We start from the raw sequence: 134,754 nt of genomic DNA, 5'->3' as shown, positions 1-134,754 counted from the left end.
CATCGCATCAAAATCTTTGACTTTGCCGAGAAGGGATCTGAAGTCCTAAGAGGTCCAATGACTCTCCAAGGTCAGAAGAGGAGCCTGCTGCCTGTGACCAGAAGGGGACCCCAGCCTTCTTACCTCTTGTCCTTTGCTTTTTCCACTAGGTAGCCTGACATTAGCATTGCTGCCTCCAAGCGTGCTGTGACTTCAGCTTGCCCGGAATGCCCATAGCTTGGCACATTTTGGAAGGAGTGATCGAGCACTTTTACACTGTACACTGCAACTGGCTTGCGGCAGAGAGAAAAGCAACAGATCCTATAGCACAGTCCCATTGAAAACTCACATTCAGTCACCCTCCAAAATCTCCAGTTCTGCCTCTGAGAAAGAAGTCTGTCAATGCTGCCTTGGAAACATCCGATGTTGCACTGAGTAGTAACCAGCTTTAAATCATCCCTGATGTGGCCTTGTCCTTGGACTTCATATGTAATAGTGGTGGCTTAGCAAGTTACAGGCCTGTAACCCCTTTACCAAGAAGATGACTCCTTCCCAGCTTAGATGGACTCCTCTGTTTCTCAGCAATCTCCAGGAGATTCTCCAGCCTTTCTCCTTTGAGATCTCTCTTCTGGGCCTATTTCTCCAAAGCTAAACCTCCATTGAGTGAATGTCTATTTGACCTTCTGAGTCCATTTGAGGTTCATTTTTCAAACATTTGTTTTCTCTTTTAAAAGTCCCGCCCCTCCTCGTTGCCGCTTTCCCGGGAAAGTGCCTGTGATGCCTTGAGCCAGCAGCAGAGGTCGCCCAGGGCTAAACAATCTTGGCACCAGCGTCCAACTGGGGCTGAGCTAGTTGAAAGCGTTCAGAGCAGCTCTGACCGCGAAGATCCTCCCCTGGGGGCCTGGACCTGGGCCAGCTAAGTGTGGTCGGAGGTGGCCTGTGCACTCCAAAACTGTCACTGGAGAGATTTTCATGGAGTTTTCCATGGAGAGGGGTGAAATCTTCTCTTCCCTGGCTGGGAATGAGCTCGACCTCTTTGCAAGTTCGCACAGGGTCCTTTTCCAGATTCGGCTTTCCTGTCTGCTTTGGGGATAGGGGGAGGGAAGTGCTTTCTATTCTGCTCGCTACGCAGTCCCTCCTAGGAACGCCCTAAACTAATGCCAAATCTGGGGACCCAATCTCTATACTGGAGGAAGGCATTTATAGGTTTATTGTCTGAAGCCCTGAGATCGTTTAGGGGACGGATAATCCAAGGTCTGAATCCCAGTCTTTTGAATTACATCAGTGGTGGCAAATTAACATTCACAGAGGGTTTACTTAATTTTTTTTTTTTTTTGAAGCAGCCAAAAGACATTCAGAGGTCATTCAGACCCAAATCTATTAAATAAGGGATGAAATAAACCTGGAGGTATGAAAGTACAGAGCCTGGTGTATGAGGAGCTCTGGGTAGATGAGGGTGGCCTGTGACTCTGGATTCACTGGTAGTTATTGTAGTTGTTGTCATTTAGTGAGTTTTTAAAAGTAAGTTTTATTTGAGTATAGTTGCTTTACCCTATTGTGCCAATTTCTGCTGTAGACCAAAGTACGAATACATTTCAGTTCAGTTTAGTTCAGTCGCTCAGTCATGTCCACCTCTTTGCGACCCCATGAATCGCAGCACGCCAGGCCTCCCTGTCCATCACCAACTCCTGGAGTTCACTCAGACTCATGTCCATCGAGCTGGTGATGCCATCCAGCCACCCCATCCTCTGTCGTCCCCTTCTTCTCCTGCCCCCAATCCCTCCCAGCATCAGAGTCTTTTCCAATGACTCAACTCTTTGCATGAGGTGGCCAAAGTACTGGAGTTTCAGCTTTAGCATCAGTCTTTCCAAAGAAATCCCAGGGCTGATATCCTTTAGAATGGATTGGTTAGATCTCCTTGCAGTCCAAGGGAATCTCAAGAGTCTTCTCCAACACCACAGTTCAAAAGCATCAATTCTTCGGCGCTCAGCTTTCTCTGCAGTCCAACTCTCACATCCATACATGACCACTGGAAAAACCATAGCTTTGACTAGACGGACCTTTGTTGGCAAAATAATATCTCTGCTTTTTTCTTCCAGGGAGTAAGTGTCTTTTAATTTCATGGCTGCAGTCACCATCTGCAGTGATTTTGGAGCCTCCAAAAATAAAGTCTGACACTATTTCCACTGTTTCCCCATCTATTTGCCATGAAGTGATGGGACCAGATGCCATGATCTTCGTTTTCTGAATGTTGAGCTTTAGGCCAACTTTTTCACTCTCCTCTTTCATTTTCATCAAGAGGCTTTTTAGCTCCTCTTCACTTGCTGCCATAAGGGTGGTGTCATCTGCATATCTGAGGTTATTGATATTTCTCCCAGCAATCTTGATTCCAGCATGTGTTTCTTCCAGCCCAGCGTTTCTCATGATGTACTCTGCATAGAAGTTAAATAAGCATGGTGACAATATACAGCCTTGATGTACTCCTTTTCCTATTTGGAACCAGTCTGTTGTTCCATGTCCAGTTCTAACTGTTGCTTCCTGACCTGCATACAGGTTTCTCAAGAGGCAGGTCAGGTGGTCTGGTATTCCCATCTCTTTCAGAATTTTCCACAGTTTCTTGTGATCCACACAGTCAAAGGCTTTGGCATTTATCCCCTATCTTTTGACTTTCTGTTGATCTAAAAAAATAGTCACAGCCTAAAAGGTTGAGAGTTATGTTTTATTCTGTGGGAATGTTTAGGAGTTCAAGCCAGGGCGATGGTATCTCAAGTAACTCTGAGAAAACTGCTCTGAGGGGATGAGAGGGTTGGGGGGAGCCAGGATATATAGAAGTTCAACAAAAGGCAGGTAGTGGGAACATCAAAAAGTTATTATTAATTAAAGGAAACCAGATATCTCAAGGTAAGGAATTTAGCACTTTTCTGTGTATAGGAAGATGCAGTGTCTGGGCTCACTGAAATCATTCCTTTCATGAGCATCTCAGCTATCTGGGGCTAGTATCCCGTGTTTTTTGCATCTTGAGCTTTGTTGGGGCTCACGGTATGGAGTGGCTGCAGCCTGATGGCTGTTAAATCACAGCCGTGCATGATTTCTTCGTCCTGAGTGCCCTTAGGGCTCATAGTGGAGGGCTGCAATCGCTAATGACTGTCACATCCTTGTTTACTGATATGGCAGGAAACACTCCATTTCTTACTTCCCACTTAGGTCACCGCAGAGCACTAAGCAGAGTTCCCTGTGCTCTCCAGTAGGTTTTATCCATACACACACTGCCACGTATGAAACAGATAACTGATGAGTTCCCCTGGGGCTCAGATGGTAAAGAATCTATTTGCAGTGCGGGAAAACCGGGTTCAGTCCCTGGATCAGGAAGATCCACTGGAGAAGGGCATGGCAGCTTGCTCCAGTACTCTTGCCTGGAGAATTCTATGGACAGAGGAGCCTGGCGGGCTGCAGTCCATGGGGTCACAAAGAGTTGGACATGACTGAGCGACAATCCCAATCTCCCAATTCATCCCTTCTCTTCCCCTCTTGGAAACCAGTTTGTTTTCTACCTCTGTAACTCTATTTCTGCTTTGCAAATAAGTTTATGTGCACCATTTCCCTAGATTCTACATATAAGCAATATTATGGCACCCCACTCCTGTACTCTTGCCTGGCAAATCCCATGGGTGGAGGCGCCTAGTAGGCTGCAGTCCATGGGGTCGCTAAGAGTCAGGCACAACTGAGCAACTTCACTTTTACTTTTCGCTTTCATGCATTGGAAAAGGAAATGGCAACCCACTCCAGTACTCTTGCCTGGAGAATCCCAGGGATGGAGGAGCCTGGTGGGCTGCCGTCTATGGGGTTGCACAGAGTTGGCCATGACTGAAGTGACTTAGCAGCAGCAGCAACAGCATGCAATATTTGTCTTTCTCTTTCTGACTTACTTCACTCAGTATGATAATCTCCAGGTCCATCCGTGTCAATACCAATGGCGTTATTTCATTCCTTTTGATGGCTGAGTAATATTCCATTGTGTGTACATACCACATCTTCTTTACCCATTCCTCTGTCAGTGGACATTTGGGTTGCTTCTGTGTCCTGGCTGTTTTAAGCAGAGCTGCAATGAACATCGAGCTGCATGCATGAGTTTTTGATGTTGCACCATGAGACCATTTTTTTTTTAGTGGCCTCGAAACCAGCACTGAAGACAAATGTAAAAGATAACGATCCAAACAAAATATCATTTCAGCAAAAATTTTGACAATTTCAATGTAATTTGTTTGCCCAAGTTCCACATTGATTAAAAACACCCTTCCTTATTATTTTCTTTGCTTATTGTATTTATTAGGGCACAGCTGGTAAAGAATCCACCTGCCAGTGCAGGAGATGCGAGAGATGTGGGTTCAATCTCTGGGTCAAGAAGATCCTCTGGAGAAGGAAATTGTAAACCATTCCAGTATTCTTGCCTGGAAAATTCCATGGACAGAGGAGCTTGGCAGGCTACAGTCCATGGGGTCATAAAGAGTCAGACACGACTGAGCCACTGGGCATGCACATTGTATTAATCAATCTCTTAATCTACGGAGACTTCTTGGCTATCGCATATAAAGGTAGTGCTGAAGATAAAGGACCAGAGGTCTTGGAGTTCAGTGGCACTTGCTTTGCATCATCCTTGAGGGTGGCTGAGGCCCTCATTCTGCCCGCCTGTGGATCTTGGGGCAAGGCATGGGTCTACAGTCTGTTTCTTCATCTTTAAAAGGGAGCTAGCAAGCACCCCTCTGCCTGTTACTCTGAGCCCAGATTACCATCACAGATTTTTATGTGTTTTGTGAACTCCAGAGTGCTATAGGCATTTCATTTCTTAGTATCCTGTGGTCCTTGCACTATTTTCTCAATTACACATTCCTTGAAGGCAAAAAACATGCCTCCACTTCTTTGGTCCTATGCCATGAAGAGAGTAACTCAGAAGACAGGGGGGACATTATACCCTCTGTTAACAGCCTACCCAAGGCTGGTTTTCTGGCTTGTGGCTACAGTGATGGGGCTCCTGGGCTTGCTGCAGGACTTCTGCTTGCAATGGGCTGCCATCTACCGGGAATGAAGTCAAAGGTACCAATTCCACTAAACATGTATTGAATAGCACCCTGCACTCTGCTTAGATCCGGTATGGATACACAGTTGAATAAGACATGATCTCCACTCTCAGGGAGTTTACAAGTAAAGTTGATAGCACAAACAAATGGCCAAGTACCATGTCAGATGTACTCAGAAGGAGGTACAAAATAATGAAAAGTTGTAAATATGGAGTGACCAGGACAAGCCTCCTAGAGATGTGGCATTTGAGCTGGCCTTACAGGATGAATAGACTTGGATGAGTGAGTCTGATACAGTGGTCATGCCAGGCAGAGAAGACCATCTGAGCAAGGACATCACCAGCAGACTGTTAGAGAAAGGTTACGCTGGCTGGAGGTGAGTGCTGGGGGACACGTAAGAAAGAGAAAGCTAGCAAGTTTTGCTTTAGGGCCTAGCCTTGGGGCACATTTGTTGTCCTGCTAAAAAGCATGGGCTCATCTCAAATCTGAAATGAAATCATTACAGCTAATGTGCTTGGTCAAAAGGCTCAAGATGGGCCATCTGGGTTGATTCTAACGAGATTCCAAGGGGAATGTGGCATGGTGTTGCCAAGGCAATCAAGAAAAGCAGACTCAAGGTGGTGCATGTCTGGGTCCTGGTTTTGATCAGTGCTGTGGTGTTACAAGGGCTTCCCAGGTGACGCTAGTGCAGAAAAACCTGGCTGCCAACCCAAGAGATGTAGGCTACACGGGTTTGATTCCTGGGTTGGGAAGATCTCCTGGAGGAGGGCACAGCAACTCACTCCAGTATTCTTGCCTGAAGAATCTCATGGACAGAGGAGCCGGGCGGGCTACAGTCCTAGGCTCACAAAAGGGTAGGACACGACTGAAGTGACTTAGCACACACACACACTGTATTGCAAAACCTCTAAAGATAGACAGGGATAGGTTTTCTTTCCTTCCAGACAGCCCACAAACTGCCCTGTGGCATCTTCATTCTTTCCCCATTGATGGTGCCCCAGGCAATGCTCAAAATACCTCATTTCAGTCGTTGAAACATCCGGTGGAATCTGAACTTGTTTCACATTGAACTCAAGCCTCTTCCTGTAGCCTGACATGAATACAGGGACACGAGTTGGGAGAAAGATGGAGGAAGGCAGGAGGGTGGACTCCTGTCTTCAGAGTGCTCTGGCCAACAGGAGGGTATCAGTCTGTATGTTTGCAGGTATTCCTCAGGACTTCCAGGCACTCTCTCACTCGCATCAGGCTGGCTCTGTGTTTCTGCAACTTAGCCAGCATCCAGCTGGGAGCAAGGGGCCAGGCTCCCCCTCTTGTATGTACCTGTGTCCAGCCTCACTGAGGGCATTTTTTTCTGTCTGTTTCATTAGGTTTGAATGTGCAGGTCGTTCCCCCTTCTGGGCCCCCTGAAGTGGTGGGGTAAAGCCGCAGGACCACCCCCGAGGATCCTTTATTCTCAAGAAATCTCCTCTTAAATTTAAATCTATGCATTTAGGCTCAAGAAGTATAAAGTCAAAGTCACAGAATCAGCTCATCTTTTTTTCTTTTATTACAGTACAGTTGCTGTATATATGTGTAAAATACAGTGATTCCCAATTTTTAAAGGTTTTACTCCGTTGATTGTTATTATAAAACACTGGCTATTTTCCCTGTGCTGTACAATAAATACTTGTAGCTTATTTCATACCCAATAGTTTGTACCTCTTAATCCCCTACCCCTATATTGCCCCTCTGCCCAACTAGTTTGTCCTCTGTATCCGTGTCTGCTTCTTTTTTGTGTTATATTCGCTAGTTTATTTTACATTCCACATGTAAGTGATATCATACAGTACTTTCCTTTCTCTGTCTGACTTAGCATACTTCACTTAGCATTATGCCCTCCAATCCATTCATGTTGCTGAAAATGGCAAAATTTTGTTCTTTTTATGGCTGGGGAGTATTCCCTTGTACAGATATACCGTTTCTTCTTTACCCGTTCATCTGTTACGGACACTTAGGTTGCTTCCAGTCAGTCTGTTCAGTGGCTCAGTCGTGTCTGACTCTTTGTGACCCCATGGACTGCAACACACCAGGCTTCCCTGTCCATCACCAACTCTCAGAGCTTGCTCAAGCTCATGTCCATTGAATCGGTGATCCCATCCAACCATCTCATCCTCTGTCATCTCCTCCTCCTGCCCTCAATTTTCCCAGCATCAGGGTCTTTTCGTGTGAGTCAGTTTTCCCATCAGATGGCCAAAGTATTGGTGTTTCAGCTTCAACATCAGTCCTTCCAATGAATATTCAGGACTGATCTCCTTTAGGATGCACTGGTTGGATCTCTTTGCAGTCCAAGGGACTCTCAAGAGTCTTCTGCAACACCACAGGTCAAAAGCATCAATTCTTTGGTGCTCAGCTTTCTTTATAGTCCAACTCTCACATCCATACATGACTACTAGGAAAACCATTGCTTTGACTAGACGGACCTTTGTTTGCAAAGTAATGTCTCTGCTTTTTAATATTCTGCCTAGGTTGGTCATAACTCTTCTTCCAAGGAGCAAGCGTCTTTTAATTTCATGGCTGCAGTCACCATCTACAGTGATTCTGGAGCCCCCAAAAATAAAGTCTCTCACTGTTTTGTTTCTCTATCTATTTGCCGTGATGGGACCATATGAGTTTTAAGCCAAATTTTTCACTCTCCTCTTTCAATTTATCAACAGGCTCTTCAGTTCCTCTTCACTTTCTGCCATAAGGGTGGTGTCATCTGCATATCTGAGGTTATTGATATTTCTCCCAGAAATCTTGATTCCAGATTGTGCTTCATCCAACCCAGCATCTCACATAATGCATTCTGCATATAAGCTAAATAAGCAGGGTGACAATATATGGCCTTGACCTACTCCTTTCCCGATTTGGAACCAGTCTGTTGTTTCATGTCCAGTTCTAACTGTTGCTTCTTGACCTGCATGCAGATTTCTTAGGTGGCAGGTCAGATGGTCTGGTATTCCATTCTCTTGAAGAATTTTCCACAGTTTGTTGTGATCCTTGCAGGCAGTCTTTGGCATAGTCAATAAAGCAAAGTAGATGTTTTTTTGGAACTCTCTTACTTTTTCGCTGATCCAATGGATGCTGGCAATTTTGCTGGTTCCTCTGTCTTTTCTAAATCCAGCTTGAACATCTGGAAGTTCATAGTTCACATACTGTTGAAGCCTGGTTTGGAGAATTTTGAGCATTACTTCGCTAGCATGTGAGATGAGTGCAATTGTGTGGCAGTTTGAACATTCTTTGGCATTGCCTTTCTTTGGGATTGGAATGAAAACTGACCTTTTTAGTCCTGTGGCCACTGCTGTGTTTTCCAAATTTGCTGACATATTCAGGGCAGCACTTTCACAGCATCATCTTCTAGGAACTGAAATAGCTCAACAGGAATTCCATCACCTCCACTAGTCCTGCTCGTAGTGATGCTTCCTAAGGCCCCCTTGACTTCACGTTCCAGGATGTCTGGCTCTAGGTGAGTGATCACACCATTGTGATTATCTGGGTCATGAAGATCTTTTTTGTATAGTTCTGTGTATTCTTGCCACCTCTTCTTAATATCTTCTGCTTCTGTTAGGTCCCTACCATTTCTGTCCTTTATTGAGCCCATCTTTGTGTAAGATGTTCCCTTGGTATCTCTGATTTTCTTGAAGAGATCTGGTTGCTTCCATATCTCCCTAACTGTAAATAGTGCTGGTATAACATTGAGGTACATGCATCTTGAATTTGCGGGTTTTGGGGGAGGAGTATATACCCAGGAGTGGAATTGCTGGATCATTTAGTAGCTCTATTTTTAGTTTTCTTAGGAACGTCCATACTGTTTTCCACAGTGGCTGTTCACATTCCCACCAACAGTGTACACCAGCTCATCTATCTTAAGTCCTGTGTGAAAGCATTTGTAGTTGTTCTTTAGACTATGAGGGAACTTCCTCACCACACACTGGGACTTTAGCCAAATGTTTAACAGTAGGAAAGTTCCATTCAATTTTTCATTCCATTAGCGATGCCTGAGGGCAGGGTCTCCATATCAGTGCTATTGACATTTTGGCCCTGACAGCTGTTTGTCGCAGGGGCAGTCCTATGCATCAGAGACGTTTAGCAGCATCCCAGGCATCTGCCCAACACATCTCTTCCAGTTGTGACAATCTCTTCAGACATTTAAACCTCCCATCCTCTGGGGGTGGGGGTGGGTGAGAAGTGGCAAAATTGCCCCCTGGTGAGAACTACTGCCTCACAGACAAAAGGAAATCATCGAAAGTTTTTGAGCAAGGAAGTAAGGTAAGGTTATCATCAACAATCACTTTGTGGGTGATTTATCATCAAAAATCACTTGATTGGTGATAAGAACAGGAGTGGTCAAGGCCAAGATATGCTTGCTGTGCAAATGATATCTTTTTAATAATCCTTAACACTGGATCATGGAAAAAGCAAGAGAGTTCCAGAAAAACATCTACTTCTGCTTTATTGACTATGCCAAAGTCTTTGACTGTGTGGATCACAATAAACTGGAAAATTCTGAAAGAGATGGGAATACCAGACTGTCACCTGACCTGCGTCTTGAGAAATCTGTATGCAGGTCAGGAAGCAACAGTTAGAACTGGACAAGGAACAACAGACTGGTTCCAAATAGGAAAAAGAGTATGTCAAGGCTGTATATTGTCACCCTGCTTATTTAACTTCTATGCAGAGTACATCATGGGAAACGCTGGGCTGGAAGAACCACAAGCTGGAATCAAGATTGCTGGGAAAAGTATCAATAACCTCAGATATGCAGATGACACCACCCTTATGGCAGAAAGTGAAGAGGAACTAAAAAGCCATTTGATGAAAGTGAAAGAGGAGGGTGAAAAAGTTGGCTTAAAGCTCAACATTCAGAAAACGAAGATCGTGGCATCTGGTCCCATCACTTCATGGGAAATAGATGGGGAAACAGTGAAAGCAGTGTCAGACTTTATTTTTGGGGGCTCCAAAATCACTGCAGATGGTGACTGCAGCCATGAAATTAAAAGACGCTTACTCCTTGGAAGGAAAATTATGACCAACCTAGATAGCATATTGAAAAGCAGAGACATTATTTTGCCAACAAAGGTCCATCTAGTCAAGGCTATGGTTTTTCCAGTGGTCATGTGTGGATGTGAGAGTTGGACTGTGAAGAAGGCTGAGCGCCGAAGATCAGAGATGGGATTTTAACCAAGGCTGCTGGGCTGACTCCAGAGCTCTTGTTTATAACCATGCACTTGGGTATTAAGTTGCTTCGGTCGTGTCTGACTCTTTGTGACCCCATGGTCTATAGCCAAAATCCTCTGTCCATGGGATTCTCCAGGCAAGAATACTGGCGTGGGCTGCCATGCTCTCCTCCAGGGGATCTTCCCAATCCATGGATCAAACCTGTGTCTCTTCTGCCTCCTGCATTGGCAGGTGGGTTCTTTACCACCAGTGCCACCCAGGAAGCACGTTTATAACCACAGCAACATCCGGAACTAGTTTACAGCATGTGAGAGACCAGAGGCACTACAGTTTCCAAACCTCTTCCACTTCATTGTCAGCACTGATAGGTAAGTGAGGCCTTAGCTCCACTTTACTGATGAAGATACAAACTAGAACCCAAGTGTTAAACCAAAACTAGAAATCAGAATGGTTTGATTCTTTATACAGTACGTTGGGTGATCCTGACCAGGATATGGAATAGAATATTATGGTAAATCTCAAAACCACAGATAAGGTTTTAGCCACTACAATCTCAAGCTTTGGAAGAAAATTAGTGTTTTTGCCCATCTTCTATGTTGGGTGCTGTGATAAAAGCTTTGCACACATTATCTGTATAATCTTGACAAGAATCCCAGGGCAAAGAGCATAATTATCCCAATTTACAGATCAGGTCATTGAGGTTTGTTGAGATTGATATCCATCACGAATGGCAAAGTCAGGACTCAAACTCAGATATGTCTTGCACCAAGGCACACGCTCCTACATTGGACTTTTGGTGTCATTTAATCTTTTACCTTACAAGGTAGGTATTATTATCTGATGTTTGCAAATTAGGGAAAGAAAGAAAAGCCAGAGAGGTGAGGTGACTCCCCCCAAACACAAGATCACCAGCTGGGGGTCTAAGAGCCAGGCTCTGGTTGACTGTGTGCAGAGCCCACACTCCTCACCCTGGAGACTTGGGTCCCATTCTATGGGAACTCTTGGGAACACAAAACTGACTCCTCCAATATTGCTGTCTGTGTGAGTCACACTAGGGACTATGGGGGTGTAACTCTCAGGGAAAGTTACTCAACGTTGTTGGGATGATCTGTTCTCCCCAAAGCTGACTTCTCTTAACCGCAACATGAACTGAATGAGTGAAATCTCTCTCTTCAGGGGTGTGGACTCTAGAAGCTTCCCAGGCTGCTGTGGATCAGAACCTTAAGGAAGTTTGAATATCTACTCAGCTGCTCATCCTGGGTGTGAGGGGAACCAGGTTAGGAGGGAGGTGGGCTTAGGGACCCCAAATGTCACGGGACCAGCCTGAGAAGAGATGCCTGCCCAGCTTCAGCCAAGTTCAGTGGGTTCTGTGACAACAATTCCAGGAGACACTGTATAATGGGCATTTAGACGCCCTGCTGGGCCTTCATCAGCCTGGATTGTGCTCCAAGCAACAGACAGGGTTCAATGAGGAAGGGATCAAAGATTGGAATAGAACTTGAGTTACCACACCTGGGGCCTGGTAGGTTTCCATGAAAGCTCCATGTTACCTGTTAAGCAGCTGAAAGTGTCCAGTGAGTTATTCTGGTGGAGGAAAGAGGTCAGGGAGCCCACCATTAAACTCTAGTCTCTTCCCACCCCAATCGTTTTCATCATGGTTTACAAATAAATATAGATTAAAAACAGCATAATTAAGATTTCAATTCCATTGTTTAATGGAATTAAAGGCAACTAAGCACACACAAGGGATCCCTAAATTTTCTTTCCCGGGAATAAAGCAATTTTTGTTTCTTCAAAATTGCATGACCACTGATGGGACATATCTGGACTGGAGAGTTAGCCCTGGCTGTTCTTTTTCTTTTTTTTTTTTTTTCTGAGAGGATGAGTTGCTGATGGGGACTGAGGTATCTGCCGTCCACACAGCCCTTTAGGGAATTCTTTCCAGTTGTGTGGAACTCAGTTCAAAACACACTTTTACTATGTGCCTGCATGCGTGTGTGCTAAGTCGCTTCAGTCGACTCTTTGTGACCGTAGGGACTGTGACCAGGCTCCTTTGTCCATGGGATTCTCCAGGCAAGAATGCTGGGGTGGGTTGCCATGCCCTCCTCCAGGGGAGTTTCCTGACCCAGGGATCGAAGCTGTGCCCCCTGTGGCTCCTGCATTGCAGGCAGATTCTTTGCCACTGGGCTTCTAGGGAAGCCCCTATACATGCATACTGCATGTCAGATCCTGAGTCAGGTTCTGGTGGTATGAAGAAGGCAAGGAGGGCAGCTGTTCAGGTTGTACATTCTATAACCCTAAGGGGCACAGAATCATGTATCTATTAAGTTCTGTTCCTGCAGATGCTGGAAGGTGACTTGAAGAAGATGGGGTGGCTGTGATGTCAGTTAGACACGGTTTCTGCCCTCAGTGAACTCACCATCCAGCAGACAGTAGGGCTGTAAGACACTGGAAGATCACAGGCTAGAAGCTGAAAGAGCCTCTCGCTCTTTTAAGAACAGGCTACATATATAGTGTAAGATAGTGCACTTTGGTGCACTCTGGTCTCCTTACGATTATTGCCATGTGTGTGCGCTTAGGGGGTGTGCGCTCAGTCATTCAGTCGTGTCTGACTCTACGACCCCGTGGACTGCAGCTCGTCAGGCTCCTCTGTCCATGGGATTTTCTAGGCAAGAATACTGGAGCGGGGCGCCACGACCAGGGATTGAACCCGGCTCTCCTGTGTTGCAGGTGGGTTCTTTACCGTCTGAGCCGCCAGGGAAGCCTGCTATTATTGCTAGTTAAGCACAAAATCACTGCAGATGGTGACTGCAGCCATGATATTAAAAGACGCTTACTCCTTGGAAGAAAAGTTATGACCAACCTAGATAGCATATTCAAAAGCAGGGACATTACTTTGCCGACTAAGGTCCGTCTAGTCAAAGCTATGGTTTTTCCTGTGGTCATGTATGGATGTGAGAGTTGGGCTGTGAAGAAGCTGAGTGCCGAAGAATTGATGCTTTTGAACTGTGGTGTTGGAGAAGACTCTTGAGGGTCCCTTGGGCTGCAAGGAGATCCAACCAGTCCATTCTGAAGGAGATCAGCCCTGGGATTTCTTTGGAAGGAATGCTGCTAAAGCTGAAACTCCAGTACTTTGGCCACCTCATGCAAAGAGTTGAGTCATTGGAAAAGACTCTGATGCTGGGAGGGATTGGGGGCAGGAGGAGAAGGGGACGACAGAGGATAAGATCGCTGGATGGCATCACTGACTCAATGGACATGAGTCTGAGTGAACTCTGGGAGTTGTGATGGACAGGGAGGCCTAGCGTGCTGCAATTCATGGGGTCACAAAGAGTCGGACACGACTGAGCAACTGAACTGAACTGAACTGAAGCACAAAAATTCCATTCTTTTACCATTACCAGAATCCATTACCACCTCCCACGGACTCCCACGACCCAAGTATCTTCCCCCATCAAAAGAACGCCTTCTCTAACCTAAATAGGAAAAGAATCTGAAGGATATATGTATGTATAACTGAGTCACTTTGCTGTATAACTAAAACTAACACAACATTGTTAAAACAACTATGCTCCAATACAAAATATAAGTTGGAAATAAAAAAAGAACATCTTCTCTTGTCCTTATATTCCATTGCCCCCAATCAGGACAAGGCTATTAGTGTTCATTATTCTTAGGAGTGAAAAAGTGAAAAAACAAAAAATCCAAGTGGACTCTGACAGACGATGTTTCTTCCCAGTCTCTCCAGAGGCTACCCTGGGGCAAAGCTGGCTGTGCCCAGCTTAGACTTGGGGCATCTAACTGTGAAATTTATGGCTTCAGGACCCCTGCCTCAACCCCTATTCATAGCCTCCAATACCTTTCCTCCTGCATCTGAGATAACTTCCCTGCATGATAATAATTCACCCTATGCTCCAAGCAGTGCCAATATCACATACATTACTTTATTATTCATTCATTGGTTTTCCAAGGCAAGTGAAAAAATAATTTAAACCAATTATATGTACAGAGGCTTGGTTAGTTTTCCCAATAACTTCCAGAAAGATCCCCATCCCCTTAGATGGCAAAGAAGGGTTACGTTTAACATCTATACAAAACTCCACCTATAAAAGTCGCATGTGTAGAAAGGTTTCTTTATTATAAGCATCACGTCTGGGGAATGGGCAGGGGTCAGGGCGGGAGGCAGAGGAGTATGTGCAGGGTGGGGTCCGCACACACCTGCCCGGGCTAGTCCTGTGCAGGGGGGGCTGGGGGCTGGTGGGGCTCAGGTGGTCTGCAGTGGGGTCTCCAACATCTCCATGAGGAAAGTGTCAATGGGCGTGTCCCCGATGAGCTTGAAGAAGAAGAGGTGCTCCAGGCACTTCAAGCCGATAGAACGCAGGGCTGGGAGGCGCAGCAGCAGCTTGGCAAACCTGCAGGGAAGCGAGGAGACCTTAGGAACTGGGGGCCAGCATGCACGGGGCAGCTGCTGGCGTGAGGCCACTTGTTTGGTCTTCTTGACCAATCTGTGGTCAGAAGAAAGAGCCTGAGGAAGGAATCTAACATGGCCGGAGAATCTCTAATCTGGGGGAGCCTCAGAAATAGGCTTGAAGTCTCATTTAGCTTCTTTAGATGGAAGCAGGATCCTGTGCCCTCTTGAGCAACGCTCGACTTCTGTGGTCAGAGCCCAGGATTGCCCTCAGCACCCCCATTCATGGCAGGTGAGAGCTAGTCTGCTTTCGATGACTCACAGCGCCAGTCCTAACCACAGGATGTTCCTTACATCTGTGTGCCCAGGGATCCCTGGGATGATCTGCCCAAACACTTGGAACACAGCTCACAGATGTGCTGAACCCACAAGGGTTGTCACCATCAGGGAAGGTGCTCCAGGCATTCAGGCCACTGGAGCGCGGGGCTAGGAGGTGAAGCCACAGCTTGGTAAGCCACGCATCTGGCACTGCAATAGGCCCTGGGAACCAGGGGGAGCCCCTGCTCTCAGGACCAACAGTTCTGATCACCTCATCAGACTATGCATTTCCTCACGACACCCTTACCTTAAGCAATGTGACCTCAGTGTGCCTCAGTTACAATTTTGCTACCACTTTATAACCACTTTGTACATCAGCTTCTTAGTCTATTGCTTACCTTTGTTTTATTTTTTGCCTAAGAAATGAGGCTTTCTTTTTAAAAATTTTTTTAAAATTTATTAAAATATAGTTGTTTTATAAAGTTGTGTTAGTTTCAGGTGTGTGCAGCAAAATTACTCAGTTATGCATATGTATACATACATTATATTCTTTAGCTTATTTTCTGTTATAGATTATTACAAGGTATTTAATATAGTCTCCTGTCCTATACAGTGGGTCCTTGTTGGTTATCTATTTTATATGTAGTAGTGCATATCTGTTAATCCCAGACTCCTAACTTACCCCTCCTCCCCTTCCCCCTTTGGCACCCATAAGTTTGTTTTCTACATCTGTCAGTCTATTCTGTTCTGTAAGTTCATTGGTATCCCTTTTTTAGATTCTACATGTAAGCAGTATCATATGCTATTTGCCATTCTCTGTTTGACTTACGTCACTTAGCACGATAATCTCTAGCCACCATGGAGAACACTACAGAGGTTCCTTAAAACACTAAGAATAGAGTTACCGTATGATCCAGCAATCCCACTCATGGGCACATATCCAGAGAAAACCATAATTCAAAGAGATACATGCACCCCAGTGTTCACAGCAGAACTGTATACAATAGCCAAGACGACATAAATGCCCATCAGCGGAGGAATGGATAAAGAAGACGTGGTACACATATACAACGGGATATTATTCAGCCAGAAAAAGAATGAAATAATGCCATGTGCATCAACATGGATGCACTTACTAGTTAGGAAGAGAGGCAGATAGGTGATAGTAGTCTCTGACCCTTGTGGGCCCACGGTCTGTTCGGGGAGATAATACACACGTGCACGCACACACACTTACTCACACATGCCTCCCTCACATGTGCACACACACGCCCTCATCACTCTCACACACAGATGTGTACACACACACTCACTCACACTCTAACCCACCCTCGCACACAGAAGCTTGCACACACACATATTCTCCTCCATTCTCATCTTCCTTCACACACTGGTACAAACATTCAGGCACACAGGCATGTGTAGACACACTCACACTTTTCTATAATTAAAGACCTTTAGTTGCAGGGCTCAACAAAGGGAGAGAGACTAGTGTGTGAAGAATTAGCCTCATTCCTACATGTCCCTCAGTCAAGCCACATTTCCAACCTGCTTCTGTGGCCGTTCTTCATCTCTCAAAGTCCTTTTTGCCAATGAGGCTTATTTGTAATGTTATTTATGATAATGACCAGAAATTAAATAACTCTACTCACAACTTTCAATAAAAAGTACAGGAACCAAAATCATGTTAACCACTACAGCCTTAAATCAGCAACTTCTGGTTGGGCTGGATCTTCCCTGGCAGTCACAACATTATTTCACGAGAAATTTTCAAACTGGAATTTTGATACTCCTTGAAAATGCATATAGGTCTATATTTGTGTGAAAAGAAGTTTTAAAGAAATGCGGCAATATAAGAAAAATAAAGTAGCACCATCTTAAGGGGTCAGAATTACCCTCCTATATGGAAAAATTAAAGTTCTATATCAAGGCCAGCACACACCTTCAAAATGTTTGATTAGGAAGCTTCTGAGAGCATCTGAATGGTGTCACCATGCTGTGAAGAGGCCATCAGATAAAGAACAAACGGGCTGAGCTCCTGGTTGTGGCTCCAAATGGAAGTTTTATGGAATTAAGCAAAGGAAAAGGCTTTACACTTCTTTATAAAGTGTAAAATTAGACTGAGATTATCTCTGAAAATGTATTTCTTTTTACTCTAAAAAGGCCAAAGTTTTACAGTATGTAAAATACTAAGCATTTTAGATGCAAACTATTATACACAGAATGGATAAGCAACCTACTGATTAACACAGGTAACTATATTCAATATCTTCTGATAAACCATAATGAAAAAGAATGTGTGTGTGTGTATACACACACACACACACACACACACACATGTATAACTAAAATCACTGTGCTGTACAGCAGAAATTAACACAGCGTTATCAATAAAATGCATTAAAAAAAAAATGCTAACCATGCTGTAACATGGCTGTCTGCTGTCTGCCCCAGGTTTAGAAGCGGAGATCAAGCCTGTAGAAATGAGCACACTCACTAATAGAGCCACCGGGCGGCAGTCACATTTCTCGCTGACAAGTCTGGCAGCAAGGCCTCTGAGGGTCCCTGCTGTGTGAGAGAGAGAATGTTCCTGCAAGCTCTGCCCTCTCCTGCGTTTTGATCTCTGCTTTCTGGCTAGAGGAAGCAGAACTTGGCCCTGCAAGTGTACTTCTGAAAAGTCTCCACGGAGGGGCAGCCCTCCACCACCAAGAAAATGGCCGTGACAGGCCCTGCGTGCCAGGAACACCGTCTGCCATTTCACAAACCAGAGGTAAGCAGCCTTTGACACACTTCCTACCTGGTTGAGCCAAGTAACATCCTGATGGACTTGCTTGGTCTCAGGGCGATCACTGTCTGTCCAGGCTGTACTGGACATACCAGACGTACCCTCTGCACCCATTTCCCAAGCGCCCAGGCCCTGCTTTGGGCCAGGCAACAAGTGTTGGCACTTCTCACTCGTGCCTGGAGGCAACTCAAGCCCCTGGCAGTCCCTTTCCTGGGAAAACAGGCAAGTTCCAAAGTTTTCAAAGTGACATTCATCAGAAACAACCGAATGTCAAACACAGGGCAATGACTAGACACATTAGGGTCCATCTATCCTCTGAAATATTACAAAATCACTGAAAGCAAGAATTTTGTGCTAAGGGAGGAAAGCAGTACACTGAACCAAATGATTTCAGACCTGTAACTATACATTTCTAAGTATACATATATGCATAAATGAAGCTACTAGAACTATATCTCTCAAATTTACAGTCAATATTATCTGCTTAATTTTTTAATACATTCATTTTTAATACAGTTAATGAATTTTTTAGATACATTCATTTTTAATAATAAAAATAAATACATTTTAAAATACATTTTAGATACATTCCTTATTCAAAAAATCATGCTTGGCTTTTATTTAAAAAAAAAAAAGTTTTCTTTTTTAAAGAGGAAAAGGATGAGTATGAGCTTTCCTAGTTCTAATGCCTGGGACACAACATGTGCACACACACACAAAACCATGTGTGACGGTGCCTCACAGCTGGGAGATCCAGTGAGTGTCACCAGCATTCTGGTGAGTTTTCAGTCAGCTCCTAAGGGCCAGAGGCTGAGCTGATGTTGGCAGCCAGGCCCTGCTTGCTGGGTAGAGTTTTTTCAATCTTACCCACTGCAGGTATAGGAGAGACTGCCAGGCACCCACCAAAATCCACTCTCCCCTTCCTCCTTGGCATCTAGCTGCGTACATTCTCCAGATGAGCCATGTGACCGAGTTTTAGCCAATGGAAGTGAGGGAAGGGAGACGGGCCCTTTCCGGGTCAAGGTGTTGCTTGTAGAGTCTCACCTCTGGGCCCCTCCTCTTCTGCCCCTTCAACCATCAGCGTACAAACACAACGTGACTAGGGGACCACGGAGCCCCGAGAAGGAGGAAACCTGGGTTCCGGAGGGATGGCGTGGAAAACAGTCAGTGCTCTAGACTGATTATCCACCCAGGATTGACTGGTGAGGAGGAAGTACCTTTGTGTTCAACTACTGACATCAGGAAACCTGTTGTCACAACTTACACTCCCTAACACACAAGGCCTGCACATTTATTGTACCAACAGGCTAGATCCCACTCACTCAGACTCATTCATTTCCTGTGATAAAAAAAAGCAGAGCTCAGCCTCTTCTAGACAACTGATAGTGGCTTATGATCCAGGAAAAATGGGCTAATAAAAATCATAGGGGAATAAAAGTCATCAGTGAGAACTGGGAACACATATAATTAATTCTAAAAACAAACTAATGCCTTTAATGGAGTTGATTTAGGTTTCATTTTCAGTTTTCCGTGAGATTGGTGATCTTTTTCTCTCTTTTTAACTAGAGTTAGCAGAGTAAGGAAACTTTTATTCAGTTGTACTTGGGGGAAACATTTGGGAAAAGTATTCAACGACTCAGGAATACTGGCAGATGGCCTCAGAGACCTTCTGACCCGTGTCCTCCTTTTCAGACAAGAGGTTCAGACGCAGGACCTTGCCAGAGCCTACAGATGGTGCCCTCAGGGCCAGCGGTCACCCCTCTTGGCTGCCAAAGCCTGTACCTTCTACTGCAGTAGGGCTCTCATTGGGGCGAAGCGGAAAGCAGTGCAGTCACATTGGAGAACACAGGCTCTTTGAAATCAAACACACTTGTGTTCACAGCTCACTACACCATGCACCAGCTCTGTGACCCTGGGCGAGTTCCTTACCCTTTCGGAGGCTTGAGACCTCTTTAGAAATTAGAGATAAGGACTTCTCCAATTATTCACTCATTTGCATGTTCACTCAACATTTAAAGATGAGTATTATTTGCCAAGAATGGTGAGAGGCTCTAGAGTGCTCAAGTGATGCCACAGTGGTGAGTGGTGGATATACAAGAGAGACAAGACCTCCAGTTTCATGAAGCTAATGTTTGAGTAACTGTGAGCTGGTTGTGAAAAAATCTAGGCAGAGCCTGCTGACCATCAGCCATTCATCAATGGCTACGTTGTTCACATTCTTTCAGGACCCCCTCACCTGCCTGGTTGTTCTGGATACTTTTGCTTGGTGTAGGCCTCGAGGGTGGCATAGACCTTCTCTCGCAGAGTCTCTACCTCAGACGGGTTGGAGAGACCCTTGGCATCTGAAAAAGACAGCTGATTAAACCTCTGGTTACGCACCTCTGTGGAACACCCTGTTACAGAGGCTGTCCCCGTGCATATAGGCCACCTCCTGTAGAGTTACTAGAGACACACTGGATGAGGGGCACTGTGAAATACACAGAGCTGGTGCTTTGTGCCTGCCAGTCTACCCAATAAACTCTTGAAGCAAAGGTACCCAGCGCGGACTCCAAGGAGGCGAGTTTCCTTTTATTTGGGCCATTGTACATATACGACCTTTACACATTTGAGTGTTTGCTCTGTGCTAAGCATGGGCTGAATGAAAAGACAGGGAACGAAAACCAGACATACCCATGTCCGGCTTCCACTAACTGATCACCTAACTCAAGAGATGGAGTGCGTGCATCAGTTACCATGTAATTCTGAATACTCATCTTTCCTGACCCATGGCAGCCTCTGGTGAAAGCTGCGCTCTCGCTCCTCCTCGCAATGCTTTTCCTCCTTGAGACCCCAGGACGTCATTCTCTGGTTCTTCCCTGTCTCATCCATTGCTCTCTCGCAGGCACCTTGGCTGTTTCTTCCTTTTCTCCACAACTTCTAAATGTGGCCATGCCCCCGGACCCAGGCCCTCTGCTCTGCTTTTGCTTACTCCCTGGATGAGTTTGCACCAGCCTCACTGTACTTGCCACGCTAGGTATAGGCTGACAGCTCTCAAATGTACATCTCTGGTCCTGCCTCTCCTCTGAACTCCAGAGTCACATGAATAATTGCTTCCTGGACAGCCACTCTTGGACATCTACATCCATCTCAGAGTTTCATGTCCAAAGACCTGCTTCCTAGCCACCCACCCTTAGAACCTCCGCTTCAGTCAATGAAAACTGTTTTCCAATTGTTCAGGAAAACAAAAATATTTAATGCCTCTCTTTCATATCCGAGGTACAATCTATCAGCAAAATCCCATAAGTTCCGCCAAAAAATATATGCAGAACCTGACTACTATTTTTTTTGTCTTGCATGGAAGTAGTTTACTTGAGGCAGTGACCAAGGGAAGAGGAGGGAGGGACCGGAAAAGAAAAACCAGGGAAGGAAGAAACGGCAACACAAGAGCACTTGACTGGACTGATCATGGCCATGGGCAACCGGGACTCAGTCTCACAGGGACCCTAAGGAGGCATGTGGAATGTGCCGCAGAATTGTCCACCAGGGAAGGAAGATGGAAGCACTTATTTACTCACTAGTTTCTGTCAGCCCCTGGAGAACCTGACCATTTTTTACCACCTCCTTTACTATCCTAGGCCTCTATCATCTCCCACCTTCCCCAATGACCCCCAATGTGCACACTCCACGCCCGTTTGAGACACTTTTCAAGATGCCTCAAGGAGCAGAGGCCATGCAGAGGCGACTGTCCTCCCCACGGACAGGTCTCCTGGCCCTGCCTTCTCCCCTCTCTGTCTCAGCCGAGCTAGAGGGCCAAATAACATCAGAGCGCTGGGGGCTGACCAGGGAGGAAGGCAAACAAGACGCTGTCACCTGGGTTAAACAGCACGATGGCTCGCAGGCACCCCAGCTCTGACTTATCCATCTGCATGTCCTTCATTTTGGAGACCAGCTCAGTCAGAACTCTGTTCACAGGAAACAATGACAGGTAATGAGAAAATCACAAGCACCAGACCAAAGGCTGATAAAATGAATGCAATCAGTATTTATTATGTACCCACCCCGCCCACGTTTTCCAGTCAATGGGCCAGGTACCAGGGGCACAGAGATGAATCAGGCGCAGTCCCTGATCCCAAGGAGCTCGCAGTTTAATCAAAGCAACAGACACAGAAACAGCACATAGCAACAACGCTGAGGCAGTGACCGACATAATCAGAGTCCCAGGAGGAGGCGGGGAACACAGACAGGGGGCTGGAAAAGCAGCCGAGAGGTTTTGGAAATTGGTAGAAATGCAACAGGCAAAGCAGGGCGAGGGCACTGCTTTTCTGGAAGAGCACAGCAGAGGATGGTGTTCACTGACACAGTAGAAATCTCCAGGCACCATCAAGAGGACTAAGAACACTGAAGACCACGTGCGGAACATGTTGTGGGAAAAGGCAGGGAAGGAGTAGAGACATCTTAGGTCGACATGCATATGGCTCTGGAAGATTGTTTATGTTGGGGTTGGAAAGGGGCCACAGGTCCCCAGCACTGGGTAGAGCCCATCTGCAAGCTCACCCTTCCTTTTCGTAGTGCGTCTCCATCCTGTCACCCCAAGTCATTCATCTCTACTCATTTCTCATCTCCTTAAATCACCTGGCTTAATTTCCCTGAGGGCACAGAATCCCAGACTGAGGCCATTGCTCCCTCAGCAGGCTTGCCCCAGAGAGATGGAGGGTCCAGCAAAAAGCCCAGCTCATCTTTCCTGGACTTCTAAAGTCAGATTCTAAGCCTTCATTCCTGTTCCAGTCCTCTCGGATAAGCAGTTCAAATTCCCCACCCCTACTCATTCAGTCACGTCCAACTCCAGAGACTGTAGCCCGCCAGGCTCCTGTGTCCATGGGATTCTCCAGGCAAGACTACTGGAGTGGGTTGCCATTTCCTTCTCCAAGGGATGTTCCTGACCCAGGAATTGTACCCAGGTCTCCTGCATTGCAGGCAGATTCTTTACCGACGGAGCAACAGAGGAAGCCAGTCTTACTAGGTGATGTTAGTAACACCGTCTCTTCCTTGGAAACCCATAGATTTTCATCTGCCAGTAACTCTGTTGGCCTCTGACTGGCTCTGTCTCCTTGAATCAACTTTTCTTTTAATCACATTCTCATTTCCCAGGTTTATGCTTTCATGTGCTTAATGGTCTCTGCTTCTAGCCATATATGTACAGCTGCTTGAGCTATCCATTCTAAACACACGCATGCACACACGAGTACACACACACACACATGCTGGAAGCAGAAGAGAGCCACCTGTCAAAGATGGAGCCAACCCCAGCGCTGTGGGCACTACTTCGGTGGACGTGTAATCCCGTGGCCAGAAGGATGCCATCCTGCACAGAGACCGAGCGGTGGGAAAAGGAGGCGATCAGCAGCTCATTCCACCCTGCAAGGATAAGGAGGTGGCCTTGAGGGAAACTTGACTGCACTCTCGCTTCATGGATAGTCACCCAAGGCATGTATTATTATGCTTTGGAATAAAAATAGAATCAGAAATCCAGTTCCAGACAATACTGCTAATTAGTGAAGAAACAAATGATAAGACTGGGGTCTCCTGACTTGGGGCTATGCCCATCCCTCAGTCTCCCCCTTTGCTGCCTAGAATGGCAGCTTGGGAACAAGGACTCTTTATTCCCCAGTCCATCAACAGACATGGATCGAACACATAACAGGTAATAGTCATGATGTTAGCTGCCATGGTGGATAAAGCAAGCATACCTTGCAGTCTCTGCCCCCAGGACCTGACAACCTAGTTTTATTTCTTTGGCATTGTCTAGTATCACCCAGCATGGCGTGAAGCTTTCCATCGACACTCAGGGATCACTCATTATTTGATAGGAATGAAATGAGTGCACTGGCTTCCAAGGCTCAGCCAATCTTCATGAAATTTCTCTGCTGGCTCCGTGACACAGAGGAGCTTTGACGTATGTCAACTGCAGTGTCCCAGAAATGGGAGGCGAGAGAGATTACAACACGTAGAATATTAAAATAGGAACGGACCCTGGAATCCATCTAGTACCAGTCTGAGCAAAATCTTTGGCTTCCCTTAGTTCATCTGTGAAATGGAATATCTCTATTTTCCAATTTCATAATAATAATGAGGCAGAGCTTCAGATTGTCTTCAGTAAAAACTATTTAACTCTCTTAAAAAATTAAATGCAAATTATAAAGGCTATGTAAAATTTGCATGGAAAAATAGTTCTTTCCTGGTCACTCTAAGGATTCTAGGAAGCAGTTTAAGAAGCCCAACGGACAAAAAAGTCTCTGCTTCTTACTGACTTCCCTCTTTTTGAATTTTTATGTGTGTGTTTAAAAGTTATTTTTCTCTGATAATAAAATGCATGTAGAAACTAATACAAATTTCATTGTGTAAAAAAAATTTAAATATCAAAAAAGAAAAAGTCTTAGTCATCCATTAACAAATTGTTTTGTTTGGGAACGAAAAGTTTGGGAGAGGGCCATCTAAATTTAAGAGATTGTAAGTAATATAAAAAAGAACAATCTCACATAGGGTAATCCTGTCTCAACAAGAGGCACCAGCTTGGATGGGTTCAACTCCATCAGGTCCCTTGTTTTAGAATCCCAAGGGCAAAATGGCAACCCACGTGCTTGTCCCAAGAAAAAAGGATCTTTAGTATCACTTACCTGCCCGGAGCAGAATGACCTGGTCCTCCAAGGTGAGGTCAGAGAAATGGGGAATACGCTTGGCCCATTCAACGAGAGTAAAAAGCTGCTTATCAGCAGCGTGACATATATTGGTGACAGGGTCATTAGTCTAAAAAAAGAACAAAGTAATCTGAAGGGACAGATTCTAAGACTCACACACGTCCCTTGCCCATGTCTAGCCCCATCTAATAAGATATGGCAGCTGGATGGAGATCTAAGGCCACCTACCGAATTCTCCGTGTTCATGTCACCATAGGATTCTGTCTTTGGTTCAACAGCAAGTTCAGCTTCCAGAATCCTCTCCACGGGCATATCTTCATGGCCGCTGTTGGCACACTCTGCCTCACTCTCAGCCCGCTCCCGGCTTCTCTGCCTTTCTTCCTGCACAGCTGGCAGCGACAAGGATGTGCAGGTGTTACCATGTGCCCAGGATAACAGTGGGAAATTTAGTTACCTCCCTAAGCCTCCATTTCCTCATCTGTAAAATGGGCAGCATCATGGTAGTGAATCAGGACATTGTCCCTTTAACAAGAAAGCAGAGTCTTTGCTTATGCCTGTGCAGAACTGTGGGTTTTTTAATCCATATTCTTTCCAGTTCATAATGATGACCTCTCTAAGAAGTATTCATTTTAAGCTTTAATTACCTCCAACTTTGCCCTTTCTTTAAATGAACCACTATCTCCTCGCATGCAGTGTGCCATGTCCTTTCCCCACCTGCTACCTCTAATACACTATGAGCACGCAATAGTTAAGTAACAAGCACATCACTCTAAAAACTCCCTCTGTCAGATCCTGTGTGTCATCCTTGGCATTCACGTCCCATTAGGTCTGCCCCTAGTGCACCAGCCTGAACACAGCATCACCTGATCTGACTTGTCAGGGAAGATCTTCAGGGAGCCACGCGGGCATTTAGTAAGCAGAAGGGTGGAGGAATGTCACCTAGATGACATTTCAGACTCAGTAGATGATTTAGAGGGTGAGGAAGGGTACACAGGCAGAGGGGGAGGCTGGAATTTTCTCAGATTCCCAAAACTTAGGGTTTTCATCTAGAACCTTCTGGGTCTATGCATGAGAATATCAGCCAGTATTCCCCAATTCTGTCCTCTTCACTGGGAGGACAGTCTCTATGAGGTTAGTTTCAATTCTCTCGAAAGCTTTAGTTTTCATCTTATTCCCAGTAGCAATAAACAGAATTCAATATTAGCACACATCTTTTTAAATCCCAAGAATCAAGAAAAGTATACTCCAAACAGTGGCTAAGCAGGACCTCAGGGATAACTCCTCCATCAGCGACTTCTACGTCTCATCCCCTCTCCTTCCCTCCCCGTCATCCACTTTCCCAGGCACCTCCTACTCTCTGAGGGCAGAAGGAGCTGCGGAGGCTGCAGAATGAACGGGGACTGGCTGCTGGACATTTAGTTTGTCACGCAAGGGATATTATCGATCGGTCAAAGTAGGTCAGAAAAGAGTCTGCCTCACAGACACAGCTGATACATCACAGTCTCAAATAGAGACGCACCAGGAAGCCTCAAGATGACAATACTACTCAGGGGTTGAGAGGGAAGGAGGGTAGGAAGGAAGGAGAAAAGGAAGGAAAGGAAGAGAGTCTAAAGCAAGGGATTAAGAAAAAGAAACAGGAGAGAAAGAGAACAAAGACGAGAAAATAGCAGAAGGGCAAAAATCATGTACTTGGAGTCAAATCTTTCTCAAAATGGGCCTGACCATTTCCTAGCTAGTAGCATCAGACATGTTACTCAGCCTACAAAGCCTCAGCCTCCCTATATGTAAGGTGGGGCTTGTAGCACTTAACCTAGATTGCTTTCTGAAGATTAAATGAAGTAATAATTTAAAAGTTAGAAAAGTAGCATTTTTCCTCCCCTTGGACTCTCTTTACACTCTTGGACTCTGCTCTGGTCCTCTCTCTATCCCCTCTTTGGACCTCGTCCTCTCTCTCCTTGTTTCTCTTTTCCCCTCACCCTTTCTTTCTGTCCATCCTGTTAGCCCTCATTCACTGACAACATACAGAAACTCTCATATGTGTTTTTATATTCAGTTGGATTTGCTGGTTAAAGTTGAATGCTTCTTGTATTAATTTTTTAAGATAGGTTAATGGGCTTCTATTTGTCTTAATTTGAAAAGATGGGGAGATGTTATGGGGAGGGAGGTGGGAGGGGAGTTCATGTTTGGGAACGCATGTAAGAATTAAAGATTTTAAAATTAAAAAAATGAATAAATAAATAAATAAATAAAAATAAATAAATAAAAAAAATAATAAAAATAAAATAAAATTAAATTAAATTAAAAAAAATAAAGAAAGAAAGAAATAAAGAAAAAAAAAAGATGGGGAAAGCAATATAAGTTCCTTTTGCGGTCCTCAATTGATTTCTTCTATAGATTTGTAACACTCAAGGAAAATAACTTTCAAGCTTCAAAGAAAATAACCTTGGCTTCAGGGAATTAGATCCTAGTTCCAATTCTGTCATTAAATGAGTGATCTTTTTCTATTCATTTCTCTTTTTTTGTGCCATGAATCTTACTGTCGTCAATAGGAGTCCAGTATCTCTGGTTGGAGGACATTCTGTACGGACAGACATTCTGAGCTACTGCTACTCCATACATCAGGCTACATTTAGGGGACAGAGGCATCTAAAACAGGATTATTCTTGAGTCCAACATATATCTATTGAGATGTACTAAAATAGCCAAAATTTATCAAGCTTTTTCTCTGTGTCAGAATTGCGCTCAACATTTTTCATAGATTATATGTCATTTAACCCTCTGCAGAGCTATCAACCACAGAGAAGTTAGGTGACCTGCCTAAGATCACAGGGCTAGAAAATGATGAAGTCAGCATTGTAGATAGACCTAGGCTGGCGGTCTGAGCCTACCTCTACCCCCTCTTTCCTACCTCCAAAGCTGTAGGCTGGTTGGCTTAATAAACCCACAGGGATATCAAATGCTGCCTAAATTGCCTCAAAATAATCCATTCTCTTCCTACCCAAACCACATCATATGACCCCAAATTGTGGAAACAGACTACCCCAGAACCCTGGTTGTTCGGTGGCCTGGTCCTACAGCAGCTCTGCCATTAGCTTGCTATGTAAGCTTAGGCAAGACTCTAGCCTCTCAGAACTCCCGCTTCTTCTTTCAGAAAATAAATGTGTTACATCAGACAACAGCAAATGTCCATTTCAGCTTCACCCCAGTATGTACCCTGATCCCAGACAGCTGAATTCTGAGCCCACCTCAGTTTTATCTCTTTCTATCTGTCCAACTCTCTAGTAACATAAATTCCATAGTATCACTCAGTTATCTCTTCCAGAATTTTATTATTATTGTCCACAAGAAGGTGTATGAACTGAGCCGTAAATTTTGCAAACAAAAGCCAGAAATGATAGTGGCAAAGGGAAGGCTGTCCAGTCACTTTTAAAAAGTGACTTTTCATATAGTGGGATGAGGAACTGATTCATTTCTTTGCTTTCTCTTTGTCAGGGTAAATAGTATGAATTCCTTTAGTAACTTCCCAAACAGCCGTTTTCCACTCCTAATTTTTAATGATTCAGCTTTTCATCACTCTTGTTTCACCACATTATTTTTTTTTAATTCAGGAACCAAAACTGGACCCAATTTTCTAATAATGAATCAGAATACTAGGTTTAAAAGAATCTAGAGCCTATTATACAGAGTAAGTCAGAAAGAAAAGGACAAATACCATATTTTAACGCACATATATGAGATCTAGAAAGATGGTACCAACGATCTTACATGCAGGCAGCAAAGGAGACACAGACAAAGAACAGACTTTGAGACTCAGTGGGGGAAGAGCGTGGAATGCTTTGCGAGAACAGCATTGAAACATATACATCACCATGTGAAAACAGATGGTCAGTGCAAGTTTGATGCATGAAACAGGGCATCCAAAGTCAGTGCTCTGGGATAACGCAGAGGAACAGGGTGGGGAGGGAGGTGGGAAGAGGGTTCAGGATGGGGGGACACATGTATACCTATGGCCAATTCATGCTGATGTATGGCAAAAACCATCACAATATTGGAAAGTAATTATCCTCCAATTAAAAGAAATAATTTTTTAGAAAAAGGACAGCCCAGGCTGTTATAATCCACATGTCCCTGTTTGACTTACTTTTTAAAAATAAACAATCACATTTCCCATAGTTTTCTCCGTGAACCACTCTGACCCTAATTGAGCTGGAAATATTTAGGTTGAGTTTTGAGAGACAGAATTAGACTGTGAAGCAACAGAATCAAATACAGGTGACTCTCAGTCATTAGTAATCACACTCTATGCTTATGGGAAACACACTTTGGGGTCATTAATTTAATTTTTTGACTATCACAGTGGTGGACGCTACAAAGAGTGAGTTACCAATTCTATCCTGGTGAAGAGAAGACAGTCTCTACCATCTGATTTTTCACATCACATGTTCCAATCCAGAAAATCGTTGACCCCTCTACAGCAAGTATGACACAAACATAAAGAAGACCACCCAGTTAATACATGATGAATGAACGACTGAGCAAATGGATCATTTGGAAGCACCTGAATTACTAAAACATCTGACTCCAATACTTAGTTCAAACCACTCATTCATTCTCTCAACAGATATTCCCTAAATATCTCCTATGTGCTAGTCCCTGGTGATACAGCAGAGGGGGGTAGGGAGGCAGGAAAAATACCCCTGCCTTTTTGGAGACAGGCAGTAGACAAAATTTAAATATGTGTCAGATAGTAATAAATGCTGTAGGAAATAAACTGGCAAGTATTAGGGGTGGTAGATGTGATTTGAGTCAGTGTAGTCAGGCAAAACTTCAAGAAGTTGACAAGCAAAGATAGGAAGGAGAAGTGAGCCACACAGACACCCGGGGAGGGCAGTCTGAGCAGACAGAACAGTAAGTGTAAAGCCCTGAGGCTGGAGCAGAAAGACAGGGGGTAGCCAGACCAGGTACAGACTTGAAGTCATAACCAGGATTCTGCCTTTTTTCTAAGTAAGAAGTGAAGGCACTGGAGCGTTTTGGTGAAAGAAAGGCTTCGCCTGACCCACTTGTTCAAAGACTCACTCTGGCTGCTTTGATAAAGAGACACTGAAGGAAGATAAAGATGGAAGCAGGCAAACTTCTTAGGAGGCTATTTGTATTACTACCAAAAAAAAAAAAAAAAACAGTGGCTTGGCAATAACAGTAAAAATGGTGAGACACAGAAAGATTCTTAACACATTTTGAGAAAGAGACAAGATTTCCTCACCCATTGAATGAGGTGCATGAAAAAAAGAGGTGTTAAATGGCTTTTGATCTGAGTAGCTGAAAAATGGCTATTTCCTGAAATGGGGAGAACCATATGATGAACAGGCTGAGAGGGCAGGTTTGGGTCTGTTAATTTGAGATTCTTGATAGATATCAGAGTGAGAGTCCATCCTTAGTTCCATAGTTCCTTCTTGCCCTGGTAGGAGAACAGATGTGAGATGAGCTCTGAGCCGGAAGTAAGAAGTTCCAGTCTGTTTATCACCTATCCTTGGGACCTTGGGAAACTCTCTCCACCAATCTGAGTCTATTTCCTCAGCTATAGAATGGCTAGGGAAAGAAGCTGCCTCCAATGCAGGAGACCCAGGTCCAATCCCTGTGTTGGGAAGATCCCTTGGAGAAGGGAATGGCTACCCACACCAGTATTCTTGCCTGGAGAATTTCATGGACAGAAGAGCCAGGTGGGCTACAGTCCGTAGGGTCTCAAAGAGTTGTATACAAGTCAGTGACTAACACTTTCGCTTTCAGAATGGTTAGGGTTACTAAGTTATTCTTAAGGGCCAGCTCCATCCCAAACATTCTAAGAGTGCCATTTTTTCCTTGCTGGTAGGATTCTTTCCTATAAGGGATCCAAACCCTTTTTTCACCGGTCCTTTTAGCCAGCCACCCCTCTCCTCATAGAAGAGAAGTTCTTTAAGAATAAAGAGTCACCTGGGAGAGACAAAAAAAAAAACACTTTGGTCCCATTTCTGAGAGGCTCTTGACTCTTGAATCTATTAAGATTTACCATTTACACCCTGTACCTCTTGAGTTCACTAGCTAATTAACTTCTTGATTTGATTTATTTGTGTTACTTAATGGAAAGAATTTTTGATCTTGTAAATAAACAGAAAGCATGTTCAGACTTTTTTTCCCTACGACAACCCAGCTAACCTACCCTGTAAATTTGAAAGATGTAACATTTTAAAAGTACACAATGATGATCCCTCTGAATGAGAAGGCTATCTGATTATTGGTAATGCCAATAATCCCCAAAGACTTTGGAATACACCAATCTCAGAGGATTTATAGCAGACCAAGGTTATAAAAGCCCAGAGAGATTAATCAAACCAGCAGGCTTCCCCAGGGTGAGGATTAGAGGGGAGAGTCAGCTCTGCCCAGAAGGTCAGTCTGATGCTCCATGGGGGGCAGCACCCTGAGACCTCAGCTCTAACACTGCCTGGATATTGGAAGAGGAAGAGAGTGGGTCCTGTGTGGACCATCATCTGAGGTCCAGGACAGGTGAGAATGGTGAAGGAAGATGCTCCTGCTCACTTTGTTTAGGGATACACACCAGGGCAGGAGGCCTCCAGTTGCAGCACTTGAGAAATCATGGTTCCCGAAGTCATTCCCTCCTCTGACTCAAAGTTGTTCACACAGTCCAGCCTAGCAGGACTCTTTCCTATGTCCTGCACTTGCTTCTATATGCAAACAGAGCGGAGAGCAGGGAAGCGGGAAGCCTTACCTTCCCTCTTCATGCCCATGACCAGGCACTTCTGATAGCGGCAGTACTGACAGCGGTTGCGCTGACGCTTGTCAATGAGGCAGTCTTTGTTATCCCGACACGTGTAGATGAGGTCCTTCCTTATGGTTCTCTTGAAGAAGCCTTTGCAGCCTTCACAACTGTACACACCGTAGTGCTTTCCTGGCCACAAGAGAAGGACATTCCATAAGTTGTCCCTGTGTTTATCTGGGTCTTTCATTCAAAAGAATCTCTTGGCTCTTCCTGGAAAAACTAGCACATCACCTCGGCAATGGGAACAAAGGCAAAGAGTAACTAGCGGAGAATGCAAGCTTGATGACAGGAACCACACCAAGGCAGAGTAAATACGCCCTTTCTTGTGTCTACCCTCTAGAAGTAATTCTCTGGAATCACTAATTCCAGGGAATGTTATTAAAACAGTCCTGACCTAAGACTTCGCTTCCATTTATTTAACAGGTCATTTCTTATGTTTAGTTAAGCAAAATGTTCTGCCTTCATTCAAGACATTAGTGTTCATAAAAAATTAAAATATCTATGACTGTTGTGTATTATCTAGCAGGGAAATAACCTCAGTTTCACTCATATTTCTCCATAACTGAAGTCCAAGGACTTAAGAATCTCTCTTCAAACTATTATCCTTTATTATAAACTACGTACAAGAAACTAACATAAATTTTTCAAATATTATTGCCTATCAGAGGAATAAACTGTTACGTGATCTTTACGGCATAACATGACATGTAATCTTGAAATGTGACATAGAGATCTGATGGAAGCTGCTTTTACTTGATCCAGGATAATCTGTTACCTGTTTCATTGCCCTTGTTACCTGTTCCACACATCCAGTTTTCCGTGACCCCAGCCAAGGATTGCTAATTTGTGTCAGGAAAGCCACCTCACACAGGACCACACAGGCATCAAGAATCGGTCACCATGGACTTCCTGGGTGGTCTGGTGGCTTACCACTCTACTCGGAAAGCAAGGGGCCCGGGTTCAATACTTGGTCAGGGAGCTAGATCCCATATGCTGCAACTGAAAAAGATCCTGCATACCGCAACTAAAAGGATCCCACATGCCCAATTAAGACCCCACACAACCAAAGAAATAAAGATTTTTACAAAGGAGTCTTTCTAGGTGGATGTCTCCCCAATACTACACACCAGGCAGCTGTGCTCAGTTGGTTGAGCAATATCATGAGACAAATATCACACAATCACAAATATCACAATATCATGAGACAAATTATGCAAAACAAATTTCTGTCTGATTCTTGAGTGTGACATGTGATGCAGTTTAGCTATAGACCTTATATGACTTTCTAATCTGGTGAATCTGAAGTCCCTGAGAACTAACCAATGTTAATATCGGGATCCCAGGAGCTTATATTTCAGAGGAAGCCACTTTAAGGTGCAATGGTGGCTAGAGATAGCCTGCTTGATGAAGTTAGTCTGTGTCTAATCAGCTGACTGCACCGATTTACTGAACTCATAGAATAACAAATAATGCTCTCAGCTCTGAAGTATTTGTCATTAAGAAACATGGGACCAACTTATCAGTTCCATGATTCTCCCACACATGAATGAACCACCCAACTTCAATTAAACCATAGCAGAAAAAAACTCTCTATCAGGGTGTGGCTGGAATTCTGTTGCTATGGCAATGGCCAAATCTGCCCAATTTGGGAACAGCTTTTTGAGAACAAGCAGACACTATGTAGCTAAGCTCCGGGCACTGGGAACTTTCAATGGAGTGACATTTTGCAGTGTCTTTAGCGGCAATAAAAAGCAGAGAAAACATTGTCAGCCATCATAGACAGACATAGAAATCTTCCTCATCTTCTCTTTCATCAAGTCAGAGATTCAGTCATCATCAAAATTGTTGAGATGGGGAGTAGAGGGGCAGGAATTTTGGAGAGGTAGGGAAAGAAGTCACGAAAGAAATAATTTGGGCAAAAGTGGAAGAAGATAAAGAGAATAAAATCAGGGAAAACAATAATTTCCACCCAGGGAAACATGTTAAAAGCCTAGAAGGCGGTAGAGGGGAATTTGCTAAGATATCAAAGGATTTCTCTTTGTTGGAAACAGTATAGATAAGTTTTTTAGTTTTCACTGATAACTTTCTAGTTCTCCCATATTTCATACATTAAGATATTATTTTTAGAATTATAAAAATAATTTTTTTAATTAAAGAGACTCTAGATTGAAATACTTGGTCATCACAACATTAAGATATTATTTTTAGAATTATAAAAATAATTTTTTTAATTAAAGAGACTCTAGATTGAAATACTTGGTCATCACAACCATTTCTGTATCCCAGATACACACGCAACACAGTAATTCCAGGGAAGCTTCCTGAAATGTTTCCTATAAATCTATCCGCCTAAAGTGAAATCACGCTTTAAATTCATCAAGACTGTGGTGACAGAAATTTACAGCCCGGGCCCCAGCTTGGATCACCGTAAAGGACTCTTTTTTTTCTTATTGGGTACAAAGGAGCCAAGTAGGAGGTAGAACAGGTGTCTTCTCTGGGACCTGCGTTGCATGGGGCTCTTGGGAGGGGTGTCCGCCTCTGTACATACCCGAGGATCTGTCCCCACAGATGGCACAGATGTGCTTAACCAGAGACCCCGGGCTGGTGGATGGGCAGTTCATGTGTCCAATGCCAGGAAGCCCTGGTAAGGGCTTGATGTCCTCTGAAATGCTGACACTGTTGACCACGTTTAGCTTCAAAAAAAAAAAAGATACAGTAAAACACAGAGCCAGAGTAAACCCAAACCCCAAGGCAGAAACTAACAAGGCCTTCCTTGGGGGAAAAAAGCAGGTTCTATTTCAAGAACTAGTTTCCAAGTACAGAGTGTCTAAAATTGCCTACGAAGAATGTGAATTTAAGGGAGAAAAAGAGTAACACAGAGGAACTAAGTCATTTCTAAATGCCAAAACCTAAACTGAAAATCACAACACATCTACATCAGAGCTCTCAACTTTAACTCATTTTACTCATGTATTATTTGAGCTAGAAATCCACACTGAACAGCACACTTAGGACAAGTCTGTGTATTTCTAAATTTTTTATTAACTACCTCTTGCCTATTCAGCAGCGCTCCAAGAGGAGATATGGCCCTCAGGCAAAAGACTGAGACTCTCAGAGAACCAAGCAAAATATGCAAATCCATGTGTTTAGAGAATCAACAGACATTCACAAGCACTCATTATGTCAGGCTCCACGCCAGGCTCTGTAGTACAAAGGTAAGTAAAATGCACACTTAAGATGTTTGCAGTAAAATGGATGGGGAGACATGTGTGGTGGTCATCTCAGTGAGCCTACTTAAGACACTAAGCCAAATGCCCCAATCACTGCAGTAGCACTAAAAATTAGCTTAAAAGCCCCTGATCATACTTTAGAACTTGTCTATAAGGAAAAAATAACCTCCAAGGAAATATAAAATTTTTAGCACCAAAGAGCAGCACTTCCCAGCACCTGACATCAACCCAGCACGTGGTAGTACATTAGGAGGAAGACGGGCCTCTAGGCTGGACAGCTGGTGTTTGTCAAGCGGGGTAGAAATCAAGCATTGTTCTCACCCAGGCTCCAAGGACAAAGCTATGGCAACAGCTGAACTCTGCTAAAGTAGAGAGGTAAGGTGCTCACTCTTGAGATCAAGGAAGACTTCCCTGTCTGCACATGTGTGGGAAGGCTCCTTGGGGTCAAAAGGGAGGGGGCTCCATGGGCCGCACGCCATGAAAAGCGTGAAGTGCGCCCAACAGCCCTCTGCAGTGGGATCCATCTTAGCACAAAGTTGCGAACACATCTTGGGGAATGTCCTAGAGCACTCAGATATGAAGAAAGTAAGATAATTGGCCAGTGTAAACAAAGACACACGTTCCAGGTGGCGCTAGTGGTAAAGAATCATTCTGCCAATGCAGGAGACAGGAGAGACATCCCGGGGTCAGGAAGATCCCCTGAGGAGGAAATGGCACCTCACTCCAGTATTCTTGCTAGAAGAATCCCTTGAACAGAGGAGCCTAGCTGGCTACAGTCCATGGGGTCGCAAAGAGTCAGACATGACCAAGCATCTGAGCGCACGCACAAAGACCCAGAAGGACAGTCCTGCATAAGTCATTTCAATCACCTCTTTACTGCTCTGCTCCTCATTCAGGATGCCCACACTCGTCCCTAGGTGTGTATTTCTGCCTAGCTTCAGACTTACTGTGCTCCTGCTCACTAGAAAGGGTGCTCATACTCTTTCTTTCTGGGTGTGTATTTCTTCCTTACTTTTGTCTTAAATAAACTGTTTTTCTGTGTGCTCTCCCATACATGTTACGCTGTGTCTCTAATAAACTTTGTAACTACTTTTAAGTTTTGCCTCCATGAAACATTCTTGCTTTCCAACAGGGGAAAGAGCCAGGACCACTTTGCTTCTAGCCTCTAATCCCTGGTTGGCTAGGATTTCTGGTTTTCATCCAGGTTACCCGGGTTCAATTCCTAGAGCTAAGATCTCTTTGCAAGATCGTTCATCGTTATCTCTCTGGGATCAGTAGGGAATTGGTAGAACTGAATGGCTCAGAAAAGGAACATTGTGTGATGCCTTTCCTTACCCCTTAGCACAAGTTAGCATTAGCTCCTCACCACCACCAACTCCATGCCTCTTGGTGCTCTAATGGAGATGACCGAGGAGCCACTGCTACCTGTTTTCCATTCATCAAAGAAAAGTTAAATAAACATACGTCGGTCATCAATCAGCAGCATTTCTGTACCATGGGTGCGGGTCAACATTTCAGACACTGTGAAGGGAAATATAAAATCTAGATCTGTCTCTCACTCCTCTAAAATGGTCACAATCTCAGTGAGGAGTCAGAACACACACAAACACTAAGAACACTTCCAAGTAAATGCAAACAAAGGTGATGCTGAGTGCGCATGCGCTCAGGTGCCTGGTGGCAGCAGCTGGTGAATGCCTGGGGGTTTTAGGGAGGGCCCACTGACTTCTGCATGGTCTATATGAATTCTGAGTCACACTGCCCAACCGAAGTGACTGCAACTCCAAACTGAACCAAAGGTAGGGTTGTCTTCTCTATTCAAGGCCTTTGAAACACAAGAAATGATCAATAAAACATAAAATATAACAGAGCCTGAGTTAGGTTCCTTCAAAATTTACTGTCTTTTTAATTCACTAAACAAATATTTATTGAGCAGGAGGTGGGCAGAGGTTCTGGATTAAATGCTGTAAGGGATGCAAAAAAGAAAAGATAGCGTTCAGGGCCTTGCTTTGAAATCAAAGTCACCAGGAATTTTTAAAAATTAATTTGTGTGAGAAATGAAAACACATATGTGATGAGAGAATTCTCCCTCCTCTTCCTCCTCCGCCCTCCTTTTTGTACAAAGCTAAGACAAGATATCTAGAATTTATGTTCAGTAATTTTTTTTCTTTTGGTGTAATACAGTGGTTCTCATTGCCAAATGTACTCCTGGGAGCTTTGGGAAAAATTTAATTCCAAAGTCCCACACCAAGAAATGATCTGAGGGTCATTGGCGCTGGCATTTCTTTAAGTTGATCAGATAATGCTAATGGCAATCCAGGGTTCCAAAACACTGATGTAGAGGAGAAAACTTGCTTTGAAATCACACAGCCCTGGGATTGACTCCCCGTCTACCCTTATTAGCTGCATGACTTCAAAGAAGTCTTGGATCCCAGGTCAACATCCCTCCTTATTTATCTTCCTTGACCTTCTGTCTCCTTGTCTGTAAAATGAACATAGTAATACCTAACTTACAGAGTCACTGGGAGGATTAGATGAGATGATAATGTAAAATGCCTGTCACAATGCCTGGTACACAGTAGATGTTCCATAAATTAGAGCTCTTATCATCCCAATAAAATCTGGTTAATTCAGATTTTGAATGCTTATTATGAATCAACATTCTGCTATGTGCTAGGAATTCTGAGCATCTCGAGGAAAGTTAGATCCATCCCACGAAAAGGAAATATTTCAGAGAGCTCTCTAACTGACCTTTGTCTGCATATCCTGAAATGGATAAGAAAGACCAAGGGAATAAGGAGGAAGACAGTATCACCTGGGGCTCAGGAGACCCTCACCCACCTTCCCTTCCCACTCCCATCTCCAGTAGGACCAGCTCCACCTTCTCCAGCCTGCAGAGATCACAGAACAGTAATTATTGTTCTTGCTACTCAGTGCTACCAGCCAAGGAAAGTTTGCTCAGAGCCAGTTAACTATTTTAATCCTCACAACAACTCATGAGGTTTTCCTATTTTTCAGCTGAGGAAACTGAGCCATAACGTGGTTCATTTATTCATTCATTCACCGGTCCTACTGGGATACAAAAGAGAAGTTGCAAGCACTGCCTCAGGAAACTGGCCATCAATGAGATAAAAAGCTGGTTGGGATAATTTAGGAAAGAAAGATCACAGGCAAGATTAGGGAAGATGTCTCCACGGAAGGAGCATTTGATCTGGGACTTGACAACTTTAAAAAAAGAATGGTATTTGACTGAGCCAGTGGGTGAAAGGTTTTGACAACAAAGACCCGGAGAGAAACCCAACTATTTGTGTGTAAGGATGGGAGATAAGATTGAGAGGTGAGCTGCAACCAAGCCCGAGGCTTGATTGCCCAGGGAAAGCAAGTGGACTTAATCTGAGAGGCCATGAGGAGCCATGAGGTTTCCAGCAAAGGAAAAAAGCCCTTAAAGTATGAGCCAGCAGAACAAGGAAGAGAAGAGAGACACCCAAGGCTATGGCAGCTGCCCGTGTAGCAGGTTAGGCACCTTCCCAGATCTAACATGTTGGGGCTGGAACCTTGGGCTTCTGGATCCCAGCTTGTCATTCTTCCTTCCCCACCTTGTCTCTTATGCAGGAGCCCCCGACCGCCCCTGCCCTGGCTGCTTCCAGCGCCCACCTCACAGACAATGAGCCGCCAGAGGAGGAGACTTGGATCTGGTCACTGTCTCCTGGCAGCCCCTCTCCAAAACCCTTCCTTTTCCTGGGCTGGATGGTGGTGGGAGGCGGTGGTGGGGACACATGGGTTGATGCCCTCTCCTCTGTCCGTCTCTTTGCTGGCTTGGGGTTTGTGGGGGCTAAGAGCAATGGTAGATGAGATTGAAGGCAGCCACCAGAGCTCAAACCCATTAGCTGCCTGGTCCCGGTCCCACAGCTCCAGCTGTCTTGTTCCATTAGAAGCAGCTCTGCTGAAGTGAGTACTTCCGAGCTGGGATTTACCAGGCAGCTGGCCGCTCCTGAGAAAAAGGAGAAAAACACACTTGGCTGACCTGTCTTCCACTTGCAGACTCTCAGCCAAGGACTGAATGCATCCTAGATGCCCTCGAGCCATCACCAAACATCAGGTCCCACATTTCTGAGCTGCTTTCAGCCCAAATTATTCCATTCAAGGCAGACACGTAGCCAGCCAGGCAGAATTCAGGCAGGCACTCCTCTTCCAGTGGGTGAAGTCCTTAGAGTGGCTTATCTTCAGTCAAGTGAGGGTCTTCACCATGAAAAGTGCAGAGCCTGGACTTGCCACTTCCTTGCTGTGTGATCTTGACAGGATGACTTCACTCAGAGACTCCACTAACTTATGCAGAGACTACAGCAGTGGTTTTCAAGCTGAGAATATGTGTGGCAGGGGGTGGGGAGGTTGAATAAGAAGTTTTCACATCTCCTACCTCGAGTTCACCAGACCTGTTTTTACTTAATGTGCAATGACTTCCAAACATGCTTTCACTTGAAGACTTTATGGCTTTTTAAAGATCATTAAACAAGATGGTTTTCAAGATCCGTTCTAGCTGTAACATTTTTTAATTTTTACTATATTTTTATTATTTTTTAACTTTTGGTCACGCCGCACAGCTGGGAGATCTTATTTCCCCAATCAGGGATCAAACGTGTGTTCCCTGCCGTGGGAGTGCAGAGTCTTAACCACTAGACCACTGGGGAAGTCTCACATTTGTAACTTTTATTATCAAAGTAATCTCTGTAAAAATGCAAGCATCTGAAAGGGCAACAATTCAGTTATCAATCACTACCTGGGCAGAAATTGTCAGTGACAGAACACAGATCAGGCAGCAGGGTTGGGACAGGCAAATGAGGTGGGGGCCTTCCAAAGACTTGCAGGTCCTGCTTCAGAGTCCAGCCGACAGACAAACTTACGAAAATACAGCATTACACACACACACACACACACACACACACACACACACACACAGAGGAAAATGTAATCTAAATCATCTGTCAGAAAGCTGCATAAATATCTCCTCAATTACATCCATGTTGTTTTGGGAAACAGCTCACTCCACTTAGATCCTCCCCAGGCCAGGGACTGAGTCCCGTACATTTAAAAAATCTCCAGTTCTTAGTGTAATAAATGCTTGTTGAAATGAACTTCTCTGGAACCTTTCAACAACAAAGAACACACACTTGGACTAATGATCACGTAGGTATATAACATTCATCACCTTGGTGCCTGATATGCCACCTGGGTGTAATAATAATAATAGTAAAAATAATACCACATTATGGCCATAGAGCATCATAAATACTTAAGAAGGGACTTCTTAAGTCCACATCTTGTCTGATATATACAAAACACCTCTGTCGGGTGATCAGGGCAAAGTGTGTTATCCCACAATAGAGAAAAAGGAACTGAGATAAATATAAGTTCAAAGTGATGGTTTGCAAAAGGTTACGTGGTCCTTGCTTCTGGAGTAATCAGTTCAGTTCTCTTTACTTTTCAAGACTGAAAATCCAACAAGAGCAAAAAGAGAAGCTCAAACACCAGAAAGGCAGAGCACAGAACAGGACACCCCACCTGCTCTCACCCCAAGCACCTCCCTGCTCCCCTTACCCCTAAATCACACTCACCCGAGATTCAGGTCACAGAAGACACATGTTCCCACACGAACTCCACTCAGCCTCAGTCCTGGGCAAGAAAGGCAGGCTGCATAGGAGCCGTCTGTCTGGGGCAAATGCCCGGCCCACAGTGGCTAACTCTGAAGGCACTGGGTGCCCCGTGTCACCCAGTTAATTGGGCAAAGTGTCACTGCCCCGTGGCTCCAGAAACCAAGCCCCAAACGCGGCTCTGTGTCTGGGGCTGCTGAGCTCCACCAGTGTTTGGCAAGCTTAATACAGCTCTCATAGCCAAACTTGGCTTCAGCCTCTGCACACAACCCAGTTGGCCAGGACCGGAGCTTCCAGCTGACCTTTCAACCCCAATCCCTCTGTACAGACATATGGTCCAGGAATAGCAGCCCTGCCACTCACATGGCTGTGGAGCTGAATTTATTGGCCAGATTTGGTTCAATGAGACTGGAGTGCGTCTAAAAGCAGGCTTGGAGGGCGGGTGGCTTGCCCTCTCCCCACCCCCAAGCCCTGTCACTGGTCATCGCCTCACCCTGTTTTATACCGTCACGGATATAGTCATGGTCGTTTTGAAACTGTCTGGTTTCTTCATTTGGTTTTTGTCTGTCTTGCCTGCTGCAGTATAATTGCCATGAACGTAAAGACTTTTTCAGTGCTTATCCCTAGAACCTAGAACAATGTCAAATAGTGACACAAATTGCTGCTGCTGCTACTAAGTCGCCTCAGTCATGTCCAACTCTGTGCGACCCCGTAGACGGCAGCCCACCAGGCTCCCCCATCCCTGGGATTCTCCAGGCAAGAACACTGGAGTGGGGTGCCATTGCCTTCTCCGACTGACACAGATTCAGTTCAGTTCAGTCGCTCAGTCGTGTCCAAATCTTTGCGACCCCATGAATCGCAGCACACCAGGGCTCCCTGTCCATCACCAGCTCCTGGAGTTCACCCAGACTCACGTCCATCGAGTCAGTGATGCCATCCAGCCATCTCATCCTCGGTGGTCCCCTTCTCCTCCTGCCCCCAATCCCTCCCAGCATCAGAGTCTTCTCCAATGAGTCAACACTTCACATGAGGTGGCCAAAGTACTGGAGTTTCAGCTTTAGCATCATTTCTTCCAAAGAAATCCCAGGGCTGATCTCCTTCAGAATGGACTGGTTGGATCTCCTTGCAGTCCAAGGGACTCTCAAGAGTCTTCTCCAACACCACAGTTCAAAAGCATCAATTCTTCAGCGTTCAGCTTTCTTCACAGTCCAACTCTCACATCCATACATGACTACAGGAAAAACCATAGCCTTGACTAGACGGACCTTAGTCAGCAAAGTAATGTCTCTGCTTTTGAATATACTATCTAGGTTGGTCATAACTTTTCTTCCAAGGAGCAAGTGTCTTTTAATTTCATGGCTGCAGTCACCATCTGCAGTGATTTTGGAGCCCCCCAAAATAAAGTCTGATACTGTTTCCACTGTTTCCCCATCTATTTGCCATGAAGTGATGGGACCAGATGCCATGATCTTCGTTTTCTGAATGTTGAGCTTTAAGCCAACTTTTTCACTCTCCTCTTTCACTTTCATCAAGAGGCTTTTTAGCTCCTCTTCACTTTCTGCCATAAGGGTGGTGTCATCTGTATATCTGAGGTTATTGATATTTCTCCTGGCAATCTTGATTCCAGCATGTGTTTCTTCCAGTCCAGCGTTTCTCATGATGTACTCTGCATAGAAGTTAAATAAGCAGGGTGACAACATACAGCCGTGACGTACTCCTTTTCCTATTTGGAACCAGTCTGTTGTTCCATGTCCAGTTCTAACTGTTGCTTCCTGACCTGCATACAGATTTCCCAAGAGGCAGGTCAGGTGGTCTGGTATTCCCATCTCTCTCAGATTTTTCCACAGTTTACTGTGATCCACGCAGTCGAAGGCTTTGGCATAGTCAATAAAGCAGAAATAGATGTTTTTCTGGAACTCTCTTGCTTTTTCCATGATCCAGCGGATGTTGGCAATTTGATCTCTGGATCCTCTGCCTTTTCTAAAACCAGCTTGAACATCAGGAAGTTCACGGTTCACGTATTGCTGAAGCCTAGCTTGGAGAATTTTGAGCATTACTTTACTAGCGTGTGAGGTGAGTGCAATTGTGTGGTAGTTTGAGCGTTCTTTGGCATTGCCTTTCTTTGGGATTGGAATGAAAACTGACCTTTTCCAGTCCTGTGGCTGAGTTTTCCAAATTTGTTGGCATATTGAGTGAAGCACTTTCACAGCATCATCTTTCAGAATTTGAAATAGCTCAACTGGAATGCCATCACCTCCACTAGCTTTGTTCATAGTGATGCTTTCTAAGGCCCACTTGACTTCACACTCCAAGATGTCTGGCTCTAGGTGAGTGATCACACCATTGTGATTATCCGGGTGGTGAAGATCTTTTTTGTACAGTTCTTCTGTGTATTCTTGCCACCTCTTCTTAATATCTTCTGCTTCTATAAGAGCCATACCATTTCTGTCCTTTATCAAGCCCATCTTTGCATGAAATGTTCCCTTGGTATCCTAATTTTCTTGAAGAGATCTCTAGTCTTTCCCATTCTTTTCTTTTCTTCTATTTCTTTGCATTGATCACTGAAGAAGGCTTTCTTATCTCTTCTTGCTATTCTCTGGAACTCTGCATTCAGATGATTATATCTTTCCTTTTCTCCTTTGTTTTTCACCTCTCTTCTTTTCACAGCTATTTGTAAGGCCTCCTCAGACAGCCATTTTGCTTTTTTGCATTTCTTTTCCATGGGGATGGTCTTGATCCCTGTCTCCTGTACAATGTCACGAACCTCATTCCATAGTTCATCAGGCACTCTATCTATCAGATCTAGTCCCTTAAATCTATTTCTCACTTCCACTGTATAATCATAAGGGATTTGATTTAGGTCATACCTGAATGGTCTAGTTGTTTTCCCTACTTTCTTCAACTTAAGTCTGAATTTGGTAATAAGGAGTTCATGATCTGAGCCACAGTCAGCTCTTGGTCTTGTTATTATTGACTGTATAGAGCTTCTCCATCTTTGGCTACAAAGAATATAATCAATCTGATTTCGGTGTTGACCATCTGGTGATGTCCATGTGTAGAGTCTTCTCTTGTGTTGTTGGAAGAGGGTGTTTGCTATGACCAGTGCATTTTCTTGGCAAAACTCTATTAGTCTTTGCCCTGCTTCATTCTGCATTCCAAGGCCAAATTTGCCTGTTACTCCAGGTGTTTCTTGGCTTCCTACTTTTGCATTCCAGTCCCCTATAATGAAAAGGACATCTTTTTTGGGTGTTAGTTCTAAAAGGTCTTGTAGGTCTTCATAGAACCGTTCAACTTCAGCTTCTTCAGCGTTACTGGTTGGGGCATAGACTTGGATTACCGTGATATTGAATGGTTTGCCCTGGAGACGAACAGAGATCATTCTGTCATTTTTAAGATTGCATCCAAGTACTGCATTTCGGACTCTTTTGTTGACCATGATGGCTACTCCATTTCTTCTGAGGGATTCAGATTAGGTCCTGCTAAATATTTATTTGAATAAATGTGAGTGTCCTTTGCAAAATTTTACTTCCAGAACTTAAATCTCTCTCTGTGTCTCTAATCTATTGACTTTGACCTGCCCTCCTGAAATCCATTCCCTTGTGGCTTAGCTGGTAAAGAATCTGCCTACAATGCAGGAGACCTGGGTTCGATCCCGGGGTTGGGAAGATCCCCTGGAGAAGGGAAGGGCTACCCACTCCAGTATTCTGGCCTGGAGAATTCCATGGACTGTATAGTCCACGGGGTCGCAAAGAGTCGGACAAGACTGAGCTACTTTCACCTTCACCTGAAATCCATTCACATGAATGAAAATGAATAAACAAATCTCTTCAAGGTCCACGTTCTAAAGGGTAGAGGATCACCAGCTCTGCTGATGACAGTGGGAGAGAGAGGCATAAATCCATGTCCCTTCGCACTGCCATCTGGTCTCCACTCCTCTGAGTGGCTGACACTCTCATGGAACGCAAGACTGGAAGTTCTCAGGTCCCATCTCTATGCTCCCTTCGGTTCCGTCCCTACAACTACACAGCGCTGCAATTTATCTGTATATTGTGCCACGTGCCCCCCAGGACTCCTTGGGATCACTAAGTATTCATGTTTTAATCCTTGGCAGCCAACAGGAAGATCCTGGGGTCACTGTTTAAGACAGAAGACACCATAGCTGTGAGTAAATGCAGCATCGTGGAGACTGAGTGGGGTGTGGAGATTTGGGGTCTAACCTCGGCTCTGCTGTGACTAGCTGTGTGAAGCTGGACACATCACCTGAGCCCACTGAGCCTACATGGGATGAGGAGCCTGGATGGAATCAGTGGTTCTCAGCTGGGCCGGGATGGGGCAGTTAGAATCCTCTGTGGGGCTTTTACAACTCACACAAGGGCCAAAATATGGGATAAGGGAGAAATGTGTATGCTGAGAAAGATCCTACAGGTGAGGGCCATTAGATTACAAATTAGGATTAAAAGGACTGGCCAAATGGGACCCACATAAGTACTCTTCTTGGCCATGAAATACTTCAAGTCTCTGAATTTGAATGGCTTCAAGTGGGGAGGCCAGCTATCTACAGCCCCCACCGGTCTGATTCACCCCTCTATGTTACCTGTCTGGCCCCTGGCCCCTGTAATCCCTACACTAGAGAACTGATAAGGTCTTCTCCAGTTTCTTTAACCCACACATGAAAAACTGTCTGAAGTCCTTACTGGCTATAAAATTCTATCACTCCACATGGCTTTGCTTTTAGACTCTGAGCACACACTCTCTCTCTAGGGAGAGTCTCTGAAATTCTCTTTGTAGCAGTAAGAAATGCTAAACCAGTGGGGGCCTTGTCTCTTCTACAAACTATAAATTCAAAAGAGACTATAAGACCTACTAATTCTACAGATAGGCGTGCTGGTGGTTGGGACAAGAGGGACCCTGACCCCAGTTGTGAGGTACCAGCCCAGGGAGAGTGTGGCAGACAGGGTCATTATTCCTAATGTTCACGCCTCCTAATTCTTCACATCCTTTGCATTGTGTCTTTGTAGTTCCTTACACTGAAACAGGCACAAATTATTCCCCTATCCCAGCAGTGTTGGAGTCAGTCATACAGTTTCCTTAGACCAGTGGGATATCAATGGACATGATGTGAGCAGAGACTTCACTGTATTTTCCTGGTTTGGTTTAGACTTTTGCACTCCGGGGGGACACGTTGAAAAAAGCATGACCCAGGAAGCTGCTGCTCCTGTAGTCAGGACATGAAGAGCTGACCTGCACCCAGGCTGCAGCCTAGACCAACTCCTCCACCATCTGAAACAGAACCTTCCTCAGTTCAGTTTAGTTGCTCAGCTATTTCCAGCTCTTTGTGACCCCATGGACTGCAGCACACCAGTCTTCCCTGTCCATCACCAACTCCCGGCACTTACTCAAACTCATGTCCATCAAGTTGGTGATGCGATCCAACCATCTCATCCTCTTGTCCCCTCTCCTCCTACCTTCAATCTTTCCCAGCATCAGGGTTTTTTCAGATGAGTCAGTTCTTCACAACAGGAGACCAAAGCATTGGAGCTTCAGCTTCAGCATCAGTCCTTCCAATGAATATTCAGGACTGATTTCCTTTAAGATTGACTGATTTGATCTCCTTTCAGTCCAAGGGACTCTCACGAGTCTTTCAGCACCACAGTTCAAAAGCATCAGTTCTTTGGCACTCGGTTTTCTTTATGGTCCAACTCTCACATCCATACATGACCACTGGAAAAACCATAGCTTTGACTAGACAGATATTTGTTGTCAAAGTAATGTCTCTGCTTTTTAATATGCTGTCTAGGTTGGTCATAGCTTTTCTTCCAAGGAGCAAGTGCCTTTTAATTTCATGGCTGCAGTCACCATCTGCTGTGATTTTGGAGCCCCCAAGATAAAGTCTGTCACTGTTTCCATTGTTTCCCCATCTATTTGCCATGAAGTGATGGGACCAGATGCCATGATCTTAGTTTTCTGATGAGTTTTAAGCCAACTTTTTCACTCTCCTCTTTCACTTTCATCAAGAGGCTCTTTAGTTCTTCACTTTCTGCCATAAGGGTGGTGTCATCTGCATATCTGAGGTTATTGATATTTCTGCCAGCAATCTTAATTCCAGCTTGTGCATCATCCAGCCTGGCATTTCAAATGATGTATTCTGCATATAAGCTAAATAAGCAGGGTGCCAATATACAGCCTTGATGTACTCCTTTCCCAATTAGGAACCAGTCTGTTGTTCCATGTCCAGTTCTAACTGTGGCTTCTTGACACCTGCATACAGATTTCTCAAGAGGCAGGTCAGGTAGTCTGGTATTCCCATCTCTTGAAGAATTTTCCACAGTTAATTGTGATCCACACAGTCAAAGGATTTGGCATAGTCAATAAAACAGAAGTAGATGCTTTTCTGGAGTTCTCTTGCTTTTTCAATGATCCAACAGATGTTGGCAATTTGATCTCTGGTTCCTTTTCTAAATCCAGCTTGAACATCTGGAAGTTCATGGCTCACGTATTGCTGAAGCCTGGCTTGGAGAATTTTGTGTATTACTTTGCTAGCGTGTGAGATGAGTGCAACTGTGCGGTAGTTTGAGCATTCTTTGGCTTTTCTTTGGGACTGGAATGAAAACTGACCTTTTCCAGTCCTGTGGCCACTGCTGAGTTTTCCAACTTTGCTGGCATATTGAGTGCAGCACTTTCACAGCATCATCTTTTAGGATTTGAAATAGCTCAACTGGAATTTCATCACCTCTACTAGCTTTGTTCATAGTAATGCTTCCTAAGGCCCACTTAGCTTCACATTCCAGGATGTCTGGCTCTAGATGAGTGATCACACCATTGTAGTGTTACCTCACTCATGAAGGTCTTTTTTGTATAGTTTTCCTGTGTATTCTTGCCACCTGTTCTTAATATCTTCTGCTTCTGTTAGGTCCATACAATTTCTGTCCCTTATTGAACCCATTTTTGCATGAAATGTTCCCTTGGTATCTCTAATTTTCTTGAGGAGATCTCTAGTCTTTTCCATTTATTGTTTTCCTCTATTTCTTTGCATTGATCGCTGAGGAAGGCTCTCTTATCTCTCCTTGCTATTCTTTGGAACTCTGCATCCAAAGGGTATATGTTTCCTTTCTCCTTTGCCTTTAGCTTCTCTTCTTTCCTCAGCTATTTGTAAGGCCTCCTCAGACAACCATTTTGCCTTTTTACATTTCTTTTTCTTGGGGGTGGTCTTGATCATGGCCTCCTGCACAATATCACAAACCTCTGTCCATAGTTCTTCAGGAACCCTGTCTATCAGATCTAATCCCTTGAATCTATTTGTCACTTCCACTGTATAATCCTAAAGGATTTGATTTAGGTCATATCTGAATGCTCTAGTGGTTTTCCATACTTTCTTCAATTTAAGGCTGAATTTGGCAATAAGGAGTTAATGATCTGAGCCATAGTCAGCTCCCAGTCTTGTTTTTGCTGACTGTATAGAGCTTCTCCGTCTTTGGCTTCAAAGCAAATAATCAATCTGATTTCAGCATTGACCATCTATTGATATCCATGTATAGAGTCTTCTCTTCTTTTGTTGGAAGAGGGTGTTTGCTATGACCAGTGCATTCTCTTGGCAGTTCTCAAAGGTTAATTCTGTTAGCCTTTGCCCTGCTTCATTTTGTACTCCAAGGCCAAGTTTGCTTGTTATTATATTTATCTCTTGACTTCCTATTTTTGGATTCTAGTCCCCTATAATTAAAAGGACATCTCTTTTGGGTGTTAGTTCTAAAAGATCTTGTAGGTGTTCAGACAACTGTTCAACTCCAGCTTCTTCAACATTACTGGTTGGGGCATAGACTTGGATTACTGTGATATTGAATGGTTTGCCTCGGAAATGAACAGAGATCATTTTGCCATTTTTGAGACTGCATCCAAGTACTGCAGTTTGGACTCTTTTGTTGACCATGATGGCTACTCCATTTCTTCCAAGGGATTCCTGCCCACAGTAGTAGATATAATGGTCATCTGAGTTAAATTCACCCATTCCAGTCCATTTTAGTTCACTGATTCCTAAAATGTCGATGTTCACTCTTTCCATCTCCTGTTTGACCACTTACAATTTACCTTGATTCATGTACCTAACATTCTAGGTTCCTATGCAATATTGCTCCTTACAGCATCAGACTATTTCCATCACCACTCACATCCACAGCTGTGTGTTGTTTTTGCTTTGGCTCTGTCTCTTCATTCTTTCTGGAGTTATTTCTCTACTGTTCTTCAGTAGCATATTGGGCACTTATCAACCTGGGGTGTTCATCTTTCAGCATCCTATCTTTTTGCCTTTTCATACTGTTCATGGGGTTCTCAAGGCAAGAATACTGAAGTGGTTTGCCATTCCCTTCTCCAGTGGACCACGTTTGGTCAGAACTCTCCACCATGACCTACATGGTGGCCTTACACAGCATGGCTCATGGTTTCATTGAGTTAGACAAGGCTGTGGGCCATGTGATCAGTTGATTAGTTTTCTGTGATTGTGGTTTTCATTCCCACGGATTATACAATCCATGGAGTTCTACAGACCAGAATACTGGAGAGGGTAGCCGTTCCCTTCTCCAGGGGAATCTTCCCAATCCAGGGATCAAATCCAGGTCTCCTGATTTGCAGGCAGATTCTTTACCAGTTGATCCACACGGGAAGCCCAAAAAGAAAATGAAGTGTCTCAGTCGTGCCTGACTCTTTGTGACCCTATGGACTGTAGCCTGCCAGGCTCCTCCATCCTTAGGATTTTCCAGGCAAGAATACTGGCGTGGATTGCCCTTTCCTTCTCCAAGGTGTCTTCCTGACCCAGGGACTGAACCCAGGTCTCCCGCATTGCAGGCAGACTATTTACCTGAGCCACGAGGGGATCTAGAACTTTTCTAAACAACTCATAAACTTGTAAGAAAATAATTGTGTGTTTTTGTAAGCCATGGCAATTTGGGGATTGTCTGTTATGCAGCATCACTGAAGCAATAGCTGCGCACTACCAGAAGTGAAGGTTGATGGTCTCGGTGTGACATTGATAGAAGGAAATAAATAGCATCCGGCCAACTTGTAGTTTTCTTAGAGCAGCAAACAACGTCTACCATGCATATCCATCCTTGCCTCTGTTGCAGCAAAAGGCACTAGGAACTAAAGTGAGGGTTTTCCCCCCTGATTTTCCGCAATCTTTGCCTCTATCTCAGAGATAACAGGTACGTAACACAGTCTGCCTTGTTTTAGATTTACCCATGTGCAGCACCTGCTTCTCAATGGTAAACTCCTGGAGAGCAAAGACCACATCCTGACCATTTCAGTATCACCTACAGGATATAGAAAAGGACCAGGCACTTCACTGACTTGAAAAATACCTAGTATTGAGTTGAGAAGGAACAAGGGGGTCCATCCCATGGAAGACAAACAGGCCTAAGAGATGTTGAAATTACAGCCAGGACTGAACCATCAAAACTCCCGGACCATGAGGCATTGTCAGTTCTCTGCAGCTGCCTGAGGATACACTCAGTGAAGGTCTTGCAGGAGGGAAGCCTACACAGACAACCCAGTTCCTTCACCAGCATGCATTATGCACCTACTGAGTGCTGGCTCAGCACCAGGATGAAACTGTTAAAGATGTCTGGAAAGACATTGAAGAAGATGGATGCACACCTACCTGAGAGCTAGGCGGGGCAACCAGATTGATTCCTGGAGGGGCTGCGAGTGCTCCCGAGGGTGGGCCCATGGCAGAAGTGATGACTCGATATGGAGAGCCCAGGGCATTGAGGGGGGTCCCCACTGCACTCAGAGTTCGCGGGGCACTCACTGGGGTGTCAGTGTAGCTGGGGTGGCTGTCCATGGGTTTCCCTGTGGACAAGGCTGCCGATGGACTCATGGACGTGGAGCCAGTATGGCCGGGAGAACCTGTAAGGAGAAAAAACCAAAGGTGATGGGAGGCCAGGGGAGCACAGGGATGGTGTGTGAGGACAGAGTCCCCTCCTTTTCTCTCCTCTATCATTCCCCTTCTTCCAGCCCTACCTGCACACCTGTGAACTCTCACAGCTGGTAGAATAAAGGCCAGCAAAGACCAGGAAGGGGAAAGGACTTGCTGTAGGACAGGTTCTCTGGTGCCCCACATGGAACGCACCTTGAATTGTATCAGAACAACAATCAGGGCCATGGGGACATAACCCACAAGTCCCCAGGCTGGGGGGACTGTGACCTGAGCCAGTCAGACAGGGAAGGTGAGTCCGTACCAAACTCCCAGGTTGGGGATGGAGTGAGCAGGTGTCCGGGCTGCTCCCAGAATTCCCTACTCAAACTCATTTTGCTCTGAGAACAAGGGTAGGGCTGGGCCTGTATAGTCAGGAGAAATTCATTCATTCATATGTAATTATGAATTCATATGCACCATCTATTATGGTGCAGGTGCCGCATCAGAGGCTAGCGATTCAGAATTGAACATGGTGCCTGCTGTCAGGGACACATTCCCTGATGATCATGGGGAAGGCAGAGGCTGTTACCATGCCTTTCATGCTCTGTAGCTTTTGCAGTTTTAGTCCCATAAGGTTCTTATCCAGTCTCTAGAGCATAGGGTTAATCAGCACTTAGGGAAGAAGACTCAGGATGGCTGGGCATGGCTCAGCGGCCACAGAGACCCAAGAAGCCAAGTGCGACCAGGCCTGCCCAGACTGTTTCTCCTCTGGGGATAGGAAGCTGTGGCCACAAGTGAAATGGGCTCTGTGACAGATGACATCTGGTAACTTTTTCCTAGAAAAGTTGAGCCCAGGTTCCCTGCTAGATGCAACTCAAGATAAAAGAAAAAAGCATACCCAACTTCCATCTCAGGAGCCCAACAAGGAGCACTCCCTCCAGAAGAGAGGAGCTGTGAACTTTAGGGTCCACAGCAGCAGGGCAGAGACTCAGAGAACAGCAGAGCAGCCCACCAGGACTCACAGTGCCAGCTCCTTGTGTGGCTGGCATGCAAGAACAGATTCAGAATGAGCAGGTGCTAGGCTTCAGCACGGCACCCATGCTGTCCTCATGGATGGAACATGAGAGGGTAATGGGGAGAGGTGGTCGGTAAGCCTGGCCTGCCGGAGAAGTCATCCAGTTCTCCACTTTCTCCTGGAGCCAAACTACAGGGCAGTCTTAAGCCTTTCAGAAACTTTTGTGGTACTTCCACAGTACTAGGACTAGGATGCAGAGAGGGGGTACTCTCTTCACATTCTGGAGGGGAACGTGGAGCATCAGAGGTGTAACTGTGCAGCGATTCTTAAACATAAACATCTCACTAGAAAAATGTCAACCTGGAGTTGCCCTTGGAGCTTCTCCTAGCTTTATTGCTGTTTCATTTCCAAGTGGTGTCCAACTCTCAAGACCCCATGGATTGTAGCCTGCCAGGCTCCTCTGTCCACAGGATTTGCCAGGCAAGAATACTGGAGTGGGTTGCCATTTCCTTCTCCAGGGAATCTTCCTGACCCAGGAATCAAGCCCGTATGTCCTGCCTTGGAAGGCGGATGCTTTCCCTGCTGAGCCATCAGGGAAGCCCACTCTCCTAGCTTAGCTAAGGTCTACTTGCAGAAAGAACAGTCACTCCTGTGTCTGAGGAGGCCAGAACCTTCCAGGAGTCTCAGTCTATCAGGGACACTTGTCTCATAGACAGATGAATCCCAATTGCCGTGTTCTAAGTACCACAACTGAGGTGAACCACATGCTGTGGGTCCACAGAGATGTGGCCAAAGGGTTCGAAGGGACAGGTGAGACGCTTCTTGCGTGTCCTAAATAGCATCAGGCAATTTCGACACATCAACTCATTCTACCAATTTCCATACTTTCACTCATTCAGTCTTGACAATAGGGCTGTGAAGATCATCTCAGCCTTTTACAGATGAATGACAACTTAGGCTTGGCCCCATGCTGCTCCAAGTTCTGGGATGACTTGCCCCCACCTCCTTTGTCTAGAAGTTTTTATTTTTCCTTCAAGGTCTAACTCAAGTACCACCTCCTCCAGGAAGTCTTCCCTGGTATTCTTAATCTAGTTTGATGCCCTTTTCTGTTGTTATTTCCTTGTATTTTCCATTTAACTGAGAGGGAGAACGGTGTCTGTTTTTGTATCCTCACCACGACCACATTACTCGGCACTAGGCAGGTAGCAAGTGGCAGATCCTAGATTCAAACGGTCACTCTGAAGCCCATGCTGTCTCCTGTGCGCTCTGTCAAGGACAGCAGAGATGATTTGGAGAGCCACCACATCACAGAGTACAAGATGACTCTATGATGAAGTGATCTCGAGCTGAAAGTTCATCTGAAGGAGAGAGAAGAGGGCAACTTCCAAGAGCTCAAGCCAGAAAACCCAAAAATCTTCCCTGACGGTCACTGATCAGAAAGAAGAATTTTAGACTCTTCAGCAGCCCTGGGAGACTGTGACATTTAAAGAGGCCAAGCCTGCCACTAAGATAACACGTGACAGGTGAGTCAGGAGCCAGCCCAACGTGATGGGCGAGGAGCCGTGAACTTGGCTGGGATGACAGCTGTCCTTCCCCAAGCCATCTGCGGGAAACTGACTTTCCCTTCCCTGCGTGGGCTTTCCAAAACTGACCCAAGGACCCTGCATAGTCTACTTGAAATGGACCTCAGGGACTGTGCTTTTCATTTCTACATCCCCAGGCTGATGTCCAGAGCTTCACACCAGCCCAGAGCTGTGGGACAGACAGAAACAAGGTTTCCCTTCACACAGTCATCAATCTGAGAGTTACCAAGGTATGCAGCCTCTAACTCTGGTGATACGGAACATCTGAGGTGGCCTTTTAAGTGATACGTAGGCAAACGCTTAAAATATATTAATCATTTTATATTCATTTTTACTGTCTCCTTCTGTTTACAGCAAGTGACTCTGCTTCCATCTTTTATACAAAATTATCTTCCTAAAAATCCCTATTTAAGTTTTCAAAAAAAAGTAAACTGACCTCAGAAAATTTCTATGTACAAGAACATGTGATATGTTGAATATCACGAAGACAGTATACAAAGGAATGATGTTTGAGAAACATGAACTGTAATTTGCTGTGGATAAGGAGGGAGAAATGGAGAATAATACAAAATTTCCAGTTCTGTTTTGTGTTGATGAATTAAGTTTACTCTTTTTAAAGTTTATTTTATATTGAAGTATAGTTGATTTATAATGTTGTGTTTGTTTCAGGTGTAAAGCAAAGTGATTCAGTTAGGTATAGACACTGATTTAATGTTTTTGCAGCTATTCTTATATGTAGTTATTTGTAACATCTAATACACATAGACAGATATGGAATTTAGCTTTTATTCCACATATAAAAATAAAGTATTGACTGCTGCTACTGCTGCTAAGTCGCTTCAGTCGTGTCCGACTCTGTGTGACCCTAGAGACGGCAGCCCACCAGGCTCCGCTGTCCCTGGGATTCTTCAGGCAAGAACACTGGACTGGGTTGCCATTTCCTTCTCTAATGCATGAAAGCAAAAAGTGAAAGTGAAGTCACTCAGTTGTGTCCGACGCTTCGCGACCCCATGGACTGCAGCCTACCAGGGTCCTCCGTCCACGGGATTTTCCAGGCAAGAGTACTGGAGTGGGGTGCCATTGCCTTCTCCAAAGTATTGACTAGCTTGATCATTTACTTAAAAAAAAAAAAAAAAAGAAACATGCGCTGTACAAAAAGTATGAAAATATGGGCTTGGGGAAACTCACAAATTGTCTACAGAATAAAATGAGAGGATGTAAGAGAGATTTGAAATTTAAACTACATTATTTTTTATTATAATTAATAATAATACAAATTAAGGTGATCAGAATATTCCTTGATTACTCAGTGATGGCAATGGCACATTGAGACAGAATGTAACAGCCAGTTAAAGTCTGGTTTACCATGGCCTTTAAAATGTCTGCTGAGTCAATGGCCCAGAAGAGATGGGCTATGTTATAACCATATTCTTATAAGAAAAATTCAAAAAGACAAACACATCTTCACAAATTTTTATTCTTTGCCTCTCACAATGAATGACCACTGTTGCTTAGAAATAAATAGCTTTGCTTTAGAAAAGGTGGAAAATAAAGATGAAAGCGTTGTTCAATGGAAAATGAATCCATTCTCCCAAATAGACACTAAAACATTCCTATCTAGGACATTTTTCATCAGTTTCTTCAGCTCTCACTTTTTTTTTCCCCATGGCCATGTGGGAACTACAGCTAGCACAAGTTTTCCAGAAGTTTGGTTTCTAGTCCAAATCCAAGGTCAAGGTTTTCTCTAATGCTTCTACCTGGCTCCTGTGCAGAGGCTGGGAGCCCAGTTTTCCCAGCCTCCACAGCCTATCAGCTTTGTTCAGTCTCTGACCACATGCCCTCTAGATCCTCATCAGTCCCTCATACTGTGCCCACTCTCAGATGTTCATTCTCTTTGCACAGCAATAATTTTTATAGAAATTAATTCATCTGATGGGAGAGCAATAGTTGACTTTCTCTGGACCTTCTCTTCTCTCCTGGCAACATGCCAAAGAAATGCCTTTCATCTTCCAGGGCTCACTCTCCCCAGTAAGAAGGCAGCACCTAGTGGCTCCTAAGATCCCTTGCAATGCTGTTCAGTGAACACTGAGGTGGGTAGGACATAGCTCACTGGCATCTAAAAGAAGGGCGTGCAGGTGGTGGTGGTCTGGAATGGGCGAGTATAGACCACTTGCCCAGGGGCCCCGTCATCATCAGCTGGACCGTGTTAACCCTTCCGGCTGTTTGGGATTCCAGATTGCAGTTTGAGATGCTGACAGTGTCACCAGGAACCAGAGAGGTTATGGAATCTGCAAAGTGTTTGATTTTTGAAGTCCGTGTGTACATTTTATGGGCATCCAGAGTGACATCTATGTGGAACACAAGACTCTGAAGCTGCCCAAATGTCCTAGGTTCCAGTCATGTAAACCTGGGCCAGGAACTTGACCTCTCTGATCTAGTTTCCTCAGCCATAAATGGAGGTATCCATATCTAGCTCAGAGTGCTAAAACCATTTGAGACCACCAGTGCAGGGTAGCAGTTACAATTACCTACCGCACTATAAAGGTGGTGAGAGAGACTTATGTCTGGCTTGAATACCATTGTAGAAGATTATGTAAATAAGAGTTTAACCCACGCCACACCAAGAGTAAATGTTCTATTAAGAACAGCTACCATCAGGCACTAATCTGAATATACCAGTTGTTTATAATATTAACCACTCCTCTGAGCCCAGAGTGCCCCTCCATCATCCCAGCAACCTCAGCCCTTCCCCTTGGACCCTCCAGATCTCCCCATTATCCATCACAACATGGAGATTTCCTCCATGCTAACTTCCATTCTGAATGCCTGGTGCCCTACTGGCTATCACATATTTTAAATTTCACCACAATTATCATTGTAGTGTCTAGCACTGTGCCTGGAACACAGTAGATACTCAAAAAATATTTGTTGACTGATCAATGAATGAGCTTCCCTGGTGGCTCAGATAGTAAAGAATCTGCCTACAATGTGGCAGACATAGATTCGATCCCTGGGTTGGGAAGATCCCCTGGAGAAGGGAATGGCAACCCACTCCAGTATTCTTGCCTGGAGAATCCCATGGACAGAGGAGCCTAGCGAGCTATAGTCCACGGGGTCAAAGAGTGGGACACTACTGAGAGATTAAACACTTTCAGTGAATGGAATAGTTCTTTTGTGAACTGATACAACCATATAGGGAGTTCATCAGTAGAAATAATTTGCATGAGAAATCTATGTTCCTTATGTTTACCAAAACGAAAATCTCTGAAATCTCTAGATAACAAATTGCATGTGTGTGTTGAGGGGGCACTTACTGAGAAAGAAAAGCCCAGGTACTTAGAACTACAGAATTCAACCAAGGCAAGGAAGTTGCTTAGCAACCTCATCCTCAGCCAGTAAACACAAAATGTCAAGCATGAGTCTTTCTGATTGGCCAGACAAGGGAACAAATGGCTTGGCATTTCCACCCTTAACTGCTGTGCCTGGGTAGAGAGTTCACTGTCCCATCCTCAGGATGGAATGGAAACTTAGGATGAATCATCAATAATGGTAACACCCAGCCACAGGGAAGTGGACAGAGGTTAAAAAAAAAAACCTTGCTATTTCTAAGAGTCAGGACTCTCCATTAGAAACCAAGGGAATGTCATGGGGCCGTATCCCAATCTACTTTCTGTCATGGTGGACACAATCTCACAACCAACTTGCCTCCTTCTCGCTAATGGAGGGATGTGTTACATAAGCCTAACAGTCATAGAATATTCAGAAACCTTCCTAGTCAAAGGGAAACTTGTTCACATATCTTTTCCCTACTTGGCTTATAATATACAGACAGGCTGCAAGGGAGGTAGGGAGGCCTGCAATATGAAGACACTCAACTGACACTTACATGTCATCTCCTCTGCTAACTAAAAACAACAGATAATATTTATTAAGCCATTGCCATGAGCCAGACATAGATCCAAACGCTTTACATATACTGACTTAATTCATTCCTACAAACCCCTTTAAGGTTACCAACTTTCATCCCTATTGTACAAATGAAAAGCAGGGGGACAGAGAAGTGAAATAACTTGCCTGAGAGAACATGGCTCGTACATTATACAAGTAGCATCTGATTCTAGGGGAAAGGCACCATACACTATACTGGCTGCGTGGCTCCTTACAGCAGCTACTCAGGGGTACTCCCTCCTCGAGCTTCCCCGGGCCCAATTTTTGTCCCCAGCTCTGCCCTTCCTAACCCAGCTGTGGCCTCTCTCAGGATTCTGACTTGGTATTCTCTTGTAGATTTCTATTGGAGTAGGGTAGATTTACAATGCTTAGTTCCAGGTGTATAGCAGAGTGATTCAACTATACAGATATTCACTCTTTTTTAGATTCTTTTCCTGTAGGCCATTACAGAGTACTGAGTAGAGTACCCTATGCTACACAGTAGGTCCTTATTAGTTTCCTATTTTATATATAGTAGTGTGTACATGACCTGGTACTTTCTGACTAAGATATTTCCCTTCTGATTCTAGCCCCTCATACCAAACCCAAGCTCTGGTTTCCTTCCTCAGGTAACCCAGACCTCAGTTCAACTCAGCTTTTTCCTCTCTCTTTCTTCCACAGAAGGGGCACTCAGATGCCCAGGACTGGCTCATATGCATTTCTTATATTTAAACTGCTGTGGCATTTTCAAAAGCGCTTCCACATACTCGTCTGAGCTGTACCGCCACTCTGAGACTGGACGGGAAAGTATTTTACAGGCATTGAACTTCACTTTTTAACAGATGTGGACATCACAGTATTAGCTGAATTCTTACTGAGAAGCGCAAGTAGAAACTGCATTTTAATAGGAAGCCTACTCTGCTACCAACATCCTTTCTGGCTTTCTCAATGGGGAAAGTGAAGACCCGTGATGGAGGTGGGAGCACGTGGGAGAAGAGACACTCCCTCGGCCCCTGTGGCTCAGCCTCCGTGGCCTCTCAGCAGGAATACGAGGAGACAGGATGCAGCGGCTGATGAGCGCTGTGCAGCTCCAACCAGCCCGCCAGCCCGAGCCCACAGAGCCTGACTCCAGCAGGCCCCACCAGAGGGCTGGCGGGCTGTTCGGCTGGGGTGGGGGTGGGGGAGCTTGCTTCTTCCAGTGCTTGGATGAGGGGGAGGGAGAGATTGGCGGCCTCTCCTCCCTCTCTGCCTCCACTCTCCCCTCCATCCCTCCTTCTCCCTCCATCCCCACCCCTTTCCCTAAAACCTGCAATGATGGAGGTAGTGAAAAGCAGCAAAGATTGATAATCAGCCTCATTATTACCAGCATTATATATAATTATAGCAAAACCTCACTCATTTGGATCAATTGAGAGAAAAATCAGTCTAAATTCGTGACAAGTTGGCAGATTACTTTTAAATTACAATTTTATTACTTCTAAGTAATACACGTGAAGAGTTTGTGTTTCAAGTACCACAAGCTAATGGTTATTAAGTGGGGATTTTATAAAATCTGCTTTAAAAGATTCTTTTGTAATTAACACCCCGTTAATATGCTAATGAGATTTCTACTATGCTTTCTTTTCAAATTGCTTAGAAACCAATGTAACCTAAAGAGGCTCAAGACTTCCACAGTCTTACTTGCTTAACAAACCTTTTTTTGTTATTTTTCATGAATGTGCAAAAACAGACTATTTCCTGCCATGATCAATTTAATCACCATTCCAAATTAATAATATCACAAATTAGTAAGGCCATGTTGTTTTGGGGTAGAAATTAGACTTTCAGAACTTCAGGAACCACTTCATTTTCTAGAGAAGTTGCATGACTTGATCGTGCAGTCAGGGCAAAAACCCTGGGCCTTCTGCTCCCACATCCAAGCTTATTCCATCCAGAACATATCGCCTTACATTCGTAAAACTCTTTATAATTGTCTGCTGTGTATTGCCATATCAATTATTGGTTCTGCCAGTCAAAAAAAAAAAATGCTTGTTGAGGGCTCCTAACTGTGTACCAGGCTTTCTGCCGCTGTTGTTCAGTCGCTCAGTCGTGTCTGACTCTTTGCGACCCCGTGGACTGCAGCACGCCAGGCTTCCCTGTCCTTCACCATGTCCTAGAGTTTGCTCAGACTCATGTGCATTGAGTCAATGATGCCATTCAACCATCTCGTCCTCCCTGCTAGATGCCACAGATATAGCAGTTCCTTGGAAGCCTTTCTGTTCCATCCAAGCTGCAGTTCAGTTCAGTTCAGTCACTCAGTCGTGTCCAACTCTTTGCGACCCCATGAATTGCAGCACGCCCGGCCTCCCTGTCCATCACCAACTCCCAGAGTTCACTCAGACTCACATCCATTGAGTCAGTGATGCCATCCAGCCATCTCATCCTCTGTTGTCCCCTTCTCCTCCTGCCCCCAATCCCTCTCAGCATCAGTCTTTTCCGGTGAGTCAACTCTTCACATGAGGTGGCCAAAGTACTGGAGTTTCAGCTTTAGCATCATTCCTTCCAAAGAAATCCCAGGGCTGATCTCCTTCAGACTGACTCAGAGTACTTGGAAGGGAAGAAATTCTCCTCATTAGACAGATTAGAAAATTGAGGTTTAGAATGATAAAGGGACCCTTTCAAGCAGTTGTTGTGAATTATTTAAAGACCTAGAGTCTGAGTTTAGTCTGGCACAATTTCTGTCAGCTTCTCTGCACGTAATTAATGGCATTTTGCTCACATACCACCCTTCCTACCCAGGACCAAATTTGAACCTTGCTGGTACAGATGGATATTGTGCCATCCCCAGCATATTGGAGACACAAGGGATTATTGGAGAGTAGGAGCTCCACCAAACAGGACCAGCTGTCTGTTCCTTTAAACCAAATCCTGCACTGGTGCGCCAGGTACCAGCCCATGAAGACAAAGGCCAGGAAGCGCTCAAAGGCATTGACTTACGGTGCCCCCTCTAACCCCTTGTTCCCGAAGCCCTTGAACACCAATTCTGCCCACACCCAGCTCTTGAATCCTCTGTAGCCTCTCTGTAGGCTTCTTGTTCACATTCTGAGGGGATCTTCCTTACCCAGGGATCAAACCCTGGTCTCCTGCGTTGCAGGCAGCTTCTTTACTGTCTGAGCCAAGAGGGAAGTCTCAAACAAATCATCAGTTCAGTGTGTCATTAGTGCGTGCTTAGTCGCTCAGTCATGTCCAACTTTTTGTGATCCTTTGGACTGTATCCTGCCAGGCTCCTCTGTCCATGGGATTTTTCAGGCAGGAATATTAGAGTAGGTTGCGATTTCCTCCTCCAGGGTATCTTTCCGACCCAGGGATCTAACCCGCATCTCCTGTGTCTCCTGCATTGCAGGCAGATTCCTTAACCACCTGGCCATTGTAAAGCCCATGCTCTCCCTAGCCTCTCAGTATGGACCGTCTTCTAAAGATTGTAGTTATTTTAAAATATGGTGAACCATAGAGCAGAAATAGGGACATAGACATAGAAAACAAATGTATGGATATCACGGGGAAACGGGTGGGGTGGGAAGAATTGGGGGATTGGGATTGACTTATATAAACTATTGATACTGTGTATAAAACAGAAAACTAGTGAGAACATACTGCCTAGCACAGGGAACTCGACTCAATGCACTGTAGTGACCTAAATGGGAAGGAAATCCAAAAAGAAGGGAGATATGTTTATGGATAGCTGCTTCACTTTGTTGTACAGCAGAAACTAACACAGCATTATAAAGCAACTATACTCCAATAAAAATTAATTTTAAAATACAGAGAACCGTATCCTTAGTGCAATGTTACCTTTGGGTAATGGGCATGGTATTATTTGTTCTCAGGTCCTAAATACCTAAATTCCTTGGACCATTCTCTTAACCTCAGCCACAAAAAACATCTCCAGAAATAAATCATCTCCAACTGTCCTACAGACTTCAGAGCTTGTAACTGGTTTATATACTCCTTCAGGACAGAGGATGGGTCTGAATTCTTGGTGTCCTACACAGCCCTTGCATAAACCAGATGCTGAGCCAAAGTGTGCTACCTGAAAGATTGACAGGCCCTCCTGGAGCAGTCTGGAATATTCTTTCTCTCCTGGTGATCTCTAACTTTTGCCCTGTTCCCTATGTCACTGGGACTGAGAAAACACAGATATCATGAGCCCCAACCTTTCCAAGATTGCTTCCCCATGACATTGGGGACCAACCAAAGGAGAGACAAAAGAGATGCTGAGTCACAGAAATGCAACCCAGGCAGCCAGCCTAGAAGGAACATCCCAACGTGTTTATCAAGCGCTTTCTTTACTGTTCCTCTGACTTCTTGTAAATGTATTTTGAGTAAAAGATCACAAGCTTTTCCATTTTTTAAGCTCAGATGCTGAATTCTAATATCCCAATAGAAATTTGAGCTTGGTCTTGAATCTGCAAACTCTTGCCCTCTCCCTCGCTCCTTTCTCAGTTACAGTATCTGATAAAGGCTGTGCAATTTGAAGTTGAGGAAACTCACGGGAATACGACTCACTAAGGACACTGGCCTGGGGTGAGGCTATCCTAAAGATTATAGGGATGGGAGGTCCCAGGTCACTGCCCTCTTTCTGCCAGATCTCACAAGTGTCTGTCCTGGAACGATTTGCTAAAATATAATTTTCTGTAACTGGCCCAGAATGGATGCCTTATTAACTTCACTTTGTCAGCCTCTCATAGTGCACAGTCTGACACTTTAAGAACAGGCATGCCTCCCCTAAGAAAAACCTCATACAAAATTTAAGCTGAATATACTACCATAGTCTCCAAGTTTTCTGAAGTAGGAAAGAGAAACCAACTTTTATTGTGTGTTTACAATTTTCCAGCCTTTGTTTTATTGAATCCCTGCACTGTGGAATGTTAACCCTTGACCCTGTATAGTTGGTAGTATTGTTATTTTACCAAGACATGAGGGGAGGGCTTTCTGTGGCTTAGCCTCCCTCCACATTTCTTTCTGCCACCACAGGTGGCCCCCAAGCATGCTCAGGAGAACCCAGTTTGTAGAGCATAAGTAGCCACAGGTCCCAGGCAAGCCCCACCTGCTTTCCCTGGTGTCCTCATCTGTAACCGAGGGGTCAGTTCAGACGAGCTACAAGTCTTTTTCTGGCTTTAAAGATTCAGCTCTTGCAGGGAAGCTGGGGTGGGAGTAGGGGGTAGAGGAGAGGTGAAGAGCTGTTCAGAGCTCGTGCTGTTACTCACTGCTAACTGGGAGACAATCAAAATAGTACCAAAACTTTTCTGGAATGATCCCCTAGGGGTGGGCCAACATACTCAACACAGCACATCCCCATGCATTAGCTTATACGTTTGACCACAGCCACTTCCCCATCACAACAGAAGAGCTGAGGGGTTGAGACAGAGGCCATAACCAGCCACTGAACCAAGACCTGGGTCAGTCTCAAGAGAGCCACCCAAACCCAGGCCTTCTAGAACAGTCGCATCTTAGATTCCCTGGGCCTCTGTGTTTTCTACTTTCCAATAAGAGAAAAAAATAGCAGCTTCCTCCAGGAGCCCCTGGCACCCCAGCCACCCAACTCCGGTGGCTAAGTTCTCTGCAGATACAGAAGCTACATAATGAGGGGAAGGAAGAGGTGGAGAATTTTGATTACTCTTTGCATAATTTCTTCCCCCAGTTGCTATTCAGCTCTCTATCTCTTGGTAAGATTGTAAATGTTTCAGAAAATAGTTTAGACTAAATATACTCCTTCCTAAATCTCATAAACATTTATTCCTTCCTACATAAACCCTAACCACTTACCTCCAGGGTAAGTCCCTATTAGCCACCCACACATTTGTGGAGGGAAAAAATATGTTCTGGCATACACATAAACACACACACACACCCTCCTCCCCCATCCTCATATTGCCCTCCACACACAGACACACACACACACACCTGCAACTCAACCCCTCCTCTGTGGCTATTCTTACGTAAGAAGGGGACTATTCTACACAAGTGGTCAGACTCAGTAGAGTAGGGCTCTTTCAAATCATTAGACCCCCAGGGAAAAAGTGAAAGTGTTAGTTGCTCAGTTGAGTCCGACTCTTTGCAACCCCTTGGACTGTAGCCCACCAGGCTCCTCTGTCTATGAGATTCTCCAGGCAAAATACTGTAGTGGATAACCATGCCCTTCTCCAGGGGGTCTTCCTGACCCAGGGAAGATCTCCTGCATTGCACCCATATTCTTTACCATCTGAGCCACCAGGGAAGACCCGGGCTCCCAGAATAAGCCAGCAACTAATTCTCCAGAGGCCGCTATTGCACCTGAGTGCCTGCTAAGTTACTGTGTACTTTGCTCCTCAAGGCCAGGCGCCTGTGTCTACAGCTGCGAGGCAGTGGCGTGACTGGCTTGGGGTTTCTCATCCCTTCAAGGGATGTGCTGCTGCCTTAGCTCCCTGTGGCAACTCTGTGGCCCACAGAAGTTGTGAGAGGCAGCTCAGCACCGCTTGGACTCAGGACCAGACTGCCTGGCTTCAAAGCCTGGGCTGTGCCATTTTCCAACCCTGGGACCTTAAAATGAGTTATTGCAGCTTACAATGCCTGTTTCCTCGTCTATAAAAGGAGTGTAATGATGATGGTAATAATACCCACTCAAGGAGTTGTCATGAGGATTAAATGAGATGATAATGGTGAAGTGCTTACAATGGTAGTGGGCACTTAGTAAGTGCTACTGTGTGCTTGTTAAATGAAATGAGACAAGTCCCCTCTCCCCTGATCTCCTTTTCACCCTGAGGATTACTGCACAATTGGAAGGGGGATTACAGGATTTGTTCTGCCATCTTCTTAGAGGCTGCAACTGTCTCATCCAGGCAAACAAATCTCTTACTGGGCAGCTGGTAGAAAAAAAGAAGAGAAAGGTTCTTGCCTCATCACATGGGAGAGACCAGAGCTGGGCAAGTGGGCACCTTGGTGGGGCCACTGCAACCTAGCTAGTCTCCACCCTGCGGGCAGTTTGCCCAGTGTCTTGTTCACTGATGGGAGGATGGCTGATATCTGGTAAGCACAGCCCAGACACAAATCCCAGGTGTTATTTCCCAAGGGTGACATTGCTTCCCTAGAGATTCTCAGAAATCACGGGAGCCCTCTGCAGTTCCACTTGCTAATACATAATAGGGCAGAGGTTATACACTAAATCATTTAATATGTGCGGTGCAACTTGCCTCATTGGGGCAAAAGGAGTGAGAGACTGTAGGCTATGTCTGCTTCAGACTTCAGGTCTCCCAAGCACCTGCAGGGGGGTCCTTCTCCCTCCCACCCCCCTCTGTCACCTCTGCAAGTTATCAGGCAGACCTTCCTACAGATGGGGCCCTTACCTTTGCTCAATGTTTCTGCCTCTTAGCTGGCAAATACAAACACAATGGAAAACCTCAGTACAACTAACCCAAATAATTGTTCTCCTCCCTCAGGAATGGGGAGGAAAAGGAGCATCAGGGCAGATGTTTCAACAGCCTAGATAATCCTTCCGCTGCCTCCCATGGTTATATCAACCTCCTCTTGCATGGCCCAGCCATTGCGTTTCCTTTTATCTGAAACTTAATTACACTAAACACCAGAGCCCCCACAATTATGAAATTTTAAACCAGCAATGTATGTGGGTCTTTACAAATTTAATTTTATTTCCCCAGATTCCTAATTCATTATTCTACAGTAATTTTTGATTTTTAAATTAATTTTCATGTTAGTACTTGGGCAGAATAGAGGGGACAAAAATATTAACTTTTATTAAACACTGAATATATAGACAACACTCCTCTATATCTGCTTTTTCAAGCATTTGCACGTTAAATGCTCGCAACCATGGTCTGAGATGGGATTTTAAACTACATTTTAGAGATGAGGCTCAGAGAGGTTCAATATCTTGCCTAAGGTCACACAGCTAGTAAGTAAAAACCTGGGAACCAAACTCAGTTCTCTCTATCTATATAGAGAGATAGAGAGATAGACAGAGATCTTTCATGCTTTTTTCACTGCATCAGATGGAAGGAATGTTGTTAGAAGTTCGACTCAGGGGCTTTTCTAGAAGGGCTCTCTTCCTCAACCCCATATAACCTTAGCCTGGCACTGCCTTCCTTGAGGCCTCAGTTTACTCATCTACATTAAGAGAGGACTAAAGCACTCTTTTGGAGAAGGCGATGGCACCCAACTCCAGCACTCTTGCCTGGAAAATCCCATGGATGGAGGAGCCTGGTGGGCTGCAGTGCATGGGGTCGCTAAGAGTTGGACACGACTGAGCTACTTCCCTTTCATTTTTCACTTTCATACATTGGAGAAGGAAATGGCAACCCACTCCAGTGTTCTTGCCTGGAGAATTCTGGGGACGGGGGAGCCTGGTGGGCTCCCATCTATGGGGTCGCACAGAGTCGGACACGACTGAAGTGACTTAGCAGCAGTAAGGCACTCTTTGAGGTCTCAGGATATTACAATCCCAAGATTCCAGACAGCAGCTCCCAGTGAATTTTGGACTACACCTTCTTTCCCCAGACTGTCTCTCCCTACACCTGTCCACCTTCAATCCTTCTATTCACCCCAACCATCTCAGAGGGTCTCCTTGGCAGTTAAGAAGCCATAACCTCACAGACCTCGAGGGTCCCAAGAATCTCATGGATAGGCATGTTCTTCAGACAACTGAACTCAGGAGGAAAAGGAAAAAGTGCTTCTCAGCTGAGAAGGGGACCAAGATGAGAGTCAGGAAGGCTTTCCACAGCACCCAACTGTATACTGAAGATCAGATGTCCGCTTCACAGCCTTGGCCACCACACTCACTGGGTCACGTCACAAGACTGGCCCCAGTAACTTCAACGTTGTCTTCCCCAGAACGTGTGGCCAGGGTCCCTCACCCATCGGATCCAAGCAGCAACCTCCTTCTGCAACCAATGGTGCACATAACATGCAGTATTACAATGTGTCTGCGCAATGACAAGCTTGCCCAGGACAAATAGGCTCTGTAGACTCTATCTCATGAACATCTGTGTTATGAGCACCTAACTTCATGCTTGGTCCATAAAAACTGCCCAACGCATCCCGAATAAATAAGCAAACCCCCTGGCTTAATGTCTCCAGGACAGGAACCCCATCCGCTTCCAGTGTCCCACTACACCTTATGGAGGGGCGTGCCCAGTGGAATAGACAAGCTTTGCTCCCAAGCCTTCAGATGAATTGCCTATCTGTCCTCACAGGAGGTGGGGAGGGCAGGGACTTTTCAGTCCTCAAGACCTAACAAGAATTTCTCTTTGTCGTGCCTGCCAGCGTCTGCTCTCCCCTTTGGCTACTAAGATTCCAAACCTCCTGCCGCCAGCTGACAAGTCAGAGGCAGTTGGTCAGCTGTTGGGCCCATTTACCCAAGGCTGGGCTACTGTGCTGCTTCTGTCACTGAGTCAAAGGAGCCCTGGGACCAAAGTGCCTGGGTGTGAGGGCAGCCCCTGGGAAGTGCCACCTGGCTGCCCTGCCTGGCTTGGCAACCTGGAGCTCCAGCTGCCTGTTCTCTGCTATGAGAGCCCAGACACCCCCGCCCCCCACCCCACCACCACGCCCAGATCTCGACCCTCAGAATGGAGGTGTTGGCAGTGACCCTGGAAGTGGAATTGGGGGCAGCAGCAGGGGAGGGGACAAGAGGCTATTAGCAAATCAAAAGGGGAGAAAACAGAGGAAGGAAAACACGGCAGCAAATTAAAGCACTATGTTTTCTTTTTTTAAAAAATGCAATTCTAGGGAAATCTGCTTTTAAATAAAACAATCAGTCTGTTGTTATGAAGTATCCCAGGTACCCTTAATATTGGCAAAACCTTTTCCGTCATTTTTTTTTTCTCATGGCAAGCTGGGTACTAGGTTCATCCCAGTAATTTCCTCTTACCTCTTCCATTCTTCACACCCCCACAAACCCACTGAGTTAGAACAATGCTCTCAGTCTACCTTTGTCTCAGACATACTCCCAAGCATGTTGGTTCAGGCTCTCCTTAGAATATCCCCATATCTTCCCATCTGTTCACTCATTCGAATGTGCAAACAGATCCTCACCTACGGACCCGTTCTCTCCCACTCTCCCTCCCTCCCTCTCCCCATCCGTGCCCCTCACTCCTGCCCGCGCGCTCACACGCACACTCACACGGAAACACACCATAGACGCCGATAAACACATATGCCCTCCTTCCCAATTCAATCCTAATCCAGTTATCCGGATCCCCCCATGTCCGCTCGGTCTCTCCAGACGGTCCCGGCGTTGAAGCCGTGTGAAATACTCACCTCCAAAGCCTGTGGGAAACTTCATGAAGTGAGAATAATTTCCATACATGTTGACTCTTCAGTTCATAGTCCTCCCGGACGCGTCTGCTCAGTGGCTCGGCCTCTCCCTGCTCCCAAGCGCAGCCGGGCTCCCTTCAACTTGGGCTAACAAGAGTGGTCATCGCTTCCTAGCAGCCCGGGCAGCTCGGGCTGGGCCAGCCCTCTGGGATTAGTCAGGAATCTGCCTCTCGATCTGAGCGTCCACATCGTGCGTCGAGCCGGCGGTGGCGGCAGCAGCTGGTGCCTGTCAGTAATCACGCATAATGCCGCCGCCGCCGCTGCCACACTGCCACCGCCGCGCTGCCGCGGGAGGCAGATCCTGTTGCTAGTTTGATTAAGTCGGGGCAGGGCTGCTGCGTGCGACTCTTACAGCTCCCGGCTGGTCCCCAGAGGTCCCCACCGGTGGCACGATCTGTTATCTGGGAAGCCAATCGATGTGTGACTGACCCAGAGTAGGTCAGGACAGAGGAGGGGGAAGTGGGGAGGGACTCTTTAGATGTCTTTTCTTTGACTTGCACCCCCCCCAAAAAAAAAATCAATGGGGTTTTATTAAAATGGGTTTCTTCCCTATGGCTTCTAACTAGCCAATGCACTTGGTGCTTGATCTGGGAAAGGAGGTGGGGATGGGGCGAAGAGAGAACAGACCCCTTCATAAACCCAAGATTGGCCAAGAGTGAGGGATCCTCCCCAACTTTGGAAAAACTAATCCAGAGTGGCCCTTAGACTTGCAGAAAGCACCCCCTGCTCTGGTGGCCGGAAGCACTGGTCTGTGCTCCAACGGTCGAAGCTTGAGGAGGGCAGTTAGGAGCCAGAGCTCACTCACACAGGACACAGTACAGGTAGGAAAGACAGACAGGTGGGCCTCCGATGTGTCACTGAAGGGAAGCGTTCACCTTATATACCGCTGTCATCAGGCTGCCTGTTCAAAAAGCGCCACTGAGTCCTCAGTGACACAGAGCTTCTTTGGTGGAACCGGCCCACAGATCATAGAGTCTATGCATCCCTTTGATGTTTGGATCTGTTATACAGATTTCCTGACAAGCCACTGCTCCACCTGTACTCGAACACCTCCAGTGATGGGAAGCTCACTATCATTTCATTCCATTCCATTTCTGAACAGCTCATGAGAAAGTTTTCACTGAGCTAAAATCTATCTCCTCCCCGCTTCTCTGCTCACAAGTTCTAGGCTACTCCTTGGGGCCACACAGGAGAAGCCTGTGGGGTCTTTCACAATAGGATCATCTGCAAATTCGGAGATAAATCTCCCAAGGCCATAATCTACAGTCTCTAGGCATTCTTGTCTCTTTTATTCATTTCACATATCACCAACTGTTCAAGTCTATTCACAATCTATCCTTCTTCTATGAATTACTTCAATTTACGTAGATACCCTTATGGTAGGGAAAGGGGTCAGCCCGACTTGGATACAATACTCCATATATGGTCCAAATCTTCTCCTCATGGTATATGTACTGGGAGGGCAATGGGGGTGCTGTCAGCACACCCACCGGAGGTCAGGGTCATAATCTGAGCTCTGAGGGTTTTCTTCAGATGCAGCACTGCATAGACCGCCAAAGAGGCCGTCAAATCAGAGTCCCATGGTGGGGAAATAAAAAGCAAGATTCACATGGTAGGAGAGCCCGGAACAAAAGCTAAGAATAAAAGGTGAGAGGCAGGAATAGAGTTGGGATGGCAAGAGGGGAGGAGGCCAAGATGGAGGGTCAGAGCAAAAGCAGGTCAGGAAGGAGGAAGAAAGATCAGGCCAGCACTGTGAAGAGTCTTCTTGCCCAGAGCTCCCCTAGCAGGCCTCTGGTCTCAGAACATCAGCTGAGACCCGCATGGACATGACCAGTGAAAAACATACATGGAATATCATTTGCTAAATTGCATTAGCTCTGGGCAGCCTCACATGCTTATTCATGTAGGAATTGATAAATCCATACCCCCAAGTTGTGTTTAATGCACATCCCCCATACCATGCTTGGGCAATTGGTTTGAGAATCAACAAGCAGTATCTTCCTATGTTCCCCTGAAAGGAAAATGTTTAAATTCATCATCCCAGAATTTTTGAGATCCTGCTTCCTTTGTCCAGTGTATTTTTTACTCCTCTCCCCATATAATGACTTCTGAAGATCTGATGAACTGCTTTCCGTATTTTATCCAACTCGTGGATAACAACATTGAAAAGGACATAACACGGACGTCTTGCAGCCTACCACTAGAAAGTCCATTCATTAGTATCTTTGACACTTTGTTCTGTCACTTGCTAGTTTTATGGCTTGGAGAGGCTGTACCTAAAAAGAAAGTACCAATTCAGGAGCCAGTCTTGCTGGGTACAAATCCCAGGTCCATTGCTTATAACCTCATGATATTGGCAAGTTACTAAATCTCCCTGAGCCTCCGTTACCACATAGGTTTGTTGTGAGGGTTAAACCAGCCATGCACGTGTACTCAGCCACCCAGTCATGTCTGACTCTTTGCAACCCTATGGACTGTAGCCCTCTAGGCTCCTCTGTCCATGGGATTCTCCAGTCAAGAATACTGGAGTGAGTTGCCATTTCCTTCTCCAGGGGATCTTCCAGACCCAGGAACCGAACCCACATCTCCTGCCTGGCAGGTGGATTCTTTACCACTGAGCCATCTGTCAGGCCAATACATATTAAACACTTAGAATATGCCAGATATACAGTAAATGTGTAAGCTATGCATGTAAACTATTTTGATGATGATAATGATAATGATGATTATGATGATGATATAGCTCAAAGCAAGTCGATTAACCCCTTGTTTCCCTTTTCTCATCTGTAAAATAATGGAGCAGGGTTAGATATGTTTTAAAATTCCCTTCAACTTTAAAATTCAGTGCAAACTATAAGATATACACACCACTATATTTAAAAGAGATAACCAGCAAGGATCTATTGTATAAACAGGGAACTATACTCAATACCTTTTAATAAACCATAGTAGAAAATAATCTGAAAAGAATATATATATATATGTATGTGTGTGTATATATATATATAGAACTGAATTACTTTACTGTACGTTTGGACCTAATACAACATTGTATGGAGAAGGCAATGGCAACCCACTCCAATACTCTTGCCTGGAGAATCCCAGGGATGGGGGAGCCTGGTGGGCTGCCGTCTATGGGGTCCCACAAGAGTTGGACACGATTGAAGCGACTTAGCATCAGCAGCAACACTATTGTAATTGAACTATACTTCAATAAAAAAATAATAAATCAAATAAAATTTGTAAAAATAAAGTAGAAAAATCCAACGCAAATTAATTCACCACCCATCCATTATTGTCCATTTTCTCCAGAGAGGTATCTGAAGGAAGCATCTCAATGAAGTGCCAACTAAATTTTCTATGGTACTCCTGTCAGAGAAGGAAATGAGTTGCTCCAACATAATTGGCTTTTTGGTGAACAGGTGCTGGCAAGGGTTCTTCCAAGTCCTCCAAAGGCATCCTTTAGCAAGCTCTCTGTAGAGCCTTGTCCAAGGTCATTGTCAAGATGATCTGTTGGCAGTTTGTGGTGGACTCTGCCTTCTTCCCCTTGTGCTAAATTAGGTGTACTGCCTATTTCCTTTCCTCCCAGAATAAAGACCAGATTCCTTAGTCTGGCATGGAAAGACCTCACCATGCCATCTCATCCTACCTTTTGAGCTTTACAGAGGGCAAATGTGCTGGTTCAGTTATGTGAGGCCCCCACTGTCCAGCTGTGTGGTCTTGGGCAAGCTCATTTATTCTCTGGGAAAACACCCACACTGCCAACCTCACTGAGGTTTCTGGGTTTGATTTTGTTTTATGGATCAAATGTGATGAGAGCTGTGCATGCACTTTGGTTTAGTTTGGGGTTTTGTCTGTTTGTTTTATACTAAGAAGTTCTATGCAAACAAGGAAGTCCTATTTTCTTGCTTGTCTTTCTTCCCTTTCTCTGATGGTCCCTTCTGCTCTGGCTAACTTGCTTGCTCACTGCGGGAGCCCAATATGCTCATTCCAACTTCTAGTTCATTGCTCATACCCAGTTACCATCTCCCAACAAAATTTTTCCACATAAACACTAAAACACACAATAGGTGCTCAATAACTATTTTTGCATTAAAAAATGCTTGATATGATTAGACCCCAAATATCCCAGCCTGCTGTCCTTATGGGTTACCTTCCATCTGGTTTAACATTCCATAACAAGCCATAAAGTACTAAGCCTAAAGCACAAAAAATATGAATGTAGCTTTTCTTTCTAATCCACATTTTTTGCTTGGCACCACTGTGCCTTGTTTAAGTTCGTTATTGGTATAACAACTTTATCCTGAGCTAAGCCCTTCTCAGATAACTCTGTGTCTCACTCACTCCAGTGTCTCCAGCTGGTCCTGAATTTTCACTAGGATGTCAAATTAAAAACCAAATACTCAGTGTCCATAGTGGGACTCACCAAATCCATTCATGAGAATTCTGAGCTTACTTCTTGTTAAAGCTAATTATTTTTTCTCCTTAAATGATATGTTCTGCTTTTATGAAAGCCACTTGTGCCTTTGAATAAATGAAAAGGGCATGTGTTTTCACTAGTATGTTCAACACAGACTCAATGTAACTTCTTATATTCACTCTGGTAATGAAAGAATATAGATTTAACATTGGTCTTTATTTTTCTTTTTTTTGCTTTTGAGTAAATGGTGATAGAAATAATAATTTGCAGTGAACACAAATGAAAAGCCAAAGTTACTTATTTGCCAATTGCCGACATTAAATATAAGATTTAGACACAAATATCTCCACACTGATGTTATGGATTAATATTTTTATCTTTGTATAGTACTTTACCTACATGACTGTATATTGTTTCAGTTATTTTCCTCAATACTGAAGATAAATAGGGCAGGTTGTATTATCCCAGTTTTATAAATGAGGAATTTGAGACCAAGGCTGTGACAGCAGAGAAGGAAAAATAGCTACTCTAACAAATTGGATTTTGGATGTGGTCTCATAGTTAGGTAGTGACAGAAATGAGTTTAAACACTGGGCCCCAACTCTGACTCCTAGCCAATGTATCTTGCACCAGACCATAATCTTTCTCTTATTAATGATATGTTTCCATTTTATGTGTCTTTCTGTGTGTGTAAGGGGATTTCCATATATATTGTTTTTCCTCTTTGCTGTCCCTCATTCATTTGCTTATCATTTAGCCAACACTGATCGAGACCTTTTTGCCTGTCACTCACTGGGGATACACTAAGGGACAAGATAGATAAAGTCCCTGACCTCATGGAGTTTATGCCAGCTGATGGGAGAGGTGGATGTCAAACAAATGGTCACAGACACAAATATATCATTATAATCTGTGATAAGTACAAGGAAGGAAAATAATTGGATGAGATGAGAGACTATAGCAGAGGAATCTAATTTCAGTTGAAAGGTCAGGGCAGACTTCTTTGAGAAAATGACAGTTATACTCAGACCTGAAGGATGAGTAGGATTCAGCCAAGGTGAAAAAAAAAAGAGCAGCGGGTGGGGAGGGTGTACCAGACAGAGGAGAGAGAGACTCTGAGAGCCCCGACAAGGGAGTGAGCTTAGTGCATTCGAGAAGCTAAGGAATGAGAATGTTCAGGTCTCACCTTCAGATGCCCTAGCTGTCAGGATTTCCATCACCCCATTGTCCTACCCACAATCCGACGTTCGACACGCCATGTCGGCTGTGTACTACTGACAGCCTCCCTTCTTGTCTTTTCTCTCCCCCACATGCTGGTCAAATTCAGATGACTTGCCATTTTCCGAAGGCACCACCCCAGTAATCCATCTTCGCTCTGCTCCTCTGCGCAGAACAGCTTCCCTGCTTTCTGTTCTCCATCCAAATACCACCCATTCCCCCAGGCCATTTGCATGGCGCCTTTTGGGTGCTCTTTGGTTGCACCACTCTCTCTCCTAGACTCCTGTAGTCTGTGGTTGGGTTGGGACCACTCTTGTGTCACCAGACATTGTTATTAACTCCTCATGTTATTATAATCATGAATGCAACTGAAAACCTGTCCTACTAGAAGCAAAGCTTAAATAACTCAACTTGATCTGAGTCAGTCTTGTAGCCCCATAAGTCTTTACAACAGAGTCTAACACATACTAGAAATCTAGTACATGTGAGACTAGTGAATAATTAAGTTCACTGATTACACCGAGATCTCCAGGGCATTGGACAAAAGGGGGCCAGTGTTCAGCCCAAATTTCATCTTCATGAGTTCCCTTTCCTGGAATCACAGGCTCATGTGTGGACAGGCTCCATAATGGCATTAGTACAGGACATCAGTCTTGATGATTGAGATCCTTTGAGGAGAGAAATGAGGTACCTAATTCAGAAAGAGTGATGATTAGCTTTAAATTAGAACTGTATCTGTTATCATAAAAAAAAACTGGGCCATAAGGCGTGAAATGTGTCCAAAAGTACACACTATATTTACAAGGTGTCATCCACGGCTCTGCAACCAGCCATGTTTGTACTGTAGCTAACTGCTCTAATCATTGATAAAACCAGCTGACTGAATTAAATGTGCCTCAAGGGAGGTATTCCCAAACTTGTCCGTGCACTGGAATCACCCAGGAAGCTTGAAAAATTCGAAAATTAGATACTTAGACAATCTACCTCCAGAGATTATTTAGTTGGTCCGGGGCTGTGGTCTGTGCTTTGGAACTGTTAAAAGAATGCCAGGAGATTCTAACATGCAGATGAGCTTGGGAACTATTGACTTAAGGAAAGAGAACCTTTCCACGATGGGAGGCTAAGAAGGACCCATCAGCAGAAAATGAGAAACCACTTCCCAAGATAGTTCCAAGGAACCGATAAGATCCACTTTGCCCATCTGCTAGTACATACAATTGGGGCTTATGAACCCGAGGAGCTCTTGCTTAGCAGGAGACGTGGTGGCTGAGGCCATCTGCTGTGTAGACTTGCATACACTGACTTGAGGTTTGCTGGCACTGCGTTCTCAGCATGACATGCTCACACCCCACCCTGTCTGCTGTCAAAATCTTACTTGTTAAAGGCACTATCTAAAGGCCGTTTTCTCTGTCAATCTTCCTTTGCAAATAGTACTTCCACTGCTTTCCAAAAAAACTTGCTTAAATATTTATTACAGCACTAGTTGAATTTCCTTTTGTGTCATAACTCGTTAAACTGGAATCTTCTTTCTGAGTGTAGGGAGAACCTCTTATTCATCTTTATGTTATCAAAGAATCTAGTATTTTACTTTGTACACAGTAAGGGTTTGATAAATGCTTATTGAATGGATGCTGAGATTATAACTATGAACATAACAGGCTCTCTCTCTGCTCACATGGAGCTATGAGCTGAGAGTTTAAGGGTAACTTATAATGACCCTTAACTCCAAACTAAGTAACATTGTCATAAAAATTTCAAGGTAGAAGGCACACTTATGGGTATGCCTCCATCTCTTGGTTCCTAGTCAAATGATGATCATAAAACCCTCCCTGTCATAAACAGCTCAACCACAGCTGCAAAGCACATGGGAGCTCTCAGGATACAGAACAACTGTGATCCTGCTGAGAGAAGAATAGAGCTGAGACCAGAGGGAAACATCTGGTCCCTAGCAGAGAGAGGCCAGCCATGCAAATATGGGACACTCTAATCCAGACTGGGTCCAGATCCAAGGAGTCCCAGCCAAAGAGGTGGACGTCAGCCTCAGACCTCAGAAAGGCCTGTTTAAGTCCCTTTGAGGGAGGAAAAATACTCGACCAAAGCCCAACCCCCAAGACCAGGCCACTGTCACTTGGATTCTATTGAACCCACGTGTTGAGCTGGCTACCACCTACATTTATTCAGGTATAGAGCTGGAGGCTGCAACCCAATCACACACAAGCCAAGCAATCTATTTTCAGATCACACTTACTCTTGGGGAAGAGGCTCTAAATATACCGTCCAGTGACTGCTGGAGGCAGACGATCACTGCTAGCAGCTGAGCAGGGCGGGGCAGACAGGGACGTTAGGAAGCTCACCATTAACCCTGGCACAGCCCAAAGGCCCCACCACTTGTAGAGCTATATTTACAGAAGGGCAAGTGTCTGTTATATCTGACTGGGTTTTCATTTAGGAGCGCCTAGGAGTAGGTTCGGAGAAAGCAATGGCACCCCACTCCAGTACTCTTGCCTGGAAGATCCCTTGGGCAGAGGAGCCCTATAGGCTGCAGTCCATGGGGTCGCTAAGAGTCAGACACAACTGCGCAACTTCACTTTCCCTTTTCGCGTTTATGCATTGGAGCAGGAAATGGCAACCCACTCCAGTGTTCTTGCCTAGAGAATCCCAGGGACAGGGGAGCCTGGTGGGCTGCTGTCTATGGGGTCACACAGACTCAGACACAACTGAAGTGACCTAGCAGCAGTGGAAGTAGGCACAGGTTTGGTATGGCAGTAAAAGTCTCTGTTTTGCCCTCTCCAAGATCCACTGAGCAAAGCGTATAAGAAGCAGCAAAGGAGGGTTTAGGTGAAACTGACCCTGTTGTGGTCAGGCATTCATATCATAGGAGGGTCTTACAATCATATAAGCAGTAGTAATGAAATTTCCCATGGGTATAACACCTCTTACTCTACAATGTGTTTTTATATCTTTTATTTAAAAACAAGCACAAAATATTATTAAAAGCAAAATCCAAGGGAACTGCAGTCAGAAAGAATGCTGGATATTAAAACATGAGAATGCATCTTGCTGTAATGATTTTCTCCAGAGTAGGGAAGGTCTTCTGAGTTAGTGGTTAACTGAGAAGTAGTCCTCTTCCTGCCAAAGGCCAAACACACTGTAACCACCTTTATTTCCAGGCAGCTGTTCCCAAAAAGCCAGAAAGAATTTAGTTTCAGAAGGAGTTGTATGAGAATTGCATTAACCACCAGCATTCAGGTAACTCTGTTCAGCAGCAAAAATGAATAGAAACAGCTAAAGACAGAAAGATGGTTGATTGGGGATGGGAGCAGGGAGGGTCCTGGGTTGTGGCACAAGGAAAGTCTTAAAGTCAGAGTGTTTAGCAATATCAGACAGAATGTGAGTAATTGTTGTATTTAATGTATCATGTTAGCCTTATGGGCTTCCCTGGTGGCTCAGATGGCAAAGAATCTCCCTGCCTGGAAGACCTGGGTTCGATTCCTGAGTTGGGAAAATCCCCTGGAGGTGGAGGGCATGGCAACCCACTCTAGTGTTCTTGCCTGGAGAATCCCCATAAACAGAAGAGCCTGGCAAGCTACAGTTCATGGGGTCGCAAAGAGTCAGACATGACTGAACAACTCGGTACACACACACATTAGCCTTATAGGAGACTGTTGTGCCAGTTTCGCTAGTATCAACCATGGAACTCCCAGGAGAGAAGAAGCTGTGGCAGGGTTGCTCAGAGGGTCCAGGCACATCTGCATCAGATTCATATGGGGTGGCAGGGAGGCAGTTTGTTGAATACAGAGACTTCTGAGCTCTGCTTGGACTCTCTGAATTAGAATCTTTGGGACCTGGACATGTATCTGTCTTTTAAAAAAAATACTATGTATTTTGTATTCTCTTTTTGTATTTATTTATTTACAGGAAAAGGAGTACATCAAGGCTGTATATTGTCACCTTGCTTATTTAACTTATATGCAGAGTATATCATGAGAAATGCTAGGCTGGAGGAAGCACAAGCTGGAATCAAGATTGCCAGGAGAAATATCAGTAACCTCAGATATGCAGACACCACCCTTATGGCAGAAAGTGAAGAAGAACTGAAGAGCCTCTTGATGAAAGTGAAAGAAGGGAGTGAAAAAATTGGCTTAAAGCTCAACATTCAGAAAATAAAGATCATGGCATCCGGGCCCATCACTTCATGGGAAATAGATGGGGAAATAGTGGAAACAGTGCCAGACTTTATTTTTCTGGGCTCCAAAATCACTGCAGATGGTGACTGCAGCCATGAAATTAAAAGACGCTTACTCCTTGGAAGGAAGGTTATGACCAACCTAGACAGCATATTAGAAAGCAGAGACATTACCTTGCCAACAAAGGTCCATCTAGTCAAGGCTATGGTTTTTCTAGTGGACATGTATGGATGTGAGAGTTGGACTATAAAGAAAGCTGAGCACTGAAGAAATTGATGCTTTTGAACTGCAGTGTTGGAGAAGACTCTTGAGAGTCCCAAGGAGATCCAACCAGTCTATCCTAAAGATCAGTCCTAGGTGTTCATTGGAAGGACTGATGTTGAAGCTGAAACTCCAATACTTTGGCCACTTGCTGCGAAGAGCTGACTCATCTGAAAAGACCCTGATGCTGGGAAAGATTGAGGGCAGGAGGAAAAGGGGACGACAGAGGATGAGATGGTTGGATGGCATCACTGACTCAATGGACATGGGTTTGGGTGGACTCCAGGACTTGGTGATGGACAGGGAGGCCTGGCATGCTGCAGTCCATGGGGTCACAAAGAGTCAGACACGAGTGAGCAACTGAACTGAACTGATTTGTTTATTTATCTATGTATTTATTTATTCTCTTTTTGGCCATGCAGCATGCAGGATCCTAGTTTCCTGACCAGGGATCAAACCCATCCCTCCTGCAGTGGAAGCATAGAGTCTTATCTGTTGGACTGCTAGGGAAGACCTGGACACGTGTCTCTTTAACAAGATTCACAAGTGAGTCCTATGAGCAATGAAATTTGAGAGTCACAGCCTTACAGAATGGTGTTGAAGAGGGGCAAATCTTGACTGGGTGTGTGTGCTACCTTTTAGCATTAGAGATTATTCATGCACCCCTCCTGGTTACTTTGTAGGCCAGCATGATTGCCTTTTCACAACCTAACTGATTTCCTAAAGACGCAGTTTTTAAATAGTGGAATCAAACTCGAGAACCAATTCTTTTGATTCTAAATTCTGTCCATTTTCCCCCTATGCTTCACTTCACCTTTGGGATGCAACTCTTGAACTGTCCCACCTTCTGTCCCTGGCAAACAGGAAGTCCAGCCTCTGGTCAGAGAAAGATTCTGAAAAATAGGTTGCGTGTGGGGGTAAGGTGGGAGTGAGGTGGTGCTGGCCTGCAGCTACAGGTCTTGGAAAGACTTGGTTGGGAGAAATAAGCCCAAGAGACAAGAAATATTTTGAAGCATTTATTATACAGAGAGCAGTCCCAAAAGATCTCTAGTTAAAGAGACTGACTTAGAGGAACTGAAGGGTTGGCAGGGACTGGGGATAGATAGAGAACAGTTTGCTGATGCAATGGCATGCAAAGTGGAAGGCTATGCTGGCTGCCTATGAGTTCGTCCATGAGCAGCTGTTAAGTATGCAACGCTATTTCTGAAATCACCCAAACATCAATAACTCCCAAGGTGGAATTTCAGCACCATCAGCAGCCTGGGGCACAGATATTTAGCGACTGGAGCCTTTCTGATGCCGAGTCAAGACCTATGTGTGAGCTGCTATCGTCCCTTCCCCCTTTGGCCTGGGGTGATGCACTGGGTCTATCTAGCCCTTTACTGGCCTCCGCCAGCCAAGACTGGAAAGACTGTGAAATCAGAGACGGGGAAGGCAGCTGCAGCAGAGAGGACTTCCCCTTGACATCCTGGCAGGTAAAAATAACTCCCAAGGACTTCAGGCCACAAAAAGCAAAATCAAAAAAGGAGGAAACTCAGTAAATCCAACAAGTAGTTCTTGAACATCCATTATTTCCCTAGCTGTTTGAAGGCCAGTGATATACCCTCTCAGTACTTCAGGGAGGGATCCGTCACGCCTGGCAATTAAGAAAAGCAATCATGATGAGTGCTAAAAATGAATCACCCTTTTCCCATTGGAGGGTGAGCAGAGGACTGCTTTAAAACTTCCATTTATTGATCAGTTTGCCAGGGTAGACCAGGAAGACACTGTGAGTGAGGTGGAGAGGAAGCTGCCACCCTTCCCTCCCCACCCCACCCCCACCGCCGTCCATCCAGCCTGTGCTCTCCTGGCAGATTAATCATCCTAATGCGCAGGGCCAAGGTGACTCCTCAGACAGAACACTCTAAACAGCTCCACTTTGCCCACAAAGGTATCTACACTGAGTCCGATCCCACCTCCCCAGCACCTCCAGCCTCCTCTTGCCTGAGCACATGCCAGACTTTGGAAATACACACAGCGAACTCTTTACTCAAATACACCTTGCACGCTCCTTTGTCCCCAGACTTTTGCTTAGGCTGCCTCACTCTCTGGGGTAACATCGTCTGTGCTATCTATCCCTTTAGCTGAATCCTAGCTTATCCTAAATGCTGCCTCTTGCTGATCCTCCCCAGCTCGTGGTCTCTCCCCTTCTTCTGTGTGGCTCTCTGTAGTTCTTTCTCTCTCTCCCTGCCCTTGAAACATCCACCTCCCACCCCCACCTCCCAGCCTTTTGGATTTCTCGATTCTGATCCATAACCAGCTCAGTCATGTGACCTTTGAATTTTCTCAGTGTGAGGCATTCCTACCAACTAATATCATGGAACTTCCTGCTACTGAAAACCCATCCCTCCTGCCCTTTGCTTTCACCTATTTAATTCATGCTGTCTCCTGAGCCTCCACCACGGACTTGGCCTAATTTTGATGAGACCAGGATCTCAATTTCCTTTTGGGGCAGAGATGGGGCAGGGGTAAGGCATATCATCCCAACTTTTTGGATCGAATTCTTTTCCTGAGGAAGTTTCCCATGTGGCAACCCCCAGTCCTTCCACCAGCCAAGTCAGAGCCTCATTTCTATGCCCTCACTGTGTACCCATTCTTCCTCTCCAGCACATATCATGATTATCATTAAATAATGGCATAAATGTTTGTTTAACACCTGCTCTCTTCACAGACAGAAGCTCCAAGAGGGCAAGGCCCACATCTGTTTTTGTTTTTTCACCAGTGAACTCTAGGACAAAGTTGGTAGACAAAAAATAGGTGGTGAGTGGATGAATGGCATTTATTACAAGCTATGCTGGATGACCGGAGAAGGCAATGGCACCCCACTCCAGTACTCTTGCCTGGCAAATCCCATGGACGGAGGAGCCTGGTAGGCTGCAGTCCATGGGGTCGCTATGAGTCTGGACACGACTGAGCAACTTCACTTTCACTTTTTACTTTCATGCATTGGAGAAGGAAATGGCAACCCACTCCAGTGTTCTTGCCTGGTGGGCTGCCGTCTAAGGGGTCGCACAGAGTCGGACACTACTGAAGCGATGCAGCAGCAGCAGCAGCAGCAGCAGCATGCTGGATGACAACACATCACATCCCCTCTTCACTGTCTAAGAATAAGGAGATGAAGGACACTGTTTATCCTTCCTCAGCACTTCCACCAGTGCCTTGTTCATGGTATGTGCCAAAAAAAGGGAAGGAAAGGAAAGGGATAAAGATGGGAGGGGAAAGGAAGGAATGGAAGGGAAGAGAGAGGAGGAGAGGAAAGGAAAGGAAAGAAGAGGAAGCAAGTGATGGTGGGTCAGTAACCACATTTGAATCAAAAGCAAACACATTAGTCAAAAAATCAGCAAGTACGGGGAGGGAGGTGGGAGGGGGCTTCAGGATGGGGAACATGTGTATGCCTGTGGCGGATTCATGTTGATGTGTGGCAGAACCAATACAATATTGTAAAGTAATTAGCCTCCAATTAAAATAAATAAATTTAAATTTAAAAAATCAACAAATAATTGCTAAGCATCCTGTCTGCAAAAAGGGTTTAGAATATTTGTCTATCTGCTGATCCCCTAGAAGAGAAGTTGTTGTAGAGACAGCAAAGAATCAAGTTTTCAGTCCTCGCTTTCCCCTGAGAGTCTGTACAAACTGCATCAGTCAGACTGCTCTGAAATGTCAGCTTCAGTACCCTCAGCCTTTGAAAGGCTTCCCAGGTGGTTCAGTGTTAAAGAATCGGCCTGCCAATGCAGGAGATGTGAGTTCAGTCCCTGGGTTGGGAAGATCCCCTGGAGAAGGAAATGGCAACCAACCCACTCCTGTATTCTTGCCTGGGAAATCCCACGGACAGAGGAGCCTGGCAGACTACAGTCCATTGGTTCGCAAATAGTCAGACATGATTTAGCAACTGAGCATCCACACACAGCCTTTAAAAATGAACACAAAATTCTTAGCTCACAGAGATATTGTGAAGATTCAAAGAAGGGATGTGTTTGAAAGCCTTTTGTAAAATGTGACATGCGATAACATGTATAATTATTATAAGTGCATGATGAAAAGGAAAAGGCAACGAAATGAGACTTGGCTGGGAGCATCTCTAGACAGCAAAGTACAAGCCAGGAGTAGGGCGTGAGGTCTGAGCTCTCTGGGCCCCTCTGTCCTGCCCCCTGACAAACCCTTAAGCCTCCTGAGACACAGGTCCATCATCTTGTCAAATGGGCTCCAAGGCGCCCGGCTTCCAGGGAGGAGCAGGCTTACTAATACAGAGATTGTTTTAATAATGTGAGGTACTGGGTGCTATGGTAACGGGCATTACGTGATCTGGAGAAGTGGAATAGTTTTTGATGAGAATAGGGAGCCTGCAGTTGCGAACCAGGGTGCGGGGGGATGCACACAGTATGGGGGTGGAGGTAAATGCAAATGCAGATAGACACAGAGTAGGCACCAAAGGGAAGGAACAGACTGTGTTGGGGCTCCTGCCTCTCAGGCAGCTTCTCCTGTCTGGGCCCTGCTAGCTGAAGAGTGATTTTCTGCTGATGTTGCAGTTTAGGGTCTCCCCATGTACTTAAGCTGGTAGCCCCAACATTTTTTAAAAAGATATAAATACATGCATAAGTGCAGATAAAATCAGACTTTTGGTGATTTTTACCAAAAAATTAGAAACATGCATTTTTTGTTTTGGGTTGTTTTTAATTCACCAACAGATGGCTTTAAGAAGTTTTCTTATAACTCTGTTTGGCATGACCTCTTGGTTGTTGATGTTGGGTCCATGAGTCCTAGCAACTTGGGGGGCTAGAAAGCTTGTACATTGTTAATAGATCAATTGCAATGCTGAAGTCCAAATCATCAAACTTAATAACCCTGTCCACTCAGGACTCTGCACAGCATGGAAGGCTGCCAGTGCAATGGAGAGCATATTAGATGGGCAAAGAAGAAGATTCATGCCTAATGAGTCGTCTATGCTGCAGGCGCTGGACAGGATACTTTATCCGCACTAGCTTCCGCCAGGGAGTCTGATATCCCGGGTTCTGGGCCCAGTTTGGCACTAGCCAGCTGTGAGATCATTGGGTTTTCTCAAAGAGAAGAACATCTGCTCGTGGACACTTTTATGATCTCGTTATTAAATGAGCTTCCTCTTCCAGTGGTCCCTAAATGTCTGCTATTTAACCTTTGCTTTCTTCTTACCTCTTGCTAGTTCCTCACTTATAACTGAGATCCTGAGGCAGTCATGATGGTGAAGAGAGCTTAGTCCCTTCTTGATTCTGTCTCATCTTATGGCTGAAATATTAGCTGCCTCAATGGTAAACTGAGTGTTGCTATTTTTGTGTTTATATAGATGTTTGTATTGTTGCCAGGACTAAAGGAGATGGGTAGGAGAGAGAGGAGAGATTTAGACTGGGAAATTGAAAGAGCTCCCTGGCTACTAGGATGTAGAATGTGGGGTCCACAGGAATGGTACCAGGGTCCCAGTAGCATGGCTGGCTAAGAACATTCTTTTCTATGAATTTTTAAGAAAAGCTAGACTTCCCATCCTGCAGTAGTATAAGATCAAATGTGCCTGCAGGAAAAAGAAGGAACTGCCTACTGGTTTCTTTAAAGATTTTATATGAATTTAAAAGAGCTTTGAATTTTTACAAAAATATTCTTTAGCCTGAAATAGAGCAGAATTTGAACAACGATTCACTTTGGATCATGGAATTTTGAGATGACTTCCATTTTCTTCTGCAAACCTATTAACCTTGCCTATTACCTATTATATTTACAATGAGAAAAATAATTAAAATATTTAACATTTTGAACAAAAATATTCTTCAGTCTTCAGAATTGCTTGCTTTTGCCATTGGTATGTAACAAATCACAGCCTCTTTCCTCCTTTCATTTGATTTCATAAGTCAAATAGCTAAGGAACAACAGAACAAATAAACAAAAGGAGCCTGAAAGCCTTACCTCCCTAAAACAGCCACAAGGTTGGAGACAAAAAACTACATTTTATGAGCATCCCCTTGGCACAGCCTCTCAGGGTCCCCTCACCTGAATTACATTAGACTATCTCATCCCATTAATGAATCAATCTCTTCAGTTGCCCCTCCCCCTTCTGTCTTCCACTCTCCCCCATCCATGATTATTTAATTACCATCTGTTTTTCATGTCCCTCGAAAGTCAACTAAAAGATACACCAGCAAGATTCATGGACGATTAAAGCCCATCTCATTCCTTTTCTATCCTGCTGATTTTCCATATGCCTTTATAAGGTGTGTGTCTTATGAACTCAGAAGACCTAGGTTCAGATCCTAAATTTGCTATATGATCTTAGAAAATACACTTACTCTGTCTGAGTCTTCCTGTTCTTATCTAGGAAAGGTAAAGGATAGTCATGAGAATGAGAGAGTCGTGAAACGATGAGCGGACATATGAGAACACAGGGCAAGGTAACCGTCGCATAGCAGGCACTCAGTACGAATGAGGGGGCCCTGTTCTTACCCTGAGAGGACCATTCAATGCCAAATGCAGTGCCTGGGGTTACCCAGCAGGCCCGCCGGATTTTTTTCATCTTTTCCAAGTATTAATAGAAGCTTCAGCAGCTTAGTCCCCAAGAGACCAGGCTGACAAAGACAATTTCCACAAGTTACAGCTATCAACAGTCTGCTGTTATGTGGACCTGTGATCAGTCTTAGCAACAGTGCTGGGGGATAAGCACTGAGCCAGTTCTGCCTGCCATGGAACAGTAGAATGGCTCTCTTTTTTACATTTTTTATTTTTATTGGATTTTAAAAGGTTACTTTCCATTTACAACTATTATAAATAGTGGCTCTGAGAGGGTGGGATGATTTGGGAGAATGGCATTCTATCATGTATACTATCATGTAAGAATTGAATCGCCAGTCTATGTCTGACGCAGGATACAGCATGCTTGGGGCTGGTGCATGGGGATGACCCACAGAGATGTTATGGGGAGGGAGGTGGGAGGGGGTTTCATGTTTGGGAACACATGTAAGAATTAAAGATTTTAAAATTAAATTAAAAAAAATTAATTAAAAAAAAAATAGTGGCTCTGTTCCCCGTGCTGTACAGTACATCTCTGAGCCTATCTTCTACCCAACAGCCTGTGCCTCTCACTCCCCTACCTGTCTATTCCTCCTGCCCTGCCCACTGGTAACCACTCATTTGTTCTCTGTATCTGTGAGCCTGCTTCTTTTATGTTATACTCACTCGTTTATTGTATTTTTTAGGTTACCCATATAAGCAATATCATACAGTGGTTACCTTTCTCTATCTGACATTTCATTGACATAGTGCCCTCCAAGTCTATCCGTGTTGCTGCAAATGGCAAAATGTTTCTTTTTTATGGCTGAGTAGTATTCCATTGTATGTACGTACCACATCTTCCTCATTCCTCTGCTGATGGACAGTTAGGTTGTTTCAGAGTGGTTCTTCTTAGAAAGTCTTTGTATATTCTAATAGATTTGATAAAGTTGGTTTGATCAACTACCATGTTCCACTATTGGGACAGAGGAGAGAAAGAAGTATAAGAAGAAACTATCCCTGCCCTTCTAGAGTTCACAGTCTACTGATGTGGACACATGTATTACACTGCATTTCTTTAGCTGTGGTCCCCTTTTACCCATCACAGCCAGTCTCCTCCGAGGGGTTGTCTAAGCATCCCTCCTCCATTCCCACCCTTGTCTATCTGCTCTCCTTCACTTGCTTCTCAATCCACATGAGTCTGGCCACCCCTCTAACAAGATCACTCTTTCTAAGGTCACCAGTCTCTGTTTCAAGCTTGAGTTAACATGTCTCAGCTGTTTCTTGGCGAGCACAGAAGCACTCTATGTGCGGACCTTTCTCTTCCCTTCTTGAAGCATGCTCTTTGGGCTTCCATGGCGCCATTTTCTCCAGATTCAAGTATTCAGAAGCCTACTCAACATCTACACTTGGGTATCTCACAACCATCTCACACCTGACATAACCCAACTAAACTCATGACCTCTCCAAATCCGCCTCTCTTCCAGGGTCTTCCACAGCATCTCTGTGTACCACTTTGCTCATGCCAGAAGTCCAACAGTCATCCACGACTGCTTCCCTCCTTGCTCCTTATTGCCCTTTCACCATCAACCCTGTCAGTTTTTCTCCTCATCTCTAACGTACCCATGGTGGTCTACCATCTCCTTCTGCCTGGAACACTACAAAAATGTCCTTATTCTTCCCCTGTTTCCACAGTTAGCCCCTCTATTCCGTTAGCCACACAACAGCCAGGATGTTTTTAACACGAGTCTGATCATATTACTACCGTGCCTAAACTCAGTCAGTGATTTATCATTGCACTGAAAAATAGCCTCCTACTATAGCTTGATCTTCAAGGTCCCATGACCAAGCCTCTGGCTACTTCTTTACCCTAAAATAACAGATTCCTGCCCTTGATCGCTGTGTGTGTTGTAGATATACAGCTCTCCTTTCAATGCTTAAAATATGCCATATCTGTTCCTGCTCCCAGAGCCTTTAAACATGCTGTTTCCTCTGCTTGGAAGGTTCCTATATCCACTCTGCCTGGCTAAAACTCCAGTCCACGTTTCAGAGCCCAATATGGATGTTACCTCCTCAAAAAAGCCTTCCCTAAAACTTTTTCAAACTAAATTAGATCTGCCACCTATGCTCCTTCATAAAACCCTGTTATTCTCAACAAATACTATAAAAAATTTATATTGACTTATCTCATTATGTATATGATGATATATAATCCCTTCCCTGGTGGCTCAGATGGTAAAGCATCTGCCTGCAGTGCAGGAGACCTGGGTTCGATTCTTGGGTCAGGAAGATCCCCTGGAGAAGGAAACGGCAATCCACTCCAGCACTCTTGCCTGGAAAATCGCATGGACGGAGGAGCCTGATAGGCTACAGTCCATGGGGTCACAAAGAGTCGGACACAACTGAGCGACTTCACTAATCCCTAAGATGACAGCTAATATGAGGGCAGCGCCTTGTCTCTGGCCTTAATTGTTCTCAGTTTAAGAAAGAGGCCTGATAAGAAAAAGGATCCTACATTCACCAAGGAAATGCATACTGGCTTCAGAAATTAAATTTACTCTTTCATTCAAGAAATATGAGTAGACTTCCAAAGATCATTAGGTATTTGAAAAAATCAGCATCATAAAAGAATCTTGATAAATTTAAAAAGCTCAGAGGAAACAAAATAGAAACTTTTAAAACAATTCTAACTAGTATGTTTAGAGAGACTCAGGAAGATATTATTCATAAAGCAAAAACAGTTCCTATACAAATAAAACCTTCACAGAGCAAGAAATAGTTATTGGAAATTAAAAACAATTGCTAAAGAGAAAAGATCAATAGAGTAGGTGGAAGACAAATTCAAAGAAATCCTTTAGACCATAGATTTAAAAAGACAAAGAGATGGAAGATATCAGAGAAAAATCAAGGGACTTGGTCACTCAATCCAGTAAGAAAACCATCCATTTGGTGAGCACTCCGGAAACTGAATACAGAGAAAATAGAAGGGAAAAAATAGTAAAAGACAAAGAGGACAAATGCCTGGAACTTACAAAAACCACAAACTAGATCCACCACCCAGATATGTCCCAGTTAAAATTTAGAAATTTCAAGGACAAAAAAGATCCTAATAGGTTAGGAAAAAATAAAATTGATTATCTATAGAATAACACATAACAGCTTGTCATCACTAAAATTGTGTACTAGAGGTTAAAGTAGAGAGAAAAATCATCTTAAACCTAGAACTCTAGCCAAACAAATTAGGGACTAGGGGTGGGGATGGTGGGACAAACAAAGACTCAAAAAGTGGCATCCAGTGCAGCTTTCTGTAACAACCATTTGAAAGCATACTTCAGCCAAGCAGAACGGAAATCTAAGAGTGGCGAACAGGGGACCCAGAAAGAGTGGACATAAAATGTGAAATGAAATTAAATCCTAGAGTGACGGTTCTTCAGAGGATCTAGAAAGTAATGAAGCACATTAGAAATGAAGGATAGAGCTTTGGAAATAGCTTAAAGAATCAAGGGAATGTCCTGTAACAAGTCATTGGCATTAGAAGCTGGATGATCTTATTGAGAAGGTAAAAGGATATCACTGAAGAGCAAGAAAAGTAATTAGAAATGCCAGAAAAAATAAAATTAGCAAAGAGCTGTCTAAGAAAGTCACAATCCAAATATACAAAAATGAAAATGCTATGACTCTGAGCATGGATAGAATGTATGAAAACAGGAACTTCTCTGGTGGTCCAATGACTGGGACTCTGGGCTCCCAATGCAGGGAGGCTGGGTTTGATCCCTGATCAGGGAACTAGACCTCACAAGCTGCAACTAAGTGATTGCATACCACAACTAAAAAAGATCCCACATGCTGCAACTCAGACCTGGCACCCTCAAATGTGTGTGTGTGCCTAGTTGCTCAGTTAGTGTCCGACTCTCTGTGACTCCGTGGACTGTAGCACACCAGGCTCCTCTGTCTACGAGATTCTCCAGGAAAGAATACTGGAGTGGGTAGCCACTCCCGTTTCCAGGGATCTTCCCAACCTGGGAATCGAACCCCAATCTCATGCATCACAGGTGGATCCTTAAATAAATTAACTTTTTTAAAAAGATGTATGAAAACAGAATGCATCTGACTGATTCCGGGATCAGTCACTTTTGAATGGAGCAGTTTCTATAACATAGTGTTAAAAAGATGAACTGAGGCACATTAAATTTTTGAAGAGTTTATTTGAGCAAATGTAAATTTGAATCAGGCAGAGATAAACTGAGAATGGTCCAGGGTGCAGGGCCGACAGGAACTATGGGAAAGGCTTTTATAGGGCAGACACAGAAGCAAGGAAATGATTTAACTGGCTCAGGCTTGAACAATTGACTTATTTGGGAAAGACTAGTTAACTGTGATTGGTGTCCTTGACCTTCACTTTCTCAGATGCAAGCGCACTTAAAGGGGTTGACTCTGGCTTAATTTTGGTTTGTTTACTAGGCTGCCAAAGCATTAGGGTCACCTCAGTCTAATGCCTCTTTGTTCAATTACTTCAACAATAGATAGAAACTGAATCTTTTCTATGGATCCAATCACAAGTACCTGACTCTGAAGAAAATAATAATTACATGATCATCATGGAATGAGCTGCCCAGGTGGCTCAGTGGTAAAGAATCTGCCTGCCAGTGCAGGAGATGTAAGAGATGCGGTTCTATCTGTGGGTCAGGAAGATCCCCTGGAGAAGGAAACAGCAACTCAATCCAGTATTCTTGCCTGGAAAATTCCATGGACTGTGGAGCCTGGTGGGCCACGCGGTCCATGGAGTCGCAAAGAGTCAGACAGAACTGAGCGCCCATGCAAATTATCATGGAAATATTAGTCGATTTTAATTTATGAAATCAACATACAAACAAAACACAGAGGCCCTAATGGTAGTTAGAACAATGTAAATATTTCATGTCAGCAATATAAAAGTGATAAAACACAGAAGTTAGAATGTGGCGGGCACTGAAGTCCTTATTTTACAGTTTAGGATCAGGAAATAATGTCTGAAATTGAGATATGCTGAATCATAATCTTTTAAAAACATAAACTTAAATTTATTATTTCAAATTACATAAGCAAAGAACAACAAAAAAGCAAAATTTGGAAGAGAGGTACAGTTACTACAAATGACTTGTGTTTTTCCTCTATCATAGTGAAAAATCAGTAAATATTATTTCAAGTTGAAAAAGAAAACAAGAAAAAGGAATAAAAAGCATTTAAAGTTTGGAAATAGTCATGAGAAGAACGAGACACAAGTAATTAAGTGTAGGCATAAGTGAGGGAGGGGGAAGGAACACTTTCAGTCTTCATTTTCAGTTGTTCTATATTGCTCGAGAGTTTATTTCTCTGCATGTATATCAGTGGGTGAAGAACATGCAGAGCTAAACAAATAGGCCTTCTGGGGGAAGGCATATTGAATAGAGCAGTCTTATTAGAAACGAGCCACCGAGGGAGCACCTTTAGGCTCCTCCCAATGTGAGCACCCCTCCAGCTGTGCCCTTCTTACATCTGAAATACATATGTCTTGCAATTTGGCATTACAGGAGAATAACGCCTAATGATTTTAGCCAGCCACAGATAAAGAGGAAGCAATCGTGAAAAGTGGCTCTAAGCTGAAGACTCTAAAGCAATGGCAGGCTGAGTGTAGGCCATATGATTTAGTGGTCACAATGTTGGGAAGCAATTATCCTCCAATTAAAAATATATCCTATGATAAACCATAATGGGAAAAAATATTAAATATATATATATAACTGAATCACTTTACTGTATAACAGGAATTAACAACATTATAAATCACCTATGTGTGTGTATGTGTCAGTTGCTCAGTTATGTCTGACTCTTTTCGACCTCATGAACTATAGGCCACCAGGCTCCTCTGTCCGTGGAATTCTCTAGGCAAGAATACTGGAATGGGTTACCATTTCCTTCTTCAGGGGATCCTCCCGACCCAAGGATCGAAACTGGGTCTCTCTCACTGCAGGCAAATTCTTTACCATCTGAGCTACCTGGGAAGCCTGCCAAATCAACTATACTCCAATAAAAATTTAAAAGTAAGAAAAAAAATTAGAGACAGCCTTATCTGGACTGTCTCTTACTAGCTGTGTGACTTCACACAAGTGATGAAAATAATTATATCCATTCCCTAGAGCTTTGTGTGGCTAAAATGGGCTCATTTAGGTTAAGATGAGTGTTAGCTGTTACTGTTATAAAGAGATGCAGATTCTAGCTTAAGGGAAACCCTACAGTTGATAATGAATATTTTGGTGGTTCTCTTAGGTAATGATTCCCTATAGCTTTTTCCTTCCCAAACTACTACAGGGACAACCTGATTTCAGCCTAGGGAAAGGGAATGCCAGTCTTGGGAATGACAAACTATTAGTACCAATTAAAGCTAGCATTTACCGAGCTGAGTGTTCACTCTGTGCCAGGAAAGCACTTTATAAACATCATCTTAGCCCATCTTCACCATCGGGTGAGACAGACTTTATTCTCTGTTTTTTTTTAAATTTATTTTTAATTGGAGGATAATTGCTTTACAATGTTGAGTTGGTTTCTGCCATGCAACAACATAAATCAGCCATAAGTATATGTATGTCCCCTCTCTCTTGAACCTCCCTCCCACTCCCCACCCCAAGCCCACCCATCCCTCTAGGTTGTTACAGAGCACAGACCATCGTATGTAAAACAGATAGCTAGTGGGAAGTTTCTGGATTTTTTTTTTTTGCAGTAAAATACACAGTAACAAAATATACCACTTCGAGTGTACAGCCGTGTTGTGCACTGTTAAAAACAAGACAACAGGCCCCCAAATGAAGTTGCTAATGCTAAGCCTCGAGACACCAAACCCAGACTTTATTCGGTTACAGTTCCCACTCTCCCAGAAATGGAATCTTAAACCATCCAACCTGATTAGTATTAAGTAGGTAATCTGCCTTATGAAATCCTGCCACCCCCTGTAGGGAAAGTAACCTCACTATAATCAGTCTGCTTTCTGCCTAGTATAACTTTCTCATTCCTGTCCCCTTCCACCTATAAAGACTTTCATCTTGTACAGCAGCTCAGAGCTCCTTTCTGTCTGCTAAACTGGATGCTGCCTGATTCATGAATCACTGAATAAAGCCAATAAAGGTCTTTAAAACTTACTCTATTGAAGTTTGTTTAACAGTACATTCACATTGTCAGGCAACTAATTTCTGGAACCCTTCTCATTTTGTAAAATTGAAACCCTACACTCATTAAACAACAACTCTTCATCAGAGGACTTGTTATGTCAAATCGTGTGAAAATGCTGGTATCCCATCAGTTTTTACCTATGAGTCAATGGCAATTTAGGATAATTCCATTTAAGAGGTCAGTAGCCCAAGCCAGCTATGAGAAGAGCCAGCTTTCTAGGCTGACTTTGAAGTCCTGATGTCTTCCAAGCGGATAAGAATACTTCTAGAAGGATGACGGAGGAGAGCACTCGGGCAATGAACCAAGTTATACAGGAGAAAATACAGGAAATACAGGGACTTGGACTGTTCACATCATTAGAAAGAGGCATTAACAGCATTCTAAATTATTCTAAGGCAGAGATCCAGGTTTGTAGGACCTGATGGTGATTCCGTTGAGAGAACCATCTTTTTATTTTTTAATAGAAACAAAAAGATCAATTTATTAAGTGATTCAGATATTCAAGGACATTATAGAAACCACACTACACTTTTTCTGTTTTCCAACTCCCATCAAAATGCTTACTGTTCTGCACTTAGAATCTCCCTCAGCAGGAACAGAACTGGGCTTGAGTGATGCACACCCCTCATGGGCCATGAACCGGCATGTTGATCTCATTTGCTCCAGCTGGGGAAAAAATTACAAAAAGAAATAATTAAATGTACAAATAGAGTATTTTCCATTTCTTTCCTTCGAACTCATCTCTGCAGATGACTTTATAGATGCCTGATCACCATGGGTGCCCTCCTCAGAATTTTTATGAGCGTGACATGCGTCAGGAGGCAGAAGAAAAAAGGGGGCAGGAACTGCACGCCTCAGGGCAGGGGGACACTCGCGCCTCGCCCTGAAGCAGAGGCGAGCTCAGAGCCCTGACTCCCTCGGCCTCTGTCCTCCTGCAGCGAGGCGGTGGCCTCAGTGGAAACCCTAATGTTTTATTTCCCCATGTGCACCTCCCCTGAACACCGATACGCAATGGAATCTCCCTTCAGCCATCAGTGTGTTCACTCAGCGATGTCTTTGAACTTCACCCCCTCCTTCCCTGCCTGGCCTCACCTTCTCCCCGCCATCCCTCTTCTCTCATCACCTCTCAATACATCTCTGCTCCCTGAACCCTTCAGCACAGACTCAGGCTTCCTCTTCTTATTACTTTCAGAAAATTCTGTAGGTGGAAAGAAATTTAATCGGTAATAATAAGGCTTTCTAATTTTAGAGCTTCTGCCTCCTGAGCAACCCGAAGAATGCCTGCAGCATAACCAAATCAGTTAAAGGGTTGAAAGGCTCTTCTAAAGGTTTTTTAGGAAAGTCCCCTGCTGGGAGGCAAAACTTTCCTTAATCATACCTTGCCGCTGACCTCCCCTAATCAGACCCTGGAGTCAAACTCAGCTGCACATCTGGTGGTCTTGGCCCCTAGACCCTGTCCCCAAGACCAGCCAGAACCCTTCTTTGCATCACCACCCGAGTTTCTCTCTGGAACGGTTAAAGTGGACTCCTAATGTTCTCTGAGGCTTTCGTCTCTCATCCAATCATCCATGCCACCAATTCAGTGACTGTTCTAAAATGCAGCTCTGATTATGCTTAGAATGCAAAAGTTAGAGGTGCAAAGTGTTCTGGGAAGTTAGGGAAAACGTTACAGAATGGGACATAGGGGATCATAGGAGGTTGCCTCTTCAGCACTAAAATATAATAGAAGCACCTCCTTCCTGGTATGGCTAAGAAAGTCATAGAAAATGATGTATGTGAAATACCTAGGACACACAGAGCCCAGTAAATGCAATTTTAATATACTTTTTGCTGTTTTCTTTGGGGGTCCTCTCTAAAATTCCCCCAGAGCACTCACGAGTCCTGTGTCCCCAGGCTTTCAGGGAGATGTGCACAGCTCCACTTAACCTGAAGCTGTGTCGAGCGTACCCTCTGGACTGGGTTAGATGAGGCTGAAACATTGTGGGCTTACGGAGTGATCAGAGTGTGTGTGTGTGCGCGCGTGCAGGTGAATCTGTATATGTCAGTCCTGCTGGTGATGCAAGAATCAAAAAGGCAACGAACGCAAAGCAGTGATGCCACACCTAGCTGTGCAAGAAGAGAGCTAACGCGGCTAAGAGGCTGGAGGCCCGAGGAGAGGGCCCTGGGGTCCAGCTTGCTTGGTGCTCCATTCCGCCGACCTGGGAGGGCGTACGTGGGGAGTGGAGAAGACGGCAGAGCGGCAGGCCCCTCAGCGGACTACCCCACTCCAGCCACTCAGGGAGTGTGTCCCCAGGGCACTGCCTCCAAGCAGCAGCAGTTCTCCAGGGCCCGAGGCTGGGGGTTGGGCAGATAGGGATCGCCCAGCAGTTTCCAGCACTCCTTCCGAAGACAGACTCTTGGCCACATGCTTTTCCGTGACATCACTGTCAGTGACCTTTGGAGGCCAGCAGGGTGGAGTCCGGGGGGACGGGTACAGGCCACGATTCTCTGGTGGTCACAAAGGTTGGGATTGTGAGCTGCCCAGAGCTGGAGAGGCGCCTCAATGGGGACAATGTCTGTGGCTGCGCTGGGAACGGGTCCCCTGCCCTGGGATATTGCAGGACTATAGTGGACCTGTTGTCTCTGCTCCTTTTCTAGACTAAAAAGCACATTGTTGAGTACAGAGGCTGTGTGTGCGTGCGTATGTGTGTGTGCACAGAAGTGTTAAGACTCTCAGAAAATTGCATTTTGCTTTTAGAACAAATGATGATGATGTGGAGTGGAAAACTTGCAGCCCAGCCAGCACAGAGAAGTGTGCTTTTGCTTTTAAGAAGCCTTGGGAGGGAGAGAAGGGTGGAGGAGAGGTGGAGGGGGAGATTCGCCGATGTTTTAAGAACACCAGATCGTGCTGAATGATCAATATGCCCAATGAGTCCAAAGCTGATTACAGCAAACACAACCAACAGCCGTGTGTCCACTCAAAGTAATAGCCTTAAACACTTGACGGAAATAACTCAGTTACCTTATTGACTGGGGATTTCAGTCGCCTCCTCCAACATACATGAACACTACCGCAGACCCATGCATCTTATTTATTTTCTCTTTGCTTCCTTTTAAAACCTCATGCAATTGGCATGACCTGTACCACCAGCTTGGAAAATAAAGTTACATCTGGTTCCTATCTGCACATACATCGCTGAGGTTCCCACCTGCCCAAATTGAAGGAAGGCCAATAGCGTCTCTCTTGGGACCTCCTCCCCAACCCAAACTGAAGAGCCCAGGTGCTCACTAAGCCTGAACTGGTTAGTGTAAAGGAGTAATTGAGAAACCTGATCAGTTCCCTAGCCCCTCCCCCCCTCATTTCCTGCTGCTGTCACTTCAAGCCCCTGCCACATGGTGCTGTGATGAAATCACGCAGCACAGATGGACGCTGCTGTGCCAGCGCTGGGCTAGCCCAGACCGCACGGAGGCGGCAGGGTTTCCTGAGGGAAGACAAGCCTGCACGCGCCCACTCGCTGGTCCATTTACACTCACGTGTGGATCGCTGTCCCAAAGCCCTGTCCTCCACAGCAGGATAGGAAGAGGCTTCCACGGACAGCCAGAAGCAGCTCTGCCTGAAGATTTTCCCCTGGAGTCCCTGACGCTTTCTCCTGCCGGCCACTCCGCCCAGCAGAAGCAACTATACCATTGTCTCACAGTGCTCAGTGGGCTAAAGAGCCCCTCACACATCCTCCAACCCACCATCCCTGCTCTCATATGAGGAAAATGAGCACGGTCAGGTCACTTCCAGCCTCACATCTCCAGTGTGGAGAATGCGCTTTTGCTGGGGTGGAGCGGACATGGGGTGCGGTCTGGGTTCACATCCTGTTGGGCTCTTAGTAGCCTGTTCTCAGTCTGCAGCAAAGCCACTCTTGGCTACTGCCTGGCCAGCTCTGCTGGACATCCTGGAAGAAGTCCCTTGCGTGCTTCTTCCCACAGCCCAGGACAGCCCTTCATCCTGGACAAATCGGGGTTGGGATCAGCCTGGACTCGACTCTAGTTAGTAGCCTTTTTTTTTTGCCTGTGTTTCTGTCTTTTCACACTCTCCCTCTCTACCAGTTCAAACCCTCCTCAGACCTAATAAAAGTAAGTCCTCTGTCCCCACATTCCTCTCTCCCTTCCTCACCTCCGCCCTTTGTCCTCCCTGGGGCTTTGCCTTTCCCTCTCCTTTCCGTTCTGTCTTCTCCCAGTTTACGTCTCTCAAAAAAAAACTTTTTAAGGAACACTCTCTCCCACCCTCATACTCACACACATGTCCACACTTCTTGTGCCTACACTGGGCAAGAACGGCCACAGCTGTCATCGTTTCCTCTGGGGCCACTGTGCGGACCGGGACCAAGACAGACCCAGGAAGGGTGAAGTCTGGTGCTCACTAGGCAGACAGAGGTGGGCATGGGGGCGGGGGCAAGACCGGGCTCCTGTCCCCAGAAATGCCACTCTCCTGTTGCCAGGTGGGTACAGTCCAGACTGGGCCTATGGCCTGGAGATCCCAAGTGACCAGCTGCTGAGGCAGAGGATAACCGCAGACCAGTTCGTTAGATGGAAGTGGGGCATCTGTTCTGCTGCTTCAGATGAACAGGTCACCAGCACCTGCCCCTCCCCAGCATCCACTGATCCTCCTCCTTCTGGAGGAAAGATTTTAAAGTGTAGAAGCCTCTTCTTGACATGTGCCTGCTTGGACCTTCATGTCATCACAGGAGCTTTCTTAGAGGCTAAAAAGAGCCTTTATCTTCCTGACTCAGAGACCAACAACATGCTATTTACTGAGAAAGGGAAAGAAAAGAAATCACAATTGACTAAACATCTACTGAGTGCCAGGCATTTACCTATGAGTTAAGGGCACAATGGTGAATGAGACTGACTCTGCCCTCATGGGGCTTACATTCTACCAGGGAAGCAGACGCTGTGCATGTACACAGATAAAATCATTGTAGACGGCAAGAAGGTCTGGGAAGGTAATTAACAGGGTGTGATGGTTTATGACAAGACCAGACCAGAGATTTCTTTGGGGTATAGGGAAACTCTCTCTAAGAAGGGGTCATTGAAGCAGAGCTCTGAACAGTGGTGTTGAAGAGAGAACTCAAGATGGAATTTAAAGCCATGCTTACTACAATCTAGGAATGTCTGGGTTATTGTCATCCACAATATACACAATATTTCTTGATTAAGAAATCAAGGCTCTAAGAGATAAGGTAACATACCTAGTGGTGTGTTTGACACCAGAGACATACTTTCTCTGTTGCCACCCCTCTTTTGGGGTACTTGTGCCTTCATTCTGAATAATAAGAGGCACCTGGGAAACTCTGGAATCTAAGTGAAGGTTTCAACTGACTCTCTTCTTTGAGATCAATATGCAGTCCTGGTGAAGTATAATAAGCAGCTACTACATGCCCATGGATAATCAAGGCTGCTCTATCTTCTCAAGGTTTTTGGAAGATAAGCCAAAACATAACCCAGCACTCAGATATAGCCTGGAAAGGAGTGCAGAGTAAGGCAGATGACTTGGACAGAGTCCCTGGGTAAGGAGCTCTGCTGGGGGTTGGCCCCGCAAGAACAGAATGGTCTGGCCAGACAGAAGGGAGAGGGTGACAGCTCCAGGCAAGCATGGTGTGAGCGCTCCCGGAAAACAGCTGGGAGCTGCAGGAGGATGACTGGAAGAGCTGCCAGACCTTCCCATGACCTGTCACAACAAGAGAAAATAGAGGCATGGGTCCAGCGCCCTGGATCAGTCCATCAGTCAACGTTTTCTGAGTGTAGCATTTGTAGGTCTCAAATCCGGCACAAGGTACCGTGAGGACAAAGGACACAGAACCATGATCTCTGCCTGCAGGACTCCAAAACCTCCTTGAAGAGAAGTGCTCGGGCTTATAAAATGACTGACGAGCACTTACACCAGCAGCCCAGCAGCATGTTGGAATCCACATGGCGAGGCCAGGTGAGGCTGCAAAGGAGAGCTTCCTGGAGGAGGCAAACACATTTTACAGGTGGGGAAAGAGCCAGATTGGCAGAGAGGCGGCAGGGAGGACATTTCAGATAATGAATGTGCCATTTACAAGATCAAAACCAAGGCTAGCTGGAGAGGACAGTAATAGCAGATAACACAAAAGGTGGATCTTGGGATGCCAGAGTCTTCATCTGGGTCAGGGACGAGTAACTCACTGCAAGTTCTTGAGCAAGGGAGTCACGGGATGAAAGCAACACCTTCTAAACTGTAACAGTAATTCCTCGCTTGCATGGAACAACCTGCAATACTCAGATCACTCCACATATATTATTTCACTTGAATCTCACAACTTCCAATGAGGGATAGTTATCATTGCCTTCTGTGGCTGAGAAAACAGATGGGAGAGGTTTAGATGACTTGCCTAAGAGCGTACATCTAAGGCAAGGAGCTAAAGCTGGAGCCCCATCCACTGCTCTGTCATGTCATGGGAAGGGCATGGCTTTTTAAACCAAGCAGATCTGAGTTCCGATGCTGGTTCCGCCAGTTACTAGTAAGCTGTGTGGCCTGGGACAGGTTATTAACCTCTTTCAACCTCAGTTTTCCCCTTTCTAAAATAAGAATAACATGCCTTAGAGAGACACAAGTAAGTCATGAGGCCTAAAGTAATGATGGTCCAAAGTAATGAGGCACTAAGGAAACATCTTACCAATGTGAGTTTCCTTCCTCTTTTCAACTGTTGCCCACTCAGGTCCTGAACAAACCAAGTTATTGACCCAACATCCCTCCATCTCCCCGTGGTGTCAGTGAAGCTCTGGAGGCAAGTGACTTCAACCTCATGACCAAGGGGTGTGGATCCTGGGTTTAGCAAGGCTACAGCCCCATCACAGCCACGTGAGGGGTCGTGCCAGCTGGAGGGTGCTCTGCCAAACAGCATGTCCCACCTGGGAGCAAGCTGCTTCAGAAGAGAAGGGCCGAGTTGCAGAGAGACTAGTGATGGCCTGAAGCTGTGCAGCACACTTCCACCTTTCATTGACAGGGCACACGTGGAGTGTTTTTGATTTTAAAAAAATAAATAAACAGGACTTAAAAGAACAGCCCACACAAATGACTTATTAGAAATATCACCCTTGACTTATCACTTGGAATAAAAACAATTTTTTATCCTGACAAAACTCTTTATTCTTTTTGGAACATTTTCATATACGTTATTTCACTTGATCCTCAGATGCTGAAAGGGAGACAGGCAGGCTTTACTGTTCCCTTTGAACAGATGGAAAGTCCATGGTTTAGAAGTGGGGGTGAGGGGCCCCAGAGCTCTCTCCGCTTTCCTCTTTGCTCCACTCAGAGCCAAGACCCACCCTTGGACAAGCTCAGCTCTGATGTTTTAAATCCTCCCCGACCCTGCTCAGCCACTGAATCATCAGGGATGCCCCCCAGAGGCTCATACAACAAGTGGGCATGGATGGGGGCTGGGCTTTGAAAAGAGAGAGCTACCCTGGGCACATCCTACATATGTGATGAACTCAGGGCAAGCGGGGGTCCCTAAACCACCAGCCCACCCAGAAGCCCTTCCTTGCTGACCCAACCACCTTTCCCACCAACCCTCTTTCAACCTGGGGGCCTCAGAAAAGCGAAAGGTTCATTTGCCATCAGCTCACCTGAGGTCCCTACTGGGCTGAGCCTTCAACCCCAGCTTGAGAATTTGGGGAAGTCAGTTCACTCCTGGAACCTACCTCAAGGGAAGCGGGGGGCTGCAACCCAGACCACCGATGGGCCCCCTGTCAGCAGATCTTCTCTGCTGTGCCATCCAGCAACAGAGAGGGGCCGAGGGGGAGAACGCCAAACGCATACTCATCAGCAACCAGGAAGTGTTCTGGGCACCTGGACTCCTCGTGAACACAACTGAGAGAGTCCCTTGCTTTCTTTCGGCGTATATTTCTAGTCAAGGGAGACAGGAAAGCAAGAGTGGACATAATCAAGAAGTAGGGACGTCCCTGGTGGCCCAGTGGTTAAGACACTGTGCTTTCACCGCAGGGGACACAGGTCCAATCCCTGGTCCAGGAACTAAGATCTCACAGGCTATATGGCACAGCCAAGAGAATAAATAAAGAGAATATTTTTTTAATGAGAAATAAATGAAGAGATAGGGTAGGTGATGAGTGTGAAAAGAGTATTGCAGGGTATCGGGGACAGAGCACGGTGGGGGGAGACAGGGAGGTGTGCGGTTCCTGTTTTAAATATAGGATTGTCACAAGCTTTGTTGAGAAGTTGACATTTGAGCAAAGATTGAAGGAATGAGGGAGTTAACATAGTGCTATCTGGAGGAAACGCTTTCCAGCCAGAACAAAGGCTCTAGGGAACAGGGGGAAGCCCAAGTGGCTGGAGCAAAGGGCAAGAGGGGTAATAGGAGACGAAGTCAGAGAGGAAACAGAAGCCCGGTCCTGGGCTCACAGTCTTGTAGGACATTTTAGGGACCCTGAAGTATACTCTGAGAGAAATGGGAGCATTTGAAAATTTTTAAGTGAAGACTGAAATGGCCTAACTTTTAGCATTATGCCCTACTGGGGACAGACTGTATGGGGGTGGGAGGGAGTGGCAGGAGCAGAAGCTGAGAGACCAGAGAGGCTGCAGCAGTAATCCAGGTGAAAAGTGGAATTCCCCAACCAGGATCAGCAGTGGAGGTGGCAATAAGTGGTTGATACTGGCTGCATTCTAAAGGTAGAGGCAATAGGATCTTCTGAGAAGCTGGATGGCAGAATAGGAGCTGAGAGAAGAAAGGAGTCAAGGCAACTTGCAAGATTTGGGCTCGAGCAACTGGAAGAATGGAGATGCCATAGCCTGAAAGTGGAGCCGGTGGGTGTGGAGTTCAAGAGCTCAGGTTTGGATGTACCGAGTTTAGAGGTTTGTTACACGTTCAAGAGGAGATGTTGAGGTAGCAAGCCACCCAAGCCAGCTGGGGTATCCTTGTCAATGCCTGCCAGGCCACAGAAACAGTGCCACTCTCATTACCCAGCCCCCGGAGTGGATGACCCAGGAGGAGGGGCTACCCAGCAGTCTCCTGCTATAATCACTGGGTACCCCGCTGCCAAGCCCTGCCCCGTGTACCACTCTGTCTACAATATGACTGAAGGCTGCAAGGCTCATGCACAAAAAAGCAGCCTCAGGGAGGCATTTTCAAACTGAGGCTATTGGTGCCTTGTAAATCACCAAGGGCTGGTCAAGTTCCTATCCACTCCTTGGATCCAACTCCTGCCCAGCAAAACCAGGTCCCAGCAGTAAGACAATAAATACTTCAGACTCCACCAACACTGATTGAGTAGCCACTACATGATGGGCACTCTGTGGAGCACTTTCCCTTATATTCTCCATTTGATTCTTATCACAACTGTAGGTATTATCCCCGGTTTGAGGACAAGGCGACTAAGGCTGAGAAAGCTTCAAACGTGCCCACAGTCACAGAACTAAGTGTAGACACCAAATGCTAGTGTTCCAAACCCGTCTCCATCACTCCATGCAATATTTTCTGATGACTTGTGTTTCAAGGCCAAGTGCAAATCATACCTCTTCCATGGAATCTCTCCAACTCTCCAGTCGGATTGTCCCTGCTCTAGCATTTTGTTTACGTCTACCCCATGGAAACTATGAGCATGGAAACCGCTGTTACTGCTGCATGTAAGGCAACTTCCTACTGGGTTACAACTTTCTTGAGAGCAGAAGCCATATCTTTCCATCCTTATTCCTATAAAATGTATATGATTTCACACTTTTTATACACTCTCACATAGAATATTACATTTGACTCTCATACGGTTTGTTGTTTAGTCACTAAGTTGTGTCCAACTCTTTCGACCCCATGGACTGTAGTCTGCCAGGCTCCTCTGTCCATGGGATTTCCCAGGCAAGAATACTGGAGTGGGTTGCCGATTCCTTTTCCAGGGGATCTTCTTAACATAAGGAGCAAACCCAAGTCTCCTGCATTGGCAGGGGGATTCCTTATCACTAAGCCACCAGGGAAGTATTAGACACACAAGTCCTATTGGCCTCATTTATGGTTAAGAATGTCTAGGGTCAGAGAAGTTGGAGGACTTGTCCAAGGCCAAACAGCTGGATGGTGGGATGGGAACCAGGTTCCAAGCTTGTGACACTCAACTCAATGCCCACTGCTTGTCCAGGTGGTCACTTTTGTCCTAAAGTTCCTGGGGCATACCCCAGCCTTGGGTGGCATCTTGGGAGTATGTCGTCTCTTTCTTTTACTCTTTCCCTGGCTTCTCTTCTTTTCTCTCCTCACCACGGTATCCTTCTCTCTCATCTCTGATTATCATCCCATTGTCCTTTCCCTGCCCAGGTCTCCAAATCCTGAGCAAGAGGAGGAGATAGATCCCAATCCAGAGAGGAGCTCTGAGGAGACAGAACCCTGCAGCACACCTGGGACACGGGGTGAGAGGTGAGACACCTTGCGTAGTCTCCTCTTATCTGCCCGTTGGTAAGGGAGGGAGTCCACCCTGGGTTACAGGGGTGACTGAACATATGACAACTGATACCGAGCAGATGAGATAGCTTATTAGTCACATACACTCACGGTCCTGGAAGGAAGGACGCCACGTACCACAGAGGACCACACAGGAGTCGCAATTGGGAACTCAGGGGTAAGCAGGAAGTGTACCTTGCTTATTGGATAAGGAGGGTGGTTTGCTTATGAGACCTTATCTGTGGGAGCAGAGTGGGGAGGGGAACTTGCAGTCAGGCCATTTAAGACTCTACCAGTTTCACCTGATGTCAGGTAACACACAATACTGGCCCTTAATTTGGGGGACTTACACCACACATTGTCACCACGCTATCTTTATTTTTCCAAGCATTTTTAATCTGAATAATTTTGGACTTTCTTATTATAATTATTTAGACTATTATTACAATAGTAGAACAGAAAGTTCCTGTATACCCTTCACTTGGCCTCTCCCAATATTAATGTCTTATATAACCTAGTGCATTTACCAAAACCAAGAAATTAGTATTATACAACACTATTATCACACTTCAATTTTACTGGGATTTTACCAGCTTTTCCATTTATGATCGCTTTCTAGCCCAGGATCCAGCCCAGGATATCACACTGTATTTAGTCATATGCCCCCTTAGTCTCACCCATCTCTGACAATTTCTCAGTCTTTCATTGTTCTTTGTGACCTTGACACTTTCGAGGAGTACTGGTCAGATACTTCGTAGAATATCCTCTGTTGTGGGTCTGTCTGATGGGTTTTCATGCCTAGACTGGGCTTTGGGGAATTGGAAATAGGACTACAGAGGTGTGGTGCCTTCTCATTATCATACCAAAGGCATGTGATGCCCATCACTAATGATGTTAACTCTCATCACTTGGTGTCTGCAAGATTTCTCCACAAAGTTACTACTATTTTATCTTTTTTTTTTTGCTTAAGTTTTTCTAGATCTAGCCATTGGAGCTCTTTCACGTTGGCTTCTGTGTCATTTTGACATGAACTCTTCCCCCTCTTTCTGCAGTGATGGAAATATCCTGTATCTGCACTGTTCAGGGTGGTAGCCACTAGCCATAGCTGGCTCCTGAGGACTTGACATGTGGTGCAACTAATAAACTAAGTTTTTCATTTTATTTTAATTATTATAAATAGTCACATGAGGCTAGTGGCTACCATTTTGGATCCCATAGTTGAAGATGATGTTCGCCACTCCTCCCTTAACCCTTAAAGGACTAGTTCCCATGCCTCTAACCTTCCTTCTCTTCATGATAAGAAATAGACCTCTCCTCAGTCTCTCATAGTCCTTTATGCTTATTTCTAATATCTCAGTATACAGGAACAATGTGGTTGTATTGCTAGTCCCTAATACCTGTGAGCTTCTTGCAGAATGGGATTGTGACTTTCTCATCACTGTAATTCAGATGACCATTATTCCTACTACTGTGGGCAAGAATCCCTTAGAAGAAATGGAGTAGCCCTCATAATCAACAAAAGAGTCCAAAATACAGTACTTGGCAGCACTCTCAAAAATGACAGAATGATCTTGGTTTGTTTCCAAAGCAAACCAGTCATGGTGAAGAAGCTGAAGTTGAATGGTTCCATGAAGACCTACAAGACCTTCTAGAACTAACACCAAAAAAGATGTCCTTTTCATCATAGGGGACTGGAATGCAAAAGTAGGAAATCAAGAGATACCCGAAATAAGAGGACTTCCCTGGTGGCTCAGATGGTAAGGCGTCTGTCTACAATGTGGGAGACCTGGGTTTGATCCCTGGGTTGGGAAGATCCCCTGGAGAAGGAAATGGCAATCCATTCCAGTACTATTGCCTGGAAAATCCTATGGACAGAGGAACCTGGTAGGCTACAGTCCATGGGGTCGCAAAAAGTCGGACACGACTGAACGACTTCACTTTCACTTTGGGCTTGGAGGACAGAATGAAACAGGACAGATGCTAAAAGAGTTTTGCCAAGATGGTCATAGCAAACACCATCTTCCAACAACACAAGAGATGACTCTACACGTGGACATCACCAAATGGCCAATACTGAAATCAGATTGATTATGTTCTTTGCAGCCAAAGATGGAGAAGCTCTATATAGTCAGCAAAAACAAGACTGAGAGTTGACTGTGGTTCAGATCATGAACTTCTTATTGCAAAATTCAGACTTATATTGAGGAAAGTAGGCAAAACCACTAGGCAATTCAGGTATGACCTAAAACAAATCCCTTACAATTATACAGCAGAAGTGAGAAATAGATTCAAGGGATTAGATCTGATAGACAGAGGGCCTGAACAACTATGGACAGAGGTTCATAACAGTGTACAGGAGGTGATGATCAAAACCATCCCAAGAAAAAGAAAGGCAAAATGGTTGTCTGAGGAGGACTTACAAATAAATCAGAAAAGAAGAGAAGGAAAAGGCAAAGGAGAAAAGAAAAGATATACCCATCTGAATGCAGAGTTCCAAAGAATAGCAAGGAGAGATAAGAAAGCCTTCCTCAGCAATCAGTGTAAAGAAATGGATGAAAACAATAGAATGGGAAAGACTAGAGAGCTCTTCAAGAAAATTAAAGATACCAAGGGAATATTTCATACAAAGATGGGCACAATAAAGGATAGAAATGGTATGGACCTAACCGAAGCAGAAGATATTAAGAAGAGGTGGCAAGAATACACAGATTTTGTTGTTGTTGTTGTGAGTCACTCAGTTGTGTCTGACTCTTTGTGACACCATGGACTGTAGCCTTCCAGGCTCCTCTGTCCATGGGATTCTTCAGGCAAGAAGACTGGAGTGGGTTGCCATTTCCTTCTCCAAATACAACCATTGTTATTGTTGTTGTTGTGTGAGTCATTCAGTCGTGTCCAAATCTTTGTGACCCCATGGACTGCAGCCTTCCAGGCTCCTCTGTCTGTGGGATTCTCCAGGCAAGAAGAGTGGAGGGTATTGCCATTTCCTTCTCCAGAATACACAGAGGATCTATACAAAAAAGATATTAATGACCTGGATAACCACCATGGTGTGATCACACACCTAGAGCCAGACATCCTGGAATGCAAAGTCAAGTGGGCCTTAGGAAGAATCACTACGAACAAAGCTAGTGGGGGTAATGGAATTCCAGCTGAGCCATTTCAAATCCTCAAAGATGATGCTGTTAAAGTGCTGCACTCAATACACCAGCAAATTCGGAAAACTCAGCAGCGGCCATGGGGCCAGAAAAGGTCAGTTTTCATTCCAATCACAAAGAATGGTAATGCCAAACAATGTTCAAACTACCACACAATTGCACTCATTTCACATGCTATCAAGGTCATGCTCAAAATCCTCCAGGCTAGAATTCAACAATACATGAGCCGAGAACTTCCAGATGTACAAACTGGATTTAGAAAAGGCAGGAGAACCAGAAATCAAATTGCCAATATCTGTTGAAGCACAGAAAAAGTAAGAAAATTCCAGAAAAACATCTAGTTCTTCTTCATTGACTACGCAAAGCCTTTGACTGTGTGGATCACAACAAAGTGTGGAAAATTCTTAAAGAGATAGGAATACCAGACCACCTTACTTGTCTTCTGAGAAACCTGTATACAGGTCAAGAAGCAACAGTTAGAACCAGACATGGAAAACAGACTGGCTCAAAACTGAGAATGGAATGCATCAAGGCTGTATATTGTCACCCTGTTTATTTAACTTCTATGCAGGTACATCGTGCGAAATTTGGGCTGGATGAATCACGAGCTGGAATCAAGATGGTGCGGAGAAATATCAATAACCTCAGAAATACAGATGACACCACCTTTATGGCAGAACAAGAAGAGGAGCTAAAGAGCCTCTTGATGAAGGTGAAAGAGGAGAGCCAAAAAGCTGGCTTAAAACTCAACATTCAGAAGACTAAGATCATGGCACCCGATCCCATCACTTCATGGCAAATAGATGTAGAGATAATGGAAACAGTGAAAGACTTTATTTGGGGGGCTCCAAAATCACTGCTGAGGGTGACTACAGCCATGAAATTAAAAGACACTTGCTCCTTGGAAGAAAAGTTATGACAAACCTAGACAGCATATTAAAAAGCAGAGAGATTACTCTGCTGACAAAGGTCCATAGAGTCAAAGCTATGGTTTTTCCAGTAATCATGTGTTGGACCATAAAAATGGCTGAGCACTGAAGAATGGATGCTTTTGATCTGTGGTGTTCGAGAAGACTCTTGAGAGTCCCTTGGACTGCAAGGAGATCAAACCAGTCAATCCTAAAGGAAATCGACCCTGAATATTCATTTTAAAGACTGAAGCTCCAATACTTGGGCCACCTGATGTGAAGAGCCAAATCACTGGAAAAGACCCTGATGCTAGGAAAGATAGAAGGCAGGAGGAGAAGGGGGGGGGACAGAGGACAAGATGGTTGGATGGCATCACTGACTCAATGGACATGAGTCTGAGCAAGCTCCGGGAGATGGTGAAGGACAAGGAAGCCTAGCATGCTGCAGTCCATTGGGTCACAAGAGTCAGACACAACTGAGCGACTGAACATCTCTGTAGTTCCTATACCTGGGAAAATGTCTGGCACATGGGAGGTGCTTAATATTTGTTGAATGAATGGATGAATGAATGAGTACAAATTTAGGACTTGTGCCCAATTTTTCTTATTTCTACTAACAGGGAGAAGCATAGGAAAGGTCAGATATGGGAGACTGTTATCCATCTGATCTTGTCATCACTCTCTTCTTCTTCTGATGGCAAAGAGAGGGAGGAAAAAGAACAAGTAAGATTAGGACAAGGATCAGAGACCACTGCGCCATTTGCTTAGGAAGGCTTGAAGGTATTAGCTTCAACAAAACTTCACAGACTAGAATCAGAGCAAGCACTTAAGAGAGAATTTCTAACTTTGAAGCCAAAAGAGGGGGGAAACTTTTTAATGCAAGAACACAGCAAAATTATATCTTGTTAATAAGGTACTGCATTTTTACCTAGGCATTCACATCTATGAAAATTACTCTTTATGATTATCCGTTTTATATTTTTGTATCAAAAGAAGTTATAATTATTGTTTGGTTGTCTGTCTGTTTTTTAAACAAACAACACCTTTGGCAAAGTTCAGTCATTTACATTGCATCACTGAAGTAGCTAACACCCCACTCATGGTTTAGAAAGCCCACTGAGGAGCTTAACAATTTTCTTTAAAGATGCTGTAGGCCTAAACCTCTTAGAGGATAATATTATGCTTAAAGGGTTTACTGCTTTCTTCCAAAGTGTTTGGAGTATTCCTATGTGTAAAGAATTGTACTAAGAGTCATGGATAGTACAATATGGTCCCCATTCATGAGAAGTTAATAATCTAGGCAAGAATTACAAGAAAAGAGGAATGTGATTGGGCTTAAGCACTTTGATGTAACTGTTAGTTTGGTAAATACTCATTTTTTGATACGTCAGACATTTACTGGTAAAGACCCATTGTCTTCAGACCAAATTCCCAAACTAAGCCTTGGAAGGGATAAGATTGAGAATATGGAGTGTTGGGGGAGATTACTTGGGGAACGAGCAATAAAATGGAGAAAGAGCACAAGAAAGAGAGGGGAGAGGAGAGTTTTGGACCAAGATGCCTCTGGCTGTGGTTATTTTTTGCACTCCAAACAGCTGGCTGGGTGTACGGAGTATGGAATGCCTCATAATGTAGAAGGGGCACTGAGGGAAGAAGAGAGAAAGCACACAGGACGGGAGCCCCCTGCAGTCCCAGGGGTGTGATCTAGCATTGTCTCATGGACTCACACAGGCCAGCTGACAGCATGGCCGTTTGCGCTTAAGAGGCCGCTTTGTGGGGTAGTTTTAAGACTCCCCCCATCCCCAACCAAATCCCCAGAGACTCACCCAAGAACCCAGGGACTTTGGTGTCCTTGCTTATGAACCTGAGCAACCACAGGTGAAGAATCTCTGCAAAGGAGAAGTATTCACTTTTCAGAACAGAGGCGCTAGCTTGAGTTTTCCTCCCAAGAAGAAGGGAGGGAGGGAGGAGAGGAGGGACGACTGATCTTGAACATAAAAGCTCATCGCAGAGCTCAACTACCAAGCCCCGCATGGCCCTGTGATGTGCGCTCCTCCTGCAGGCTCAGTGAGTTTCTGGGAGTTGTGCACTGAACTCGGTCTAGGTTGAAGTCCTAACCCCAGTACTGCAGAAAGTGACTGTGCAGATGGGGCCTTTAAGGAAATGACTTAGTTAATCCAATCTGACCATGTTCTTCTAAGAGGAGGAGATTAGGACACACCAGGGTATATGTGCATAGGGACATGGCCAGGAGAAGCAGCAGCAAGAGGGGAGCCGTGTGCAAGTCAAGTGGAGAGGCCTCAGACCTACCCTGCCAGCTCTGTGATCTGGGACTTTGAGCCTCCAGAACCATGAGAAAATAGATTTCTGCTGTTTGGGCCACTCAGTCTGTGATGTTTTGTCGTGGCAGCCCCAACAAACTAATACAGAGAGGAAAGACACTCATCACCGGGTCCAAATGAGATGACCTAGTAGCTCAGTTGGTAAAGAATGCATCTCAATGCAGGAGATCCTGGTTCGATTGCTGGATCGGGGAAATCCCCTGGAGAAGGGATAGGCTATCCACTTCAGTATTCTTGAGCTTCCCTGGTGGCTCAGACAGTAAAGAATCCACCTGCAATGCGAGAGACCTGGGTTCGATCCCTGGAGGAGGGCATGGCAACACACTCCAGTATTCTTGCCTGGAGAACCCCATGGACAAGAAGGCTGGCGGGCTACAGGCCACTGGGTAGCAAAGAGTCAGAGGTGGCTGAGCGACTAAGCACAGCACAGGAGGGTCTCAGCTGTAGCACTGCCCGGAGGCCCTACTGCTTCGTTGCTGTCAGTTCTGACCACAGATGCCATTACAAGAAGCAGACCTTTGAGTTTTGCCCACGACTTAGCAGCAGCAGCAGAAAGATGCTTTCTCATCCATTACCTCACATAATTATTTCTTCAACAATTTTATTTATTTATCGTTGACCACGCTAGGTCTTTGCTGCTGCACAGGCTTTTGTCTAGTTGCGGCAACAGGGGCTACTGTCTAATTATGGCAGGCCAACTCCTCATTGCAGTGACTTCTCCTGTTGCAGAGCGTGGGCTGTGCGGCGTACAGAGTTTAGTAGTCACGGCACACGGGCTCAACAGTGGCAGCATATGGACTTAGTTGCTCCACAGCATGTGGGATCTTCCCAGATCAGGGATCAAAGCCATGTCTTCTGCACTGGCAAGTGGATTCTTTACCACTCAGCCACCTGGAAAGCCCTGCCTCACTTAACTGTTAATGCAAACCCGAGCTTCAGAAGAAGTTCATTGGTTTTCCCAAGGTCACCCAGCTGGGACATGCTGGGCCCAGGTGAGAAGCCCAGGTCCAAGGTTTCTGATGTCAGGTCCAGAGGTCCCTCTGTCCCACATACAAGGGGCTCCCTTAGAGCTTTTAAAGACCAGGCATGTTAGGGATTGCACCCCATTCTCTCTTTCAAAAGGCATCCTGGTCCTCCCAGAAACACAGTCACTCCTAACCCTTCACTGGGGTTTCTGTATAGTCTTATAACTTAGAGAAGAAAAATATCTATTAAGTCTTAATTCTATTTTTACTGGACTTTCCAACCTGAATACTTCCCTGACCACTGTACACTATGTAGTAGCTAATTAAGAGCCTTACACAACCCCAAAGATATTACTAAGGAATTATCTAAGAAAGAATGGTTGCTTTCTGGATAATATGCTACTTACCCACCCCCCATCCCAGCTCAGCTCACTGAGCACAACTCTGGCTGAAGCTCTTTGTTGATAACTATTTTTAATGGGATATATTTATAATTGGGCTTCCCTGGTGGCTCAGAGGTTAAAATATCTGCCTCCAATGCGGGAGACCCAGGTTCAATCCCTGGGTCGGGAAGATCCCCTGGAGAAGGAAATGGTAACCCACTCCAGTACTCTTGCCTGGAGAATCCCATGGATGGAGAAGCCTGGTAGGCTACAGTCCATGGGGTCGCAAAGAGTCGGACACGACTGAGCGACTTCACTTTCATATTTATAATCGGATACATGTATCACCTCTTCCTCATGGGCACTTTGCTTTCTTTCTGCAATCACAGAGGCATCTAAATAGATTGGCTGTGACAGCAAAGAAGTGACTAGAAACAGGTTGGGCCTGATTGTCTATGGAGCCTGAGAATCCTGACTGTTCCTAGGCCAGGCCCTTGAAATACTTTATGAAGACAACTGCTCTAGTTGTTGCTTTTACAAGAGAGACAGATCCTTCCACAGAGAGACAGGGCATCCAGGTGATTAAAAGTTTTACTGACTGCTAAGAGAAACCTTCAGTGGAAAGCCCTATGATTTAATACTGTTTGACAAATATTTATTGTGTATCTATTACACGCTAAGCACAGACTCATTGCTTGAGACATGGTGTTTTTCAGCAAAATTATTGAACACAATAGTCCAGAGCTGGAAGAAATTTTAGAGATTGTGTGGTCTGATCCCCTCACTTTAGAAATGAGGAACAGTTTGTCTAGTTAGGGAAAATGGCTCGTCCAAGGTCAAACCATGGGTTCTTGGCAGGCAGGGGACCAGGGTTACCCTGATTCCTAGTTCAGTGGCTCCAACATCCCGGGGAGAATCAGACTCTTAGGAGAGTCTTGTGTCCAAGTGGGTTTTTACCACATTGTGAAAACCGTGTGCACATCTGGAAAGGATCCATTAAAAATAACCAAAATGGACAGGGAATGGAAAATAGGCTTTTAAATTAAGTAGCAAAGAGTCCAGCTGGACATGAGGAAGGACTTTTTTTGCTGCCAGTGTGATAAAATATAAAAATGAGCAAATCAAAGGAAAGGAAAGCACACTCAGAAATTCTCAAGAGGCCAGGAGACAAGCATCTGGCTTTGATCACTGGAGGGTTATCTGCCCCAAAAGAGGGAGCTGCAGCAAATAATCTCTCTGTTTCACCCTCCCCAGCCAGAATTTGGTTGTGATTCCAGTGCCTTCTGTAAGACTCTGGCCAAACTGCTATTACTGAGTTTGGCATCAATGACCCTATAATTTGTTTGAAATTTCCTCTCACATGCACTTCTTTGCCTTCTGGTTGTGTGTGTGTGTGTTTAAGGCCTTCTTTTTAAACACCTGTGTAAGTGGCCAGAGAAAAATCTGGAACATCGAATCTCAGAATTTAGGGATTTTTTTTTTTTTTTTCGTTTTTGGCCAGAGGTGACACGCTGAGGAATCAGAATCTTGGCAGTAACCACAGGTCCCGGCAAGCAAAAGGTCAAGTGCAGGACAAAGTTAGTTGACAGACACCATAGATCTTGACAGGCAGGGTCCCGGAGATCAAAGCAGTGTTTTCAAGCAGGACCAAACTCTGACCTCAGTGCAAAAAGGCCTTTGCTTTTTAACTTTTTTACATAATCTAAATACAGGTCACCTGAAGTTCAAGATATATATCAGAAGCAGAACAAAGTCAGAAGTTTGACACCAGGAGGGTCAGAGATGCTAGGATGACCTTGAAAGGGGTGGTCACTGTTCATCTCCCATTGCCCGTGGGGCCACTGTAACACCCCAGAGTCACCCTGGGTACACTCAGAGAGAAAGCTTGTGATATTTAGGGGGTACCCACCCACAGTTATGAGATACCCATGTGTATATAGGAAATGACATAACAGCAAACGCCCAGGTTTTAAAGGGGTCTGTCTCTACTCCTTCCCAAGGGCTTCCAAATATCTCCTCAAAAAGCAACTCTGCAATGGCCCTAAACAAATGTCCAACAACCACCTCAGTCCCTCCCCCCTGCTCAGTCCCTCCCCCCTGCTCAGCCCCTCCCCCCTGCTCAGCCCCTCCCCCTGCTCAGCCCCTCCCCCTGCTCAGTCCCTCCCCACTGTTCCTCCCTCTGGGACCCAGCTCAGCCCCTCCCCACTGCTCAGTCCCTCCCCCCTGCTCAGTCCCTCCCCCCTGCTCAGCCCCTCCCCCTGCTCAGTCCCTCCCCCCTGCTCAGCCCCTCCCCCTGCTCAGTCCCTCCCCCCTGCTTAGTCCCTCCCCCTGCTCAGCCCCACCCCCCTGCTCAGTCCCTCCCCCTGCTCAGCCCCTCCCCCTGCTCAGCCCCTCCCCCCTGCTCAGTCCCTCCCCCCTGCTCAGCCCCTCCCCCTGCTCAGTCCCTCCCCCCTGCTCAGCCCCTCCCCCTGCTCAGTCCCTCCTCACTGTTCCTCCCTCTGGGACCCAGCTCAGCCCCTCCCCCCTGCTCAGTCCCTCCCCCCTGCTCAGCCCCTCCCCCTGCTCAGTCCCTCCCCCCTGTTCCTCCCTCTGGGACCCAGCTCAGCCCCTCCCCCCCTGCTCAGCCCCTGCCCCCTGTTCCTCCCTCTGGGACCCAGCTCAGTCAGTCTCTGGTTCCTAGTGAGACTGAATAAGAAGACAGTTACTACTGGGGCATCTACTGCCCATGATACTGTTCTCACCTTATAAAAACTAGCTTTAGCCAACTAACCTGCCCCTTGCACCTGTAACTGTTGCTCTGTTCAGAATGAATTTCCATGGCTGCCAAATATAAGAACGACAGACCCTGACATCTCAGCTAAAGGTCACTTAGCAAAAGTCAGGACTAAAAGCATGTAAGTTATGACAGAGAAAGAGAGGAGCATACTAACTTCTTAGGCTTCCAAATGTGGAAAACACTTACCTCCTCCTGAGCTTTCCATTAGCTTTTGGTCTTCAAAGATTTCAGCAAAAGTCCTGGATGTTAGCAAAGCGAGGTCAATCTAACAAGAAACCCCAGAGGCTAAACCCATTTGTTGCCAGGTTCCCTCAAAAGATGCAGGGGGACTCGCATGAAAACAGGCCCCTGTTCCAAGGAGTCATGAGGTTTAATTCTTCTCAAGGGACTCTAGGACTCGTCCTGAAACCTTACATCTTGTTGACGTCACTTAGCTTTAAGCCAGAAGAGAGCAGATAGTTTAGACCTGATAAATTTTCCTTCCTTTACAGACTGAGAGCTGTCTTTGATTTTTGCTTATGTTTCACTAGGAAACATAGGGAAAAAAGCTATCAGCTCTCCTCCTTCCTCCCCATTTAATCTCAGGAGAGAGGTCTTTCTATATGAAGAATGTGTGCACAGGCATGCACGGATGTGCACAAATGCACAGAGAGCACACAGTCACAAATACTCAGGCTAGAACTTGGCAGGCAGTCAATTCCTTTTCTTTAAATCAACTGAACCACATTCAAGGGATTCCAAAAGAATAACTCCACAACCTCCAGGTAAATGGTGTCACTATTTAGTTACCTGTCTGAGCTCACTTGAATCTCCATGACACCCCGGTCTCTGTGAAGGCAAGGATTCGGTCATTATTTGGGGACCCCTGCCACCTGCGTCTGCACATCATAGGCATACAATAAAAGGATATGTGAATGAATTAAGATCTCCTTATTCTGGAGACCACCCCTGGCTGCTAGGAAAGGCCTCTTTCCTCTCCTGAATTTCTTCAGTGGCATCTTTCTTCTGACAGTGCCCAAGTCACATCGCTACACCTAGGGAAATAAAAACTGAAATTTCTATAGACGCACACATGTGGAGAACAAACATATGGATACCAAGGGAGGAAGAGTGAGTGAGATGAATTGAGAGACTGAGATTGGCACGTATACATTGGGATTGACGTATACATGTGTAAAGTAGATAATTAATGAGAATCTGCTGTAAAGCACAGGGAACTCGACTCAGGGCTCTATGGTGACCTAAATGGGAAGGAAATCCAAGGAAGAGGGGATGTGTGCTGAGTCACTAAATCTGCTGATTTAGTACAGCAGAAACTAACACAACACTGTAAAGCAACTATACTCCAAGAAAAATTAATTTAAAATAACAGAAATTTCTAAAATAACACTCAGGGCTCTGCGGCTGTGAGTGCTAAGTCACTTCAGTTGTATCTGACTCTTTTCGACCATCGCCCACCAGGCTCCTCTGTCCATGGGATCCTCCAGGCAAAAATACTAGTGTGGGTTGCCATGCCCTCTTCCAGGGGATCTTCCCGACCCAGGGATAGAACTCATGTCTCTTATGTCTCCTGCATTGGTAGGTGGTTTCTTTACCACTATTGCCACCTGGGAAGCTCTGTGGCTAGTTCATGTCAAAGCCAAATTCTTATTTAGTGTTGTTTTCCCACATGAAGTTGCTTCTCTTTATTGTGGCTTTACCATAAATGAAAAGCAGTATTCAAAATGTAGGTTTACAAAGTATCTTTATGAAATGGATTCAAGGCGCTTATCTAATCACAGATGCACTGATGCTCCTCTCTGTGACTCCCCGACAGGTGTGAATGGGTATTGCGTTTGGGCCAGCTGACTCAAACATGGATCCGTTGCTGCCTCTTCATGGCTGATCTTGACCCTGTTGCAGGCAGTCAGTCTCCAATATCCTGGAACAGCACCTGGCACTTGATAGCCACTCGGTATTTGTTGATTTAACAAAATGGATACATGTACATATGGATGAATGGATGATGTTGTGACATTTTCTATGTTGTTTCTAGAAGCTCCAGCCCTGGTGAGCCTTGTGGGCCGAGTCCCAAGAGACTGAGGCAGTCACTGTTACACTGCCAGCTTTCCAAGGCAGAAGTGGGGGTACCTCACCACTCTCCATTCCATGGATCCAGTCTCAAAATGTCATGTGTCTCCTTACTCCCAGTAACAGTTTGTGTATTACTTAGAACTCTTGGCTACATGAGACAGGAATTCAGCTAGAATTATCTCATATGGAAAGGGTCTCTACAAGACTTGCTGTTTCCCTCTTGAAAAGTTTACTCCTTCGCCAGGCAGCCCTCTAGGTACAGCTAGTCTGACCAGGCCCTGCAGGCCTGGGAGGATGACAGCTCCCACTGCTAGCAGCCAGCCTGAGGAGTCTACGCCTTTCCTGGCTGCTTTCCCTAAAGCATACCCGTGGGCTTCCCAGGTGGCACGAGTGGTAAAGAACCTGCCTGCCAATACAGGAGACACGTAAGAGATGCAGGTGTGATCCCTGCATCGGGAAGGTCCCCTCAAGGAGGGTATGGCAACCCACTCCAGTATTCTTGCCTGGAGAATCCCATGGACAGAGGAGCCTGGTGGGCTACAGCCCATAGGATCGCAAAGAGTCAGACATGACTGAAGAGACTTAGCAGGCACACATGCACAAACCCCGCCCATATCATGATAAACATTCCCTTTATTGAATCCTACTCAGTTATCCAGTTGAATGTGTCATCTCTCTCCTGCTGGGACCAGACACATACGTCCACCCTCAACTCCTTTCTGATTCAAAGTAACAAACAAAAAGTTCCTGGGGGGTTCAGTTCAGTTCACTCAGTCATGTCCGACTCTTTGCGACCCCATGAATCACAGCACACCAGGCCTCCCTGTCCATCACCAGCTCCCAGAGTCCACCCAAACCCATGTCCATTGAATCGGTGATGCCATCCAACCATCTCATCCTCTGTCGCCCCCTTCTCCTCCTGCCCTCAATCTTTCGCAGCATCAGGGTCTTTTCAAAAGACTCAGCTCTTTACATCAGGTGGCGAAAGTATTGGAGTTTCAGCTTCAACATGAGTCCTTTCAATGAACACCCAGGACTGATCTCCTTTAGGATGGACTGGTTGGATCTCCTTGCAGTCCAAAGGACTCTCAAGAGTCTTCTCCAACACCACAGTTCAAAAGCATCAATTCTACTGTGCTCAGCTTTCTTTATAGTTCAACTCTCACATCCATACATGACCACTGGAAAAACCATAGCCTTGACTAGACGGATCTTTGTTGATAAAGTAATGTCTCTGCTTTTTAATATGCTGTCTAGGTTGGTCATAACTTTTCTTCCAAGGAGTAAGCGTCTTTTAATTTCATGGCTGCATTTACCATCTGCAGTGATTTTGGAGCCCAGAAAAATAAAGTCAGCCACTGTTTTCACTGTTTCGGGTGGTGGGTTATAATTACAGTTTCCTTGCACAGAGTAACTGCTCAATAAATATTTATTTGTTAAATTATAAACAATATTGCCAATAATAAAACTAGCCTCCATCTCTTCCAATTATAGATAAGTAGATACTTTCCCTTGAATTTCACAAGCTTACATGAAAATATGCAAGATCTTAAGAAACAAGAACCTCATTTTATGTTGACACGTCATCCATTTCTTACTAGAGCCATCGGTCTCAGCTTTGACTGTGTAACAAAAAACTATTATGCCTGGGGTACGTTTATAGTATTCCCTGGGCCCATTCCCCCAAACTCTGATTTAATTAGTCTGGAGTGGCCAGGCACTGGCAATTTTTTAAAGCTTCCCAGGAGGTTCTAAAGGGCATCTCAGTTTGCAAACCGCCATTCTTGGCAGCACCTACCTTCTCCTTCCCAGGGGTGATCAATCTCTGTTTTAGCTATAAGGAGGCTGCAAAGGTGAAAAAAAAAAGTATAAGGGCTTTTGGAGAAAAAGATACGGAAAGTAGTGCAAAATTACTTTCCCTCTTGAACATAAATTTGTTGAATAAATAAAATGAGATGTGATTCCTATAGCACTAAGGCCAGAATGAAAATTCAGAGCTCAGAGCCCTCTTTAACAACCAGGTGCCATGGTTCTCAACCCAACAGGTACATGAGACTCAGCTGAGGAGCATTTGAAAATGCTCATGCTCTGGTCCCACCTCAGACTAACTATATCAGGGGTGGGGCCCAAACAACATTATATTTTTAACCCCCCACATGAGTCTGATATAGCCAGGATTGAAGACCATTAGTCTAGATAAGGCAATTTCTTTAAATGCCTTGAAATTTACATCATAGGTTTTAACATTTTTTTTTGACACAAGAAGAAATTCAAATGTTTTGTGTAGAGACCAGAACACCTTGAAGTCTTAGCTATTAAATGAAATTAAATGGTATCATTGGTAAGCCTGGTTATGAATTTTCATTTCAGTGTGGCAAATATGGTGGGCTGGACAAAAACTAGTACGTTTCCGGGGCTGGCTGCTGACATCCAATTCAGTTATTTAGCTGGTAACCAGATGTCTCATAGAATGGTGATGGCACATGTGCTATTGGTGCCTAGGCCAGAAATGATAGCTCTTCTGGACACATGGTCCCCAAATGGAGTGAGTTCTGTGGAAAACGTTTCCTTGGTATATCCGTATCACCAGCTAGAGGCTCACGGAGAGTGTTTTCTATTAACAAAGGGAATCAAAGGAGTTGCAAGATTTCCGGAGAAGAAACAGAATGCCAGAGTGCTGAGCCTGCAATGGAGAAGCCGTCAAGGAGCCAATATTTGACTCACTGGCCCCAAATACAATGAACAGTCACATCTGTCAAGAGACCATCACATAGGAAAGCATGAGTGCACTGGTGATTCAATTGTTGCTTGCCTTAAAGTGAAATCCATTTCTTAACGTTACATTAGAAACTTACATTTTGAAGTATGCTTTTAATTTATTATGAAACCACAATAAAGAGAAGCAACTTAATGTGACATAAGAGGGTTAGATAAGAATCTGGTTTTGACAATAACTAGCTACGTGATTTGGGCAAGATATTCCATCTCCCTGGGCCTCGAGTTCATATGTAAAATTCATCTAGCTTGGTGTTTCTCAACCTCAGCTGCACAGCAGAATGCTTAGGGAGGTGTTAAAACACACCTATGTTAGGAAGGGTTCTCCTGCTGCTGCTGCTAAGTCGCTTCAGTCGTGTCTGACTCTGTGCGACCCCATAGATGGCAGCCCATCAGGCTTCCCCGTCCCTGGGATTCTCCAGGCAAGAACACTGGAGTGGGTTGCCATTTTCTTCTCCATCGCATGAAAGTGAAAAGTGAAAGTGAAGTCGCTCAGTCGTGTCCGACTCTTCGCGACCCCATGGACTGCAGCCTACCAGGCTCCTCTGCCCGTGGGATTTTCCAGGCAAGAGTACTGGAGTGGGGTGCCACCGCCTTCTCTGAGGGTTCCCCTAGACATTCTGATTTCATTGGTCTGAAATGAGACCCAGACACCAGTAGGTTTAGAATAGCCTCACGTGATTCCAATGTGGGATCATGTTAAGGACCACTGCAATGGATGATCCCAATGGTCCCTTTGAGTTTCAGCCTTCCCCTGGGCCTCAGGGGCCTCACTTCCAGGAGTGCCTGAGCTATTAGAAAAGGTAAGCAATCAATGACTAATACATCCCTTGTGCGTGTATGCTAAGTTGTTACCATCGTATCGGACTCTTTGCAACCTGATGGACTGTAGCCCACCAGGCTTCTCTGTTCATGGGATTCTCCAAGCAAGAATACTGGAGTGGGTTACCATACCTCTTCCAGGGGACCTTCCCCACCCAGAGATTGAACCCATGTCTCTTACAATATATCCCACAAGAGTACTCAATGCTAGCTACTTTGCCTCATCAAAGGGTCACCATTCCTTTTTTAAAAAATGAATATAACTCAGGGAACTCTGCTCAATGTTATGTGGCAGCCTGGATGGGAGGGAACTTTGGGGGAGAATAGATAGGTGTATAGGCATATGGCTGAGTCCCTTTTGCTGTCCACCTGAAACTATGACAGCATTGTTCATTGGCCATACTCCAAAATGAGAAAAAGTTTTTAAAAAATAAAAGTAGGACTGTAAAAAAAAAAAAAAAAACTACAACATCTTTTGAAACAGGCTCCTGGAATACTGTGCTCCTGCCATTGTTTATGGGCCTGAGAAGACATTCAGTGGCCCTTTCCGTATTCCAGGCTCAGTGCATAAAGAAATGCCAGTTGAATAAGCAGTGTTTTCAGTGTGCGACTAAAAGTTTTTGATCCCACTTCCTCCCTTCCCAATGTCCTTTAGGCATCTGGGCTGGGCTGTGGGCCCACGTACATTTTCACAGTCAGCCTTAAAGAGCAGATTCCTATTTCAGTTTGGATTTGTTGCCAGGTGGCCCTGCCCAAGTCCAGTTTCCCATGGGCTGGCTGAACCCCCAGCATGAAAGATCACGATAAAATTCCAGAGCTGGGGCTCCTCCAGCCACATGAAGTCAGAAGAACTGAGTCCATCTCAGCCTCCCAGGGTCACTGGACTCCCACGGCCAGAGCCATCCTGAAAGCCTGCAATGGATGGCTCTGGCATCTCATTTCAACACTCTCCAGCCGCTGGTTCCAGCTGTGGCGAACATACCAAAGAGAGAGAAAAAGAAATGAAGGAAGCACTAATTCAAGGCCAGTTTCAAAAAACAAGTGGTTAAATAAAGCTCTGAAATAAACCAAATTTCTGGACACTGATAAACTACAAAATTAAAACCAGGATCAGTGTAGCTTTTCTAGACTACTCTGGGCAGAAAAGGTCCAAGTTTGCAGACTGGACTGCCCAGTTAATTGCTCTGACCTGCACCTCCTTTTGGCTTATAGAGACATAGCTTCTCAATATTAAAACCTATAAACAATTGCTTTCCCACCTGAAGGCTGAAATGACAATGGAAAACCACATCTGGCAAAGAGTTTGATCTTTGGCTCAAGGGATTAGATTGAGTCTAGTGGAGTAAATTTTATAGCCTAGAGAATTATGTATTTTCAAATCACTCCAGCTTTGTAAAGCTGCAGTCTCCACTAAGATTCTCTGTGTGTGAGTGAGAAAGGCCACCTGGGTCTTTACATGGGATTCACCTGGAGTTTTTACCTGCCCACATAATTCCCATTTTCAAGATTAAAAAGTTGACTTAATAAGAACATTTCTTGGGTTTTATCATTATTCATCATTAAATTGGTCTAGACCCTTCACACTGGAAGTAGAAACAAGATAAGATGGAGGCAGAGAGCCTGGGGAAAGGTCAGGGACAGGTTTATTTTTATTTATTTTTTTTTTAAAGCAATATAATTTTATTTATTTATTTTTTTTTATTAAATTTTAAAATCTTTAATTCTTACATGTGTTCCCAAACATGAAACCCCCTCCCACCTCCCTCCCCATAACATCTCTGTGGGTGATCCCCATGCACCAGCCCCAAGCATGCTGTATCCTGCGTCAGACATAGACTGGCGATTCAATTCTTACATGATAGTATACATGATAGAATGCCATTCTCCCAAATCATCCCGCCCTCTCCCTCTCTCTCTGAGTCCAAAAGTCCGTTATACACAGCTGTGTCTTTTTTCCTGTCTTGCATACAGGGTCGTCATTGCCATCTTTCTAAATTCCATATATATGTGTTAGTATACTGTATTGGTGTTTTTCTTTCTGGCTTACTTCACTCAGGGACAGGTTTAAATATGTCCCACTAAGCAAGCCAGTCAGTGTTCCTGCTATCAAGCTATTCAATACTATGCCAGCTGTCACCCACTATGTCATTACCCTGGCTGCACCCTTCTGCTCAGGGAAAATGTCCAAAGGCATCTCCAACCCTACAGAAGAGTGAGCAGACTTCTGGGACAGGTCGACCCTGGTAACACAGGATGTGAAACCCCCTGCTAGAAATATGGAGGCCAGGAATGAGCCTCACATGAGTGGTCACATTATGGGAGCGTGAGCTGATGATTTTACAAACCAGATTAAAACGTCAGCTGCCTGCGCACAGTGTACTGTTGGCAGTGTCCTGCTTTGTAGCTCACAGGAGAAAAACCTGGGATCTCAGACTAACCTTGGTTCAGCTCCTGAGTCCTCTGCCCTCTCATTGAGCAAGTTACACAACTTTCTGATTCTCAATTTCTTCCTCTGTAAGATATGGAAGCTCCACCAACCTTATAGACTATGCTGAAATATAGGAGGGTTGTAAGAAACTATACTTCTTTTTATTATCGTTATAGTTATCTAGAAAGATGCAACCATCATCTAATCTGTCCCTCTAATAGAAGTTTTCTCAGAGCCTGATTTTGTAGGCTGGCTTAATTTTTCACTAAAGAGATTTTCGCGCTTCAAATTGTACACCAAAGCAGGCATGCGCCACAAAGCAGAGTGTCCGCTAAAGCTAGCATGGAAATTGCCTGGTAAACAAGTAGGAGACACAGCTTTGAATGGCACTCCAGCCTGAGTCATACTTACTCGGGTAAGGCTGGGTGGCTCTGTTAAACAACCTAGCTGAGAATCTTGTGAAAGAAAAAAGTTTTACAAGTTTGATACAAACAAAAAAGCACATCAGGTTAAGAAAATGTTATGTAATAGTTTTTTTTTGGAGGTTGCCTTAGGGGTTACACTGAACTTGTGGTCAGCATATTCATTCTTAATGCATGAGAGTTTCCAACACATTAGAATAGATTGATAATTTTAAAGCTTTGAATAAAAACATCCAGTTGATGATATGTCTGAGCCTCATAAGCTCTTGCTGCCTAGACAGACTTCAGTTCTTGACCAAATTAACACTTATATTGCTTGTAAAATGGGGATAGTAAATTCACTTTCCTGAAAGGACTGAGATGAGAATGAAGATTGATGAGGGCTGTGGAGCATTTAGGAGAGCATCTCAGCATAGAATAAGTGCTCCCAATCAAGGGTAAATGTTGATTGATGCTTGTAGTAGCTGTGACTTTGTTGCTGCTGTTATACAGTCATTCAATAGACCACACTGCACCTGTACTAGACACAGTGACTTCAAAGCAGACACCCGAAGTCCAGTCCCTCAAGACTCCAGGGAGAGATGGACATGTAACTGTGTTCTCATACAAAGTGCCAACTTCTTTAAGGCCTAGACAAAAGCACCCAGAGGGGAGCCAAAGAAGGTTTCCAAGAGGAGGCAGTCTCTTACAGGCTTAGTTGTGATCATGAGGGTGGAGCCTCCCCTGCCACCCATGGAATTAGTGCCCTTCTAAGAAGAGGAAGAGATATCAGAGATACAAGCAGGAAACAGACACCTGCAATCCAGGAAGAGAGCTCTCACCAAGAAATGGATACTTGCCCCTTGATCTTGGACTTCCAAGCCTCTGGTAAAATTTTATCACAGCAGCTCATGCAGACTGATCCAAAAGGCATGGTGGTCTTGGGGAAATGGTGGTGAGTGCTGGATGACGGAAGCAGAGGTCACCCAGGACGTGTGAGGAGAAGGGGCTGGAGAGGAGCTGGGGGCCAGACTGTAAGAGACCTAGGAGAGCAAGCCAAGGATTTGGAGCTGCTCTTACAGGCCTCCAGAACCAACAGACGTGGGTGGGAGATAGTGTGAATTTATTTTTTATGAAGATACGTCTGGTGCCAGTGGAGGAAGAGACAGACTGAAGTTTAAAGGCATAGGAGGAAGGGCCTAAGGAAAGCCATTCACAAGTTAATGGGGACACAGCTGGAACTCAGTCATTATCTTCCCCTCTTAAAGGGGAACTTGAGCCATTTACAATAGGTTTCTGACTTTCTAAGATCTACTTCTTAGTCTTTAACTCCTTGCTATTTTCAGCAGGGTAGAGGTAAAAATGTAAATATGATGGGTTCAAGAGCCAGGAACACATTTTCCCAATACTGCAGCCTGCATGGACCCCATAATCTCTGACACATACAACCCACATCTTGTGATTCCTGCAAGTGGTTCCCATCTTGGAATAAGGCCTTGGTGAGGATGAATGAGAAGAAATTCATATGGGTGAGAGCTGTAACTTCATCACACGTCTTACTGTTGGCACCCATCATTAGTACTTCTTAAAATTTTTTTGTTGTTCAGTTGCTCTTTTGAGTCCAACTCTTGTTTCCATGGGCTGCAGCACGCCAGGCATCCTTGTCCTTCACTATCTCCTGGAACTAGGTCAAACTCATGTCCATTGAGTTGGTGATGCCATCCAACCATCTCTTCCTCAGTTATCCCCTTCTCCTTCTGCCTTCTATCCTTCCCAGCATCAGGGTCTTTTCCACTGAGTTGGTTCTTCACATCAGGTGGCCAAAGTATTGGAGCTTCAGTATCAGTCCGTCCAATGAACACTGAGTTGATTTTCTTTAGAATTGACTTGTTTGATCTCCTTGCAGTCCAAGGGACTCTCAAGAGTCTTCTCCAACACCACAGTTAGAAAGCATCAGTTCCTCAGCACTCAGCCTTTTTTATGGTCCCACTCACATCCATATAAGACTACTGGTATAGCCATAGCTTTGACTACAGGCGGGGCTTCCCTTGTGGCTCAGCTGGTAAAGAATCTGCCTGAAATGCGGGAGACCTGAGTTCGATCCCTGGGTTGGGAGGATCTAGTATTCTGGCCTAGAAAATTCCATGGACTATGTAGTCCATGGGGTCACAAAGAGTCAGACACAACTGAGGGACTTTAACTTTCACTTTGACTATACAGACCTTTGTCGGCAAAGTGATGTCTCCACTTTTTAATACACTGTCTAGGTTTGTCATAGATTTTCTTTCAAGGGGCAAGCGTCTTTTGATTTTTATGGCTGTGGCCACCCTCAGCAGTGATTTTGGAGCCCTAGAAAATAAAATCTTTCACTGTTTCCATTGTTTCCCCATTTATATGCCATGAAGTCATGGGATTGGATGGCATGATCTTAGTTTTTTGAATGTTGAGCTTCAAGCCAGCCTTTCCACTCTCCTCTTTCACTTTTCATCAAGAGGCTCTTTAGTTCCTCTTCTCTTTCTGCCATAAGGGTGGTGTCATCTGGATACCTGAAGTTGTTGCTGTTTCTCCCAGCAATCTTGATTCCAGCTTGTGCTTCATCCAGCCTGGCATTTCACATGATGTACTCTGCATATAAATTAAATAAACATGGTGATAATATACAGCTTTGACACACTCCTTTCCCAATGTTGAACCAGTCTGTTGTTCCATGTCTGGTTCTGTTGATTCTTGACCTGTATATAGATTTCTCAGGAGGCAGGTAAGATGGTCTGGTATTCCCATCTCTTGAAGAATTTTCCAGTTTGTTGTGATCCACACGGTCAAAGGCTTTGGCATAGCCAGTGATGCAGTAGTAGTTGTTTTTCTGCAATTTTCTTGCTTTTTCTATGATCCAACGGATGTTGGCAATTTGACCTCTGGTTCCTTTGCCTTTTCTAAATTCAGTTTGTACATCTGGAAGTTCTTGATTCATGTACTATTGAAGCCTAGCTTGGAGGATTTTGAGCATGACCTTGCCAGCATGTGAAATGAATGCAATTCTGTGGTAGTTTGAAAATTCTTTGGGATTGCCCTTCTTTGTGATTGGCATGAAAACTGACCTTTTCCAGTCCTTTGGCCACTGCTGAGTTTTCCCAATTTGCTGGCATATTGAGTGCAGCACTTTAACAGCATCATCTTTTAGGATTTGAAATAGCTCAGCTGGAATTCCATCACCTCCACTATCTTTGTTCATAGCGATGATTCCTAAAGCCCATTTGACTTCACACTCCAGTATGTCTGGCTCTAGGTGAATGATCCTATCATCATGGTTATCCAGGTCATTAATATCTTTTTTGTATAGGTCTTTTACGTATTCTTGCCACCTCTTCTTAATATCTTCTGCTTCTGTTAGGTCCATACCATTTCTGTTCTTTCTTGTGCCTATCTTTGCATGAAGTGTTCCCTTGGTATCTCTAATTTTCTTGAAGAGATCTCTAGTCTTTTCCATTCTATTATTTTCCTCTATTTCTCTGCATTCAACATCCACATTAAAACTGCCTCTTCTATAGTCTTCCCAAAACATCTTTTTTTTAAAATTTTACTGGAGTGTGGTTGATTTACAATGTTGTGTTGGCTTCAGGTGTACATCAAGGAAAATCTGCTATATATATATACATATTGGAATTGACATATACACACTACTGTATATAAAATAGATAATTAATAAGGATCTACTGTATAGAACAGGGAACTCTACTCAATACTCCCTAATGGCCTATATGTGAAAATAATCTAAAAAAGAGTGGCTATATGTATACGTATTCGTACTTTTTTCTAGTTGGTATTTAACACATATGTGTTTGATAGAGTAAAGGAGTGAATGGATAAAAGCAAATAGCAAAACATAAAACAAATGTGATACCTTTGGCCACAAAAAAAAAAAAAAAAAAAAAACTTGGTGGAGAGTAACAGCCCCTTTTACTTCTCTGCAAACTGGGAGTTGGTGCAATGGCTGTGCTCAGATCTGGTCAGCTGCCACCGGGGCCTCCTGGCCTCTAAGTCCTTCTGGAGAGGAGAAGCCTTGGGGGATGAGAACAGGATTTCAGTTTGATCCTCTTTACAGAGCCTAAGCTGAAGACAGCTGCAATGTTTAAGAACAAAGCCAGAAATCAGAATACATCCTTCTCTCCAGTAAGAAAGGACCTTCGTGTGTCCCAGAAATGCCCAGGATGTGCACATTTTGATGAATAAGAAGAGAAGATGGTATGTGAGGGCTTCCCTGTCATACTCCCAGCCTTACATTCAGGTCTGTCACCTTGATTTATGCATTTTGTTTTCACTTCTGATATATACTTGGGGAATCATGTTTGGAAGCTGATCTGCAGAAAAGGAACTCAATTTGAAACAAAGACCAGCATGGCCAACTGCCCTAGTTCACCCTACTAAAAAGTCCCCCATCCTGTAGAGTCCCTCAGTCCCAGGCCAACCACGACTGTGGGTTTCCCTAAAGAGACATAATAAAATGCTACAAAAGACAGTGAGTCAACATTTATGAAATTCATAGCAGATAGATATGATTTTTACTGGGTAAAAATGAGGTGATGATTTTTCCTCTATGTAATTTTAGGGTACCATACATGAGGCAACGTATAATGCATGTTTCCTTTAATAAAGCCCAACATGTTGACCTGTGAAAGACAAAAGGCAGGAAACAAATAAAAATAAAAATAGTAACAACAAACATATTGGGCTTTATCATAGGCTGAACACTGTTCTAAAAGCTGTGTGTCTGTGTGTCTGTGTGTGTGTGTGTGTGCGCACGCGCACGCTCACTAAAAGATTTACGTAAATTAAATCATTCAGTCTTCACAACACCCTTATTGCAATCATCCACATTTTACAAATGAAGAAATGGAGACACAGTTCATATACAAAAGAAATGCAACTGGGGTTTGAACCCAAGCACCCTGGGTTCATAATCCATGCTTTCAAGTATTTCCTACATATAATTACTCATATCTACTGAGCGCCTACTAGGTGCTGGTCGTTGTCCTAAGTATGCTTTCCATAAAGTATCTCATTTACCCTAACAATTGTCTGTCTGGATTTAGACAGGTTATTCACTTATTCATTTTTTCAACTAATATTTGTTGAGCTTATGCTTGTTTGAGAATTATAGTACTTTACAGGTGAGAATTTAGACCAAAGTAGCAGCAGTGAAGAAGGCTGAGCGCCGAAGAATTGATGCTTTTGAACTGTGGTGTTGGAGAAGACTCTTGAGAGTCCCTTGGACTGCAAGGAGATCCAACCAGTCCATTCTGAAGGAGATCAGTCCTGGGATTTCTTTAGAAGGAATAATGCTAAAGCTGAAACTCCAGTACTTTGGCCACCTCATGAGAAGAGTTGACTCATTGGAAAAGACTCTGATGCTGGGAGGGATTGGGGGCAGGAGGAGAAGGGGACGACAGAGGATGAGATGGCTGGATGGCATCACTGACTCGATGGACGTGAGTCTGAGTGAACTCCGGGAGTTGGTGATGGACAGGGCGGCCTGGCATGCTGCGATTCATGGGGTCGCAAAGAGTCGGACACGACTGAGCGACTGAACTGAACTGAACTGAGCAGCAGTGAATGTGGAAAATGGAAATGAAAAGCAGCATTCAAGAAAAAATTTTGCGGTAAAGATATAAGAACCTGTGATTGATTGGATATGGTGCATGTGGGAAAAGAAATAGTCAAGGATGACTCTGAGATGTTCTACGCAAAGAATGAGAGGGATGGTAATCCACCAATCAAAAGCAGGACTACAGGATCTACTTTGAGGGGGAAGGTAATGAGTTCTTTCAGAATGTTTTAAGTTTCAGCTCCCAGGGAGTATACAAGGAGATATGGCCAGAGAGTCCTGGAAACTTGTCTGGAGCTCAGTAGCAATGGTTGGGAGCTCATGGCCTAGACTTGGTGCTTAAGGTCACAGGTGTAAATAAAATTATCCAGAAAAGAGAACAAAACAAGTAATAGAATCCTAGGAAAAGTCAACATTTCAGGGGAAAGCAGAGGAGAGCCTGCCAAGGAGGCTGTGAAGACTCGAGGAGAGGTGGGAAGAGAACCAGGAAACAAGTGGTTGCCTGGAAACCAAAGGCGGGACAGGCAATGACCAGTAGAACCAGTGCTGCAGAGAGAATTTGCAGAGGACTAAAGCAGATTATTAGGACCTGTTTGGTACCGAGAGCATAGGTCAGAATGTGATCAGACAAGGGACACTGGATTCCAAGTCAGGACTGGAATAAAATCAGCCTCAAAGCTTAAGGTAACTCCTCGGCCCCTGAGGAGTTAAGAGACTCCAGCTGCTGAATCTGAAAATGAAAAAAGCCACGTGATGGGCCGGGCATACAGGTCACTGCTATTTACACATTCCCTTCCAGGTACTCTTTCAGGCCAGAAGCCTAGCTCTGAAGAGCCACAAAACCAAAACACAAAGCAAAAGCAAACAACTTTTTCTAGTCCTTTCTGTAGCAAAGAAAAAGAAAGAGTGAGAAATAGAAAGTAACTGCCTGAATGAAATTCCCTGTGCAGATTTACAACGGCCTGACCTCTGACCACAGGCTGGAGAATGACTGGATCTTACGAAACATAAGCAAAATATGAGTGAAGACAGAGATACGCTTTCCAAGGGTTTCATTTCGTTTCCAAACCCAGATAGCTCGCAACTGACCTTGAAACTGTGGAAGATATTTTTCCCGTCAAGATGAGAGAGAAAAGACGAGGTTGTAAGAGTTCTGAATGGGAACCATCACATTCATGGGAAGCAGCTCTGTTTTTAATACACCCTGGGGAGAAAACAGGGAAAGTTATGAGCTGAGTTAAGGAGAGATAAGTGAATGCAAATCTTACCCTCATTCAACTCTGGCAATTCAACTCAGAAAGGAAACATGTTATCTGAAGTCAGATGTTTGACCCTTTTATGGGAGTTGCCCATTATTTATCTCTACACCCTTGAACTGGTATTGCCTGGGTATTTCTTCGACTCTGAAACCAGGCTCCGCATCTAAGTCTGTGATCATCCAAGCATAACAAGGTCTCTCCCCTCTAGTCCACCACACTTCATTTTTCATGTGGCAAAAGGATCAAGCAGAACATTCCAGAGGGGAGAGACACCGCCTGGGCCTCCCCCATGCTCTTTCTTTCAGGCTGATAAGCTCCTATCATAAATTTTGCCATGACTCGAGGTTTCAACCTGTTGCCATCAATATGCTTTTCTCTTGGCAAGGCACCAGCTCAATCCCCCGAGATCCATCCATTATTTGCAGAGTCCTAGCAGCTTGCAAGGGGCAGGGGAAGGAATAAGAAAAGCCTCTCCAGCTCAGGGCAAGTCACCCTCGGTTGCTGACTGCAGTCCTCAGGCGTCTCCTGGCTGTCATCCGGTCTGGGTCTCAGCAGCAGGCCTGCCCTAGAGTGATGCAGTATTTTCCAGTCCTTCACTTTGCCCTCCCCCACCTTTGCATCCCAACTGTTGTCAAAGCAACAGGCTAATTTACTGGGAAGTTCAATGAGAAGAGATGGTGAGGGGGGAGGGATGGGCTAGGAGAAAAATGCACTCAGTTAAGAAAAGCACTTATCCTCGCAGAAGGAACATGTGGAGGACACTCAGCTGTCTCCCCCAAGGTACATGCTCCCACTTGGGCTGTTGGACAAAGGACAGAACTTAAAAATTCATTCTCTTTGGCCTCTAAAATTTCTCAGGCTTGGCACATGAGAAAAAGAGGGGTGTTAGAATTTCAGGTTTGTCTCCACAACTGGTTTGCATGCTTCAGACTACTCTCCGCATTCATCCAAAAATACAAATTGGCTCCAAAGACCTTAACCCTACCTGGTATGGCTGTGTCCTCTCCTTCTATCCTCCCAACAAGGAACAAGAAAGAAAGCTGCCTGATCCCTGAGGCTGCTAAAACAGAGCAGGAACCTCGGTGCTCCTGAACTTAATCCCAGCTTGTTCCAATTCCAACAATTTTCCCCAAACAAATGACTTTTTTTCTGGTCATGTCAGCAACTGCTTTTGCATGATGGAGTGGGTCAGCCATACCGATGAGCCAGCTTGGCTGTTGGGGCTGCCAGAAGAAAAAACCCCAGTTGATCTGGTGTTTTTCATCTTATTGACAACAGTTTAATTCAGTCAAGCTGCATTTCATCTTGGGCAAGTTTCTGACTTTGGAAGAAGGGAAATCTCAGTTGCCCACCTCAACTGGAAACTGAGTCCTGAGGCCGTGTTGATGAGTGTGTCTGCAGTAACTTTGGGGGAAAGAATCCATTTCAATGTTGTAACAGTCACCCCCAAATTTTGGAGGGGGTTAAGGGCTTCCCTCGTGGCCCAGATGGCAAAGAATCTGCCTGTAATGCAGGAGACCCAGGTTCGAGCCCTGGATCAGGAAGATCCCCTGGAGAAAGGAATGGTAACCCAGCTCCAGAATTCTTGTCTGGAGAATTCCATGGACTGAGGAGCCTGGCGAGCTCAAGTCCATGGGCTGTAAAGGGTCAGACACAACTGAGCAACTAACAGCATCAAATAGCCATTTGGTTCTATCTGGACATGCATAATTTTAGAGAATCCTGTAAAGCTAAAATTTGTTTTTAAACATTTAAAGTTAATTTTAGATTATTTTGAGATTGTTGTGTGAGCTTCACAGTATATCTGTGTTCCCCTAGACACTTGTGGTATCTCCCAAAAACTAACTGAGGAATCAAATTCCTGCTGCCTGTGTCAGGGATGGATCTTACCAGTGCTAAGGAGGACAGCTAAGTCATCCATAACTCAGGGTTATCTCTAGGGCGACAAGAGATACATGTAGATGGGGCCTTGAACATATCTTCTGTTCTACCCTACCCCAGCAACTCTGGCCTGTAGCTGCTCCTCAGGGATGCCTGCACTAGAAAGATGCATGAAGTTTTTATGGAAAAAGAGGCAGGAGAGAGAAATCCCCCTATTTTCCATGACAACATGTCTCCTGACAATACGCTAACATTTATTGAGCTTTTATTATGTACCAGGTACTATTCTAAGTATCAACACTAATTTAAACCTTATAACAACTTAAAAAAGGTAGTACTATAATTGTGTCCACTTTACAGATGAGGAAACTAAAGCATAGAGAGATCAAGCAATTGCCCCAGAGCTACACAGCTATAGTAAGTGGTAGTGTCAGGATTCTAGCAAAGGAAGTCTGACTCCAGAGTTCATACTCTTTACCTCTACAAACCTCTTCATACCTGCACATGAAGAATCATCCAGAGGTCCTGTGGAAACACAGACGGCTGGGCCACCCTCCCAGAGTTTCTGATTAAGTAGTTCTGTGTGGGGCCAGAGGACTTACATTTCTAGCACATTCCCAGATGAAAGTGATGGTATCGGACCACCCATTGAGAATCATGGGTCTATGCTATTCAGCCTCTAGAGAAAACTCTTGATAGAACTTTCTCTTCTTCCCCACTTACTCCTCCAATCTGAAAAATGCTCAATAAAAGCATTAGTTATACTGAGCAATCTCATGAGATCAATCAACCAGCCATGCTTTCGGGAAGCCACGACAATTCCTCAGCACTGACAGGCTTCCCGGAGCAGAATCACAGTTTTTTCATTGGAGCTTTTCTGGGCCATTGACTGGAAACGTAGCCTGTGGGAAATGATCAACCAGGCCTAGATCCTCTTCTTTTTCTCTATTTATCCTTGCTCTTTTATTAATAACACATTTTTTCCAAGCAAATGAGTATCATTAAATAAAAACTAAATTGCATCCATTTGTTAAAACTTCCCTTGTAGATGTTGGTAAAGTTATATCTCCCCAAGTTAATTTATAGGTGCATTCTGTTCACTTTAAGGTCACTTCAGGAATAAGTACAGCACAGAATACACTCATGTAAGTGAGGAAAATCAAAACAAAGATGAAATAAAAACCAAGCAATTCTGTAAAACACAGAATTTTACCTATACTTTACTTTAATATTACTCTGCAAGATAAAAGAACCCTTTCATTTTTAGGGTAAAGACCATACACAGATATGTAAACAACTATGGCTGATTCATGTTGATGTAAGGCATAAACCAACACAATGCTGTAAAGCAATTATCCTCCAATTAAAAATAAATCTAAAAAAGAAATGTAAACCACAAGAAGAATGACAAAGAAGAAAACAAAACAGGCTCTGAGATGTATAGTTTCTGAGAAGTTTTTCAACACACTGAGATCTAAAAGCTATTTCTATCATTAAAAAGGGATCTAACGGTGTCTGAATTTTGCAATAAGGACTTCATGATCTGAGCCTCAGTCACCTCCAGGTCTTATTTTTGCTGCCTCCAACTTTGGCTGCAAAGAATATAATCAATCTGCTTTTGGTATTGACTGTCTGGTGATGTCCATGTGTAGTCATCCTTTGTGTTGTTGGAAGAGGTTGTTTGCTATAACCAGCGTGTTCTGTCAGCAAATCTCTGTTAGCCTTTTCCCTGCTTCATTTTGAACCCCAAGGCCAAACTTGCCTGATACTCCAGGTATCTCTTGACTTCTTGCTTTTGTATTCCAGTCCCCTATGATGAAAAGAACATCTTTTTTGGATATTAGTTCTAGAAGGTCTTGTAGGTCTTCATAGAATCATTCAGCTTCAGCCTCCTTGGCATAGTGGTTGAGGCATAGACTTGGATTACTATGATATTGAATGGTTTGCCTTGGAAATAAGCTGAGATCATTCTCTTGTTTTTGCAAAATTCAGACTTAAATTGAAGGTGGTAGGAAAAACCACCAGACTATTCATGTATGACCTAAATCAAACCCCTTATGAATATACAGTGGACGTGACAAATAGATTCAAGGAGTTACATCTGATAGACAGAGTGCCTGAAGAACTTTGGACAGAGGTTTGCGACATTGTACAGGAGACAGTGATCAAAACAATGCCCAAGAAAAAGAAATGCAAAAAGGCAAAATGGTTGTCTGAGGAGGCCTTATAGATAGCTGAGAAAAGAAGAGAAGAAAAAGGCAAAGGAGAAAAGGAAAGATATACCCATCTGAATGCAGAGATCCAAAGAACAGCAAGGAGAGATAAGAAAGCCTTCCTTAGCAATCAGTGCAAAGAAATAGAGGAAAACAACAGAATGGGAAAGACTAGAGATTTCTTCCAGAAAATTAGAGATACCAAGGGAACATTTCATGCAAAGATGGGCTCGATAAAGGACAGAAATGGTATGGACCAAACAGAAGCAGAAGATATTAAGAAGAGGTGGCAAGAATACACAGAAGAACTGTACAAAAAATCTTCAAGACCCAGATAATCATGAGGTGTGATCACTCACCTAGAGCCAGACATCCTGGAATGTGAAGTCAAGTGGACCTTAGGAAGAATCACTATGAACAAAGCTAGTGGAGGTGATAGAATTCCAGTTGAGCTGTTTCAAATCCTGAAAGATGATTCTGTGAAAGTGCTGCACTCAATAAGCCAGCAAATTTGGAAAACTCAGCAGTGGCCACAGGACTGGAAAAGGTCAGTTTCATTCCAATCACAAAGAAGGGCAATCCCAAAGAATTTTCAAATTACTACACAATTACATTAATTTCACATACTAGCAAGACCATGCTCAAAATCCTCCAAGCTAGGCTTCAACAGTACATGAACTGAAAACTTCCAGATGTACAGGTTGGATTTAGAAAAGGCAGAGGAACCAGAGATCAAATTGCCAACATATGTTGGATCATAGAAAAAGCAAGAAAATTGCAGAAAAACAACCTCTTCTGCTTCATTGACTATGCTAAAGCCTTTGACTGTGTGGATCACAACAAACTGTGGAAATTTTTTCAAGAGATGGGAATACTGGACTGTCTTACCTGCCTCTTAAGAAGTCTGTAGGCAGGTCAAGAAGCAACAGTTAGGACCGAACATGGAACAACAGACTGATTCAAAATTGAGAATGGAGTGTGTTAAGGTTGTATATTGTCACCCTGTTACTTTCACTTCTATGCAGAGTACATCATACGAAACGCAAGGCTGGATGACTCACAGGCTGGAATCAAGATGGCAGGGAGAAATATCAATAAATTCAGATATGCAAATGACACCACCCTTATGGCAGAAAGAGAAGAGGCGCTAAAGAGCCTCTTGATGAAAGTGAAAGAGCAGAGTGAAAAAGCTGGCTTAAAACTCAACATTCAAAAACATAAGAGCATGGCATCCAATCCCATCACTTCAAGGCAAAGAGATGAGAAAACAATAGAAACAGTGAAAGACTTTATTTTGGGGGGCTCCAAAATCACTGCAGACAGTGACTGCAGCCATGGAATTAAGAGACACCTGCTCCTGGGAAGAAAACCTATTACAAACCTAGATAGCATATGACAAAGCAGAGACATCGCTTTGCCATCAGAAGTCTCTATACTCAAAGCTATGGTTTTTCCAGTGGTCATGTAGGATGTGAGAGCTGGACCATAAAGAAAGCTGAGTGCTGAGGAATTAATGCTTTCAAACTGGTGGTGCTGGAGAAGACTCTTGAGAGTCCCTTCAACTGCAAGGAAATCAAACCAGTCATTCCTAAAAGAAACCAACCTTGAACATTCACTGGAGGGACTATGCTGAAGCTGAAGCTCCAATACTTTGGCCACCTGATGTGAAAAGCCAGTTCATTGAAAAAGACCCTTATTCTGGGAAAGACAGAAGGCAGGAGAAGAAGGGGATGACAGAGGATGAGATGGTTAGATAGCATCACCAACTCAATGGACATGAGTTTGAGCAAACTCCAGGAGATGGTGACGGACAGGGAAGCCTGGCGTGCTGCAGTCCATGGGGTCGAAAAGAGTCAGACACGACTGAGAGACTGAACAACAGCATGCTGTGGCCCATGATGCTCTCCATAACATCTCCACATGAAATACAAAACGTTTCCCAGAGCATTTCTTGCAGGAGTCCTCAAAGGATACTTCAGGGTGCACTATTCTACAAACTGTGGATGCTACAGGGTCTCACATGTCAAGGCAAATGTCTTGCCCACAGTAGGTTTGCAATAAATACCTCAGGAATGAAGACACTCTTAGCAGTCTATATCATCACTATCTATACTTTGAAATACACATTAAGAGACGGTACTACTACTGCACTTCTTTCTAAATACACTGTAATTCTGATCCTTTTGCCACTATCCAACTTGCTAAGTGGCATTTAATTTTCTAACACTTGAAGATGTATTAGATAATTATGGTGAGAGTCACTGTACTTTGTCTTTTTTTAAAAAAATAAAGTCTAGTTTTTCTTTAAAGATTTATGCTTACTCACATCAAATAATCCACTAACTAATCAGTCTGTACACTCTCCATTCTGACATTTTTCAGTACCATTTGTAGCAGGACGAAAACCATTCAGACCAAGGGTCAAAAGACTGACACGCCAATCCTGTCCCCATAGCTCAGTGACAGTGTGGCCTTCCTTCTCTCAGTCTCTGTTTTCTCATTTGTAAATGGGAGAAAAGAAAACTTAACACATAAATACTCTCATTTATTAAGAAAGGAATTAAAAAAAAAAAACCCTAAGGGACAAATGTTAACTCTTATCATTATGAACTGAAATTATAAGAATGGTCCCACCTAATGGTCATTGACTTGTTTTCCTTCGGGGGAGTGATGATTTCCTCCAGTGTGGAACAATGGGTGTGTGATACCGACCATGCCACTGGCCTGTAGGGAGAGCCTCATCCCAAAGGGTAGTGAGAGGACAGCAGTGTTTCAGCACAACTCAGCCAAGATTGCTCAGATCCAGGAGTGAACGCAACAAATATGTCTACATCAACCGTTGGAGCACAGAGGCCTGGTGCATCGCAGAGCCAAGACACAAAGAAAACGGGTTGGATGGAGAACGAGGGATATGAGAAGAAAAATAGAGCGCTGAAACGGGAAAACAGGAGACAATCTGAAAAGAACTGGGAAGGTGGAAAGCCGATCTCTACAGCTGGACTTTAAAGATTTCACACATTCTATTTGCTGCTGCTGCTGCTGCTAAGTCGCTTCAGTCGTGTCCGACTCTGTGTGACCCCAGAGACGGCAGCCCACCGTGCTCCCCCGTCCCTGGGATCTCCAGGCAAGAACACTGGAGTGGGTTGCCATTTCCTTCTCCAAGGCATGAAAGTGAAAAGTGAAAGTGAAGTCGCTCAGTCGTGTCCAACTCCTAGCGACCCCATGGACTGCAGCCCACCAGGCTCCTCCATCCATGGGATTTTCCAGGCAAGAGCACGGGAGCGGGCTGCCATCACCTTATTCTATTCGCTGGGGGCAGCCAAGTCTGTCTCAAAGGACAGGAGCCAATCACGCAGGTGGTCTTCCCAGGTTTATCTCACAATCGTGTATGTGCTCAGTTACTCAGTGTCCAACTTTTGCGACCCCCGTGGACGGCAGCCCACCAGGCTCCTCATTTCCTACTTCAGGGGATCTTCCTGACCCAGGAATTACACTCACATCTCTTGTGTCTCCTGCACTGGCGGGCAGATTCTTTACCACTGAGCCACCTGGGGAATCCCATTAGTGGCATATATTTGCAAGCCCAGCAGGAAACAAGGAAGAACTAACTGACCAGCTCAGGTTTCAAACTTGGAT

The 134,754-nt window shown here is 44.7% G+C and overlaps 1 protein-coding gene across 1 annotated transcript; it reads right to left on the bottom strand.

The window, feature by feature from the left end:
* Nucleotides 1-14,514: 14,514 nt before the first annotated feature.
* On the bottom strand, nucleotides 14,515-66,886 carry RXRG (retinoid X receptor gamma). The gene is made up of 10 exons (XM_068964841.1): nucleotides 66,838-66,886; nucleotides 49,768-50,015; nucleotides 33,795-33,939; nucleotides 31,196-31,375; nucleotides 24,664-24,824; nucleotides 24,415-24,544; nucleotides 23,023-23,155; nucleotides 21,611-21,702; nucleotides 19,998-20,103; nucleotides 14,515-14,662 (listed from the first exon to the last, which is right to left on the bottom strand). The coding sequence occupies exons 1-10, from the start codon at nucleotides 66,884-66,886 to the stop codon at nucleotides 14,515-14,517; spliced, it is 1,392 nt and encodes a 463-aa protein (XP_068820942.1).
* Between the last annotated feature and the right edge of the window lie 67,868 nt (nucleotides 66,887-134,754).

This window comes from Capricornis sumatraensis, chromosome 2 (assembly GCF_032405125.1).
Source record: "Capricornis sumatraensis isolate serow.1 chromosome 2, serow.2, whole genome shotgun sequence".
NCBI classification, from domain to species: Eukaryota; Metazoa; Chordata; class Mammalia; order Artiodactyla; family Bovidae; genus Capricornis; species Capricornis sumatraensis.
The sequence above is the reverse complement of the archived record's forward strand: the minus strand, read 5'-3'. Positions and strand labels throughout refer to the sequence as shown.

Excerpts from the sequence above, each read along its gene's own strand:
- RXRG (XM_068964841.1), bottom strand. The coding sequence starts at position 66,886 with ATGTATGGAAATTATTCTCACTTCATGAAGTTTCCCACAGGCTTTGGA. Across the intron at positions 23,156-24,414 it reads GGTCATTCTGCTCCGGGCAG|GGTGGAATGAGCTGCTGATC; the intron begins GTAAGTGATACT and ends TTATCCTTGCAG. Across the intron at positions 21,703-23,022 it reads GTTGGCTCCATCTTTGACAG|AGTTCTGACTGAGCTGGTCT; the intron begins GTGGCTCTCTTC and ends TCCTGTGAACAG.